This window comes from Xiphophorus couchianus, chromosome 2 (genome assembly GCF_001444195.1).
Source record: "Xiphophorus couchianus chromosome 2, X_couchianus-1.0, whole genome shotgun sequence".
Lineage (NCBI taxonomy): Eukaryota > Metazoa > Chordata > Actinopteri > Cyprinodontiformes > Poeciliidae > Xiphophorus > Xiphophorus couchianus.
Window position 1 is genome coordinate 8,053,915 of NC_040229.1, and position 141,091 is coordinate 8,195,005.

The 141,091-nt window shown below is 37.2% G+C and overlaps 2 protein-coding genes across 7 annotated transcripts; one reads left to right on the plus strand and one right to left on the minus strand.

The window, feature by feature from the left end:
- Positions 1-12,717: 12,717 nt before the first annotated feature.
- zc3h18 (zinc finger CCCH-type containing 18) lies at positions 12,718-62,922 on the minus strand. 6 transcript variants are annotated; one of them, XM_028003776.1, is made up of 20 exons: positions 62,722-62,922; positions 59,813-60,723; positions 57,514-57,598; positions 55,358-55,506; positions 54,322-54,417; positions 45,736-45,878; positions 43,813-43,842; positions 42,341-42,455; positions 41,065-41,327; positions 33,642-33,821; positions 29,143-29,262; positions 28,970-29,062; positions 27,220-27,486; positions 22,392-22,502; positions 21,126-21,134; positions 20,836-21,041; positions 19,668-19,882; positions 17,707-17,806; positions 16,065-16,161; positions 12,718-13,425 (listed from the first exon to the last, which is right to left on the minus strand). In XM_028003776.1, exons 2-20 carry the CDS (start codon positions 60,707-60,709, stop codon positions 13,206-13,208), a joined length of 3,396 nt encoding a protein of 1,131 aa, XP_027859577.1. In that variant the 5' UTR covers positions 60,710-60,723; positions 62,722-62,922; the 3' UTR covers positions 12,718-13,205. The 6 variants fall into 6 exon arrangements, with proteins under 6 accessions (XP_027859577.1, XP_027859559.1, XP_027859570.1 ...); XM_028003758.1 differs by having other exon boundaries at positions 33,642-33,824; positions 59,813-60,720; positions 62,722-62,921; XM_028003769.1 differs by having other exon boundaries at positions 17,707-17,803; positions 33,642-33,824; positions 62,722-62,921.
- A 5,716-nt stretch (positions 62,923-68,638) lies between these two features.
- On the plus strand, positions 68,639-108,218 carry trhr2 (thyrotropin releasing hormone receptor 2). Its single transcript, XM_028003867.1, has 6 exons — positions 68,639-68,803; positions 75,438-76,167; positions 82,273-82,405; positions 85,738-85,889; positions 91,653-91,776; positions 102,077-108,218. The coding sequence occupies exons 2-6, from the start codon at positions 75,785-75,787 to the stop codon at positions 102,629-102,631; spliced, it is 1,347 nt and encodes a 448-aa protein (XP_027859668.1). The 5' UTR covers positions 68,639-68,803; positions 75,438-75,784; the 3' UTR covers positions 102,632-108,218.
- Positions 108,219-141,091: the final 32,873 nt, after the last annotated feature.

Below are 141,091 nucleotides of genomic sequence, written 5' to 3' on the forward strand. Positions count from 1 at the left end.
TTTCTCTGTTATTTTATTTCGTCACTGTTTGGCGCGAGCTTGGAGCTGCTGCAGGATTTCCGACCTTTTCATGGCGATGATGATGAAATCCTTAAAACCTGACGTGCAAAAAACGTATGAGATCCAGGTCTCGCTCAACCTGTTTAAGTTTTGTTTTTATTTTTATAGGGCAATAATCAGCAGAGCCGCAAGCGCTGCGTGTGTGGATGAGGAAACGATGCGGGACTGAACGCTGCCAGGACCAAACAATAGAAATCTGGAAAGTTTTATCTGAAGCTGTTGGACACTGAGGATGAGATCATGAAAAAGCTCCTGAAACTTGAATTACAGCTCAGGTTTCCTCAGCTCCGCCTCTGGTGATGCAACGCTGCTCGTCCCAAAATAGCACCATATATAATGTTAGCCTGCAGCAGAAATTCCATCATCCTGCTCAGAGCAGCTGCCAAGTAAGTCATCAGATCAAATACGAAGGTCATCCGATCCCGAAGAGTCTTCACAGTCCCTTTGTTGCGTCTGGAGCTGCAACAACACCCTGACGCACCCAGCGTGACATCATGTGTTTCAACATCAAGGGAGGGACTCTGACCTGAGTCACTACTACCGAAAAGTTTGACAGGACAAAGAAAGAAAGAAAGAAAAACAATAATAAAAAAAAAAAACAGAAACAGACAATTATTGTGGGAATTCTGGAGCTTTTGAAGGGACGGAAGAGGAAAAGTTCACTTTTACCTGTGACAAAAAAAGAAAACAAAGAAAGAGCAAGTATTAAAATGCCAACAATTTACAAACTTTTCCCTGCAAAAACATAAAATCCTGCTACACTTGAATTAAGCCAAAACAATAAACTTTTCAGCAAAGTAGGATCAATAATTCCTTAATGTTTGAGGAAAAGTTCAAGTTCCATCAGCAGATTGTTTCACTCATTTGAAGAAATAATCTGAGCAATCTGTTTTTAACAGAGCAAAAACACAAAATCTAACCAAGAATCGTGCAAATATCTTAGTACACCTGAAATAAGAGAAAATAAGTAACTTAACAGCAAAATATAAGAGCTTATTTTAGGTTTAAAAATTTATATTGATGAAAAAGTTATTTATTTACAATGTGGAAAAAATATTATGCTATAAGTGAAATAATCTGCCAGTAGAACTAATATTTTTTTCTTCAGTGTTCTTAAGTGTTTAACTGAAGAGTGTAAGTGTTATTCTTAAACTCTTTTAATTTATTTTATTATTTCGTAGGTCCATGTTCTTTTGTTGGTAGTTTTTATTTCATGTGAATTTAAGTGAATTTTATGACATTTTAATTGCCTGAGCCTAGACATGACATTCAGCTCAGGAGACAAGCCAAATTTATATAAAAAAACATATTTTCTAAAAATAAAATGACAGTATTTAATTTTGTTTTGGTTTTCATAGTAATTCGAACACATGCTCACTCTTTGCAGCAAGAAAGTTCGGTGGTCGAGTTGGAATGGACCAACTCAAGGAGGAAAGATTTTAACAGTTTTAAATATTCTCTAAAAATTATCAATGTCTTGTGTGTGCAAATTCAGCAATAGTAATAACAAAATGTTTCAATTAAATAAAGGTTACATGGTGGCACAGTTGGTAGCACTGTTTTCCTGTGAGCTTTTCTCCATGAAGTTCTCTCTTGGTACTCTAACTTCCTCCCATGTTCCCAAAGCTGCATAATGTTGTTCATTAAATGTAAATTCAACAATTATATGACCATCCTGTGCAATATTTACAATAATTCTTGTCACACTTTTCACATCTGATCTTGTACAACATGAGAACATGTTCTGTATTTAAAAATCTCCCATTGGTTCAGGTCTCTGTTTAATTTGAATTCTATCTGTACTGTATTATTTTACAGTTGTTAATTTTGTTTTTAGACATTTTTATATTCAATGGCATTTTTTTTTTACTGTAACTGCTGTAACAAGTCAATGTGGGATTAATAAAGAGTTATTCTATTCCATATTTCCTTTTTCTACACATTTATCAGTTTTTTTTCTTTCCCTATTTGACCCGGTGCTACGTGTCAATCATCTGTTTGCTAACGGCAGACAAACGGTCAGGAACTACAGTTGACCTCAGCGTCTTTGTAGTTCCGTGTTCGCAAATTCAGTTATTTATTTAGAACGTGTCTTCAATTTATTTGCGGGAAATTCACAGCTTACTTGTATTTTCGAAATGCAAATCTTATAATATGCGGGGGAAAAAGGCAGCTTTGGAAGCTAATGCAGCTAGGTAAGATGCTGCTCGACACGCTATTGGCTAGGGTTTATTTTTCCTTCGCGCTGATTGGCTGTACGTCCAAAAGCGTAAATTTGGAATGCCGTTGATGTTAGCTTCTGTGCTAGCGTTAAAACGGTCTCCACTGGATATTTCGGCATATTTCGTGTTTAAACTTCGAAAATAGGCAGGTACAAGCGCTTTTTTGAGGAAGTCTAAATGATTCGCGAATTGTAGCCTACAATATTAAATGCGGATCAACCTGATAAATGTTATCATTCATATCTGCTTCGGGAAGCTTCGTCTCTGTCTCTTCTGTTTGGAGCATGACACCAAAAATAAATATCTAGGTGATTTTCATTAAACTAAATTCTTTGACTTGACTTAGGTTGTCATTGCATTGTTTGTCTTGTGATGGATGGCATGGAATGTCCAGGGGTCATGTCCAGGGGTCATGTCCAGGCATGACATCCATTATGCAGGATATGCCTGGACTATGCCTGGACACAGTGGATGTCCAGGCATAGTCCAGGACATGTCCAGTCTCCTCCCCCCCCCAACAACTGCTGGTGAAATAAGCAGAAATTTGATGCCAAAATTAAAATTCAAAGGAAGACGAAACTGAAACTATAGTGTAGAAATAATATTTAAAAAACCTCAAACAGCACGAGACCATCAAGAAGCTTCTGCTTTTCTCCCATCAGGTGATGGCCCAAATTTCTCCCATCAGGTGATGGAGGGAAAAACTGCATCCATCAAACAACAACAACAACAATGTATCAGCAGTTCTGCAGCAGAAACTGGTTATCACTAAGCAACAGTAATTTTTTGATGGCTACTTTTTACTTTTACTTCAGTAAAAATATGTGTAAGTAGCGCTACTCTTACTTGAGTACTATTTAAAAGATAATTGAAGTATTATTATTATTAGTTATGTTTCTTTTTGTAGCACTCTGCAATATCTTTGGACAAATATATTCCAAAAATATCATATTTTTTTCTGTAGAATAAACAAAACTCCATTGTCCCTAAACAAATTGCTGAATCAATAAAACATTTGGTGAGCAGACGTTCTTTCTCCACGGTTTTCTGCATTGTTTCTGAATTAGTTGGATCCTCTTTCAGCACAAAGAGCGTCTTGTGTTCCCACGACTGTAAATCAGAAACAGGGCTAACCTCAGGCTGGCAGAACCTGGTGGATTCCACGGTTCCTCAATCCTTCCTCACTTTCTCACCGTTGCTTTCACTTTTCCAGCACAACGTTCCTTTTCTCCAGCATCAGGCTGTTGGTTAGAAATCAATGCATCCGCCATTGCGTCATTGGTTATCCTTTAACTAGACCAATAAAATGTCAACGCTGACTGAAACGAGGTTTTTTCTCTCCCGTTGAAGCTCTTTTTACAGAACGTTCGGGTTTTTTCTCCTCTGATTTCAGCTCTAAAACCTGGACAGCACTCATCAGTAATATAGTGCCCATAAAAAGTATTCACGTCCTGGGATGTTTTATTGTTTTTGTTGTGTTTTCAAATCAGGCATGATGAACAAAACTTGGCTTCTTTGACAAAAAGAAAACTTAAATGTTTGGTGAGAACTGATTTCTGCCAAAAATAAAGACACTCAAGTAAAAATACGTGACATTTAATAAGACATTGAATTAATATTCACACCGTTCAAGTCAGTATTTAGTAAATGCACCTTTGGTTTTCCAGCCAGGACGCTGCAGTTTCCCTCCATTCTTCCTGCTACACTGTTCCAATTTGATAGGAAACAGTTTCTGGTTTAAATCTTGGTACGCTTAAAATAAGAAAAAAATTAACTTACAAGTAACTTTTCAGCAAGATGTACAAGGTTGGGTTACGTAAATAATTATTGAATATTGATAAAAAATATTAGTTTCACTGGCAGATTGTTTCACTTATTACATGGGAAAAAACAGGAAGAAAACCAGCAGCAGAGCCAGAGCCTGACTGTGTGACAATGATTAGTTTTTGGCAGCTTTACACTATAAAAACGCAAAATGGTGGTTAATACTAACGCTGGTTAGTAAGTATTTTTGTCTAGTTTCTAATCCAAATATTTTAGTACACTTAAAAAACCGACAAAGCTAACTTAAAAGTAACTTTTCCAGCAAGCTACAGGAGCTTTTTAAAACAGAAATTCTTAAATATAGATTTTACTTAAAGTACTAGCTTCACAGGCAGATTTGTTTTATTATAAGTGAAAAGAATCAGCTAGTGGAACTAGTACTTCTTCATCAATATTAAGGAATTATTACCTTAAAACAAGATCCTTATTGAAAAATCACTTAAATTTACACTTACTTTCTAAAGTGTACTAAGACATTTGCACTAGAAACTAGACAAAATACTTGGTAAGATTTTGTGTTTTTGCAGTGTATCCCAAGTGTGTTTCTGCGTAAAATGTTATTCATGCACAACAATGAATTAAACAAGCAATATTTGAACAAAACCAACATTAGCGTAGCATTTGCCTGAATTTTTTACAATTATTTAACTTTTTGTGCCAATTATTTACCAACTTGTTGGTCTATAAAATGTTCTTAGTTGATATCCAGCAACAACAACAAAATAAATTCTTTTAAAGCCTTTGTTGAGTTTAGCCCAAGTTTATGAGTAAAAAGTTGCTGGCATAACTTTGTGGCATAACTTTCTATGAAATAAAAATAAAAGGAAAATATAAAAATAATAATAAAAGAAACTCTTTGTTTTAGTACATTTTCCATTTAAGATATAAAATCTTCTAAAACAGTTACAAAAAGGTGTCTGCATCAACTCCAAATGCCAGAGGGACCAATTTGTACCATCCTTCAACTGCAGTCAGGGCCACACAAACCTATTCCAAGGGCCACTAGTGGCCCCTGAGCCGCACTTTGGACACCACTGTTCTAAATTATGCTATCAGTGAAGCATTCGCGACAGTATGTGGACACATCTGCGGGTGAAAAGGTGTTTGAAGTGCCAAAAGCTGCAGGAAGCACGTCTGCAATCGTAAACGTCGGCCCGGCCCGACCCGACTGCATTCCAGAAAAATATTCGGTGAAAAATATTCCTGCGGAGCTTCGAGCCGCATATCGCAGCTTTGTTTCTAAATTAGAAGCCAAGCTGATTCTGTTTCTGTTTCAGGATCTAAAGGAAAGCCGCGTGAGCCCTGATCCAGTTACGGTGCGTGACAGTCGGGTGGCATTCAGTCAATACGGCGCTTCATCCATCACGTAAGGGGAATATCCTCTTATCAGCAGGAGTGTACAGTGGCACTCAAGTGAGTCCCTGCACAGGTATTCATCTGAAATTTAGAAAAAAGTTTCTGCACACGTTTAGATGTTTATCTTTCGTTTTATGGGAAACTAAATCAGAAACAAAACTTTAAAAAAAAGACTTTGGAACAGGCAACACAAGAGGAAAATACACCTTGTTGCTGCTTGGACCACAGCTTGACTTGTCTAGACTTTGACTAGGACACTCCAAAACTTTATGATTTTATAGAGCCATTCAGAAATCCAACTGATCTTGAGTTTACAACTTGGATGATCCCGATTGAACGCGACTAATTAACTCTAATTAGATTCCTGAACCTGAGTTAAATCCAACATATTATTTTTAGCACCACTATTCCACTCAGTCCCTCCAGACTAGCAGCAGCAGCAGCAGCAGCTACCAAACATCCTGAGCTCCTACACTGCAAAAACACAAAATCTTACCATTTATTTTTGACTCGCTTCTAATGCAAATATCTTAGTAGACTTGAAATGACTAGTAAGAGATTTAAAAACTTGTTGCACTTACTTACTTTCTTTCTTTCCTTTCAATTGATTCAGTCCTTTCTAATTAATTTTTAAGAAAAAAAAGAAAAAAACAAATGGATTAAAATCAGACTTGGCATTAAAAAAAAATATTTTATTTTTATCACATGTTATAAGTAAAACAACCAGCCAATGAAACTAACACTTTCATTTATTATCAATATTAAGGAATTATTGACTTAAAACAAGCTTCTACATCTGGCTGAAAATGTGCTTACAAGTTAATTTGTCTAATTTTTCAAGTGTTCTAAGATTTTTACAGCAGAAGAAACTAGACAAAAATACTTAAGATTAAGCATTTTTATAAAAATGGCATCCTAGAGGAGCAAGCAAATCTTCTGGAAAGTGTAACTGATAGGAGCTTCAATCAACTTTTGCTTCTTTCTTTCTTTCTTTCTTTGTTTCTTTCTTCCTTCTTGTCTTTTCTTCCTTGACAGGAAAAACTTCCTGCTTCTGTTTTTAGACTATAATGAGTAGATCAACACAACTGCTTTCTCTTTTAGCCCGACTTGAATTTCAGCTCAGGGTCAAATTTAACTTTAATCTTGACATCAAAGTGTAGCTAATCCCCCAGTGAAAGCATAGCCCCTCCCCCTGACCAATTGAGAGCGTTTCTCCCGCAGTGGGCGGAGCCAAGAGACGCTTAGGGGCGTGGTCAAATGGTGGGGATGAGGAGGAAGAGAAGCGCTGCTGCTAACTTATCCACTCTGTCGCTGCGTTTAGCGACTTTTCAGAACCCTCTTACGACTATCAAAGCACTAACTAGTGACAAATCTAGAAGCTTTTTTTCTGTGTTTGTGTTTGAAAATAATAGAGTTGAACTGCTTAGGCACCGTTTAACCGTTTAACCCAAAGAGGGCAGCACTGAGCTGTTTTTTTTGGGGGGGGAGGAAATATTACCGGTACTCAAATTTACAGAACGATGTCAAAATTTGCTCAGAAACATAAAAGTAAAACATTAAATAACTTACTTAGACGGTTTATCAGCAAAAAGGTTTCAGTTTTTGTTGTGTTTTTATTTGTTTTTGTTTTTTTTATCCTCTGACCTTTGAACTCTGCCATGGAGGGAGAAGAAGATGGAACTCTTGGAACGGGAAGGAGCTTCTTAAAGTGACAGAGGCCAATTTGAAGGCAGCAAATTATTTTTTAGAGTGAAATATCTAAAATATCTAAAGTGAAATATCTAAATATCTCAAAGTTATTTTTGATGTATAAATGTATCAAAATAACTTCTGCCTTAAGAAGCAGGAGCTTCTTAAAGAGACAAAGGCCCAATTTCAATACGTCAAATTGCAAAGTCAAGTCTCCTTTAAGTTATATTTGATATACATATAGCATTTTTCTAACAGCTGAAGCTAATATAAGTTACTTGATTATTAAACAGCACGATGTGCCTGGAAAATACATAATTGTTAGTTTTTAATTCAAGATTTACTGGCTGTTCTAGCTTAAGACTAGCTAGCGTCGGTTTGGTGACATGTTTGCCATAATTTGGGAGATTTAGCAGAACTATTTGTTTTAGATTTGTTTGTCTTTGCATGGAATCGGCTCTTATTAGCTTACAGAACCTGTAGTTCAGGTTAGCTTGGACTAGCTGTGTGTCAGGTTTGAACTTCTCTTAATACTACAACTCTAACTGTGTGAGATTAGCTCACCGTCTTCAATAACTGAAAAATCAACAGCTATAAATCTAAACGATCTATTTTTTTTTGTTTTGTTTTTGAAAGGAGTCAATGTTGTAAATAAAATATGATTCTTCAGCTAAAGGATGCATGAAAATCCCAGATAAAGATTGTGATGTTTTAGGACCAGGCTTTACTTTCAGTTCTACTCCACATGTTGGAGTGATGCAACAGCAGACTGAACACAGACTTGTTTACTACAGAGTGACTCTGTTCTTCCTCTTTAAGCTCTTTTAAAAAAGCATGACTGAGTATTAGGACCATACCAAGACAAAAAAAAAACTGTAATAAACTTGTATAAAAATAAAGCTAAATAAGAAAATAAAGGCGTAATATTCAAACTTTATCCTTGTCATATTATGACTTTATTCTCATAATTTTGACTTTATTCTTTTAATATTCTGACTTTATTCTTGCCTTTTTATTTATTTTAGTTTTCTTAGCGTAGCCCTAACACTCCATCGTAAAGTAGTATTAGTTTCAGTGGCAGATTATTTAAAAATTTATAACTTGGGAAAAGTGTCTTGTTACAAGTGAAATAATCTAACAGCTGAACTAAAACTTTTTAATCAATATTAAGGGTTTTCTAAAACTCAAAACAAGCTCCCATATCTTGCTGAAAAGTTACATGGAAGTTAAGTGTCTTATTTTAAGTGTACTAAGAAATTAGCACTAAAAAGTAGACTAAAAGTCTTCTTTTTGTCCACTAAAAGAGTTTGTGTTTTTGCAGATAGTAAATGTCTGTTTAGTTTACCTCCATGCCCAAAAATGAACGCCCTTGTTGCTGAAACGTGTTATACTAATAAACTTTTTGTGAACTTCATGTCAGCTCGGTGTTTCTGCTGCAGACTGAAGATGTTCCTCTTCACCGGTGTGTTTGGGGTAAATTTTTTTGTCATGTTCCGTGTTTTTTCTGTGTGTTTATTTTGAGTTTCCTGAGTCTCCGTGTTGTCCCGTCTCCCTTTGATTACTCCCAGGTGTTTCTCGTTCCCTGATTACCTCCTGTGTATTTAGTCTCACCTGTGTCTCTGTGTTTTGTCAGGTCCTCGTCTTTCTGTTTGCCAGTTTATTTGCGACGCGTTTATTCTGTGAGCCCTGGCTTCCGCTCAGCCGCGCCGCCAGAATCTTGTGGACCGTTTGGAACATTATTTATTATTAAAACAACCATCTCTCTTACCTGGGTCTCCTGGCGTTCTACCTCACCACTCGTCCACCACACCTTATGACAATTTTATCAAGAAAATTTCCTCTTCTGCAGGAGTATTTTGATGGACAGTGGTGTGAAAAAATGTTTCCCCTTCTTCCAAATTTCCTATTTCTTTACATGCTTGTGACACTTCAGTGTTTCAGAATGTCACACCAATTTAAAAGCTGAATATTAATTCATATTCATTTATTTATTTTGCCACTGAGGCAGTTTCTTGTCTGGATTGCTATTATTGTAAACAAAAGTATGTTTTTTTTATCTTCAAAATGAGTTTTTATGATGAGAAAATGTTTTTTTTTTTTATTTATGTGTGTTTCATGTCATCCAGCAACAAAAACATTTCTTGGTAAGTTACTGCAGAGCTTTAGTTGGAAAATATGGATAATTTCCTGAACGCAAACACCTGAGAAGCAGAACAGAGAAGTAAATATAATGTGCATGTCCTGCAGAGTTTTGGGTCATGTGACATTACCTCACTGTAAACAATGACATCACTCTGCCGTTGTAGTTCTAGCGTGGAAAAAATAGAGGAAGTGATTTACATCAACCTCATTAATATTTTTCATGAATTACATGAACATTGTGCCCTTCAGTATTACAATAATCTAAAACGAGGCAACAAATTAATTCTTACATCTTTTCAGTCCACATAAAAATCAACAATTTAAACTATTTAAAAGATTATTCTTAACCCATACTGAAAAATATCTTAATGTACTCTACAGTACAAACACAGAAACACTGTGGTCATCTAACCAGATATTGGTACTTTTACTAGGACAAACAGCTGCCAAGTTCTACCAATAAATTAAATCTCACAGCTTTGCTTAATTAACGTTAATTACTGTTGCTTCTCAATCCTCAACATGGCTGCAGTTATACCTGTTGCTTGTGTACTTTCCCCTTCCACTGGATTTTACTTTCCTGTTCTTTGAATCCTATTATTAAACCAATTTTATCTCAAAATCTAATATTTTTTAAAACACTGAATTGTGTTGCTTTTGTTATCTGTAATCATCAAAATGAACAGAAATAATAAAAAAAATAGATTAAAAACTGTTTCACTTTTTTAATTAAATCACTGAAACTTTATATTATATATGTCAACCTTCCTCTTTCAAACCAATTGAGAAAATGTAATTTACTTAAAGATGGTTTGTAATAAGAGAGAAGCTGGTGAGTAAGACGGTCCCTGGTTGTTATGGTAATCGGTTGCTATGGTGATTGCCCTCCTGTTTTGGAAAGCAGAACCGCTCTCTTTATCAAATATTCTGACAGAATTCCATACAACAATTTAAGCCTCAGACAAACAATCACTGTATAAAAACTAAAAGTTGTACTGATGAAGTTTTTGGCATACAGTTTGAGAACACTCTTGTGGTCAAACATGGAAGATTTTATGGATCTGCAGTGTTTAATGTTGGACATATGAAAGGTTAAAGTTAGCCATCAATTCCAGTTGGGAGAAGAATTTAGCCTTGAAATATAATGGGAGTGAATAAGAGCGTGGGTGAGCGCTCTCTGCGCTCTGAGCTGATTTGACAGAAAACTGTAAATCATACAGCAGTGGGAGACACATTGAATAAAAGTAGACAAAAATGCCTATGTTTTGATGTATAAACTGTACATGTGGAGATGAAACTGTGAATGTGACAGCAGCAGCAATCCAAAACGTTTCTGAATATTTCACAGGGTCATAATGTAGCGTGTGTGACATCATCAGTAAGTTGAAGTTTCTGTGGGAAAATAAGAAAAAAATCATCAAATTTAAACTGTGATTCCAGAAAACTGCAAAAATATATTGAAAAGAAAATGTAAACAATCACAGTCCAACTTCCTTTGAACTGTTAAAACTTTGACTGGTGTTTCTGGTGGAAAGTCTGGCTGAAATCTGGTGCTTCAAAATGGGATAAATTCATTTTACTGGTTTGGCCTAAATCATATTATTGTCTACAGAAAAAAACATGGGCTGATTTCTGCAGATTTTATAAACACTATACTTCATATCGCAGCCAAAGGTTACAGAAGACAATAGAGACAAATATTTCGAAATATTTTCATGGTTTGTCCAGCAAAATCGAGATTACAATCAAACAGAAAAATATTCTGAAAAATAATTCATTTTTGCATCAGCGCCTGTATTTAACCTTCAACTTTCCGTCAGCAGATAGTCACCGCAGCACTGAGGCATGTTCTGCATTTAGAGAGCTCTTTTTTCGCACAATAGTTGCCTTTTGTTTAGAGATTAAAAGGAGAATCAGCAGAAACCACAACCTGTTTTACAAAAGTCTTTATATGACAACTTTTTAGACCTCTGGGATGTTCTAATAGTTTATTAAATGTGCCAAGAAAATGCAGGGAATTTTCTTCATACCAAACTCAAAAGGGGAATTTTTCTGAAGACAGGGGAAGCAACTTTAACCTCAGTGAACAGTAACTGTAGCCACTATAAAAGCTGCTTTTTATAAGACTTGAGTTCCTACAAGGTTCAGAGAAGTTTTTTCTATCAAAACGTGCAAATATTCCCCCTGACACTGTGTATCTTTAAGCAACAATACAAAACTGAGATTTGTTTAATAATGTAAACCTGTTTTGATAAAGGTAGAGTTAACAAACTTATCTAAAAAAGTGATTGTTGATAAGTGAGGCGTCAAACGCATCAGATAAGCTTATCTAAATTAGAAAAGACTTTTAAAAGAATCATAAAATGATTAAAAATAAATGTATTTCCATCAGGAATGGGAATTTATCACTGGTTATTTACATGAAAACATTCTTATAAGAATTTTTGATTTATTGTTGCTTTGATAAATTCAAATTAATAGTAATTAACAGTAATGATAAATATATTGCACAATTAAAATACAGATAAAAGATATTAAGAACAAAACAATAACAGACATTCTGCACACAGTCACTTCTACACTTTAATGCACAAAATTTTCCAGATAAATAACATATATAACATGTATATTAATTTTGCAGTAACTGGAATCACAATTATTGAGCTGCTATTGCCCAAAAGAAATTTATTGCAGTCTAAATAGGACATAAAAATCAATCCAAAAAATGTAGAAACTGTGGGTCTGCTATGAATTATGGGTAATGGCGCAAAGTCAGGAATATTATGGCTAGCTTAGCATTAGCAGATTTATTGATCACCATATTTTGAGAGAAGGTTCCTTATGATGGAAAATTATTTTTACTGTTTTGGATTCCCAAGAAAGGATGCTCAATGTTTTAATAGTAAATTTCAAATTCTTTTCACAAATTTTTATAATCAGAAATGTAAATTTGTTAATAAAATACCACATTTTCTTCATTTTGTAAAGGATGTACAACTATATGTTAAATCAATAACAGATTACCAACAAAAAGATTGTTTACATATTTCCATATGTAAATATTTGCATGTATTTGTCTAAGTAACAACCCTGGTTGTATGTTTGTGTAAGTGCTGCATACTTTTGTTTACCTAATTCATTTGTTTGATGCAGAGACACTTTTGCTCTAACTTCTATTTTTGCATTTTATTGTTCGTGTTTAATGTGCTATGAATGTTTAATTCTTATCTGTACACTTTGTTGTAGCTATTGTTTTAAAGTGCTTTGTAAATAAAGTAAGAATAGGAGTTGTATAGCTGCTGCTTGTTTAAATAAAGTGTAAAAAGTTGATTTTTATGCATTTTATAAAAACATTTGTCTGACAAAACGCTGCATGGATGACTGAGCTGAGCAAACACCAGGAAACAGGAATCACCCAGACAGCTTCTGTTTATTAAAATAGTTTATTTAGAAGTCTTTTGTCACAAAAGCGAGACGTTTCGTTTCTAGACGACCTTATCTCACCTGCTGGACTGCAACGAAAAGCGTGACACGAAGAAAATCAAACACTGGTTCGTCACTTAAGAGCCAAGAAGAAGAAAACCAAAAGTAGATTATAAAAAAAAACAATACTTCACATCCTTATGATCTTTATTCATACACAGGGAATTATCTGACAAGCTGCTGCTGCTTCTGTACAACATGTGAAGGTAAAACTGAAGGGAAAAAATGAAGGAACAGGACGATGGTGATGAAGAGGAGAGGAGTCCAGGTGAGGAAGATGCTTCTGATCATCTCCTCCGCTCTCGCAAAGTCGAGTCCACGCGTCGTTCCTAACCTCCGGCCCCGCCCGCGTCCTGCTGGGACCGCCGCGCCGACCGGCGGCGGTCCGGGCGGGGGAAAGGAAAAACTCCACCTGCCTGACCCCGGCGCTCATTTGGTTGGGATCTTCGCTCGTTTCCGGGCGATGGCGTCCTCCACGGCCTTCAGCTGCTTCAGCAGCTCCTCGCGGCGCGACAGCGTGTTGCTGGCTTTGCCGGGACCCGGACCGGACCCGGCGGCGCTGGCGGCGGGGGCCGGGCCGGGCGGCTTGCTCGAAGGCGCAGCTGGGCCTTTCCCAGACGACTTTGGCGGAGGAGACAGAGGGCGTTTTCTAGAAAACAGAGAGAGAGACGGAAAGGGGTCAGAGGGGCAGTTTCACTCAGATGATTGTTGGAGGATATGAGTCAGAAAAAAAGGAGAAACAAAGACAATAAAAAAAGCTGCTGAAGTCAAAAGATGAGTATCGCTGGCCTCACCAGTTTCTACTGTTTACATCAGATCTAACTTTTCTTACATCATTCCTACATTTTTAGGGCAGCAGCCAAAGATTAATCGATTGGCCATCATCATCTACAAAAACTCAACACGAGTCACATTTATTTTCCCTTCAGGATAAAAAACATATTTTTGAATTTGAAAAACATTGGCACATTGCAGAGTTTTCATCCAAAGTGTGGCCCAGGGGCCATTTGCGGCCCTCTCTCTTAGAATTCGGACTTTAATCAAATCCCAACACAATTCTGAGAAGAAAGGTCAGAATTGTGAGATTAAGATGAGAATTGTTATCATAATTTTTGTTTTCTTTAAAATGAACTAAATTTGCAGCCCTCTGAATGATTCCGTTTGGCTCCTCGGTCCACAATTCATGAAGGGAGAGAATTTGCAGTTAAACTGAGATTTTTCTTGCATTTTTTTTTATTTAGATACAAAACTAAGCATTTTTCTTTTAACAATATTTCTGTTTTCCTTGCTAAAAACAGCAAGCACTGCCCAACCATTGTTGCCAAATCAAAAAGAAAAAAAATAGAATTAACCCCCCTCCAATTTTTTGTAAATAAAATGTGTAAATGTATAACTGATTTTATATATTTATTTTATATATTTATATTTTATATATTGAATTCAACAAAGAGTTGCAGATTCCTTTTCTACAATTGGACTACTTTGCTCTAATAATAGATTTATATATAATGCTCTTCATATCTTGAGCTCTCAAAGGACTTTGTTAAAATATTGTCTGTTTAGTATATTATTGAAGAGATAAAAACAAATGTCCTCTTTGAAAAGCATTAGTAGAGCCTCCTGAACAATTAATATGAATGCAGTAAAGTGGTTTGTGGATGGTAAATCAACCACTAAACACATTGTCTTTTCCAGCAGCCATTGTACAGAGCATACAGCGAGAAAACCAGTTGACCAAATGTTCAACTGGGTTGCTAGGTGACAGGCGGAACTCTGCTGGGGTTGCTAGGTGACGGCACAGTGCCCTGTATGACTCAACATTCTGAAGGTTTCTGAAAGTTATCAAAAACACAAACTTATTGATAAAAACCGACTGGATGTTTTTTTTAAAGTGCTTGAGCTGTTTTTAGAGCACTGTGTTTTTTTCTGTACACCTTAAGCTACAATACAAAGTATTTTCTTTTGGTGTAAAAAATAAAATCACGAAAGTTTTCTCCTACACTTTTTAGTGTTTTCAGTATTTGTTTAGTGTCTCATTTTGAAAAGTCTTACATAGTTAAAATATTTGAGAGGATTTTGTCAATATTAGCATTAGCTTGTCCTAGTATTCATCTTTTTGAGTTTATTTTTAGTCACTTAATCCCTGCTGATCAGTCATTGTTCTGATGTCTCATCAGTCACTAAAGATAAACTACGGGCGTATGGAGGTATTTTCCTGCCTTAATCCATGAGAACACATTTCAGTCCGAAAGCAGGATTTTATGTCTTTTATTCTCAAAACTTTTAAAACTTTTGCTTACATTTTCATTTTGAAAGCAGGACTTCATGTTTTTCTTCTTAAAACTTCCAAAACAAACTTAGAAGCTACATAATTTTAGATTAAATCAATGCCACCAGCACATTTCTCAAAAATAGCAAAAACAACTAATAAAAAAAAAAAAATTAAGAATGGCTAAATGTAATTTAAGACCAAGTCTGGAGAAATTTACGACTTTTTAAGACCTAAAATTTATATTTTTTCCAAGTTTGTAGAAAACGTGTCGCAATTATCAAAAAGGTTAATATGGATAAATTTAGAGTATTTACAGAGCTGATGAAGAAAATCAACCCCCATAAAAAGAACAAAGTGTAGAAAAAGAACAAAACAGAGCGACTCTGGCATGCTGCCACCAGCAGCGACGCAGACCCAGAAACTCAAAGGATGACAGAATGTGCATTAATTCAAATTAAAGCACATTTTTAGAGTGTGAGTATTCTGCAGGTAACTCCATGAGATGTTTTTTTTTTATTCCATGCTTGGCGTTCCAGAAATGTGTTGAGAGAATAAAAGACTGCAGAGTTTAATTTAGTATTAAACTGCAGAGATTTAACTGCTTAAGTCTTTAACTTCAGCAGATTCAATGCAAACTGGAGAAATTACGATTCTCAGGACTGAGGATCCTCATTATGCAATCCTTCGCCTAACCTTTAGCAGACAAATGTCAGACTAGATTTTATTTTCCTTTCTCGCTCTGATTATTTCCTGTGTTTATGAAACTGTTTTCCTCTCAGCTCTCCGGCAGTGAAAAGAATCAATTGATAAAAAAAGGATCTTTTTAAAGTTGGGGCATTCTGCTGGTGCGTATTTTTAAGCGATGGTTAGATATCTCTGTGCTTCCACTTTTCACTGCGTGTTCCTCATTTGTGTTAAAGAAACGCTCTTATGTAAATTCCTGCTGCGTTTGGGTTTAGATGGCAGGTCGGATCAGGAAGAGAAGAAATTCCAGCTGACTGAAAAACAGCACCGACCTGTCACCCTGTGGGGGGCCCGGCCGCGGCCCCTGACCTCTGGGTCGCTCCATCTGCGGGGACATCTGAGGTCGACCGAGGTTCCTTTTATCGCGTCCTGAAAGACAAGAATAAAGCTCGATTGAGTCATGCAAACCAAGCAGCTTTGAGTCTCTTTTCAATAAACATTGAATCATTTCTATGACCTTTAGGACCAGAAACAACTAATTCACCAAATGAAGATGGAAATCTGCAGCTAGAATCTGAGTGCAGCGGCGAGTTTCTCTGCATTTTAGAGGCATTTTAAAAATTAAAACAGAAGAAAATCTGCAACCAGTCAAGCAGAGATCAAAGTTGCCTAATTTTCCTTCAATCGTCTCTGAAGACTGAAATTTCAGATTTTGTTTGTATAAGGTAGTTATAAGATAGTTAGTTAGCATGGATAGATTAGCTGCTAGTTAGCGATAGCAACCACCTCAAGTCGGAGAATGTAATGTATCAAACTTTTGACTGACAGAAAAGTCCCACAAGAAACAAATGATAGAATGTGATTAAATAGTCCTGAAACTACAAAATTTAAGACCTTTAACAAATTTAAGGCCATTTTAATCTAAAAAAAATTATTAAGACATTTTAAAGCCTTAATTTTAGATACATGATTTTAACCCTATCCTGCAGGGATCAAAATCTGTTGCTTAAGAGAGATTAAATTAAAAAAAGTAACTGTCGTCCATCTAACAGGCAATACATTTGCACTTACCCATGATAGATGCAAACAAGAGCTAGCTAGTTAGCAAGCAAGGATAAATTAACCTCAATCCTCTGACGTTGCAGATGTGTATAAAATAAAATGTGATAATGTATAAAACCTTTGCCTGACAGAAAAGTCTTACATGAAAAAATTTTTTAATCATAGAATGCAAGATTAAATAGACAAAATTTAAGACCTGTAATTAACATATTTAAGGCCAACTGGATAAAAATACATAAATGTAAGACATTTCAAGACCCTAGTTTTAAATGCATGATTTTTAAAGACTTTTAAAGGATGACCTTGCACAGACCAAAATCTGTTGCACAGAAATTACACTGAAATTTCAGATTTTTTTCCCAATTCAGTAAATACCATTTTCAAAATACAAATATTTCTGGAAGCTTAACAGAGACCAGATGAAGACAAAAGATCCATGTTTTGATTCATTGTTTGGGATAATCATGTTAATTCAACATTTTCTCTTGGATTTAAAACTACTTCCTTTTTCAAACAACCTTCCAATAAAAACATCAGCAGATCGGACCCTGATGGGTTCATCTTCAACCCTCAGTGAATAAAATGTTATTTCTTTAAACATCAGGATAAAATTAAACGTTTCTGGTTCTTGGCAGGTCTTAAATTGAGATCCTAACAAAATTGTTTTAAATAAATGTTTGCGCTGTCATTTCATCTCCTCAGTCACATAATTTAAACAAAATCTCTAAACTATTTGAGTTAAAAAAATATTTCTGAATCAAACCATGACCCGTAAAGCCAAAATCAAATTGCCAGACACTGAAAGATTTGCATTTCTACATTTTCGGTACCCTGACTGCTCTCAGCTCAGAGTTGTGAAAAGGTTTTATTTTTTATCCGATGCAGAAGGAGAATAAACGCCGGATGGCTGACCTCTATCTGGAGACATGGCCATCCTCTTGCTGGCAGGAGAGCCGGGCCGGTCCTTGTCCGAAGGAAGGTAGCGCTTCCTGCCGCCTCGGTCTCCCTGCTGCTGGAAAACAAACAGAAATTAGTCAGACTTATGACTGGAGAGCGGCTGAAACCAAACATGGCCCAAACGTTTTACAGGACAGACAAATAAAACGCTGGAAATCTTTAGGGACCGCTGGGTTTCCAAAAACTTTTCACATCAAATGTTTGTGTTTCAGATATTAAATTTTTCTGGATGATAAATTATAATTTTGTTGTTTTCAGACCATTTTCAAGTGACATAATGAAACATAATGGCAAAAATAACAAGAACACATTCTCAGAGATCAATAATCTACTTTAAATTGTAATAAACATTTAACACTGGAAATGGAAGACAGTTTAAATATCCAAAATAAATAAACAGAAAAAGAAACAACAAATAAAATTAATGATCAAGTCTCTAAACAAAATTGTCCTTCAAAAACAAAAGGAACAGTTGAGACCAAAGCAACAAATTGGAGATTTTCATCATCTAGTTTTTGGTAGAAAAAGAAAAAAACAAATAATCATCCAAATGGAAATTAGTCAGACTTGTGATTAATTGATTTATTGCAATACGGGATGCACATTATCGGCAAAAACAAGAAGAATCAAATTTAAATCGCATTCATCTGCTATCCGAATGTAGCTTAAGGTGTACAGAAAAAAAAACACCACATTGAATTTAATTAAAAAAAAAAAATTTAAAGTTCTAATATAATAAATCCCTAATTAAATACACCATTTAATTAACATCAAGTATCTTTATAATATTTTAGTTTCTACTTCCTCTTTCTTCTGACCTCTAAACTTCAGCACACTGACGCAGAAGCGCATCAGACGTTTATTTAGTTTTCCAGCTTTACTCTCTTGCAGAAATGTCAACAGTTTTTCTTCTTTTGGAGTAAATTCAAAGAAGCTTTAAAGACCCCAAACTTCCTGCAGAGTTTCCAGATATTCAGGTTTTCTTAGGGGAACTTTAAAAAAAAATTATTTACTTTAAGAGTTGTTGTCACTTACTGCATGCATCTCGTTAAAACGACACGACTAGACTGTTTACACGGAGACTTCAACAAACATGTGTCTGCTGAATAACGACCTCGGCTGCAGATGAGCATCACAGAGGCTGCTTTTAAACTGAAAGCTTGATAAAATTTTCCTGGATTAGCAAATCTGCTTCCTCCTAGGAGTCTGCAACCCACTTTAAAAAGTACTTCTTCTAAGTATTGTAACTCACTGAATCATGTGAGATGAAAGTGAGTAAAAAACACAGAGTGTTTCTAAAATTAAAAATGTCTAAAATTAAAGATTTTACAAGGAAAACCTTAAATCAGAAATGTTTTTATGCCATTTTCATAGCTTGAATGTTTACTTTTTTTTACTCTTGTATCAACACTAAATAATAATATTAATAATAATAATAGGTAGAAGTAAATACTACCTACTAAAAAAGTATTTGGTAAAAAGTAGAAAGTCTACTCAAGTACTGAGTAACTGATTAAATCATCAATCAATTAATATTGTAACAAAAAAACAACAAAATCATGCAAAATAAATTCATCTTTCAATAAAAAACTTTAACAAAAACTGCAGGTGTGTGTCTGTCTGGTGAATTTTTGGTTAAAACATGTTTGTTTTTCATTCAGTGGATAGAAAATCCAGAAATGTTACTCCAGTAAGAGTAAAAATACTTCATAATCAAATTACTCAAGTAAAAGTAAAAAGTACAGCACAGTAAAAAATACTCCTAAAAGTAAATTTTTCCCCAAAGGTTACTTAAATAAATGTAATTGAGTAAATGTATAAAGTTACTACCCAACTCTGATAACAGGCCTGGTAAAAACGTCAAATTTTGCAAATTTTTAAGCCCGTTTCTTAGAAGAAAAATAACAGGAAGTCACCTTGTTGAGGAGCGTCAGCTTGATGTCTTTGTGAGAACCCGAACCTCCGTAGTTCCCCGGGGGGCCCATGGCGCCGGGTCGAGGATGAGGAGGGTGGCCGCCCCTGTTGCCAGGTCCAGATCTGGGCATGGCGTTCATCCCTCTGGACGGACCGCCAGACGGGTCGATCTTCCTGCGATCGTCCCGGAAAGGTTCATCTTTCTTTGATGGCCTTTCTGTGACGCAGGAAAATGTTCGGCATAATTAACATATTTCACCAACTTCAGTTTTACTGCTGCTCAGCTGTTGCAGAGAACAAACAAACTGGCATCATTTGTTAAAGTTATGAAATTTGGTGAAAAGCACAGCTAACTAAAAAGGTTAGTTGCACTAATGCTAGTCATAGCTACTCAAAAACATTAGTTATGCTAACGCGCTAGCGCCAATGGGTATTTAAGGAAGCTAATGCTAATGTGCTATACCAACATGGTATTTAGAGGACGCTACTGCTTAGGCATACAGTAAGCTAATGCAAAACCATAAACATTAGTTACACTAACGCCAACACAATATTTAAGAAAGCTAATGCTAAAGCGCTAAACTATCACTGCATTTAGAAGAAGCTAATGCTAAAGCACTACACCAGCATGGTACTTAAGGATGCTAATGCTGAAGCGCTAGACCAATATGGTATGTAGAGGAAGCTACCGCTAAAGCATTAGAGTAAGCTAATGCAAAAGCGCTACACTACCCCAGTATTTAGTGGAAGTTAATACTAAAGCGCTAAACCAAAGGCTTAAATACTCTGCACTAAACCAACAGAGTATTTGAAAAAAGCCAATTATAAAGCTGTACACTTCTATGGTATTTAGATGAAGCTAATGCTAAAGAGCGATTCCAACACAGTGTGCCCATTACTGCTCTTTAATAAATATATGTACAACTAAGATATTAAATACTTTTGATACTTTACAGAAAAAGTACCAAAGTCTAACAGTTTGCCTTTGACACGATAAAGCACAAACTTTTTTTGCCTCAAATTTAACCGAACAGAACTAAATGTGTAAAAAAGATTATTGAGGTTGTTTTAATCCATCATTAACTGATTTATTACGACAGACCTACTTCTGAATAAACAAAGAGATTTCAGTAAGAGTGTAAAGCTGCTGCTGCTGTGCATGACACTAACCCCTGTTCTTGTCCCGGCCCTGGGGGGACCGGTCGCGCGGGGGCCCTCTCTCTCTGCGTGGATGATTTGGCGTGGGCGAGTGAGAACTGGCGGAGGAAACCGGACTCGCCAGGTCGGCGTACATGTCATCCGAGTCTGCGCTGCGCACCGAGCTGCTGCTGGATGACGCCGACGACACTGAGGACACGCTGCTCACGCTCAGCGACCTGAAACGGGAAACAAGCTGTGATGCGCGTCCACGGCGACCACACCTGCCGACACCAAACCTGCTTTCACCCGTTCCAACTCACCTGGATTTCCTGGAGAAATTCCCAACAGAAACGACACATGAAAGAGGAAAAAAACACAAACATGAGGAGAGTGCATAATGATGAACAGATGATTTCACGTGTTTAACTTTCACTATTTAGAAGAAAAACTCCAGAGTTGAGCAGTAACTACTTACATTTACTTGAGTAACTTAAAAAAAACAAAAAACATTTTTACTATGTTGTACTTCTTACTTTTACTTTGGTAATATTGTTATGAGGCATTTCTGCTCATACTTGCGTAAAACCTCTGGATTTTCGACCCACTGAATGAAAAACAAGCATGTTTAAACCACAAATTCACCAGACAAACCTGCAGGTTTTATTAAAGTTTCAAATGTTTTTTATTGAAAGAAACTGATTTGGAAATTTTTTCCTTTGTCCAATTTAGTTATTTTTTATTATGAATTGTTGTTTACATTCTTAAAATACCAAAATTTCCACTTAACTTTATATTTTGTTCAGTCTGATAATGTAATTTTTAAATATTAGTTGATTGATAATTTGATCAGTTACTAAGTACTTGAGTACACTTTTAACCACATACTACTTTAGTAATTTCTTGAATGGATACTTTTTACTTTTACTTGAGTACAAATATGTTGAAGTAGTGCTACACTTACTTTGGTACTCTGCTTTCTCTATCTTATTATTAAAGTAAGTTTTATACCGAAAGAAATTGATTTGGAAAAATATTTCTTTTGCGTTATTTTTTAATTAAGTTGTTTATGTGAATTATTTCCATTTTGTTTGTTTTTTTAAATAAAAAACAACCAAAATTTTCAAAATGTTTTGTATTTTTGTTTGTCTGATGATGCAGTTTTCAAATATTAACTGAATAATGTTTTGATCAAATCCTCACTTTTTTACTCTTACTTGAGTAATTTGTTGGAGGCCTACTTTTTCTAATAGTTGGGTAAAAATATGTTGCAGTAGTGCTACTCTTACTAGAGTATAATTTTTGGGCACAAACAAGATTATTCTACCTTGATAAATATTCAAGTTCAGCCATTAGCAGATAATTTGCACATTATTTTATATTTATAAAGGTAGGTATATATGTAAAGGATTTTGCAGGTCAAACTCCTGATTCCTGCTGGAACACCAAAGATTTAGTAATTTCTGTTTGTTCATTGTGCTTCATTGTGTTCTGGTGAATAAACGAGGTCATCGTGCTGAATGCAGTGCGATGTCATCAAGGTGTCTTTTGATGAACCGTATCAATGATGGGCGGCGTGGGCGGCGTACCTGGACTTCCTGGACCCAGAGCGCGAGGCCGAGCCTGAGACGGAGTTGGACGACGATCTGGAGCTGGTAGCTGTGTAACTGCTGCCGCTGACGCTCCCGCTAACAGTCCTCCTGGAAAAACAACAGATACTGCTACTCAAACGCTGGATGGTTAAAAAAAAAAAATCATCTTGTTATCTTTACACCAACTCAAAGTTGTGCATCATTGTGAATGCAAAGGAAAGATGTCTTAAACTTTTTTTCCACTTACAAATAAAAATCTGAAAGGTGTGGCAGGCAAATGTTTACAGCCCATTGCAGTTTGATACACCTAAAGGAAATCAACTTTCTTCATATGCAACATAATTAGTAATCAAAGTTTACAAAACAACAAAGGGAATTATTGCTTTAAAATTTATCTGAAAAAAATGTACTTAGGAGAAGCTAAGTGTGCTAAAAGTTAGCCAAACCGCCAGTTAGCTTCACTATTAGCACATTAGCAGAAGCACATCAACCATGTCTCTTTATTTTCCAAATATCCAACAACAATATTAAATACTTTGAGAAAATGGCCAAAGTCTAACTGTTTGCTATTATGGTATTTAGAGGAAGCTAATGCTAAAGTGCTATAACTTCACAGTATTTAACAAATGCTAATGCTAACGAACTACACTATCACAGTAATTAGCAGATGCTAATGCTAACTAAGTAGACTATCCCAGTATGCTAAAGAGTGACATTACCGCAGTATTTATTGGAAGTATGCCCATCACTGCTCTTTAATAAATAAATATCAAACTAAAATATTAGATACTTTTGAAGCTTCAGAGAAGAATAACCAGTTTAACTGTTTGCCTATGAAACAATAAAACACAAAACGTTTGGCTTTAAAATTAACTGTCCAAGAAAACTAAGTGTGTAAAGATTTTGGTTGTTTTCTTTTATTTAATTTTTGTTTTAGTAATTGCTCACACCAACACCTTCAATCACATCTTGTGTTGATGATATAATGAAGTACTTTCCTGCTTCTCTTCCTTATAAAAATTCATATTAATTGTAACCACAAATGTACTCATGTCTTGCAGATAATATTCAATAGAAATACTTGATGTTTTAACACATCAGAAACATTATCAGCAGCAGGACTTTGAGAAGTTTGTGGAAACAACCGAGTCTATTTCAGTTCTCGAAATCTAGAAGAAATCTAGAAGAATCTAGATTTCTAGAGAGAAATCTACACAAACTGAACTGGAAGACATTTTAAAAATCCAAAATAAAAAAACAAACATAAACAACAAATAAAATGAATAAAAACGTTTTTGTAAACAAAAATTCCCCTCAAAATTTTGAAATTTTTGGTATAAAGATAGAAAAGAGAAAACCAATAAATCATTGAGCTCGTTTTAATTTATCATGCGATTGATTGATTTATTGCTTGTTTTGACAGGCCTAGTTGTGGCTCTCTAACTGATAGTTTTATGAAGAGGGCAGCTTGTAATTCAGTGGTTCCCTTGTTTTTGGAGAAGCTTCACTGTGATGAAGCAAACCCACTCGCCCCCATACGACCTGATTTTCATCTGTTCTGCTCCCGGTTTTCCCACCGTTCGGCCGGCAGCGCCGATCTGCTGCATCCCAAATAAACCGATTTGAATATTCAAGCTCCTGCTCCCACTTACTCCCACACATGAGGAATCACTTTATCACAGACACAAGCTGTGCTTGACTGCTGCTTGAGTTTTACTGCACCTGTTTAGGTGTGTTTACACCTTTATGACACTAATGCCATTTTGCTCCAGGGATGTTTCCTCTGGAGCGGAGCAGATATCTTTTGTTTTTTAGGATCATTACTGATAAAAAAAGGTTAAAGAAACAGGTGAACAATCTGCTTTTGTCTATTGGAGGGAAGTATTGGAGAGAAATAATGACCAACAGGTGCAGCCACTAGTTTTCCAGGATAGTTTCCACCTGGACCACCTACACACACTCGCCCACAAACAAACAAACATGAAAGCAAACACACACACTATGTCTGTTCCCCTTTCCCCTTTTGCTTCTCTCTTCCGCTCTGCACCATGAAGCTCCAATCACACAATCACTGAAGTTATTGCACCCACACTGTCTCACCCACATGTCCACTCTCAGGTCTTTCCCCAAAATGTACAAACATGCAATGCCACTGTGTGCCGGCGCATTGCTATGCAAACAAGGTAGTGTCAGTTCTGCAGATACTGAGACAGATACTTCTTCTCACACGTGCACGTGAAGCAAAACAAAAACGCAGCACGCACGGCGACCGTGGAAACTGCATTCCTTCCTGTCTTCTCATAATTCGGTCCGTGTCAAAAGACAAAGGTTGAATAAATACTTTCATTGCACTTCCACAAAACAAGAAGGGACTCACCCAACTACCTCACTGCTGTCTCACTGCACATCTTTGGCAGATACACACTGAAATTTTTGTCCCATTCATAACATTTGGAACTTGGTCAAATATGCTCAGTCAGTGCAAGTAGGATTAAAACATGTAACAATGTTAAATAACAAAGAAACTGAAACTGATAAACAATAGGTCACTACCTTGGTCAAGCATGAAAAAGTAAACCACAACAGATGACTCAGAAAGTGCAATTAGGGTTTCAAAATACAACAAAAAACAAATAATAAAGCATGATGTTGCTCAGAGCACAAAGAATAGAGTTTGACTTATGGATGGGGAACATTACAACCAATAACCAATCTACTTTTTTTCCATATCAGAACCACTACAGAACCACTACAGGTTTTGATATGGGTGCTCTGATCCAATATTAAGATTGGATCAGACCTTCTCTACTAGGGGTACACTGATTACAGTTTTATAGCCGATCGCAGATTACCGATCTTTAAAAATGGTTGAAAAATTGACAGATATTTTTGTTTGTCTGAAATGTTGCTAAAAATAGCAAGAAAGTTGCTCAGATGGCAACAGCAAACGTTCAGACATGACCTGATGGGCCGGTCTGTCAGTCAAACCTCTAACAGGAGAGCAGAAGAGGACAGCGGCTGATATTTAGGCATTTACTGAGGTAGATAAGATTAGATCGGCTTCACATGTAAGTATTGTCTGATCAGAAAATCTGCTCCGATAAATCGGTGCACCCCTTGTCTCTACTCAGCAATGAGAACTTTTTCGAGTAGTTGCAATTGAGGAACTAGTAAAGTTGTAATCTGCTGGGTTGAATACATGTAAAAAAAAAATCCTGTTTTTTTCTCCTGGGAATTTTTGGATTGCTACATGTCAGAATAAATGCAGATCTCCATTTTGTTGACATTCCACGTGGGAAAGCTGGAGCCAGTGGAAACCGTGTTGCAGGCCTTTATAAAATGTTTGCACATAAAGGTGGAGTTAATGACTGACTACGCCAACGAAGCGGAGGCATCATGCTAGTCAGCAAAACACAATCTGGTATTCTCTCCTGTGTTTTAGCTGCTTCACACACTTTAAGGGAATGGTGATTTTTGTAAAAGCATCCCAGGTGCACAAAGGAGAGTAATCAAAGGTCCTTCCTACCAGCAGTGGTTAGGACTTTACAACAACTACCAACAAACTCTTACTTATTGACTACTCACTTATTGATCTAAACCTTCAGAACTACATAAAGACAGTTACAAAGTCGGCCTTCTATCACCTGAAAAAATTTCTACGATTAAAGGACTAGAGAAACTCATCCATGTGTTTATCTTTCGTAACAGCGATTACTGCTGTTACTGTTGTGAGGCGGGGCTCCAGCCAATCCTCCAGCTGCAGCTGATCCAGAACTCTGCTGCTGGTGTTCTGACTAAAACTAGGAAGATAGGGCCCATCATGCCGGTTCTAAAGTCCCTACACTGGCTCCCTGTAGCTCAAAGAATAGACTTTAAAATACTGTTGTTAGTTTATAAATCACTGAACAGTTTAGCACCACAATACATTAAAGATCTGCTGCGGTTGTATCAGCCTTCCAGACCTCTCAGGTCTTCTGGTTCTGGTCTGCTCTGCATCCAGAACCAGAAACAAACATGGAGAAGCAGCATTCAGCTTCTATGCACCACAAGTCTCGAACAAACTTCCAGAAAACTGAAAAACAGCTGAAACACTGAGTGCCCTTAAATCTAGACCAAAAACCCACTTGTTTAGAGTTACTTTTGAAGCATTATAAATGAAACATTAAAAAACATTTTGATGTGTTTACTGGTTTTCTCAATTGTTGACTGTGTGTTGTATTTTTATGATGTAAAGCACTTTGAACTGAAATATCCTATACAAATAAACTTGACTGATTGGGATCAGCATTTTTAAAGTAAAGTATTTTTGAGTTTGAAGTTTTTCTGCAACATTCTTGCTGATTTTCATGCCTTTCTTTAAATAAATTCATTGCATATAATCTGCTACTGCTTTTCTGTTTACCTGTAACTTGATGCTGGCACACCTGAATTTCCCCACAGTGGGAAGGAAATTTCTATTATACTCTAAATACAGTCATAAACATTATGTACACCAGGGGTCTCAAACTCCAGGCCTCGAGGGCCGCAGTCCTGCAGTTTTTAGATGTGCCACAGGTACAAAACACTGGAATGAAATGACTTAATGACCTCCTCCTTGTGTAGATCAGTTCTCCAGAGCCTTAATGACCTAATTATTCTGTTCAGGTGTGGTGCAGCAGAGGCACATCTAAAAGTTGCAGGACTGGAGTTTGAGACCCCAGATGTACACAATGAACCATTCATCAAAGTGAGGGTCAACGTTTAACTACCAGTAATCTGGAAAATAATGTTCCATATTTTTTGTTGTACTGTCAGCCATGTAGTCAAAATCAACCAGAAGCCGTACCTGCGGGGAGGATGCTGCTGCCGCTCCCTCTGCCTGCCCTCCCTCGGGTTCAGGGGTCTCCCGGGTTCCCGTGGAGGCGGCGGCCCGTCTCCTGGTCCTTCCGATGCGCCGCTCGCCTCCCTGGGGTTGGTAGGAGGCTTTCCTCCCTCTGTTGGCAGTTTTGAGGGCCTGCTGGGCGGTCCGCCGGGCTGAGGGGGACTCGGAGCTTTCTTCTGGGGGGGCTTTTCTCTCCGGGGAGGCGGGGCTGCACCCGGCTTTGGTGGCATGCTTGGGGAGGGAAAGGGAAACACATCCAAGCATTTATGAAGAGAAAATGTGTAAAAAATATATAAAATTAGTATGAACAGATTTCATAAAAGGCTCCATTTTCTTAACTCAGGTTTCACTAAGACACATTAAAAAAAACTTTTTAAGACCTTTTCAAGACTATGATGAACTGAATTTAAGACCTATACTTCCACAGAAATATAGAGACTTCCTAACAAAAGTAATAAAATTTAAGACCTGTGATTAACATATTTAATACCAACTAACTTGTTAAAAAATGAATTTAAGACATTTCAGATATTTCAAGGCCTCAATTAGACTAAGGATGTGCAGACATCCTGTATCACTAACTTTTAATCTGATTTAAGTGTTTACTTTTCATTTGAGCTTCACCAACTCAAGTTTAAGACTTTTAAAGACCTTTAAAAAACCATTAGTGAAATTTAAGCCCAATGTCTCCACAGAAATATACACTTATTCAAAACAAATATGAAAATTTAAGGCTTGTGATTAACATTTAAAATCACCCTTTTAAAATTGAATTTAAGACATTTTAAAGTTTAAATTTTTTTTTAGATACATTAATTTAAGACTTTTTAAGGATGCTTAGACTCCCTGTACTTACTAACTTTTCATCTGATTTATGAGTTTATATTTCAGGGTTTCTAAGACCTTTTCAAGACCATTACAAATTGAATTTAATCACACCAATGTACAAACGTCCTCTAACAAAAGTAGGAAAATTTAAGACCTGTGATAAATATATTAAAGAATTAAAAAAAAATAATCTTATGATATTTTAAGGCCTTAATTTTAGATACATTTAAGATTTTAAGGATGTGCAGACACCCTGTAATTACCAACTTTTAATCTGAATTAAGAATATACTTTTCAGAGTTTCTGCAAGTATCAGCAACTCAAATTTAAAAACTTCTCAAGACCAATTTAATGGAATTTAAGACATATCTCCATAGAAATGTACAAACTTCAGCTAGCCAACTGGTAATACATTTTCACTTACCTATGAGAGATGCAAAAAAAGCTAGTTAGCTAGAAAGGATATGTTAGCAGTGAATTACATGCAGCCTTAACCATAAATGAAGATGTCTGAGTACAACTCAAATTTTTGTCTGATAGATAAGCCCTGCAAGAAAAAAAAAACATAGAATATAAAAAAGAAAGAGAATTTAAGGCCTGTGATTAAGGTATTTAAGGTGAATTTAAATATTTAAAATGAATTTAAAACATTTTAAGGCCTAAATATGAGATGCACAAAATTAAGACTTTTTAAGGATGCACAGACACCCTGCTTTTAATCTTTTCTCTGCCTATCTGTTTGTGTATCGTAAATCAACAAGCAGTACTGAATTATGGTGTCAGGTTCAATCATTTTGGCTGCAATTTCCACAAATTATTGGGAACCATTTAAGTGAGATCGGATGTTTTAGCTCTGTTAAAGCCATTTCAGGTCCTGAAGCTTTACCTCTTAGCAGCCACAGGTGGAGGCTCCGGTTTGTTCTTGGCCATCCTCGGTGGAGCCGGGCTCGGTGAGGGGGACGAGGAAAATGATCGGGATCTAAAAGGCAGTACAAGAGTCACAACATTTTTCTAAATCCAAAACATCTCTACAGGTTGAACAGGAGTGGGACTGCGTACCTGGAGCGGCTGCCGCTGAAAGAGCTGTGCTGGGAGGAGTGGCTGGAGTAGGAGCTGTACGAAGAGGAACGGCTGCGGGACGAGCCGGAGCCCGTGTAGGACGAAGAGCGAGATGAAGATCTAAGATGAAATAAAATAGAAAACAAAGACTTATGAGCAGTCTGGTCCTTTCTCCAACACATGAACAACAATCTGTATGAAGCAGAAGTAAAAACTCATTCTAATTCTCTCCATAGCTGGAGAGTTCACTTTCACTTTGACAGTTTAACCTCTTACGAACTAGCAAAGCTAATTAGCTTCATACCTCTTTCAGTGAAAGTACAGCACAGAAGGTGAATAAAACCTACACATATGGAAAGTTATGCATGCCTCTCATACTAAGGCTGTTATTAGATACCAGTCTTGTAGTGACAGTGTGAACTACATGTGATTCATTGAAGTGGAAGCGTGCAAAAAGCCACTGAATTAAATTTGGCTGATAAACTCAGTGAATAATCTTAACCCTGAGTTAGTTTGTTTAATAAAAATAGATTTATACTCACTAATGCCTTCTAAATATGATATACTAAATTAAATAAAATGTTAATAAAATTCTGCTTATTATTTATAACTTTAGGTATGAGGTACACTAGTCAACAAAGGAAAGTAAATGAATAATACTAGTATTAAGACACAACATATAAAATGTAGGTTTAATTGTAGAAATAGGAAATTATTTTGATTATGCAACTTTGAATCAAAAGATGATTTTAGCTTGTAAGGAACAATTTACAAATATTGTTCAATAAATAATTGTTTTCATAAGTTCATACCCTCATAATATTTGTTTGTTTCAGTTCAGGGCTGCTGGTAAATGGTGGATGCTTGGTGTGATTTGATCGCCGTCAAACTGTTTCAAGTCAAATTTATAGATTTCTTTTTAAAGCACTTTATAAAACGCTTGTGGTTGATTCCCCAAGACCGGCTTAAGCCAATGAATTTCTGGTCATTGAGTCAAAGTTCTGAAAACTTAGATTTTCCCAAGGTGAGACGCAAAATGACTCTAGTCTCAACAGCAGAACCAATCGAGTTCATCAACATTTATACAGAATTTATAGTTAAATGAAATTAAAACCAAAAGTCATCATCAATAAAAAAGGCAAAATATATTGAAGGGTTGATGAAACACTGACTACCAAGTCAAACTCTGTTTATTACCAACATTAATTGGAGCTCATTTAATTTACTACCTCTTTCCACTACCCTGTGGAAACACTGAATTTCGAATAAGGCTGGAACATAAAATGTGGAAAAATGAAGTCCTGTGAATATTTTCCAAATGCCGTGTATACATATCAGAGGTCGCACTACTTTTCTGTTATCCGTCATTTGACTGACAGCATAAAAAAACAAACAAAAAAAAAACGGTCATGTTCTATTTCTACCCGTCAAATTATAATCATATTAACATTAGGCTACTTAGCCGCATTTTTATACGCTTTGGTTAATATTCACCTAATTGAACCGTGAATCCAGATCCCATCACACATAAAGCAGATGAACGCATCTCATTTTTTCTCCGTAGTGAAAAAAAACACTGACTGTGGCCCCAATAACTTATAATAAATGAAATTAAGCGACTCCACTTAAATTACAAGAAACCTCACCTGCAGGGGTCTGAACGCACAGCCACACAAATTCCTCCTGATCCGCATCTGCAGAGAAATCTGCGCTGGTTCATCGGTCAGTTGGATCTGTCTGATCCAAACCGATCAATTGAACTCTACGAGCTTTTCACCCTTTGCGAGGTCCAGGAGGGGAATGTCTTCAGCTCCATTTGTTAAAACCACAGGGTGAGTTCAGTTTAATTATTTGCAGCGGTGGAGCCCGCATTGGTTGTGTAGCCGCAGCTCCCGGTTAGAAAGACGCATTTAGTTCAGTGTCCATGAGATTAAATTCAGAAAGAAATTTTTATTGATTGATTTTAGTTGCCTTTCCGATTAACTCTTTGCGTAAAGTCTTTAATGTCTGCCCATGTGCACAAGTCAGGGGTTTTAATTATAACCTGTCAAATGACCGACAGCCTTCAAATTTTCCCGTCGTTTAAAACAAACAAACAAACAAACAAAAAAAAAAAACCCAGAAAATATTCTGTTAACGCGACCTCTGATATATATAGAATTTTAATAAAAGAGGAAGACATGGTTGAATTAGTGCAAGTGTGAAATTTATCTGGACCCTGACTGGTGCGTGTTCGTCACAGAGAGAGAACCTGGGGGAACAAACAGTGTCTGTTTTTCAAACATCGCTCTGCAGCACCGACCTGAAGGTAAATGTCTGAGCAGTCTGTGTCCAGGATGTGTGGGGTCTGTGGTAGAAACCCACATGGAAGTACACAACATGCAAAATGTGAAATTTGCATAGTACATCCCCTTAAAATCTAAGTGAGAACTCTGAACTCAGTTATTAATTTTACACTAGTGCTGCAGCTAATGATTAATTTAGTAATTGATTATTCTAGTGAATAATCATAAAACATTCTGAAGATTTTTCTTTTAATCACTTACACCTATTTTGTACAGAATTATTAAATGCAAATAAGCATTCAAATTTATTTTTTAAAACAGAAAATAAAGATTTTATTGCCTAAGATGCATCCTTCAGCGTCTGCTTGGACGTTAGTGGCAAAGGATGCATCTGCAGCTAATAAAAATTATTTTAGCGTGAAATTTGAATAAATGATTAATTACAATTAATCTGTCCAGTTTTGTGCAGCTCGTTTTTAGAGGAATGCGTCCTCTGCATACATTTGAGCTAAATGTAATTGACAACATTCTGGTAAATTCTTACTAAAAACATCACCTCACAAGCTAATAGAGTCAGACTGAAACTAAGACTAAAGATTTCCATGCTTTAAAAATAAATATAAGATTTTATATATTTAATGAGTGTCAGTTTTTCTTTGACATTCAGCCAGTTAATGAACCTCAATCTTCACCAAGTCCAGAGTCTTTTGTTTTCTATTATGTAAATATTATAGACAACAATCCATATTTCTAAGCAAGAACAAAAACCTAAAAGGATTTTTTGACATGCTGCATGTTGAATAAATTCCAAAATAATAGCAAAGTCATATAAGCTGTGCTTACGTGCATTTAAACTAACAAAGTTTAAACATGCTTTCACTTTCTGGTAAAATAACAACTGATATTGGAAGTTTCCATACAGCTTTAAATCAATAAACTGTTGCTATCAACAAAAAACTAGAACCTTTCCACTACTTTAAAGAGTTCCCAGGGAACATTTAATATATCTTAATTGCTAGGTGCTGAATGAATTTCTCCTCATCTGCTTCCTCATTAGCTTCAAGCTACCACATAATTATATTAGAATGAAGCAATGTACCGTTTGTGGGATTCACGCTCAGTGAGGCGTACGGCTTTTATTGTTTTATGGCTGACGTTCAGTTTTTTTTTGTTTTTCTTCCAAAGAACAAGAGCAGATTAACAGTAAATTTCAGTAAGCGGAAACCAGGAGCAGAAACATTGCTTTCATGTTTATTTTGTTGGAATGTCGTTTTCTCTACAGGTGCAGCTTTCTTCTGGAGGAAAACGTGTTCTACGAGAACGCCACACAGCGCCTATTGTTTCAATAAAAAAACCTTCAATTTTAGTGACCTAAAAATGCAGCTTTCAAATTTAGCGGGGGAAAAAAATCATTAGTTCTTCAGAAGCCATCTTGAGCAGGTAAATGTCCGTAAATCCTGTTCAACAAGTACGACAGATCCGACTGTTGGGGAGGAAATGACACAATCACAAGTACACAAAAGCATCAGAATAAAATGCTTGATGCTTTTTAAATGCTTGGGCTGTTAGGGAAACTGACATGAAGACATCTTCCTTTAACCTTGCACCAGGGCGCAGCGTGTGTACTTTGGAAGAAGGAAGGGAAAATTGGAAAGACTTCCGATGAATATGGTTGCAAACTGAAATGTTTCAACTTGTCAAGCTGGAATCCCCTCCTAAACGTCTCAGTTTTTAAACACTAAAAATAAAACCATGACAATATTTTCTGATTAGGTCTGAAAAATCTTTTGCTGAATGATGAATTGTTTTGGTGTATCTGATTGTAATTGAGTAAATGTATTTGATTACTACTTTGGGACCAAAGTTGCAACATTTGTTACATTTCCAGCGTCTCTTTCTCAGTGTACTGTGTTAAATGAATCACACCCTTTGAGCATTCTGTACCGCTCCTCACCTGCATCAAGAACCACTGAAGGAAACATGAAAACCTCTAAAGAAGACACTGGGCACAACTTCCTTCTTCACAAAATTTAAATAAAAATGAAGTAGCATCAGATTTCAGCAGTTTTATGATTCTCTTTTCTGATCATGAGTCATTTCTCCTGCTAGCGCCAACTAACCTAGCATGTTTGTCTTGGTTGTTCTTACCCAGAATGTCCTCCTACTGTCTATTTAGATGACACAAACATTAAATCCGACTAGATGAGTTCCTACCTGGATGAGTTGGACAGAGAGACGGAGGAGCCTGAGGGGCGATGGCGGCGGCGGCCTCGGGGCGGGGAACCCATGGCGGCCCGTCTCCTGGGAGATTTGGACCGTCGCCACGGGTCCTTCCACTCGTCTGGTCGCCTCATGAGGGGAAGCATCTCCTTCTTGGAGGAAAGCTCCATCAGCCTGCTGAGAAAAATGGATCATCTGTTGGTTTTTGCAGAAGAGCCAGTAAGGTCTGTAATGTGAAAGAAACGTTGACCAACATATTTGGCGTGTATCAATGATGTCACTCATCAAAACGGTTGTTTCTGGTTTTCTCAATTGTTGACTGTGTGCCGTCTTTTATGACTTTATGTTTTTGGCAGTTAATCTCAAAGTGTAATTTGAAAAATAATTGTTTTTAGATCATTTTTTAAATCCTGAATGTCAAATAACCAACTTTCAACATTTTACTTTTAATTTATTCAAATTTTGAACAATGTTGGACAGAATTTATAATTTTCTGATATTTTGTGATATTGTTGGGAGAGATTATGTAATTTCTGCAAAGGTTGGGCCATTAATCGAATCAAAGATTTAATTTTTAGAAATCTGGATCTTTTTTCACAATGCATTCCTTGGGTTTCCGTAGTTCAGAGTGATATCAGCCATCTTGTTTTACAGCTTCTTTTTATCTGGATTTTGAATTCAGTTCAACTCCAAAACCAAATATAAAAGATGAAGCTAGTATTTTTTTAAAATTTAATTACAAGTATAAAGTCATAACACCATAATGAAGTCACAATATTAGGAGAATAAAGTAGTAATTTTATGAAAACTCCTACACGAGATATAAAACATTAGAATGAGAAATATTTAGCACCTTGTGAAGTTATACTTTGGTGTCAGTTTTACAGAGAAAGTAATAATTCACCTTTTAATATACAAGCATCAAAATTGTTAGCAGCAACTCTATGAAATGATCGCGCAAACTTCTGTATTTTGAAGAAAATCCTTCGAACTGAACTAAATAAGTCTAACCAAGTTGTTTTTTCATTAAGAATTTTTTGCTCATAATTTTAATACATTATGAAAATTATGAGCAAAAACTTATTCATTTTATAAGTTTTATGATAGAGTACTATTGCCAAGCTACAATTGTTTTGTTTAATTGTGAGAATACAGTCATATTAGCAGAATAAATATGCAGGTCTACTAGAAATATGCAGTTCTAGTAGACCTGCATATTTATTCTGCTAATATGACTGTATTCTCACAATTAAACAAAACAATTGTTGCTTGGCATTAATACTCTATCATAAAACTTATAAAATGAATAATTTAAATAAAATTTTTTAGGTAGCTTCTGTTATTTTTAGGAAAGAAAGAGAAAACAGATTAAGATCAAAAATTGGATTTGCTATGAAAAAACAGAGAATTTATATCTGAGTCCGATCGCACAGCCCCCGTTTCTGCACAGATAAAAGCTTTATACATTCTAGATTAATAGCTAGTTTTAAAATTTTTTTTTTAAATTTAGATCCTACTAATTAGTAGCTTGAGGACTTTATAAAGACAAAAGAAATGCTCATTAAAAAGCTAAAATCTGGTCCAAAAACATAAAAAGTAGGAGGCTTGAAGCCTCAGCGGAGTTTCCATCATTTCCCATTTTTCACCTTTAATGAAAGCAGACACAAAAGTTTTTTTTGTTTCTGTTTAGTCATATCAAACAGCAGATCAACAACATTAGTTAAATCGCTGATTACAAAAGAGTATTTCAGAGATTAAAGGATTTGTGTGAATAATAACATGCAGGCTACAGTGAAACTATCTCTTGATGATTATCTATGCAGGCTCACATAAATGACCTGATTAAGCAAAGTTGAGCCGGACGGGGAAAATCAGAGCCACTTGTTGTAAAAGGTCAGATGTGTCCAAATAGTGAGGGAATTTTACACCCCATTGTTGTTTGTAATTAAATTCAAACATCAACAGAAAGAAAAAGTAAAACATGCAACTTATTTCTTTGCATATTTACAGGTTTCACAGAAACAATTTATATATTCAAACTCAAAAAGTTTTTTTTTTTTTGAAGATGATCACAGAGTGTTGTAAATAAAAGGCGCTTCCTGCTAAAAGCACAAATTGTCTGAGCTGAAACCTGTGAAACGGTTGGAAAGCGAAGGGCACAAAGGCCAACACACCTTTCTTTGTGTTTGCACGTGCTTCGTAAAAGCGGCCGCTTTATTCCTGTTTCTTTTTCTTTTTTCTCTTTACACACACCTCCAGGTTTGTTCTCTGCAAACTGATTCACACTCTTGGGTTACTCAATGCAGAACATTTTGCAATAATGGAATAACAATCGTGCCATAGAAAGTGAGCAGGCGGTTCAGTTTGTACTCAGATGATTTTGTTGCATCATAGCAGATGCAGAAACGCCGAAGCAAGAGATTTAGATAAAGAAAATAAAGAGTGAAGGCAAAAATTTATTAATTTGTGCTAAAATATTAGTCGTACAGAACTGTACAGAGTGCAGGACTAGTAGGAAAAATTAAAGTCACCTGGGAAATGATCAAGATCATAACTAGAATTAATTGGAATGCTGGTGCAATTAAATTTAAATTACTTTAGATTTTGTGGAAAATGCCTTGAGACAATGTTTGCTGTGAATTTCCAATATATAAATAGACTGAATAAAAAGACTATAAACCCCTTGCATGTAATTGTTTACGTCTGAAATATATATATATATATATATATATATATATATATATATATATAAAACATTTCAAATATCCAAAATAAATTAACAAAAACAATAGAAGCAACAAATAAAATTTAATAAACTAAATTGTCCTTTAGGACTGGTTGAGACCAAAGCACCGACTGAAGACTTTAGTCGTCAGGTTTTTGGTAGAAACAGAGAATAGAAAAAAATCATAAGTCATGGAAATGATTGAGCTAAAATTTATCATGCAGTTAATTGATGCGTTGCTTATTGCAACCAGAGTTGGACAGTAACTACTTACATTTACCTGAGTAACGTTTTGAAAAAATTTACTTTTAGGAGTGTCTTTACTACGCTGTACTTTTTACTTTTACTTGAGTAATTTTATTATGAAGTATTTCTTCTCTTATTTGACTAAAATGTCTGGATTTTCTGCCCATTGAATGAAAAACAAATATGTTTTAACTAAATATTCACCAGACACAGACACACACCTGCAGCTTTTGTTAAAAGTTTTTTATTGAAAGAAACTGATTTGGAAAATTTTTCTTTTGCCTGGTTTTGTTATTTTTTGTTACTTATGTGAGTTATTGTGAGTTTTGTCCTTAAAATACCTAAATTTACACTTATCTTTATATTTTGGTTCGTCTGATGATGTGATTTTTAAATATTAAATGATTGATAATTTGATCAGTTACTCAGTACTTGAGTAGACGTTTTACTCTTACTTGAGTAATTTCTTGGATGGCAACTTTTTACTTTTACTTGAATAAAAATGTTGAATGCTACTCTTACTTGAGTACAGTTTCTGGATACTCTGCCCACCTCTGATTGCGACAGACCAACATTTGACTTGACGATTCTGGCCCACATGACTAACAGTTTGGACGCCACTAATCTTGTCCCTCAAACAACAAACAACAGAGACAGATGGCGCGGGGGTTTGAACCAGCAACCCACCAGTTACGAGACAAAAAGAAAGCAGTGACCGGAATTTTCCTGCTTGCGCTATCGGCATTTAATTTTCCAAATATAGCATCAAGAGCCAGGAACTATTCTTGAGTGTCTAAAATAAATATTTGCAGGAGGAAATGAACCATAAATGAACCGAGGGGATATTCCTACTAAATAACACTGTCTAGTGCTAAAGAAGCTCAGAAAAATTTCGTTTACGTTACGATTGCTGAATAAATCAACTATGTAAACTCTACAACCAGAACACACCTTAAGTTACATCACCATAATGAGTAACTGGTCACTTTGCATGCAATTGTGTACGTTCGTAGCCTGGAGTGCCTGAGTTCACAGACGTGATGCAAGAGCAAACAAGTCGGCTAAAAATAGAACCACAACACTGGAGATATTTTTAGATCCTTATCTACTCCCGTTTCCTGTTCAAGAAGGACTGAAGAAAGGAAGGAAGCAGGATGTATAAAACCACACAGTGTAATGTAACTTAATGTTTGAAGACTTTATTAAAAAATCCTGACGGGAGTCGTAGAAAAATGTGTGAAAGAAAGCGGGGTTATACTACAGTTTAGTTTTATTTCGATTTGACTTTTTGACTGATTTGATTAGTTTTTAGATTATTTACTAGATTTTGTTTATTAGTTATTAAATAGTTTTTGTTTAGTTTTTATCAGTGATCACTGCAAAAATAATAAATCTTACCAGTATTAAGTATTTTTGGTCCAGTTTCTAGTGTAAATATCTTAATACACTTAAATTAGGATAAAACAAACTTAGAAGTAACTTTTGATATGAGCTTGTTTTAAGTCAATAATTCCTTAATATTGATGAAAAAGTGCTAGTTCTATTGATTTTTTTTATTATTTTTTTTTAACTTTGGTTAATTTTTAGGTGCAGAATTAAAAAAAGTGAAAGTATTGAATTTGTAATTATGCATGAGTCAATTGGGTAATCAATAAAAAAACCAGAAGATACAATTTTCATAAACTGTATTCAGTTAATGTTGAAGAACCAACTGACTGGAGTTTTCTCCCAACTTGTGCTGCTGTCATTTTTCTGGACTTTCGTAATTTGCCGACATCTGACATAAATTGTTTGTGTTTAAAAAGATCTATTTCACGTCAGTTTGAAAAGCCGATAAACGGATTCATAAACGTGAAAACAAAAGATTATGTCTGTGATTTCAGTATGTTTTAGTTAGCTTTGTAAAAGTATGATGTGTCATACTTTTACAAGCATTATGTAAAACATAATAGGTTTGTACTTTGAGTGAAAAGCCGCCACTGAGGGAAACGCTACATGATGTTATTCCATTTATGTGTTCAGTTATCATCAAATTAATGAGAATTTCTCCAGGCCTGTCTGGATGATTAAAGCTTCACTCTTTCATGTGTGGATTAGATATGATGATAGATGATGATTCATTTCCCTTCCTGTGTTTATTTTCACAGCAGATCACTGACGTTTCACTGCAGGTTGTTGTTTTGTACTATTGTTAGCATTTTTTTATGTGCAATCAGCATGACTAACAAGTCGTTACTCCCAAGTGTGTGAAATAACTGAGGATGACACTAACTGGAGGTGTAACCCATAGTTTAGACCAGGCGTGTCAAAAGTGTGGCACATGGGCCACTTATTGGTCTCTGAATGATTTTGTGCGGCCCTGACTAACTTAAATATTGTGCCACAACAGGCAGCTCATAAGGATTTTTGAAAGGTGACGCACAGCAAAAATGTGAGATCCTTTTTCAATAAGATGTGTATATATATTTTTTTCTTTTAATTTTAGCAGGTATTTTTTATTAGCATTTTTGTTTTCCTATTCTCTAATATTCCTGGATAAACCTATCATCACAAATGTTTTGGCTAAATGGCTTTTAAAGATAAATCCGTTATTTGTACAGATTATGGTGATGTTTTTTCTACAAGGAATAAAAACATGACATTTAAAATTGGAATATTACCTCAGACCATTAAGAAAAAACATATTTAATGCAAAATGTGGGCTTAATAAGTATATTTAATACTTATACAAAGGTTATTTTCAAACTTTTACTTTTAGCCTAATAAACAGGCCTCAGGTGAACTCTCATTCTAATTTATTAAATTTGACTATTTGACTCTAACATGAATAACACATCAAATAAAAAAAAATCTGACTACTTTATTTCTTGCATTAAATTATTAAATGTTTGCTTTGAAAAAATATATTTGAGGCCCATTGAAAACGTCTAACTTAACAATTTCAACCTACAGGTTGTTAAAAAGTCTTACATTTATTAAATTTTAAGTCTTATTTCTCCAAACGTGGCCCAATCACCAACCCTCTACCGTGTTTGTGCTAATATGCTGTGTGGGTTCAGTTAAAGGCTTTAAAAAAAAAAAAAAGTGACTCTCATTCAACCATTGCCAGTAGCTGTTTACTTTTCTGACGATAGAATCGCTCTGCTGACTTACAGTCAGAGGATTAAAGACTAGAGTCAAAACAGTGTCTCATTGTTTTTGCATGTGTAGATTTGTTTTTGATATTGTGCAATGTTCCCAAGTTTCCCCGTCAGTCTAAAGAAGCCCAAAAACAATGATGACGATCCTTCAACAGCTGTAAACACACATGAGCCGACGTCAGTGTTTTGACGTATAAACTGGTTTTTGAAATCACTGCAATTGTTCTCTCTCTTAGTCGCATACAGAGAAATGTGACTTAGAGAGTCTAAGACAGAGTCCCCATTAGATTGTATTCAGTTATTGTTGAAGACAGAGATAAATAAATAAATTTTAAAAAGCGATTGTTTTCATGTATTTGCATGTGGATCAGGTCAATGCTTGTGCAAAGTTCAGCTAATAAACGCGACATCTTCTTGTTTCCAAGCTTATTATTACCTAAAACCAACAAAATAAAAACTGAAATTGAGAAAATATTTTTAACTGAAATGAATAAAAGCAGTAATTAATGGGGGAAAATCATACTTTTAGCTTTGTAAAAGTATGATACATCATACTTAGATGTACAAGTACAAATCATAGATTACAAACCAGCGTTCTGAAAACTCTGTTCATTCCCAAAATGAACAGCTGTTGCTTCCTCCATTGATTCGTTCATGTTAAATTCTCTCGCTGCTGCTCTATTCCCATGTTCTACTGTGTGACTGATCGCCTTGAGCTTAAACTCTGCGTCGTAAGCGTGTCTCTTAATAGGAGCCATTTTGGGGTCTTTACACAAAACCCAGCGTGCACCGCGCGCTTCTTCTTCTACGGGGGAAAATGAAGTCGGCGGCTGCTTACCGTAGTTGCGAGACCTGTTGTGGCTCAATATTGGTCCATATATAAGGCGCACCGGATTATAAGGCGCACTGTCGGCTTTTGAGAAAATTGAAAGTTTTTAGGTGCGCCTTATAGTGCGGAAAATACGGTACCTCCTGTGCTGTTGGTGAATTAAAGCACTTTTTAACGAACCTCGTTTATTTATTCCTATCCATTATAATTGCAAATAAAATGTGATATTATTATTACTTGGCTATAAAACTATGGAACTGAAAATCAGATTTAATCTGTGCTTCTCATTTTAGGAAACATCAAATTAAAGGAAGATGACTAAGATGACATAAGCAACAGTCACAAGGCAGGAATATTTTTATACTGATGTCAATGATTTAACAGCTGGTAATAATAAATCTGGCTGTGTAACAGATTGCTACATTGTATCATTTTTTGATTTTTTATCTAATGTCATACGAAGGGAAAAGTCCTTACTTTGGCGGCGGGCCGAGCGGGGAGCGCGGCTTCAGTTTGTCCTCCTCTTTCTTCTCCCGGGCGTCGCGAGGAGGACGCATCCTCGGCTTCTCCTTCTCGTTGCGTTTCAACCGGTCTTTCTCCCACTCCTCTTTCCGTCGAATCCTCTCCTTCTCGCGTTCCCGCTCTCTTTCTCTCTCCCGCTGCTGCCGCCGCTCCCTCTCGCGGTGATCTCTCTCCCGCTCCCGGTGGCGCTCCCGGAGGTCACGCTCACGGTCACGCTCCTGCAGAAATGGTAGTAACAGACAAATACATTCCAACTTGTGGTGATTTACATCATCGTGCGGAGTAGCATTAGCATTCTGGAAAGATTAAGTTACTGCTGGCATTTTAATCTTAATAAGCTAAAAAGCTAATGTTAGCTTAAAGTCTACCATTATATTTACTTACACTAGTCAAGTTCATTTGCATGGAACATCAATGTTAGGTAACATTAACTTAATCTATTCAGTAACTTTACCTTTTGAGTCAAAATTAGCTAAAAAGTTAATATTAGCTTAAATGTTACCATTATTTTGCCTTACACAAGCATGATGGCTAAGATTAACTCAGTTAATTTAATGTTGTGTTTGTTTTTACGTTAAACAGTAAGTTCACTTTAGCTTTTGAGTCAAAATGATCTGAAAAGCTAATTTTAGATTAAAAGCTATCATTATTAAGTTGCTGTATACCAGCATGTTGAGTAATATTAACTTAATTCAGTAAGGTGACCTTAGTTTTGAGTTAAAATCAGTTAAAAACTAATGTTAGCTTGAATGCTATCTTTCTCACTCCTTGTCTTTTTGTGTTTTTAGCTGGATCAAGTCAGGGATATAACGCTCCATTTACTGATCTTTTTTCCTTTAGCAGAGCAACTGTAAGAAGATGAAAACAAACATGAAGAAGAAGCAGGTGACTATATACTAAAACCACCCTGTAATGCCAGATGATGAACTGTAAAAATACACTTTGTGGCAACTAAATGTTCATCTGTGAATCAGGGCTTCAGCTGGAAGGTTTGCATCCTGCTGAATAGGAAGAGGATCTAAACCCTGCCTGTAATGAAATCTGGAAGTGGTGTCGGATAACAATGAAAGACTTCCTTGTACATTTTCCGCATTTGTCAACCATGTATTCATTTATGTAATTAAATAAACTGGACACGCATGTTTTGTCATCGATAGAATAAACAAACAACAGATACCGTGGCTGGATAAGCCTTGATTTATGCAGAGAAACGTTGAGTGGCGATACTCACAGCAAAGTGGTAAGGAAGAGGTGCTTCTGTGTACTGAACCCTGAAGTTCTCATACTGACCCCCCCTCCATAAGGCCTCCATTTCGTAGTCGTAGTACGGGTCAACATATGGCTCACTGTGGACAGAAGCAATATTCAGAAACTGGGTGATACTTTCAAAATGTCTCTATAAAAAATACATAATTCCTCCTTTAATATCTCAAATTATCATGAAAGAATTTCTACTAAGAAAAAAGAAATCAACAGAATTGTGATAAAAAAGTTTCTGTTGATCACAGTCAGTTTGACTTCTGTAAAGGCAGCCATTTTGAACGTTTGCTGCTCTGGAGAATGTAGTTGCTTGCAAACACTGCAAAGACGCACGACATATCTACGGCTGCAACTTTTTGCAATCAATTATCCAGACGATTAATTGTATATAAAAAACATTAGCTACAGATTCTACAGATTTTAATTTTAAGGAGACGGGATTAGAAAAATTGTGTCTTCAGTCAGAGGCTTCTTCAAACAAAATCTTTCCTGCGAACATCACCATCTACAATAACTGTTTAAAGAATTTGAATTAATAAGTTACAACATTTAAACTTCCTATGGGATCAATAAAGTATTTTTAAGCTTAAATTATTAATCAATTATTTAAATAATTGTCAACTAATTTAGGAATAGATTAATCATTAACTGGAGTATACAGACTCTAAAAAAGGCTATTTTCCAAAAGAACATAGTCAGGGCAAGTGACATTTTTAGATTAATCTGGTTCAAATTCTGTAAAAATAAAATCAGGTGTTGACATTAAAAGCATTTTTAAGCTGTAGATGCATCCTTTCCTACAAATGATTAAACAAACACTAAAGAAAAGCTGTGTTGTTGCACTTTTTCTTATAAAAAAAAATTTACCTCTGTTTTTATTGCATTTCTAATGTTGTACAAAACGAGTTTAAGTGGTTAATATACCGATGTATATTAATATACAAATACATGCGATATATTGGTATCACCGTTGGTACCGTCTGATGTTAGTAATTTTGTCACATATCAGCGTCGGTCCAATAAGTAAACCTGAGTCAATATTAAAAAAGAAAGAATTATTTCATGTTGCGTGTTTATTAACTGAAGCAGTAAAACATGTGGTTGTAGAAATGTAGGAAAATGCATAAAATATTGGTAAATATCGATTATTGCAAACCTGCAATATTAATATCGGATGTCAGTATTGGCCAAAATGTTCACATCGGTGCATTCCCGTCAGTAATGACCTCAGAGAAGCAAATGTCGCTGCCTATCGATCCATGAAGGGTTGAAACGTCATTTTCTAATATGTACAGTAGATGTCATCCATCCTAAATCCTAATCGTTGCTTACTGAGGACTTTTGGGTAAAAACTTTTGAAAATGTCTGACTTACTGAAAGTTACTGAGGGTTTTAACGATGTAAAGTAACAGATTAATATTTCTGAGGATGATTTAAACTTACCCGTATACCGGTTCTCTGAAGTCCATTTCCCTGAAAGAAGTAAAAGAGTCATGTGAGTACATTTAATTTAAGTATTTCTGCATTAAAGGGAACACTGTGTTTTACTTTCTATTTTTGTTTTGGGATATTTTTGGATTGGAAATATGAGAAAAGATGAAGAAGTAAAGGTTAAACTCAAGACACTCCAGTCAAAATGAGCTGATTAAAAACTCCATTATCTGTAGCAGTCATTGGAAAAAGAAAGTACACCCTCTTTCATTTCTGCAGGGTTTTCTGTATCAGAACATAATTATCTAGCCTGATTAAAATTTAACATCAAGTAAACAAAAACACCCAACAGAAGCCAGACTGTTGTTCATTAGGCAAATGAAGAAGAAAGCAGTGAATAAAAAACAAAGTTACTAAGTTGTTGTGAACTTTTTCATTTTAATACCTCACAGTTTTGTTTTTTGTTTATTTTTGTTGCTGTTATTTGATCTCTTATCCACTTATTTTGTACATCAATGCTTCTTTTTGTTAGTCTGTAATGTTTGTTCTATATACATTAATTAGTGAAATTCTTTTTTTAAATCATAGAATATTATTGAATCTTCACAACAAATACTCATTAAAAGTACCAGAAATATTTTTATTGTCTTATCTTCTTTTTTAACATAATTTTCCATTATATCTTAGGAGAAAATACATCTACTCTTTCCATAAAAACTTTTCATATTTTTTTTATTTAAAATCCTAAAAATAAAAATAAAATTTGCTCTTGTAGCCATTTATTAAAAACACTAAATAGTTGTATTTTTGCAGAAGGTCATTTAACGTTTCTGCCTCTAAATGAGTTTTATTTAGATGGACAGAGCAAATATGGCTCCAATCTTGGATTGGAAAGATTGCAAACCCTTGGACTAGGCCACTGTGACACATTTGTGTTTGGGATCATTGATCCGCCGGTGATCCTGTTTGGACTGATATATTGTTTTTGGACCCTTTAGGTTAGATTTAAATCACAACAGATATCAATGGAATAACAATTAGTAACAGATAAAAAATAGTTTATCCTTTATTTATTTAGTTATTTATTATTTGGTATGGTATGTACTTTTTATTTACTTTCTTTCTCTCTCTCTCTTTTCCACTTCTATCCCCAAAATATCTAATGCTAGGTTAATCAAGCAATATTAGAGAAAAGGAAAATATTAATGCAAATCAGAAAATAACTGCCCAGATTTAAAGAAATTATATTCTAACCCACATATGTTAAACAACTTGATTGTTTTGACACCAGTTGATAATGTTCTGTGTTTTGAATGTGTCCATTTTAATGTATGCCTACTTATTTATTATTATAATTTTTGGTTGGTTGGTCATTTTATTTTTGTTGCTGTTATTTATTCTCTTATAATTATTACTACTGTATATACAATAATTGATGAATAAAAAAATAATAAGTTTAATCACTTTAGAACTTTATACTCAATATTTATTAAGACCTGTGTTTTGTTTTGTCTGCTTGATTAATTTATTTTTCTTGCCGTTATTCGTTTGTATTTGTTTATTTTGTAGATTAATACGCCCTGTTTCTGCTTTTTGTCAGTCCGTAATGTTTGTTGTATATACAATAAGTGGTGAATAACAAAACATATAAAACATTAGAATTTAATAAATACAGAATATTTTGTATTTATGACCTGACTCATAAAACTTATGTTTGGATTAGACACTGGACGTTCCTTTTTAAAATTAGAACTGTTCTTATCTTTTGTTCCTCTCTCAATAAACTGTTGCAGTCGGTTTTTTAAAAAAAAGTTTTAAAACTTTTTAAAGTTGCTGACGTCTGCACTGATCAACAGAACATGCATCGAGACGTTTGTGTTTTGTGCTGCTGGGGGCTGAAACGAGCGTGAAGCGCCGAGCGTGAGCAGGCCGTACTCTCGGATAATCCTGTAGCTCCGTTCTCTGAAGAACTCGTTCTCTTTGTCAAACTCTCTCTCGTCCTCGCCGATCGTCACGTTGAAGCGTTTCTCCTCAAAGTCGGGCTCCTGCTCCTTCCGGATGGTGGCCTTCTTCAGCACCTGCCAAAAATGCAAACACAGACACCTATGTGAGATACGGCGATACCTGTTCGTCCAGGTATGGCGATAATATGGGTGTGAAAACTCTCAGGTCATGCAGACAGAACTGATTCATTAGTTTCAGTCCAACAAGTCTTTGCTGCTTAACAGAAAAAGATTATTTGTGTTTTTATCTGTGTAGCAGGGAATCTAAGGGTTTCAGTAAGTCTAAGATTTTTAATGCCTTCCTAGTGTCATCTTGAATTAAATTTAAGACCAAACTATAAAGTAGTACTGCAACTAACAATTACTTTGGTTAGTGATTATTCTGATGATTAATCGGATAAAAAAACCCTAAAACAAAAAAAACGCGGCACATTGAGCAGAGTTTTTAGTTAAGCCTTTTTATGCAGTATTAGAAATACATTAAAAGATGGAAATAAACAACTATATCTTTTTTAAAGTAAGAAAATAAATATTGTGACGCCCCTGCGGTGCTGTCCTATGTGTATAGTGCAGGCTGCTTTTCCATTAGGTCCTTGATTGTGGGAGGTGCCTCCCAGACCTGGATGGTATATAAGGAGCGCCGTTCCATCAATCGGTGTGTGTGGCTGGCTGACAACAGAAGCAGACGATCCGGACTCAGAGGCGGCGCTGACACCTTGTGTTTTTTAATAAATGCCTCGCAAGGGGTTAAAAACCGTTGGGTTTGCCGTGTCCTCCCTACTTTTTGTTGCGGCCATCTGAGCCGGGTCGTAACAAATGGGGGCTCGTCAAAAACAAACTTTCTACAGTTTGGAAATTTGTTGGTTTGAGTGCATGGCGTGTTTCATTCATCTTTTTCCTATTTGTAGGAGTACGCAGTGACATCATCGTTGTAGGTGGGACGCGGCTTTCTTAACCGGTTTGTTTGTTGTGGGCAGCTGTGGGCTGTTGGTAGATTGGTCCGGTATACAGGTGAGTGAAATGTTTTGGGGCTTGTGCATCAATGTTGGTTCTGTTCTAGTGGTTGTGTCTCCTGCTAGGCTAAGAGGTGCTGTCGCTTTAGACTTCACCTGTTTGTTTTTTTTTGGTAGTGTCGTGGGGGTTTGCGGTTAGCGTTCACTGTGCAAGCAGGGATCTCGGGGGCAATCCGTAAGATTAATTTCTTACTGGGTTAGTGCTTAATAAACCCGCCGCCGATCCACGTGAAGTGCCAGGAATTAGTTAGGCAGGTGAGTCGTGGCAGGCAGGTTAAGTATAGTGGGGGCATAATTACTTTGGGCCCGTTGTGCACTGGTTTCAATTTACTTTCGCTTTTCACTGTATTTGCAGTTTCGCTTGTTTTTTTCTCTTCCTGTGGTGTGCGATTACCGTTTTGCTTAACAATGGAGTTTGATCTGGACGATTTTGTAGCTGAGCCTTCTTTGGAGAAGTTTAGTGTTGCTACTAAAAACGATCTCATAGCTATTGCTGCTCAGTTTGAAGTGCCTGTGGTTAAACAGGAGAAAAAGGAGGTTATTAAAAGGCGACTGTATGCCGCGTTGGTTGAGCAACACATTTTGCCACCTCCCGAACCAACTACCTTGGGTGAAGTTGGGGCGTCTAACGCTGAGGTACGTAAAATGGAGTTGGAGTTGGAAATGCGTCGTTTGGAGCTCCGTGAGAGAGAGCTGCACCATCAAGTGGAGATGCGCAGATTGGAATTGGAGACAGCTGCGAAACGCGAGTCTGCGCGCGTTTCTGTTGATCAGGCCAGTAGTTCTGCGCGGGCAGAGTTTGACGTAACTAAATGCATTCGCTTGATTCCACCGTTTACAGAGTTGGATGTGGATAAATATTTCGTCTTGTTTGAACATGTGGCAAAGACACTGAGGTGGCATCAGGAGGTTTGGCCGCTGCTTTTGCAGTGCGTTTTTACCGGTAAAGCACAGGAAGCCTATGCCTCGCTGTCAGCTGGTGACAGTTTAAATTATAATAAAGTGAAGAGTGCAGTGGAAAAAGCCTATGAACTCGTGTCTGAGGCATATAGACAAAAATTTCGCCACTATAAAAAAGCCGACGTTCAAAACTACACTGAATTTGGGCGTGTTAAAACAGCCTTATTTGATCGGTGGTGTGCTGCACAAGACGTTAGGAACTTTGATCAGCTCCGCGACCTGATTTTGTTGGAGGAATTTAAAAATGGCTTACCGGAAAACATCGCCACTTACGTAAATGAGCAGAAAGTTAAGAATGTGTCAGAGGCTGCAGTGTTGGCAGACGACTCGTATCTGCCTTTCATTCATGAGGGGTTTGTGTTACTGCCAAACGGCGGGGAAAGGGTCCAAGTTAAGATTCTGAGAGACACTGGGGCGTTTGACTCTTTCATTAGAGCTGACATGTTGCCGTTCTTGGCAGAGTCTGAGACAGGTGCCTGTGTTCCGATTCGGGGAAAGGGATTAAACGTAATGTTTGTTCCATTACATGAAGTGTCTCTCGAGTGCGAACTATTTACTGGTGTCGCACAATTAGCTGTGCGCCCTGCTTTGCCAATTGACGGAGTCTCTGTGATTTTGGGTAACGGTTTAGCTGGAACGCGTTTGTGGGCGGACACTGTGCCATGGGATGGACTGGTTACGTCGGAGCCAGTTGAGCGAGTCATTTCTCAGATTGATGAGACTCACAGGGAATTCTCAGATGCATTTACCGCATGTGCAGTTACTCGGGCCATGGCGCGCGTGCAGAGCGGGAAAGAGGAGAAATGTACGATTAAAATTAATTTGCTTTTGTCCAGTTTTCCTATGTCTCCGTCTTGCAGTGAGTTCACGGCGGAGCAGCAAGCCGATGTTTCTTTGAAGACTCTTTTCGATGAGGTGCCCCCGCTGAGTGAAATAACGGACTGTGCATGTGGATACTTCCTGCAGGACGCGTTGTTGGTGAGGAAATGGTCACTACATGCTGACATTGTGGGTGAGCCGGTGTTTCAGGTAGTGGTTCCCAGTAAACTCCGCTCAGCAGTGTTAAAAGTTGCTCATGACGAGTCTGGCCATTCTGGTGTACGCAAGACGTATGACCGGGTTCTGAGACATTTTTTCTGGCCGCGTTTTAAAAAGGACGTTTCGTCTTATGTTAAAATGTGTCATGTTTGTCAGCTCATTGCCAAGCCTAATCAGGTTTTGAAACCGTTTCCTTTAAGCCCAATTGTTGCCTCATCTGAGCCATTTGAGCATTTGATAATTGACTGCGTGGGCCCGTTACCCCGCTCAAAGGCTGGGTCATCATATCTGCCCACTGTGATGTGTCAAACTACACGTTATCCAGTAGCTTATCCGTTGCGTACAATTACTGCTAGGTCAGTTGTACGTGCACTCACTTAGTTCTTTTCGGTGTTTGGCACCCCTAAAGTAATACAGTCTGACCAAGGAACTAATTTTTCATCTCATTTGTTCAGTCAGGTTCTGAAACAGCTACGGGTGCGACATAGTAAAGCGACAGCATATCATCCAGAAAGTCAGGGGGCCTTGGAGCGCTTCCACCAGTCTCTGAAGTCTCTCCTGCGCGCTTACTGTACAGAACTGGCGGGTGACTGGGAGGAAGGATTGCCTTGGCTAATGCTGGCCGCCAGGGAGGTAACCCAGGAAAGCACCGGGTTTAGCCCAAATGAACTGGTTTTTGCGCACACCGTTGGCTGTGGTGGCGGACGGGTTGAAAGAGCCTGCTCCACCGAAAAACCTGGTGGATTATGTTAATGGTTTCAGAAGACGCTTGTATTTGGCACGGGAACTCGTTAAGGAGAAATTGACTGTGGCGCAGAAAAAAATGAAAAGCTTGTTTGATCGGCGTGCTGAGGCGCGCACATTTCTGCCGGGTGATCAAGTGTTGGCTTTGTGTCCAGTTGTGACTTCTCTGTTTCAGGCGAAATTCACTGGTCCGTATACAGTTCTGGAGCGGGTTTCCGATCAGAATTATCTAATATCTATGCCAGAGCGGAGAAAGAAATCCCAGTTGTGTCATGTCAACATATTAAAACCATATTATGCTCGTGATGTTGATTTATTTCAGCCACAGTGTAATGTTGCCACGCCTGCCGTAGACAACCTTGCTGGGAGGAGCGAGACTTTCAGCACCACGGACAGCGCACTGTCACCTGTGGGGGATGACGGTGACACGGATGGGTTGGACAGCTCCCTGATTCATGGGCGTCTTGAAAACTCCGAAACTTTGAGTAAGTTGGACACGTTGTTGGCTCACTTACCTGCAGGTCGTGCTATACAGTTAGCAGAGCTGATAAGAGAATTTCCATGCCTATTTTCGGACACGCCAGGTCGTACACATTTGATTGAACACGATGTGGATGTGGGAGACTCTACACCAATAAAGCAACGATTTTACAGGGTGAATCTGGAGAAGCGCGAACGCTTGGCTGCTGAAGTGGATTACATGCTTCGTAATGGGATTGCAGAACCCAGTATGTCCAGTTGGGCATCACCTTGTATTCTGGTCCCCAAGTCTGATAACACTCCGCGTTTCTGCTCGGATTTTCGCAAGCTTAACGCTGTTACAAAACCAGATTGTTTCCCATTACCGAGAATGGATGATTGTGTTGACCAGGTGGGTTCTGCTAACTTTGTCAGTAAATTTGATCTCTTAAAAGGTTACTGGCAGGTGCCGTTGACAAAGCACGCACGTGAAGTGTCGGCGTTTGTTACACCTACAGGCTTGTATTCTTATACTGTAATGCCGTTTGGTCTGAGAAATGCGCCGGCGACGTTTCAAAGACTAATGAACAGAGTGGTTGGTGACATGACTGGTTGTGCGGTTTACTTGGATGACGTGGTGGTGTACTCCAACACGTGGGAAGAGCACGTGGAGCGCATCCGGGAGCTTTTCACTCGTTTGGCGGGGGCGAGGTTAACGGTCAACCTGGCCAAATGCGAGTTTGGAAGGGCGACTGTTACCTATTTAGGTCGTGTGGTTGGCCAAGGTGAGGTCCGCCCTGTTGCAGCAAAGGTTCAGGCGGTAGAGCAGTTTCCTGTTCCTGCTACAAAGAAGAAGCTAATGCGTTTTCTTGGGCTGGTGGGATATTACAGATGTTTTTGTCGAAACTTCTCATCTGTGGTGGTGCCGCTGACAAATTTGCTGCGCAAAGACGTAAAGTTTGAGTGGTCTACCCTTTGTCAACAGGCTTTTGAGCAGGTGAAAAGGCTCCTCTGTGCTGCTCCTGTATTGGCTGCACCACGTCTTAACTAGAATGGCTGGGTTTTTGATTTCTCCCTAGAATGGCTGAACAGGGCCAAAAGGCCCTGAGTCCACCCTGACGACTCTGATGGCTCAAATTAGCATTCTTCTTCAATTGTAAATGTGGCCGTTGACCGTCAGGCCAGAATGTAGGAATGTGAATAGTCCATGTTGGGGGTGGGTATCTATGATACCTACAGGAGATCAGATCTCCTGTAGGTAGTGCTCTTCAGTTTAGTTTTGAAGCATACATGAAGTGTTTTTGGAGAGATGTGACCTTTTGCAGCTGATCCATGATGTTGTGCTGCATTATCCAGGTCATTTTGCCGAATGTACATAGAGTTTGCAAAACATACAATCTGTTTCAAAAAATATGCAAAGGTTTTTCTAAAAGAAATTAGTAATGTTTCTCTTTGAAATAAAGCTAAGAGGGTATAACATGACAGTTTAGAAATAAACTAACCAAATTAATTGTGTTGATCCACCTCAAAAAAAATCATGCAAAAAGTGTAAGCAAAAGAAATCTGTGAGACTTAGCACATGCAAATTTGCATGCAGCCTTTTGTGCTGTGGAGGATAAATAGGTGACTGCTTCACCTATTTAGTTCACAAGAACTAATGGCATTTATTTCAGTCATAATCTTGCGGGGGGTGACCAAGGTTCCATCACTATGTGACAGCTGGTCAGCAAACCTGGCAAACATGATTGACATGGCAGCACTGAATGCACATGTGCTTTATCAGGCATGCATTGGGGTGCAGGAGAGACGGGTGGACTTCCTGGTTGAGCTTGCAAAAGAGTTCGGTAACTCTCATGTGAGTGAGAAGAAGGCACACAAGGAGAAACTGCTTCGGCAACAACCTTCCACACCCAGATCAGGCAAAAGGGCGAAGTGTCAGGTCAACCATCGATGCAGGATGCGTGTCCTGAGGCCGAAACATCATCAGTGACCCCTCACACCCCCACCATGGACTGTTCTCCCTGCTGCCCTCTGGAAAGAGGTTCTGCAGCATCCGGTGCAGGTCCACCTGGTTCCGAAACAGCTTTTTCCCACTTGCCATCAGACTGCTGAGCTCTTAACTGGACTGCACTCAAAAACTGGTCTCCACTTTATACCTTGCACATGTACAGAGCTAAATAACTTCTATTTTACTGTCAGTCCTGCACTTTATATTTTATATTTAGATTTATATTCATATTTTATACTGTATTTTATTTTACTCACAACATTGGAACCTCAAACATTATCCTGAGCCGTATGCAACGAAATTTCGTTCTGTATACACCCTGTGCATTGAAAATGACAACAAAGTCAGTCTAAGTCGAAGTCGAAGTCTAAGGAACAATTGTGCAACTGTGAGATGCGTTGAGGCCATTACCAGGGTACTTGGCCTAGGTAATGGCCCTATTTACTGAACAAAAGCACCTGCTAGATAAAATCCTCAGGCCAGTTGGACTATCTCTAGCCTGAATAGGTATATGTCCAAATGGCCCAACTCCAGCCATTCTAGTGTTAAACATCCTTTCCAGCTCTACGTGGACGTCAGTCACGTGGGTGCTGGAGCTGTCCTTACACAGACTGATGACCTGGGTATTGGCAGGCCGGTGAGTTATTTTTCAAAAAAGTTCAATAAGCATCAGTTGAACTACTCTGTGATTGAGAAGGAGACGTTTGCTTTGATCTTAGCCCTGAAACATTTTGATGTTTATTTAAGTGGTGGCGCTAACATCGTGGTGTTTAAAGATCATAATCCGCTGACGTTCCTGTCATCACTGAAATGTCCAAATCAGCGTTTGATTCGCTGGTCATTGTTCCTGCAGTCCTACAACCTGGATATTCATTACATTAAAGGAAAAGACAATGTCATGGCCGATGCGTTATCCCGCGCTCCACTTTTGTAGCATGTTTGCTTTTTGTGCCTGTTTTTCTTCCTGTTCCCTTTCTCTTTTCCTTAAAAGAGCTTCTGAGTGCACCAGTTGCTGGTCTGGAGAGTGAACTGAGGAAAGAACCTGTACATTAAACATCAACTTGGCTAAGTATAATATGTGGGAAAGAGCAACATGTTAATGGTGGCTGGGTTTGCTTTACACTTGTGGTGAATTTAGGTTGGCGCAGGGTTCTATATAGGAACCTGCTTCTTTATGGACGGGGGTGTGACGCCCCTGCGGTGCTGTCCTATGTGTGTGCTGTATAGTGCAGGCTGCTTTTCCATTAGGTCCTTGATTGTGGGAGGTGCCTCCCAGACCTGGATGGTATATAAGGAGCGCCGTTCCATCAATCGGTGTGTGTGGCTGGCTGACAACAGAAGCAGATGAGATCCGGACTCAGAGGCGGCGCTGACACCTTGTGTTTTTTAATAAATGCCTCGCAAGGGGTTAAAAACCGTTGGGTTTGCCGTGTCCTCCCTACTTTTTGTTGCGGCCATCCGAGCCGGGTCGTAACAAATATATATTCCCTAAAATGCAATAACATAACTTTTGCGTATTCTTATTTATTTGTGAATGCAAAAAATACTTCTAACATCTGCATGTGAAAATTTTCTGTTCACAGCACTTCACAACAATAAAAAGTAGGGTTAATGTGTATTATTTTTTGGATTCATCGATTAGCAATTGCACATAAATTTTTTTACACAATTTGAACCAGGTGAAGTTAAACCTGGCACTTGAGTAGATTTTGTTTTCGCCATCTTAACTGAAAAAAGTATGTATTTTGGTGCAGTGTTACATGGTACATGTTGTTTTTGAACAAAATTGCCTTTTTAAAAAAAGTCTTAATCCATTAATAAATTGGTTGACTATAATTTTAATAATTAAATCATCATAATTAATCATTTCAGCCCTAACATATACAAGAATATATGTTAGAGACGACTTCATTTAAGACCTATGATTAACACATTTCAGGCCAAGTTGAATTTATTTAAATAAATGTAATGTTTTTAAGGATGCCTGGACGATGCTAAGCAAGATAGTAAACAATTACTACAGCCAGATTTCAACATTTTTCCACTTGCTATAAGAAACGTTTACAAAACAAAGTTAGAGTACAAAATATTTGTTTTTATACTTAGGAGATTCATGTAAAAGAGAAACACATTCAAAACTGAAAAATGGAAAAGATGAGAGCACAGCTAAGAATTTGCACATCCTTCCATTTGGTGTTGCATAATCTATTGAGCAAACAACCCATTGATTCAAGTTTACATAAACTTGTGGCACAAACTGGGGCTGATTTGCATGAAACACAGTGGCGGCGTTTACCTCTTTGGCGTGCCTGAGACCTCTCTCCCAGGCGCTCTCCACGGGAGGCTCCTCCGGGGGCGGCGGAGGAGGGAGTTCCTCCACCACAGGAGCGGCCTGCAACACGGAAAACTACCGTCAACTTTTCCGGATAGGGAATCCCAGAAATCAGTCCCTTAATTGACAAGCAACCACAACCTTCCTGCTCATATTCATGTAGACCAGTGGTGTCCAAACTGGATAATTTTATATACTGCTGCTATCTAAAACTAACAGCATTATTTTAGTTATTAAACTAAAACATAGATCTCAACAAAGATCTAAACTTTTATAAAATTTGTATAGATACATTGCAGCGTGACGTCACACATGCAACAAACTGCTCCTGACAGTGACTAGCATTGGTGTTAGCTGTAAAGATGTCAACATAATGCGCTAAATCTTAAATGTATGTCTGATACATAAAAGAAAAAGTGTTCTGCTAGTAATTATCAAGACTGCAACAACTACAGAAAAAGGCTGGAAAAAAAATTCAAATAAAACAAAAGAGCGAGAGAGAGCGAAGTGGGTTGGTTACGCTAGCTTGACTTTGACAATCGGAGCATGTAGTTGTGTTGCAGAATTTGGTGCGTTTCAGTTCAATTTTAAAAAAACGGGGGGGAAAAGGCGACCCACACCCACATGAACTCTGCCAGTCGGTCAATAATTAATAATCGCAAAATAAACACCAAACCTAAAAACATAAAACTGTAACTGAATGTTCTGGTCTTAATGTGGGAAATGTTTAAGCGTTTTTCTGTGTTCAATCCTGATAGATTGATGCCGGTTGCTATGGCAACAACCCTGTGTGTAGGACAGTCAAAACAGAGAGCGAGAAAAAGAACGATCTTTGTTTTTCTGCGTTATTTTTTCCTTTTCTGTGGTGGAGTACACTAAAAAAGGACTACCTTCATCTACAGATTTCAGGTTGTTAACCGAGTTGTGCTTTTTTTTTTTGATCATCTGTCGTTTTCTAATTTGTTGGCACTATGGACAGCCCTGATGTCGAGTTTCTCACCCAGGGGTTGTTGGGCAGAAGAGGCAGCGGTGCACCAGGGGGCGCACCGTTCGGAGAGAAAGGGTCTGGCTTGGTGATGAGAGAGTAGTTGCCCTTGTCGTTGACTCCTGGGTGGATGAACCTGCAGTTCATTCCCCATGTACAGTTTCCTGAAGAAAACATGACGGAATTTCTGGTTAATCAGAATTCATATAAAAATACAGCTAAATTAAATTAAAAAATCCTTTTAATCTTGATGATTATGAATTACAGATAAACAGCCGAAACACTGAGTCCTTTTAAATCAGAAGCCCACCTGTTCGGGGTTGCTTTTGAACCATAATAAATGGAAAATTGATCACCATATGTGATGTAAATTGATAATTGTAGCAATGTGTTTGATATTTTTATGTCTTCACGATTTAAAGCACTTTGAACTGCTTCATTGCTGAAATGTGTTTTACAAATAAGCTGAAAACCCAGTTGAGTGCTTGAGAAAATTACATTTAAAAAAAGTCAGTGGATATTCATAGAAGGTTGAGTGAAAGGAAAAACTGTGGGATCAAGTCAAATCCATCCAAGAATCTGAGGGAGTTTCATGAAGAGAGGAGTCAGAATATGAAGATTTGCTACACACACCTCCTATACATGGATCTATGTAATTTAGAAGTTTCACTTTTGGAAATGAGCAAAAGTTTTAAATATTTTCATTACCTTTAATATTTTTGAGATATACTTGTAGATTTTTTTCATTTTTCTTAAACTGCAACAGTAGTGCTTTACAGCCAGTTTACTCTTTACACAAAAGTACAAAAAACAGCAGTTACTGTAGAAAAAAAAGTTTTGTACCCTTTTCCAGAAGTATGTCTGGTTATATTAACAATACAAATTCTTCAGAGGATTATCAAGCTTACTGAAAATATTAACATCGGCTCTAAATGTTCGCATCAGTGTCTCCAGATTTTACCCAAACTAGTGTTGAGAATCCTTAAATTGCAAAGCTCTGCAATAAATTTATGTTTGAAATATTTGAATTAAGAAAATCTGCAACATGGAAAAAAATTGTACAAAACTAGCATTTTAGGTTTAACTTTTACCTTTTTGGTCTTCAAACTTGTTGTTAATGTAAAAGCCACAATCCATGTCTTTTGTTCAGCCGTTTTCTAATATAAAGTTAAATTTTCCTGCCACATATTAACAACTTTATGGTTTATGTGTCAATCTTAATCTGTAAGATGAATCATCACTGAAAAGAAAAGCATCTATGTTAGTGTTATGGCACTCATACAGGTCAGTAAGTGAATTATTTCTACATTTATGTAGACTGAAGTGTGACTATCAGTTTCCAGCATTTTATTAGTTTCAGTAAATTTGAGTTTTAACCCTGGATGGAATTTTTGCCGAACATTTGTCAAAGTTTTACATTTACATTTATTGAGTAGATCAGATTAAAATGCAGCTCAGATATCACCGAGTTACAGATTTAAATATGTGAAGTTCTGCGGCTCAACGGCTCCCTCTGCTGGACAACAACTCAAACATCCACCACAACCTGAGTTTAAGCAGCTCTGGAAAAATTAAGAGTCCACTGCACTGAACCCCATTGAAAACCTCTTGGTTATTCCACCAAAGATTGATTTCCAAACTCTTCCTGAGTTAAAACATTAGTATTGTTGTTTCTAAATGAATATGAACTTGTTTTCTTTGCATTATTTGAGGTCTGAAAGCGCTGCATCTTTTTCGTTATTTTACAATTTCTCATTTTCTGCAAATACTAAATTTTCGCTTGGAATTTCGGAGACATGTTGTCAGTAGTTCATAGAATAAAAGAACAATGTTCATTTTACTAAAATATGCATCTATAAAAAGTAAAATCAGAGAAACTGATCTTCATTTTTTCCAGATCAATATTTGGCAAACTTCATATTCACAAATGTAAATTTTCATCATCTTCATCCTTTTTTTTTACAGATTTGGTTAAGGAAATTGAACTATATTTATCAGCTATTCCCAAGAGTACAAACAGAAAAGCTGTAATAACATAACAATGTTGTAGGTTATTGAATATTATGTATTTACTATAGAAGCCTACACTCTTGGCATACTTTTTCATATTCCATCTACTTTGTAAACAAAGATGTTTTCTAAATAAAGAAATAAAATATGCTTTACAGTACCTTTAATAAAGAACCTGCAGATGGGGCGTGGCCTGATCTTCCTGTCAGATGGATCCTTGACCTCTCCTTCTTCCAGGTCATCATCCTGCAACCAGAACAAGAGAATCAATTCTGATCTCACATAAATTACTTTAATCAGAGCTTCAAACCATCATCCCATATATCAGATCAAGCCACAAAGGCAAGACGACACTTCGGGTTCAGAGACGGGTGAAATGTTGATGTAGCTTCTCCTTTCAGTAAAATTTCCTCACCGCAATGATTATATTGTTATTTTGAAACCAATTTCAAGTATAATATGATCAATAAATTCATCCTATCGGCCAACTTTATTATGTGTTACAACATGGTGACAGTTTCAAGAAATATGTAAAAAAACATTTTTTTAATATAAGTTACACACATCAGTTTTAAATTTAACCGAGAAATAAACTGTAAGACCCATTTACATAACAGAAAAAATGCAGCCTTCATCTGCTACGTACCTGTGATTGTGATGCTACTGCATCATTATGGCCGTTAAGTCACAAACAATAGTAACATAATAGTAGCATCTCTAATCAGAGCATTAAAAGACTTTAAAATACTGTTCGTTTATAAATCGTAGTACCACAATACATTAAAGATGTGCTTTTGTTGTATCAATCAAACTTGGGGAAACAGCATTCAGCTTCTATGTATCACAAATCTGGAACAAACTTCCATAAAACTCCAAAACAGCCAAAACACTGAGTTCCTTTAAAACTATTCTAAACACCAAGCTGTTTGGAGTTGCTTTGAAACATAATAAATGAAACATTAAAATTATTTTTTTTTTAATTTAATATTCACTGGTTTCATGACTTTGTATTTTGGTGCGTTTATGGTGTAAAGCACTTTGAACTGCCTTGTTGCTGAAATGTGCAACACAAATAAACTTGATTGATTGTTTCTCATGCTAGAAAAATTTGCTGCGATTTCATTAGTGCATCTCTGGGAAGAACTTGGACTGAATATGTTTTTCGCTTACAAACAGCTGTCTTCTATCTGTAATCTACAGAGAACCCAAACATTTTACTCATGTATCTGTATTCTGTGTAAAAATATTAACATTTAAGGGGCACCTGAAGCCCTGATGGAGCCTCTGACTTAACTTGGATTAAACAGAAGTGCAAATAATTGATTTTCAATTTAATTGTATTTTTTGATTTGTTGATTTTAAGACTAGTTGTGGGTTTAAATAGCGTTTCACCGGCGATGTCTTCCCATAAATTATAATTATCCAGTAATATTTTTACTTTTCCTGTCAACTTAAGATCTTTGAATACAAAAACACGGTGGATGGCTGGTGGGCCGTCTCGGTTCCCCGACCTCCGGGCTTTGCAAGATTTCTGGGGGAAACCCTGAAGAGGTAATCAGGGAACACGAGACACAGCTGGGAGCAATCAGAAACTAAATTAACACACAGAAAAAACAAATTCTTACACCGATAAATAAATCTGGGCCAAAACAAACAACTGACATTTATTTGTAATCTGTTTCTGGTTGTTATTTTTCCCCCAAACATTTTGAAATGGCAGTAAGATATATTACTGATAAATATTGGTTATTGACCATAGCAGAAATATTAATATTAATATCAGCCCAAATTTTCTTATTGTTCCATCCATAAATAAAATATAAAACTATGTGGAAATTTAGACATTTTTAAAGAACATAAATTTAAAGAATGAATATAAATAACTTAATTACAAAATCAGGGAAAAAAACCAAAACCCTCAACATGTTTCTAAATCAATTTCTGTCGATATAAAACTTATTTAAGGAACTGCAGGCGTTTAGTGAATTTTTGGTTAAAACATGTTTGTTTTTCAGTCAGTGGGTAGAGAATCCAGAAACTTTACTCAAGAGTAGAGATACTTCATATTAAAATTACTCAAATAAAAGTAAAATGTGAGGTAGTAATATTATTATTATTTTTTTATACCCCGCCAGGGGGCCTTTTTGTGGGCTCTAGTGTCCCTTCTTTTTTCAAAGTAGGCTGACAGGAAAGGGGGAAGGAAAGGTGGGAAGACATGCGGCAAATGTCGCCGGGTCCGGGAGTCGAACTCGCGTCGAGGACTCAAGGCCTCCAAACTTGGGTCGCGCTAACCCCTACGCCACCACGGGACGCCCGTGTAGTAATATTATTAATAAAAGTAATTTTTTCCCCAAAGAGTTACTCACGTTTATGTAACAAGTTACTATCCTTGCCTATTCATCTGTAATCCAAAGCTCTAGCCCTTCAGCAGACATAAGCAATCGAACTACGATCACTTACATCAATCTCTCCTTCGTCGATCTCTCCATCGTCTTCGTCTTTCTTCCGGTCTCTGAACGAATCTCTCCGGAGTCTCTCTGTCCCTTTGGAGCTTTCCGGCCTCTTGGACTCGTTGTCCGCTGGAGAAGGAGGAAGAATCGGCTTCTTCTCCCTTTTCTTATTGTTCTTCTCTTCGCTCGCCTCCTCATCCTCCTCTCCTCCCTCCGCCTTCGCATCCTCCTCATCCTCCTCCTCATCCTGAGCAGGAAGCTGTTCTTCCGGGACTTCCTCGTCGTAGTCCAGTTCGTGTTCGTCCAGCTCCCGGGATACAGAGGCTGAATCCTCCTTCATCTCCCTCACCAGAACCGCTCTCCTCTCTTCGGCTCTTTGCAGTACCTCCTCTTCAGCCCTGGTTTTATCTTCATCACGCTCTGCTGAGGCGTCCTCCCTGTAGTCGCCGTACCCTTCGTCACCGCCGTCCTCCTCAGACTCGGCACGCTCCTTGCTCTGGTCTGGCTCCAGGTCCGGAGACTGCGGCGTGTCCAGAACTCCGTCCTCTTCCTCACCCAACCTTCGCCCTTTTGGATCATCTTCATCACCATCCATAAACACAATGGTTTCATCCTCCAACCCCATCCTCGACCCCTCAACAGGCTCCTCGTCCTCCGGATCAGAGACGAAGTCAGGGACAACCTCGTCCTCCAGGTCCAATCTTCCTCCTCGATCTTCATACTCTTCTTCCTCATCATCTTCCTCCTCAATCAGGCCTCCATTGTCCTCGTCCTGGAGCAACTCGCTGTCTGAGAGGACGCCGCAAGCCTCGTCATCGTCGGGAGAGCGCAGCAGCTCACTGTCGGAAAGGCCCTTCTCCTCCTCTGGAGACTGAGGGGACTGCGTGGGGCTTTCAGGCGTATCCATGGTGGATGTTTCTGCCGGAGGAGGAAAGCGTGAATCAATGAGTCATACATTCACAGACTCCACGCAACAAAAGGAAAAACAGCGATCAGCCAGAACATCACATCTAGTGACGCACTGATACACTTTTTTCATTTCCAATACGGATATCTGAGGTATAGTACAGAAAAACAAACCGTAATTTGACTTAAGACTAGAGGTGGACCAATCAGATATTAATATCTGTATCAATCTCAATACTGAAGATAAAGATTGTGTATCGGTGAGAATGTGCCCGATATATGCAACAATCCGATATTGACCTGTATTTTTTCTGAATTTTGAAAAATGTCCTAGATTGGATATCTGTGACAATGTGATCTATAATGGCAGATCTATTCAGTCTAATTCTATTATCTTTGCTCTGAGCAACATCATGCTTTATTTATTTTACATTTTATTTAAAAAGAAGCTCTTGTTTGATTTCCCCAGTCTGCAGGCAGTTTGTATCTACCAAAAATATATTTTGATAGTATTGATATTCTATGGCAATGTACACTAAAATGTGGCAACATTTTACATTTTGTAGTGTCTCTCTTACACCTGACACCTTTTTTGTGCATTTAGCAAATAGAAATAATTGTGGTCATTCTAACTAAACTGAAACAAGATACATTTTTGTCTGATTTAACTCCAGACAGTGAGGAAATTTTTTTTCATCATCTTTATCTGATTCCAACTGTAAACAATGTTTTTCAAATTTATGCTTTTAATCAAACATTAGATTGCACTTTATTACAAAACTCTGCAGCTTTTATGTAGAAATCAAGCACTTTCTAAACCTTGAAAACACCCACTTGAAATTCAAGAAATTTCAAGCACCCATATTGTATGTTGTGCTGAACATACAACTTTCAGGATTTAAAATATCTGCTGCTAACTGCACCACACCTGCAGGGTTCTGGTTATAGCCACGCCTGTTTTGGCCACAAAAGTCGTAAATCAGAAATTCAGTGATCATTCTGTCCTGATTAATGATCTTGAAATAATGGAAAAAGTAGATCTGAGATACTAGAATAACTTGGTCAGATTATCTCTGGGAAGTTTCCATCTTCCACCAGTCAGGACCTGAAAAGCATACAGAAAAGACATGAAATGCCCTGCTGGTTCTGATAAAACAAAATGGTGTCAATAGTTTGTTTCATACCATTTAAGGTTTCAAAAGGTTATGAAAAACCTTGAATGTTTTAAATGTTCAACCCAAAGCAAGAGCATGATAACTCTTGAGTCCTGCATGTGCATCTTCTGCTCATTAGAGATAAAACAATACAATATGGACCACAACATTTCTGTGGAAGATACATAGAACCTTGAAACCAAATTTCATTGATAATATTAAAAATTCGTGGCACATTCTGTATAATAAACATCAGATAGCAATGATGTTATGGCTGATCAGTGTTTCATAAGTTGCTCTAATTTAACATTTTTATATAACAAGCTATGGCTAAGCTAAAAAAAAAACCAAATTGGAGCTTTATAAATATCAATCTGATTACATCATACATGACGAAAAAACGTCTTTTTTGGAAAATTACAGCAAATAGAAAGATGAGCTTCATGAAGGACCGCTCCCGGCTTACCAGCTCAGATTTACAGAATCTGGTTTACCACCTCGACCCTCACATGGACCTCCTACTTTACCGAATCAAACATTTTTATTGCTGTGAATGCTACACATTATCTCCTGCAGCGAAAACAAGCGGTAACACTTACAATAGCTGCTGGTCAAGCTATCTTAGGCCCAGAACCTGGCGACGAACAGAGAGAAGACTAACCGAACCCGAACTGCCCGGGTCGAACCGCGAACTTCTTCCACGGCTAGAAACATGAAACCGGTCGAGCTTAAAGACTTAGTTACGAACTTTGTCTCGGTTTAGCCGCGCAACGCTCGCCATCTTTGCGTTGACAATGTAGCATAACTGAAGCTAAGCTAAAGGCTAACGGCTAACTAACAGCATTTTTTTTTCATTCACCTTGCCGACCCGGAGCTCTTTACTGACAGCACTGCAGCGATACCGACAGCCCCCTCCCACTGATACCGAAGTAACGGCCTACGGTCAGTTTGTTCACGGTTTAACTTCAGCCGCTGCGGCGGAGAAAATAAATGAGCCCGCACCGTGCAGCACCAGCGGCCATTAGCTTAGCGTCATCCACAGACGACAGAGCGGAGCGGGAGAAGGGGAGGAGTCAGACTTAGCTGGATGACAGGAAGGGCTGATCTGAGATCAGTTCATTCAACACGACAGCAGCCAAAGGTCAGCGGACAAAATCTGATCAACGATCAGTTATTATATTATATTATATTATATTATATTATATTATATTATATTTAGACTTTGGTAATAAGTGCCAAAAGGTTACTGGAGTAACCTTTTGGAAAAATGTTTACTTTTATATTTACTACACTGTATCTATTACTTTTACTTGAGTAATTTTATTATGAACCTAGATGAGCAGAGTACTCAAAAATTGTACTCAAGTAAGAGTAGCACTACTTCAACATATTTGTACTCAAGTAAACGCAAAAAGTAGCCGTCCAAAAAATTACTCTAGAGTCACAAAGTATTTTGCATTTTTAAATAATTTAATATTTAAAAATTACATAATGAGGCTGACCAAAATATAAAATTAAATGGCAATTTTGTTATTTTAAGGATAACGTTACTGTAGGTAATAAATGGTAACAAAATATGGCAAAAGAAAATTTTCCAGATCAGTTTCTTTCAATAAAAGAATAAAAGAAATTGGAATTTGGAATTTTTTTTCTTTTGGCATATTTTGTAATGAAGTTATTCATATAAATTATTTTCATTTTGGTTTTTAAAAAGTATCAAAATTTCCACATAATTTCATATTTTGGTCAAATATTGATTGATTAATGTTTTGATCAGTTACTAAGTACCTAAGTAGCCTTTTTACCAATTCCTTTTTTTTACTCTTGAAGTAATTCTACCCAACCCACCTCTGATTATATTTAAGCTATAATTATGCTATGTACTTTTAAGAGTAGATGTATATGCTATTTTTTTACCTTCTTTTTACTTGTACTTGCTTAATGAAGTTCCCACAATGAACAGAATTGAACTGTAACTAAGTTGTTATAAATATGAACTGTAGATCAAATATTCAATATCCACCATTCAATCTGGACAGAAGAGATTTGTTTAAAGTAACTGTAAAAACTAAACAGTACTTTAAACTGTTTAGTTTAAAATAACTAAACAGTATAATAGTGGTAACTGTTTTGCAATAATTTTTTTTTCTGAATTCACATTTAAGGAATCTTTAGAATAGTTGCTTCTTTTGTTTTCTGCCACTAGGTGGCAGTAACGACTTTAAACCAAAGTAAACGTTTTAAATTGCACTCGGAGATTAAATTTGTCTATGATTTCGAAATATTTCAAACCTTTGAGACAAACTGGGGTAATGATGAATTATAGTACAATCAATATATGAAGTAAGGGATGAAATAAAACATTTTTGCCTAAGTATTCTCGAGAATAGATCAATTAAAACCTCATGAGATTAGCTCCACATGAAAGGGAAAACATAAGTTGCTTAAGGTTATAATTTATTTTCTGTTTTAATTAATCAATTAATCTTTTCCTTATTGACACATATAATGTGTCAAATTCATCTAAGGAGACTGTTTTAGATTTTAAGGCTAAACTTTTTTCACAGAACCTTATCTAAAGAGTTTATGAAGAGTAATTTACAAGGCAAACCACACAAATTTAAGCCTAAATAATTTAATCCTGTTAGTGCTGAAATGGTTAATTGTGATTATTGAAATAATTGCCAACCAAGTTAGTGATTGATTAATCACTAAATTAATCAATCACTCCAGACTCCAGAAGACGATTTGCTGAGAAAACAACAAACTCAAGGCAGAAAGTAATCCGAAATTGTACAAGAAATAAATACATTTTGGATTTAAGATGAAAAACTTTCTTTGTTTGTGATTATGTAATGTTTTAGTTCACCCGGTTCAAGTTATGTAAATAAAATAAAGTATTAAGCAACTTTTACTATCCAGTTCTTAATTAAAACAAAAAAATGTAAACAGATTCATCCTAAATTGTATTGATGTTAAGAAAAGACTGAACTTTCCACATTAGAAGCATTTTTTGATACAAATGGTCATCTGCACACCAAGGGAATGCTATATTATTGATTTTAGGCAACCAAATGTTTTTCTTTTTTAAATTGTTTATTTGTATTTCTTAAAGCAAATAAGAGATGCAAATATTTTTTGCACATTCAGCTGATTTTTAAATGAAAAATCTGCAGAATGTGCAGATAAACAGCGAATTTCTTCAGAAATACATCTCTTCAGTTTTAATAAAAATAAAAAAGTCATCCTCGTGTTCTCTCAACATGTCCTTAATGACAACCACTGCTTTACATATTAATAGCATTTTCTGTACATTTGCAATAATTTGTCATAATAACAATAACTTCTACACCTTGACAGAAGTACAGCAAATGAAATGTGTCCTACATTCAGAACAGACTCATATCTATGCCGCCGCCCGCTTTTGGAGCTAAAAGTTCCCGCTTGGCATATGTGGAATATCTGCAGCCTGGGCTAATGCATCTCTGTTTACGTCTGAATGGCAGGCGACCTGCGGTGATGCATTTCAGGAGAAACGGACACTGGATGGCTTCTCACATTTCTGACTTTTGGGATTGCAGCCACACTCATTATTCTTCCCTCCCCTGCAGGGCCCTGTCAACTGTTTAACACATCAGTCATTAATAATGGAGGCCACTGGGGGGAAAGTTAAAGGCCCAAATCATTTCTTCCTACTGTACATTTGCGTGCCTGCTCTGCTCGGTCATCGGTCATTCCTCAGTTTCCATCGCTTGCCTCAGGGCACCTGCTGGGTAACCGTAAAGAAAAGCCAAACTATCAGCTGAAAACATCAAAAGTAAACACAGGAAAGTTCTGAGTAATAGATTTTCCTCTTTGTGTGGTGTCCATTTTGTCCTAAAATGGATGTTTTGACAGCAGTTCAGGAGCTCAGTGGAAACATACTGGAGAAGATTAATGCGGGAAATCAACTTAACTTTACTCTGATGTATATTTGATACTCAGACACTGTGTGTGAACCGGAGAAAGCAGCTCTTCAAGCAGATTGTTGAGATAATTCCTGCTCCAAGGTGACCTATTATCCTTCCTTTTCCTTTAGCGTAGGATAGGTCTACAGTCTATACAAAACATATTCATTACATTTTTGCACAAATTTATTTTTAGATAATATTTTAGTCTGCTCAGTTTTGCCTATTTAACATCAAAATCAATGTTTACACTTGCACGTTAGAAAGGCTACACAAAGATGTGCAATTATGCAACTGTACATCTTTGAAAAATAGAAGTAGAGCCTCCTGCACAACCAACAAGAATGCAGAGAGTGGTTTCTGGATGGTAAGTTAAGAACAAAACACTTGTCTTTTCCAGCAGCCATTGTGCAGCAAATACAGCGGTAAAACCAGCTGATTAAATGTGCTGGAGCTCCACTTTGGTTGCTAGGTATTGAGGCTGGGTTTGGCTTGGGCAACGGTGCAGCATCCTCTGTTACTTAACAATCATGAAATTTCTCATTTTCCAGAGACCAAAAAGCCTTAAAAAAACATTAGTGCCAAAAAATGTCTGGGTGTTTGTACTGTTAGGTGATGCAAACAGTTGATCAATCGTACAACCGTACATCTTTGAAAAGCAGAAGTAGGGCCTCCTGCACAACCAACAAGAATGCAGCGACTGGTTTCTGGATGATAAATGAACACCAAAACAACTGTTGCCATTGTACAGTGCATACTGTGGTAAAACCAGGTGGCCAAACATCCTGGAGCCGGGCTTGAGTTGCTAGGTAACGACGCAGTGCCAGTTCATTGTGACTTAACGATCAGGTGGGTTTTGAAACACTTCATTTTCCAGACACCAAGAAAACATTAACATATTGTCAAAAAACAGCTTGGTTTTTTTTGTGGTTGTTTTTAGAAATCATAGAGATCCAAATGGACATACAAAAACCTGCAAAAAGGGAATTTTACGTAATAGGTCCACTTTAATTATCTCATGTCTGATGTTGTGTTTGACAGATGGAACACCATGGGCAGTGTCTGGCAGCAGCTGGTACCACATAATTTAGACATAACAACCCTCTTTTGGCTGAATCCTGAGGCTGGATGTTGTTCCAAACTTTCTGAATGGATGATAAAAGTGATGGTGTTCAACTTGGACCATATGTCGGGATTTAACGGAAGAAATACGTAGTACCGGGTTCAACACTAGAACAAGTCAGCTCCTGATCTCACTCTCATTTCTGTATTCCTTCTCAGTTTTTTTTCTAAAATCTTTCAAATTTGTGTTGATCAATAATTCTATGCCAAACAGAGATTTAAAGAAAAGTAGCAACAGCAAAGAAACTGGATCAGGAGAGCTAGCTAACAACTGAGGGCTAAGTCACACATAGCTGCATATTTGGGAAAACAAATACATTTTTATGCATTTTGGCCTTCCATACACACATTTATTGTGACAAATTGTGAAAATATTTTTCAAGAGTAGTCATGCATTCACAGACATAAAGTTGCCCACAAAAAAAGTAATAAATAGTTTTTATCGTCACTTTTGTCATTATCACAATAGTATCAGGAAATATCGTGATAAAACTTTAAATCCATGTTGTCCAACTCTTGTAAAAAAACAAAAAAAGACCAAGTGGAAATTAAAACAACCTCCCCACCCCTCCTTATTTGTGTTTGTACGTGTACATGGAATATCGGAGATTCTGCGACAAACAATGCGCCAATATATTCACATACTTGCCTTGACACGATTCTCAATCGATATAGTTTTGCGTTATAAACTTTATATTCTAATACAATATTTAAAAGTAGTTCTGTCCACACAAACGAATCTCCTGGCGCCATGTTTCACTCCTAACAGGAAGTCGTGGTTGTTTTGAAGCAATCTGATTGGCTGAAATAGTTTTTTGCTTTGCGCTACACTGCCCCCTATGGGTTTGGCATGGTTAAACAACGCTCAGGTGCTGATTTGAAAACTTTTCTGAAGCCAATACAAGTACAATAATATTTTTTTTAACATGTAGTGGGGATTATTTTATAAGACCTGTTCAAACTTATTTTAATTCATCTAAGCTTAATTTATTGTAGTTGAACTTAATGTATTTTGTTTTACTTTATCTCATGTTAGCTTAGCATATTCTTTTAGCCCAATTTAGGTTGTTTAAGGTTTTGTAGTTTACCGTAACTTATTTTTCTGGATTTAGTTTAAGTTATCGCAGCAAACAGAGAAAAATGGCTCTTTTTTAAAATGTCAAATCAAATTTTTGTAAAAGACATAAATTTATAACACCATTCATCTGCTGGAGAGAGTTTTTCAATTTTGACACTTGTGTTTGCGAAGTGTCTAATCCCTGATTTTAAATGTCACTGGTAATTGTTCCAACCGTGCAAAAGCAGATAACAAATTGCAAGATTGATTTTAAAAGGTCAGTGTATTTTATTTAAATTGTTTTTATAGTGGGTGGTAGAGTTGTACAGTTGGTAGCACTTGAAGTGAGAAGATTCTGGGTTTAGATATTATTTGTTTTACTGTTAAACAATTGAATATTTCCATGTCTTTCAAATTTTTAACAGTGTTTTGTTCTTATGTTATTATTCTATTTGTTATTATTCTTATTGTTATTATTAGTCATTACTGTTTTGATAAATGCAACAAAAAACGTATGCTTTTATTTTGAAGGCACCAGCTCTGTCTCCTGTGTGTGTGTGTGTGTGAGGAGGCGAGTGAGAGAGAGAGAGAGAGAGAGAGAGAGAGAGAGTGTGTGTGTCAGCCCCACAGCCAGTAGTAGCGCCACTCTGTGTGTTCACATCATGTAGACAACAGTTGAAGCATGGCTTTGCCGCGGAGCGCGCCGTAAACAGCGGCTGACGCACTCCAACAGTCCGGACAAATTAATCTGGAGGGTAAAAACGGGATTAAAAGAGAATTATGGACGAATCACAGAGGATGGGAACACTGATCAGGTGAGTTTACTCTAATCTCCTGGCAGAATAATTAAAAGTTTGTACTGTCAGGTACATTTGGAGAAAGAAAAACTTTTATTTTCTTCTGATTTTCTAAAATGAGGAACGTTTTCATATTTCTGTGTTGTAATTTCAGATAATTTAATCACTTTAAATTCCACAATGAATCAGTTGTATTTCAACTGTTGCTCTGTTGCCCCATTTATTATTATTATTATTATTCCATTAATGCTTATTGAGCCAAATGGACCAAACAGCGAGCCTGCAGCTGCTTGACTGTCACTCACTGATCAATGCAGCAGCTGCAGGTTCAGAAATCTTTCGTCTTTTACTTTGTTCCTCCTCCTTCTGGTTGCTGTATTAAAACACGGTAGGCATGGACACAACCTGAAACCAGATTCTGTTGGAAAAAGTAGTTCTGTCCAGTATTTTGTACGATGGAAAAAATTCGTGTTTTTTTTTTCTGCATCGTTTTAGCAAATAAAACTGAGAAGTGGAAAAGAAAATAGGATGCTAAAATTTATCAAATTTACCTTAGTCGGACATTAGCAAAATAAATAAATTTTTAAAAATCCGCTTTAAGCACCGGACCTGTATTTTAGAAATATTTCTAAAATTTTCTAAAATACATGATGTATTTTAATGTTTGCAGTAAACATTATTTAAATGTTTTCTGCAAAAATTATACTTTTATTGTTGGTTAAACTGAGCGATTTCCACCTGAATTCAATACAAACACGATTTGTTCTGGATAAATGTCCTGGCATATCAGTATTTCCCGATGTGAACAGACTAGTTTTATTGCGTTTATTTTATATTTTTTGGATTATTTTAAAGCATTTATTTGAAGCCAACTCGGCATTTTGTCTGAGTAAATATGATTCCAGCTTTCAGCTTCAAATAGAAGCTGAATTTATTGTTTGTTGTGATGTAAAATAACTGTTTCAATAAATGTAACTGGGATATCACCAGCAGAACAACAAATGTAACAAACACACACTGTACTCAGTTGATTACATATTCAGTATCTGTTTCTTAAAATCTATTACTGAGAATGAAAAAGTTAGATTAAAACGAGGAGCAACTTCCTCTATAATTGGTAAAATCAGTCAAGCAGGTAACTGTTTCCACTGGCTGTACAATTGCGCAAATTGGAATTATGAAAATAAATGTGCATAATGGAAATAGCCAACTTTAAAAAAGCCTTCTAGCTTTTTGATGGGATGAGGTGTTTTTTTTGGCTGTATCAAAAAGTGATCAATAACCGGATGTTACTGCTGGCGGAAAAGACGAAGACGACAACAGGAAGTGGTTGGAGTATGATGGCGCCGCATGTTTTTTAATGCCTTGTCCCCTGAACAAACATATTCATTTGTGATTTTAACTGTGTTTCTTATTTATTTTTGAAACACCGCAATTGAAAAATTTTGTTTTTTCAACATTAGTGGAATATCGACAAAGTTTTGCGCACATTTGTTATGGAATAGTGTTTGTTTATTTCAAAATAAATAAAGAAATAAAATTCCAGTTTGAAAGAAGAACAACAAAATGTGTTGCTTGCTGTTTGGATAAATATATAGAGGAATTAGCACTCAGGTGGCGCTGATGGAATGTGTGTCAACACATTGCCAAAGTTTAAAGACATCAGAATGACATCACTGTTGGTGCCAGTAGACAAGAAAAAGCTGTAAGCGCAACTATCTGTCCCAGAAAAAAAAAATTTAACAAGTGGAAAATATTTAGGCCAGCAGCCAATCCTCCTGGAAGTGGACGACTCAGCAGATTCACAACAAGGTCAGAGCATGAAATGCACAAACCGTCTCAGACTCTGCAGGTCGAATGTAACATTTATTACAGCATAATTAGAAAATATCTGAATAAGTTATTTGAAGAAGAAGATGAATAGTTTAGGTGCATCTTAATGAAAGTAAAGATGTTTGATCATAATTCTCAGCGCCATGTTGGAGAAAACCAAACATATCAGCAAGAACTTCCTCCTGCGAGGCCAAATGTGAGGCAATTTGTACGATAGATGACCTGTGGTCCAAACTAGGCCAACAACAGGACAGTGATCAAAAACACAGCAGGATAAGGAATGAAAAAGAAGAGAACCAATTCAATTCAGTTTATTCATATTAGCTCTAATTCAAAACTTATCATCGCAAAACACTTTTCAAAAAGTCATCCTCGGTCTAACCCCAGCATATTTATCCACTCTCCTACAAAGAACTGTCAGTTTTCGTTCTCTTCGCTCCAATAACATTATTCTTCTGCATGTCCCACGCTTTCGAACTGAAAAAGGGAAGCAGGCATTCAGTGTTTGGCCCCCACAGTGTGGAATCAGTTGCAGTCTGAACTTAAGATGTCGGAAATGATTTCACTGGACTTATTTCGAGCAGTTCTTAAAGATAGGCAACAAGATTCTATGAAACAGTGTCATTGTTTTTAAATTGTTTTTATTGTTTTATACTTGTGCATATGTATTAATTGTTTTTATCTTGTAACCAGGTTGCTATGTATTGCAAATTTTTTGCTCAGGTCCCTCTTGAAAATGAGATCTAGATCTCAACGGGGTTTACCTGATTAAATAAAAAATAAAGGAAAATCCTGGATATCAATCGGAGCAGTAAGCTCAATTTAGTCACATTCATTATTATTATTGACAAAATTTACATTTTGAACGTGTTTGTACTTCTATTTGGGTTTCAATTGCTTCTAAAAACAACACAAGAACAAAAATATATATATTTTTTTGGCAATAAGTTAATGATTTTTGGTGTCTGAAAAAAGGAGACATTTCAAAAAACTTAGATAGTTTAAGTCTGGCAACCTCAGCTGAGCCCAGCTTCGTTACCTGGCAACCCAAGCAGAATTCCAGCACATGTGGTCAGCTAGCTTTACCTCTGTACAATGACTGCTGGAAAAGACAGGTGTTTTGTTTTCAACTAACTATCCAGAAACCAGTCTCTGCATTCTTGTTGGTTGTGGAGGAGGCTCCACTTCTGCTTTTCAAAGATGTACGGTTGTATAATTGTGCATTTGTTTGTAGCCACTGTTGCTTGTAAGCTTGAGTAGGGGCGGTTGTGCCAAGCAGCAGATTATTAAGATTTAAAGTGACAGGATGCCCCAAAGCATCTCACTCCAAAAGGAGCTGAAAATAGGCAGAACCGATCAGACTAAAATCTCACTATCTAGTGTGGATGCGAGGAGTGGCCATATTGAAACACGAAGTCCGCCTTACAAGTTGTAACTTAGGGTAGTCTCAGTTTCTCAGTGGGAAATTTACGACGCCATATTAGAGTCAATTTGGACTGAATAAGAAAGGAGAAGTAGATTTCCGCCAAAAATCTCAGGGATTTTGAGATTAATCTCAGAAATTTTTGAGAAAAAACGTGGACATTTCTGAATTTCTTTTGCAACTCAAACATTTCCAAGTTTTTCTAGAAAATTTCTGAGATTTATCAGAAAATTTCTGAGGTTTTTCTAGCAAATTTCTACATTTTTTGGTGAAAATTGACTGTACACCATCATAGAAATGCAATTTCGGAGGGCATTCCAGTTAATTTTTCCCACTTTGACATCTGAATTTCCCACTTTGACGTCAGAATAGAACTGGAATGTAGTTTTGTTAAAACAGCAGAACGTCTCATAAAGGTTTGTCTCCATTTTCCTCCTGAGAAATGACCTACAAATGCTTTCCGTCCCCTGAGACACAAACAGGCAGATTTCTGCTAGCAGGACATTTGTTGCCTTTGTTTAACAGGCTGTAACTGTGATGCTGCTGCTTTTTAAAATCTGATACTTAAAAAAAAGCACAAATGAACCATGCAGATGAAAATCCCTCTCATCACTGAATCCCAAAATCCTTCGAGCGTCATAAAAATGTTAATTTCAGGTCTGTTATTTTCTCACTTTGAATAGTCATCAGTGCTAGTGAAGCATGCAGCAACGGGAGCCAATCAGAGTTCCTGACGCCTCGCCGTTTGCCAAATGTGCCTGTTGACCAGAAACTCTGAGGAAATCACTTCTTGTGCATGTGTAATGGAACAGAGAGTGGCTGCAGTCTGATTGACGGCACAATAGTGGAACTAGATTACTTTTCATTTTGAATCCACCTCAATTTATTAGAGGCAGCCATCGGGAAGCTGCCGTTCGCTGTGTGTGTGTGTGTGTGTGTGTGTGTGCGCTCCCATTCTGAGAGATAAGTAAAACGAGCAATCGGGAACGTCGCAGAGTTTCAAAGTGTTGCATGCTGTGTTAATCAGCTTTCAGCAGAATAAAACCCCTAAAAAAACCGCTACGCTTCTTTAAAATGTAAAAACACTTTGTCCTCCAGGAACACGAAAGCCTTTTCAAGCTCTTAAAAGTGTGAAAAGTGTCTTTAATCAGATTCCTCTCCTGCTATGCAGGATTTATTTTGAGATGTGGCTGTAACATTATCAGAAATGCACTAGGAGGCATCAGAAGTGCATTAGGGAAAATAATTTGCTTTTCTTTGTTTCATCAGGTTGTCATGTCGAAAGGGTCTTAATGCACTCGTGAAGTGTTTTAATGCTTTGAGTGCAGTATTTTAGGAGCCTGAAAGGTAGATTTGAATATTGCTTTTAATAAGGATCCATTGTGGATCTCATTAGAGCTGGCTGCAGCTCTGACTTTTATGGGACTCTGGTTAGCTTTCTTTAAGTAACACTATCAGGCACTTTAACGACACATTTATCCATAATAAGATATGAAAAGAGTCATGCATGTTGCAGTCTTTCATACATTGTGACACCTTCCTATTAGCTGCAGTTTTTGCTCTGAAAGCTGTTGCCTCTGGAAGCATTGAGCGTGCTCAAATAGCTGCACTTAACCTCATGCATCAGACATTTCCGCTGTAATTAAGTAAAATTCTTCCTTTCTGCTGAGAGTTTTTCCTTTGTTAAGACCACACAGCTGACCTCCACACAGCCAGCGGTTGTAAATATTAATAAGCCTTCTTTTTTTTAAAAGGACTTCCCTCCGATTGTGCTGCAGCAATTTTCCACAAAGCTGGCCTTCCGTGAGTCCATTAGAGGACTTCCCTGAAGAGATAAACAGACTCAGACCATTGGAAGGTTTTCCAGCACTTAGGGATAAATCATATCAGCAACTGTATCAGTAAAATGTTGCAGAAGAATGAACGCATGAATAATCCATGCCAAGAAGATGGCCTGAAATGTCTTTTTTTGATGAAGGCTGGTTGGTGTTTTCATGGATTCTGGACCTAAGATTTGAGGCTTCGTAACTTGGTGACGTTACCTGACAATGCTTTGAAATAAAAACCCAACCAAGCACCCAACCTTTATGAGTTTTATTTTGGGTTGTTACTGGATGCTGCACAAGTGGGTGAATGAACAGGTAGGAACCAACTGTAAAAACAAGGAAGTTCAGATACTGGATAAGACAAAAGAGTAACATTAGAAACCAACAATGATGAGCTAACACGCTAATAGCAGAATTATTAGTGAATTAGCTAATAATATTAACAGTTGAATAAAGTTTGATATCTGTGTTGAAGTTTTGGTTATCGATGGTAAAGAATTTGTCAAATAGCTAGACGTTTATAATCATGCTTTTATTTTGAAGAATGCTGATTTATTTATGTTTTGTATATAATTTATATTTTGTGTATATAAATAAATGTGGTTCGTAATGATAGACCATCACGAACTCCATACTAGTAAGTGGCGGTAATGTTACTAAAAGTTTGTTGCCAACTGCCAGTAAATTCAAGAAGAAGAAGAAGAAGAAGAAGACCTCTTATGAAGCATTTCGATTTCCTTTCTTTGCGTTCTCCACCCACGATGCGTTGCAGCAAATTATGTTTATTATTTAGGATGTTTTCTGAAGAGCTGTCAGGTCAGGAGTTTCACATGTGGACAGTGTAAACATTGAAATAAAAACCTTTTCTCTATGAATATGAGCTTGGTCCAGTTGTTGCTGGTAGAAAACTGGAGGGAAGATGACAAAAAATATTACAAAGTTAGTCTAATTCATTTTTAGTCAAATTTTTAAAAATCATATTTATTAGAATCATACAATCTAATCTGTGTTTCAGTTATAAAATATTGGGTAAAATAATTTATCAATAATTGGCTGCCAGTTGAATTCATCAAGCTGCTTAGCTCTTTAAGCAAGCATAGCGTAGCCAACTAACACCAAAAGATATGAGGCAGCATTTATGATGAGAAGATAATAAAAGTTGACGCATTTTCCTGAAAATTATGATTTGTGTGTTTTGGTTGTGGATGCAGAAGATGATCCTGAGTTTCAGCTTCTCCTAAAACAGAAGTTTTAAAACCCTGGACATCTAGTTAGATAAATGGAGAACCAAGGATCAGATATTTAGAAAATTTCTTCCAAAGTCTAATTAGTTATTTGGTTTTCTGTTTATGTGTTTACTTAAACTTAGTGTTATACCGTACAAAGCTTTGACTTGAAGTTTTTGTATTAGGAACCCAAGAAAATTAAAGATTTTTGAGAGAAAGTTGACGTTTTTACTGTCTATATCCAAAGGTGTGATAAAGGTGGTTTGAATTTCACGTTGAAGGAAGTGAAACCTTTGGACTGCTTTGGTAATAATAAGGTATGTTTCCCTTTTTCACTTTTTCAGCCTGCAAAAAGTCTCTGGTATGGAGAAGATGCTAACTGGGAGTAAAGGGAATCGGTATTCATGCAGCCTGGTGGCTGTTTTCAGGTAACTGAGGTGTGTTTGGAAGTGTTGGGATAAATCCAGCTTTCTTACTAAATCATATAGAAAACCAGAGGAATCCTAGAAAACAAGGACTGATCTGGACTCAGGATAAACCAGTCGCTAGTTAAACCTTTCTAAAACCTGCTACATGAGAAGAAGTTATCCAAATGAAGAAGAAGAAAACATGGCAGCAGGTTGGGGGTCACAACTTTTACTACCCGATTCAGATTAAATGAGCATCGCCGTCAGTTACCAAACACGCAGACATGACCCACAACCTCAGCTCCAGAATTGACACGCCGACCAACATCTCCCTGAGCGCCGCCGTCGCCGTCTCCGACTCGCTGGAGTACAAGACGATCTCGGTGTTCCTGGTGCTGCTGGTGTGCTGCGTTGGCATCGTGGGGAACATCATGGTGGTCCTCGTGGTCGTCACCACGCGCCACATGAGGACGCCCACCAACTGCTACCTGGTGAGCCTGGCCATAGCCGACCTGACGGTGCTGGTGGCGGCAGGGCTGCCCAACGTATCCGACAGCCTGACGGGCACCTGGATCTACGGGAATGTCGGGTGTCTGGGCATCACCTACCTGCAGTACCTGGGGATCAATGTGTCCTCGTGCTCCATCACTGCTTTCACCGTGGAGAGGTGAGAGAGATGCTTATTTTTTTAATGTAGAACAAGTGGTTGGTTTGTGTACTTTACATTGTGGATAGAAACAATCAGAGTTGGGTAGTAACTAGTAACATTTACTCAGTTACATTTACTTGCCTAATTTTATTTTTTAAAATGTACTTTTAAAAGTATTTTTACTGCACTGTACTTTTTACTTTTACTTGAGTAATTTTATTATGAAGTATTTCTACTCTTAGTTGTGTAAAATGTCCAGATTCTCTTCCCACTGAATGAAAAACAAACATGATTTAACCCAAAATTCATCAGACACAGACACACACCTGCAGTTTTGTTAAAGTTTCAGTTCTCTTGCCTCATGGCAGGGGGCGCTCATGATCCCAGACATTGTGACTCCACAACTGCAGAGTAAGAGACAGTAGCCATGGAGCTAGCCATGGAGCAGCTGCGCTGATACAGAGCGTGAGAAAGAAGTGGTTTTGAGTTGTATTTTAACGGTTTCTCCCTTTGCTGTGAAGCACGAAATTAATAACATCTTGTTGTTGCGCAACACCCCCCCCCTCCTTTCTGTCTCTACTCTCTCACTCTCGTACTTCCTCTTCTGAGAGGGGAGATGTGCTACCAGCTCTCCGTCTAACGGGTACGTTGAGTTTCCTAAATCTGCTGGGATTTACCCTGTCCAGAACTGAAGTAAACTCTGTTTAAGCTGGTTTCGAGAAACGATTCGCCTGGTTATCTGACGGCCTACATCCAGGTGTCCCACCCTTCTTCCCCCTGTGAATTAGCCAGACTGAGCAGCCTACAGCCAACTAGTTTCACAGAGCACACCTGTTAACGGTCGCTCGTTCTCTATTTTACAACTTGCATTTGTTATTGAACCAGGTAGGTTTTAGTAACTCGGGCGAGTCCCAAGGATGATGTTTTAAATATGGGCTACCAGCAACCTAAAAACATTTTCCACCTCTTCCTCTCCAGAATCAAACATCATAGCTATTTTACAACCATCAAAGAACTTTAAGGTGGCTCATTAACTGAATGTCCACAGCATCTTTTAGATTTTCTTTATGCTAAATATTTTATTAGTAAGGCATTTTTGCAAGGGTCAGTACAGCTTAATTCAGTAGCAGAAATAATCAAATAAGTAAAATCAATCATCTAGTCTATCTTTCCCTACTGCTGATACTGAGTACTAAAAAAGGGAACCTTTGAGAGAGACGGACGGAGCCTGGCGCCTCGAACCCCAGACCTGGCACGACGACGAAGAAGGTGCTGCAGCAGGAGGAAGACGCCGATCGATGAAGGCCAGGATCTCCGCAGGTCTGATGAGCCTCCTCTCCGCATGGATGCTGAGGTCACACAGGACTTGGTGCTGGCAGGAAAAAAGGCACCAGTTCTTCTTCTTTGTCTTTGCCTTTGTCTTCATCTTTGTCTTTGGGGTCAGAACCCAGCCGATGAGAGAAGTGCGATTCGAAGCCACAGGTTGCAGGGCTGACGGGTTGGTCTCCATGAGCAGGACAGTCTTCGTCTCTGTGGCCCCGGCTCTTCTTCAGCTGCAGAGTTCTTTGTCCATCTCTTGGCTCGAAGCTGCCCGGAGGATCCAACGAACGGTTCCTCTTTTGCACCCACCTTATATAGGGTTTATCCACCCTTTTGGTGCGTTTGCATTGGCTGTCTGCTTAGACAGATGATCTCATATCCATCACTGTCTTAAGAGACATCATGTCATGATGTCTGTGCTAATGTCTCAGGGTTGCTCAACCTCCTGTGTCTGTTGCCTGCACGACATTTTCTAAATAAAGCATTGATCATCTCTGCTCCCCTGTTAGTTCCCCTTTTTCCCTTCCTTTCACCTTTCACCTACCATCTACCTCCAACATATCAGTGATGTTTAATTGCAGTTACACCTTTTTACACCATTTCAAGTTTAATGTCAAAATCACATTTATATCACATTTATTTTCTTTAGCTTCTCTGATTTAGCATTCATTTATAATTTTATAACCATAATTTATATCACATTTATTTTCTTCAGCTTCTCTGATTTAGCATTCATTTATGATTTTATAACCATAACTTATTAATTATACTTATTATGATCTTAATGTGAGTTATTACAGATGTTTTCTGAAAAGAAACCAAGAATAATACATGATTCTAATTATTTACTACTAAAGTTACAGTTACTTGTTTTTCTTGTAAGTGTTCCCACAAATATAAGTGTAAGTATTATTACAAGTAAACCAATATTCATATAAGTATTTTACTTTGAATCTTATCCAATTACTAATAATGTTTAGATTTCATTCTTTAAAACTTTACCTTTAAACTAAGGAATAGTCTCAGCTATTTTTATAAATCTGCAGGCTGGAAACTTCCTCTTTTTCCAGGAAACCTGCTTTTCTTGTTTCATGAATCTCTCTGACTGACTATGATTTCTTATGATTAGATGGAAAAAAGTAGAATTAAAGCAAAGTTTGCATGAGACAAAAACAACACACACAACCAGATTTATTTTATTGACACTTAAGTCTACTGTTGGGCCCTGATGTCACTTGAGTGATTCATTTTAAAGATAACTTTATTTATTATTACTGTTAAACTAAAATCTCCAGCATGGGGAAGTGGGATGAGCTCGGATTTTCTTGACACCCCCTCCACGAGGTCAGACCTTTCACATGCTGGGAGTCCATCACCCTCCTGCAGTTCGCCGTCCTCATCCCCTGGAAAGAGAAGAGGTTCGTCTGGGATGTGAAGATGCAGATTCTTCATCCTCAGTTGTCACAGAGGGCTCAGTGTAGTCATCAAAACTCCACTTCTCTTGACAATCTACATGTCCAAGTTTGATTGAGTTAACGGAGTTATTCTGCGGCAGCAGCGCGGCTCTTTTTGCCCTCCTGCGTTGTCCGCATGCGCGAAATTTCCTTACGTAAACAATAACATGCAGGGGGTCTATATTTGTAAAACTGATTATGATTAAGTTAGTGCCTCACCAGCTATGAACCTCGCCACACGTCACTGGTTATTATGTAATTAATCTATTTGTATGAATAATTTACGTTCGTAAAATACCAAAGATTTCCACCTAAATGATTGATCATTTTATCAGTCAGTACTTGAGTAGATTTTTTTATACCAAATGCTTCTTTACTTTTACTTGAATAATTTTATTATGAAGTATCGCTAGCAGGAGAAGTGGCAAAAGACAAAAGAGAAATCTTACAACTGCTAAAATCTGACACCACTCCGTTTTGTTTGCATTTTGTGAAGAAGCTCAGTGTCTTTTTCTGAGGTCTTTGAGTCATTTCCTTCAGTGGTCCTTTGTGCAGCGCCCCCACAGGAGAGGAGGGGAACAGCTGTTTCAAAGGGTTTGGTTGGTTTGACACCAGACTTCGGTAGCAATTAGTTACATTTACTTGAGTAACCTATTTGAAAGAAATTTACTTTTAGGAGTGATTTTACTACGCTGTACTTTTTACTTTTACTTGAGTAATTTTATTATGAAGTATTTCTTCTCTTACTTCAGTAAAATTTCTGGATTTTCTATCCACTGAATGAGAAACAAACATGATTTAACCCAAAATTCATCAGACACAGACACAAACCTGCTGTTTTTGTTAAAGTTTCATAAGTTTTTTTATTTAAATAAACTGATTTTTTTAAACTTGATTTTGTTATTTTTTGTTACTTATGTGAATTATTGTCATTTTAGTCCTTAAAATACCAGAATTTCCACTTAACTTTAAAATTTAGTTCGCCAGATGATGTAATTGTTAAATATTAATTGATTAATAATTTGATCACTTCAGTAAAAATATGATGAAGTAGTGGTACTCTTACTGGAATATAATTTTTGGGCATTATGCAATGCAACAATGCGATCGCCCGCAGATGAGACAAATGAAGTGGATACTCTGCACGGCGTGATAAATGTCAGGTTCTGAGTTATGGAAGATAAAAACAGGAGGTGTTCAGGTCGATGGCACTCAGCAGACCAGTGGCACTTTAATCATGAGAACTCAAACTGAGCGAGAGTTCAAAGGGACACGCAGTGAAATTATCTCTTCTGATCCATTTAGCTGCAGTAACTTTTCTACATTGTAGTGAGTTAATATTGAAATGAGGCTTTTTTAAATGTGTATTTATGACTTGATGGTTTTTAGGAAAATTGATTTTGGATAATAATTACGGTCACACTGTTATTGTTGTAGTCTAATAATAATAAAAGTTATTTATATGATGAAGGTTTGGACTCAAAAAGACATCAAATGGCAGGCTGGTATTATTTTCTGCTTTTTGAAGCAAGGAGGTTATGTAGAGTATTTCTGAGCAGTCAGTGTCTTCCCTCTAATGTAAAGACGTTGACGTTGACTTTCTCTCTAAAGACTTGACTTTTGGTTGAACAATATGAAAACTCATTATGGTTGTTTGCCTTATAATTACAAAATAACACTTTCAGATCTTCTTAAAAATCATTTCCTGTTTGTCTGATTTAAATATTTGACATTTATGGGTTTTGCTATTTTTCTTTGAGCTACAGATGTGGACTTGTGTTATATACTGTAATTTTTTCCAAAATAATTCACCTCATCTGAGCCATAATATTTGGTTGAAATGTCCTGAGGAAGATATTTAATAAACATTCATGTGATTATGTTGCAGCTCACTATCCTTCACTTTAACGTAGTGATGGATTTGATTTCGTAACGTTCTGCGACGCGGCGTTTCAGGGATGCCAGATGGCGTGCATCCGATGAGAAAATGTTTGTTTTATTTCATCAGAGACCCGACATCTAACTTCACAGAGCTGAGTGTTGACTTTTATTATTAATTAATTTATTTTAATGTTAATATAAGAACAACAACAATGATAAATAGCAGCAAAATGTTTATTTTTATTATTATCATGATTAATTTTCTTTAGGACATGAATTGCTTACATAAAATAAATACAGTAAAAACTATTATGATTGGTAGTGACAGTTGTATCAGTTTTATTTATTTATGTCTTAAAAATAAAGAAATAAAAATACATAAATAAGAAATAAATCAAACTAAAATAAATAATAAATAAATAAATGACAAATAAACATGTATATAATATTTAGGTAATTATTTTTATCATCATTACTTTACTATTGCGGCATAAATAGTAAAGTTATTTACTTATTAATAATAATATATTATTATTTCATGATATATTATATAATACATAATATGTATATATATTTTCACCTATACTGTATGTACGATTATTTTGTTAATAATAATAATAATAATAATAATAATAATATCTATAATTGCTTCATTATTATGACAAAAAGAGCAAAGTTTTGTACTTGTTAATAATCATAATGCAATACTATATACAGTATATATACAGTATACAGTATACATATATTTATATATATATATATATATATATATATATATATATATATATATATATATATATATATATATACATACTTAGTCATCTTCTGTAAAAAAAAAATTAAACAATATTATTATTATTATTATTATAGCTTTTATCTTTTGTTTTCTGGTTTGTTGTTTTATTTTGTTGCCTAACTTTTTCTCATTAAACTTTTAAAGCTGTATAATTCAGTCTTTGTGTTTTTGCGTACTTTCTCCCACATCCTGTTAAATAAGACACTTATGATCCTGTTTCGACTCAAAATCTTTTTTTTTTCTCTCATCCTATATCAGTGTAAGCTCTCAACCTCAGCGCTTTTATTTTTAGACACCCAGTCCAGACACTCCCATCAGGTTGTGTTTTTAATAACAGAGTGTGGATCTGCTGAGGGGGCTTCCATGGAGAACCTGAGAAATGATTAAACCATGAATCCCCTCACATACATCCAATCCCAATCCGTATTCCCGCCTCTCTGTGCTGCCGGGGCTCAAGGGATTAAAGAGAAGCACCTCGTAATGATGTGACCTCTGTGCGCAGTTTCAGTTTTAACGCCACCTGTGTGTTCGAACAATGAAAGAAAAGGCTTCCGAACAGCACTCTGACTCTGCTGCATTAATGGCTGAGTGGCGTCTACTTTACTGGAATAAAATGAGTAAAAAACCTGAACCTGCACATGTTTTGACCTTGTATTTACTCCTCACCTGCAGGTACATTGCTATCTGCCATCCCATCAAGGCTCAGACGGTGTGCACGGTGTCGCGTGCCAAACGGATCATAACGGGCGTCTGGATCTTCACCTGCGTCTACTGCATGCTGTGGTTCTTCTTGGTGGACATTCAGGTTAGCAAATACTAGAAAATATTTGATTTTCTAACAATTTTTGCAGCTCTGATTGGTAGGGATGAGCAAATTTAATTTGTGGTACTACTGTGACAACAATAAAAGTGATTATAGCTATTTATTACAGATTTTTTAGGTAATTTTATAATCGTGTTTGCATGGCAAACATGGCATAGACCCTCAAACGGAAAATTTTCTCTTTAAAACCATTCCCATGTGTCGTTTTGCATTTTCAAGTTTGAATTAGATTACTAAAATGGCACTTCTAAGCATGCCAAAACAGAAAAACAATATATATATATATATATATATATATTGAACTCTTAACTGGACTGCACTTAAAATCTGGTCTCCACTTTATACCTTGCACATGTACAGAGCTAAATAACTTATATTTTACTGTCATTACTGCACTTTATATTCTATATTTATATTTATATCCATATTTTATACTGTATTTTATTTTATTCTGGAGTAACCTCACAACATTGAAAGCTCAAAAACACTGTCCTGAGCCATATGCAACGAAATTTCGTTCTGTATTCACCCTGTGCATGCAAAATGACAATAAAGTCAGTCTAAGTCTAAGTCATATATATATATATATATATATATATTTTTTTTTTTACATTTTCAAAGGTTTTCTTTTTTTCTTTTTCAGCAGTTCAATAATTTTATTGAACTGCTGGATCAGAACTACCCAGCGGTTCAGATCCAGAACTGCTGGGTAGTTCTGGATCTGATCCGTGGATCCACTGGGCGTCCCGTCAGGCCCGTCAGGACAACAGAGCTGTTTTGATCCGATTGGTGCAGGTGCAGTGGCGACTTTCCAACCCATTTCTGTGAAGAGGTTGGGACTCAGGTGTCTGGCATTGAGTCAATCATCAGCAGAGCGACAGACGATGAGCCACTTTAGTGGAAACTGTTATTTATGAGATCAGTCAGGATGATTGTTTTTATTAACTAAATCCATATTTACCACTGAAACCAGACATTTACTGTATAAAAAGAGACAGATGCATTTTTTCCAGAGGTGGGTAGTAACTAGTTACATTTAATTGAGTAACTTTTTTTTTATTTTTTTAAGTAGAATAGAATAGAATTACTTTATTCATCCCAGCAGGGAAATTATTTCGCAGTTACAGCAGCATAGAAACAAGACACACAACAACCACCATTGAGTATCAATTGTAGACAAAATAAAATAAGAATAAAATATGACATGCTGTCAATATAAAAAGCAGCTTAGAGCAGTCCTTGCAAGGATTCAAAATGCAGAACAGAATGTATATGTAAATGTACTTTTAGGAGTATTTTTACTACGCTGGGCTTTTTACTTTTACTTGATTACTTTATTATAAAGTATCTCTACTCTTACTTGAGTAAAATTTCATTCAGTGGATTTTCTAAACATGGAAACAGACATGTTTTAACCAAAAATGCACCGGACAAAGACACACACCTGCAGTTTTATAAGATTTATATGGAAAAAACCGATTTGGATTATCTTTTGTTGACTTTGTTACTTACATGAATTATTGTCATTTTTGTCCTTAAAATACCAAAATTTTCACTTAACTTTATATTTTGGTCCGTCTGATTAAGTAATTTTTAAATATTAAATGATTGATAATTAATTTGTTACTCAATACTTGAGTAATTGATCAATTTTTCCAGATTCTTTTTTTACTCTTACTAGAGTAATTTCTTGGACTATTACTTTTTACTCTTGAGTAAAATGTTTGGGTACTCTGCCCACCTCTGATTTTTTCATATTGACGTAAAATCCATGAGAAAAAATAATACTTTCCCATTTTAGGTCAGTTAGGATTACCAAAATTTATTTCTGTTTGCTAAATGCCAGAATAAATTTCATATATACAGTATATTTTCATTTTCCATTTCATTTCATTTATTTATTTATTTCAAGCAGGTTTTTAACAACAAAAAAACAATCAGTTGGAGAAAAAACGTGCAGATATACAGTTTCTGGCTGCTACATTAGCTATTGAAACATTAAGTTTTGAATTCTTAATCTAGAATCAGGGAGGGTGGAGCTAGTTTTTAAGAAAATACCTTCTGTTTAGTTTTCATCTACAACACAGGTCTGCAACCTTAACAATAGAAAGATTCATTTTACCCTCAGTCCAGCTAAATAAAACTTGTTTAGGGCTGCAAATGTTATGATCTTTTGAAACAAAGACTGCTTATAATTTCTGATTGGTATCTACTATATAAAATGTGTTCTTGTGTTTCAAGAATGATTGTTTTATTCCTATTTTTGTATTTGGCTTTTAACGCAAAGAAGGATGAAATACATTTTTTTCTATGGGATGTTGATGTTGGCCGAAAACCCCTTAAAGTTTATATGTTTAAACCTGTTGTCTGTACAATTTGAGCGCTTGAAATTGAAGTCAAAGTTCTTGTCTGGGGGGCTGTGGTGGCGCAGCCACATAAGGAGGCTTTAGTCCTCGACACGGCCGTTGCAGGTTCGAATCTCGGCCTGGTGACCTTTGCCCCATGTCTTCCCTCACTCTCATTACTCTACTTTTCTGTCCTGGCACTTTCAAATAAAGGCCACTAGAGCCAAAAAACCCTTAGAAAAAAATTATTCTTGTCTTGGAACACAATCTTGGTCTGTATAGGATTCTGCAAAAGCACATAGTTTCCAACCTAATGATAAAAAAAGACCTTAAATTTTTACTAGCTGTGCTGGACAGATTCTTTTGTGGCTATTTAGTGCAAGTATTTTATAAAAACTAAAAACCTGCATTTGTTTGTACATCTTTATTACTAGTTGTTTTTAATGCTTTTTGCCAAAGTTATTAAAAGCCACATTAGCTTTCACTTTGTTTATCTTGACCCATTTTTTGTGAAGCATTTTGCATGAATTGGTTTTTGTTTTGCAACAAAAATGACATTTATCATCAACCCTTGTGGTAACGTAGTGTTTTATAGTAATGAATGAGTGGAAGGCTGAGACGAGCCTCAGGCCTTTGTTTACTCTGGCCATCATGAGGTTGAACTAATAATACACAGAATGAGATTGTGGGGCATAAACTTATTTATACACCGCTGAATCACAGGCTTATTTACTCAGCTATTACAGGAAGATGCTGTATTTTAGCACAGACAGGAGTCCGCAGCAGGCGGGTGAAACATTTACGACCTGTTTTGTTCAAATGCTGCTTAAATTGCGGGCCGCTCAAGAGCCCTGAGCCTCGTCTGAGAGCAGTATTATTATGTTGAGATGTGAACCATTATTACATGCAGCTCCGAGCGCTGGAGCCGGTTTTGATTTTATCTCCGTCATGTCTGTGTTTGATGTGCAGGTCGGCCAGGACGGACATGTGCAGTGTGGCTACCGAGTGAAACGGGAGCTCTACCTCCCCATCTACCTCATCGACTTCACCATTTTCTACGTCATCCCGCTGCTCCTCGCCATCGTGCTGTACGGCCTGATAGCGCGGGTGCTCTACCTCAGGTAGGCGTAGAGCATGTAAAAACAGACAGAGTTGACAGAAATGCTGTTAAAAATGACAGTTTATTCAATTTATTCACAGTAAAACCTGAAATTACACCAGAGTTTTAGGGTCATACTAATAAAACATAAAATAAAATGATGATAATGAAGTCGTAAAATTTTGAAAATAAACTTGCACAAGAATAAAAGAAATAATAGAAGAATAAAATTGTTGTATTATGGGATTAAAGTCAAAATAATACAAGCTTAAAGTCATAATAATATGAGAATAAAGTCATAATAAACTGTAATAAACTCTTACAAGAAAAGAGCAGAAATAATATGAGAGTAAAGTCATAGAGTTGAGAATAAAGTTGAAATATTTCAAGATTAAAGTCATAATAATACAAAAATAAAGTTGTGATATTATAACTTTAGTCTCAAAATACCCATTATGCAGAAAAAACAAAAACCCTCTGGAATGTTAAGTCAGAGAGGGCACTCTGGGGTTGCTCGGCTGGTACCTAGCAACCCCAGCCGAGCCTATCCCCGTTACCTAGCAACCCCAGCCCTGTTACTTAGCAACCCCAGCGGAATTCCAGCAGGTTTGGTCAGATGGCGTTACCTCTGTATGCGTTTTATAATGGCTGATGGAAATGATACATGTTTTGTTGCCAGCCTACCATCCAGAAGTCAAAGATGTACGGTTGTATAATTGCACATCTGTTTGCAGCTGTTTTCAAGTGTGAGTGAAAACATTGATCTGGTCGTGGGAGGGCGTCACCAGCAGCAGCTTATTTGGATTTAAAGTGACAAGACGCCCTAAAACAACTCATTCTGAAAGTAGAACTAATTGGACTAAAATCACATTATATAAGGATGATTTTGTGCAAAAAGAAATATGATGAACATGTTTTGTATAGCCCATAAATCGATCCTATTATGTTCAAAGAAGCATAATATACCATGTTGTTGCGCAACACCCCCCCCCTTCCTTTCTCTACTCTCACTCTCGTACTTCCTCTTCTGAGAGGGGAGATGTGCTACCAGCTCTCCGTCTAACGGGTCCGTTGAGTTTCCTAAATCTGCTGGGATTTACCCTGTCCAGAACTGAAGTAAACTCTGTTTAAGCTGGTTTCGAGAAACGATTCGCCTGGTTATCTGACGGCCTACATCCAGGTGTCCCACCCTTCTTCCCCCTGTGAATTAGCCAGACTGAGCAGCCTACAGCCAACTAGTTTCACAGAGCACACCTGTTAACGGTCGCTCGTTCTCTATTTTACAACTTGCATTTGTTATTGAACCAGGTAGGTTTTAGTAACTCGGGCGAGTCCCAAGGATGATGTTTTACATATGGGCTACCAGCAACCTAAAAACATTTTCCACTTTTTCCTCTCCAGAATCAAACATCATAGCTATTTTACAACCATCAAAGAACTTTAAGGTGACTCATTAACTGAATGTCCACAACATCTTTTAGATTTTCTTTATGCTAAATATTTTATTAGTAAGGCATTTTTGCAAGGGTCAGTACAGCTTAATTCAGTAGCAGAAATAATCAAATAAGTAAAATCAGTCATCTAGTCTATCTTTCCCTACTGCTGATACTGAGAACTAAAAAAGGGAACCTTAGAGAGAGACGGACGGAGTTTGGCGTTTCGAACCCCAGACCTGGCTTGATGATGAAGAAGGTGTTGCAGCAGGAGGAGGAAGTTGATTGGTGAAGGCAGGGATCTCTGTAGGTCCGATGAGCTTCTTCTCCGCATGGATGGTGAGGTCACACAGGACTTGGTGCTGGCAGGAAAAAAGGCACCAGTTCTTCTTCTTTGCCTTTGTCTTCATCTTTGTCTTTGGGGTCTGAACCCAGCTGATGAGAGAAGTGCGATTTGAAGCCACAGGTTGTGGGGCTGACAGGTTGGTCCCCATGTGCAGGACAGTCTTCGGCTCTGTGGCCCCGGCTCTTCTTCAGCTGCAGAGTTCTTTGTCCATCTCGATCTTGACTCGAAGCTGCCCGGAGGATCCAACGTGCGGTCCTCTGCTGTTCCTCAATCTGCTTCTCCGTGTTGACTCGTCTCCAGCGCCGCGGACTAAGAACAGTTGCTTCCTCCTTTCAGCCCTCTTTTATACATTTCTCTACCATATGTGTGTATGGAGAGCTTGGTCTACATGACTTTCTGAACATCTGCTGATGCTTGTGGAACGCCCCGACGGTCCTCACCCTGTTTGCTGGGTCTTGTGTAAAGTCCCATCCTTCCTCAGCTTGCGACATATCCTATCAGCAGGACCTCACTCATCATGCTGACTCCAACGTCATAACCTCCTCTCTTTTCTATAACTCACTATATTTTTTGTTACAAATCATCAGCCACTGTATTAAAATCATTTTGAATCAATTTTAAATCTCAGCTTTGATATTCATTAAAATTAATCACATCTTTTACTTATTATAAATCATCAACCATTATCATTACCTTGACTATAAAATTATCAACCATACTCATTACAATGTTGTTACTATTACAGATCATTATTCAGAAATACATTTCAGAAAGTTATTTAGTGATTACTTATACACATATTACCAATCATATTCATACATATTCAACTTAATTATTATTTTAATCAAACCACAAGATTGCTTTATTTCTCTCAGGCCTTCATGCACCTTTTCTCTGAAAAGTTTACGTTGTTCAATCTGTTTCTAAATAAAGCATTGATCATCTCTGCTCCCCTGTTAGTTCCCCTTTTTCCCTTCCTGTCACCTTTCACCTACCATCTACCTCCAACATATCAGTGATGTTTAATTGCAGTTTTACACCTTTTACACCATTTCAAGTTCAATGTCAAAATCACATTTATATCACATTTATTTTCTTTAGCTTCTCTGATTTAGCATTCATTTATAATTTTATAACCATAACTTATTAATTATTCTTATTATAATCTTAATGTGAGTTATTACAGATGTTTTCTGAAAAGAAACCAAGAATAATCCATGATTCTAATTATTTGATACCAAAGTTACAGTTACTTGTTTTTCTTGTAGTTCCCACAAATATAAGTGTAAGTATTATTACAAGTAAATCAATATTAATATAAGTATTTTACTTTGAATCTTATCAAATTACTCAAAATGTTTAGATTTCATGCTTTAAACTTTCATACTTTAAACTAAGGAAAAGTCTCAGCTATTTTTATAAATCTGCAGGCTGGAAACTTACTTCCTCTTTTTCCAGGAAACCTGCTTTTCTTGTTTCATGAATCTCTCTGACTGACTATGATTTCTTATGATTAGATAGAAAAAAGTAGAATTAAAGCAAAGTTTGCATGAGACAAAAACAACACACACAACTAGATTTATTTTATTGACACTTAAGTCTACTGTTGGGCCTTGATGTCACTTGAGTGATTCATTTTAAAGATAACTTTATTTATTATTACTGTTAAACTAAAATCTCCAGCATGGGGAAGTGGGATGAGCTCGGATTTTCTTGACAACCACCTTTAAAATATTATAGCCTCCCAAATATTGCATTCAAGAAGTCAACTGCATATACAGTTATTCATGTACTGATATTGTGATGATCTTTGATCAATTTGATATGCTGTGGAGCTAATTTGAGGTAAAATGGTAGAATATGGGAACTTTCTGGAAAACAATGCTACCACTGGGATTAACAAAGCCATTATGGTGGCATCACCATGCTGAACTGGTCAAAAGCACCTTGACTTCTCCAAACGTCTTGTCAGAGGGGCCAAACGATTTGATCTTTCTCATCAGACCATGAGAAAGTTCAATTGATGCTCAAGTGAATACCAAATGGTTTGTTTTAGATTGGGACCTTCTCTGTCCATAGTGATGTGACACTTCCTTCCCTGTGTATGCTCACACTGCTGCTCTTGAGGGTTTTTAGTGACCAACAAAGTCTCTCAAGAAGGTTGTACCTCTGATAAAACAATAACACCTTTTAGAGACACATCTGGCCAGTTGTTTCCTGCTACGCTACAGAACCGCTTGGAACCAGACACTGCTAATTCACAAAGCCTTTACGAAGAGTAATGAGCTCATCAAATAGCTCTGCAGACCAATCACAGTGGCTTTGTCCCTTTTTCAATTAGCCCAAATTGAATGCAAATAATTAGAGAAACACCAGCCAATGTTTCAAAGTTACTGCCGTTGGGATTAGCGTCCCAGAACCAGGACCTGATGCTGTTTGCCATTTGCAGTTAGAGGGAAACACGGGGCTATGGAAGAGCATTTTCCCTTTACAAATTTCTTCTGTTTTTGCTTGTTTTAAACTTCAAAGATGTGGTAACATTAGTCACAAATAACCTGAATAAAAGCACAGTTATGGTAAACCAGCTGGCCTTTGTAAACAAGTAATTTCCCCTTAAATTACTGGTGTGTTTTGGATTATTGTCTTGTCCAGTTGCTTAACCCAAGTATTTTTGAGCTAAAGGTCAAAAAAACCAATTACAAGATCTTCTCCATCAGGGTTTTCTACTAGAGAGAAGAATTTATATTTCCATCATGAACAGCAAGTCGTCCAGGAACGATGGTTGCATTCACGCCAGCCTTGTTTAGTCTGGTCTGGCCGCTGATGTGGCCCAAAAAAACTAACCTCTGGGCTGCTTACAAACCTTAGTCTTGGTTCATTTGACGTGAACTCTGGTACGGTATGAGGACATGGCTACAAAAGTAGGAAGTGGACTACTACTCTGGGTAAATACGATCAATGCAGACACGAGAGTCTAGCGCTAGCAGGAGAAATTACTAAAGATCTTTTACCAGAGACAAAAGAGAAATCCTACAATCGCTAAAATCTGACGGCACTTCATTTTTGTTCACATTTTGCGAAGAAGAAAGTTGCACTCAATGTCTTCTTCAGAGGTTTTTGTGTCGTTTTCTTCAGTGGTTCTTGGTGCAGTGTCACCACAGGCGAGGAGGGGAACAGTTTCCTCAAAAGGTTTTGTTTGTTTGAGACAGTGCAGCGAGGAAGCGAACAGCAGCAGCTGAAAATGTAATAAATGCTGCAATTGTGTCTCCAATTGAACCGAATCTAGTGAACTGTCAGCTGTGAAAAAACCCTAAATGAAGCAGGTTTATCTGGTAGCATGACAAGTTTTCTGGAATGTTTTTTTTATCTAAAAAGTTAAAGTTTTCAACTTTAAGTTGAAAAAGTTAAAGTTTTTCAACTTAAAGTTGTGCCCTGTGGCCACATGAAACAAGCATTTTAAGAAACCCCAAACTTAAAAAAAAAAAAAAATTAACACGCCCTCGTGTTATATCAAGTATTCATGTCAATTTCAAGAATGCATGATATAACCCTAAATACAAGTTTATTTATGTGGTGCTCAGCCTGGGTTGCTAGGCAACGGGCTGGACTTTACTGGGGTTGCTAGGTAACGGGGCAGTACCTGCTGATTTGTTACGTTACATTCTGAAAGTTTTTGAAACTGCCCAATTCCAGACACCAAAAAACATGAACTTGTTGCCAAGTCAATGTTTTTTTAAGAGCTTGGGTTGTTTTTAGAAACAGTTGAAACACAAATTGAAGTACAAAAATGTACAAAATGTGAGTTTTGTTTAAAATGTGTTTCTATGTTTATTCAGGAACAGCAGCTCAGGTTGTAAAGACGCAGTAAGGTGTAAATAAAGTTGTGGAGTTACTTCCGGTGCTGTTTGCTGTTGGTGTCCCACGTGTTTGTGTTTAGTTTAGGGTCGTCATTGTTTTGCTCCCACGCCAGTAAAGCTCCTGTATTTGGCTGTTTGTGCCTCTCCAGCCCTCTGCCGAGCCACACCGAAACCAGCGCCACCACGCTGCGAAGGAGCTGTTGCGAGACATCGGAGGCTGCGAGGATGGGCCGACAGGGCCGGCCGAAGACGGCGGTCTCCTCCAGGAAACAGGTCTGAGCCTCATTAACTCTCTGCTGCGTTTGATCCCTCTGGTAATTGCTGTTTTAGTTAAACGCGACCCGGCCCAGGGGTTCTGTTTGACAGCCTGATGATGATGATGATGTCAAAGCCCTTCGCTCTCTGAGAGGAAAGTCGTCTCATCAGCTCTCGGTCCTCTACCCTGGAGACAGTCGTAATGGCTTCTTTTCTTGATGCTGAAGCTTTTCATGGAAGAGACGCTCTCTCTCCCAGAATGAATTGTTTTTCTGGACAGCTCAGTTTTCTCTCCGGCTTTTCCGCCTTAAAAACTTCATCTTTCACTGATCCACACAAGAGGAGGAGTTTTTTTTTTTTTTTACTTCAAATCAAATCAAATTTTATTTGTAGAGCACGTTTCAGCAGCAAGGCATTTCAAAAGTGCTTTACATCATATCTCACATTTATGAAATCAAGTGAAAAATTGTGTCAATCAACTGTTACATTTGTGCAGAAAATGTTTTGTTTGTGCTGTTATAGTTTTTGAGATTTTTTTCAATAGTCGATATAAATTTATTTTACTATGTTTGTGCAGCTGAAATATTTGTAGCACAGTAGATAGACACCAAATTAGTTTGATTTTGTAAATTTTGGGGGAGCAAAATTGAGAGCAGTACGGAGAAAATGTTTGCTGCTCAAAATAGCACGCACATTTGAAACCAATTTTGTTTAATTTGTAGGGGGAGCAGTCAACTTCACTCAGGTAGAAGTCAAAAATGTTCTACTTTTCAAACTCAGACATGTCTCAGTTTTTTCTAGAAATTTCTGAGATTAATATCAAAATTTGTTTATAATAGTAAATTTTGTACTTTTCAAGTTCAGAAATTTCTAGCTTTTGCTGTAGAAAATTTCTGAGATTTTCTAGAAAAAAATCTCAGAAAATCTCAGTTTTTTCTAGCTAATTTTTTACTTTTTGAGCTCATAAATTTCAATGATTTTACAGGCTTAATCTCAGAATTGGCAGTTTTTACTGGACATCTAAAAACTCCTTTTTTGCTCCTTTTTCCCCAATCTACCATGGAGCTAATACACTGTCGTGATCAAGTCAGATCAGATTTTACTTTAGTTAAAAATGTGTATTAGCGACTGTCAAACAAAGTCGCCGAGCAGCTGAATAGGGGAATCCTTGTTGACGCGCCAGCTGATCAAAAACGCCATTCCAGGATGCAGTTAAGATGGCTTTATTTTGTCATATTATCAATATCCAAGAACAGTGTCCAAAAAAGCATTAAAACCGGATCTGCAGGTTTAGACAGTGATCAAGGACAAAAAACTATATTAGCATAAAGCGGTCAGCAAAAAGTAAAACCTCCCCCATCACCCACTCACTGAAGTCACTAGGTTCCGCCACAGGTGATCTACAATCACTAATAACACCACGTGATCCCGCCCCTCACCTATCCACAACAATGTGCTTCTGTGTGGTTTTGTTAAACAGGTTTCAGACCACTGCTATGAATCTGTGAACCCAAGGTTTTGCAGTAAATCTGAAGTAACTTTAGTTTTGTGAATGTGTGAGAGGCTTTCAGCTCGTTTGTAACCAGAGCTGCTTCCTCTGCGAGGCGAAGACGTCTTGACCCCACTCCTGATATCAAACTGTGCTTTGAAGCAGGCAGCAACATGTTTTTATCAGCACTTTGATAGCCAGCCTCCTCCTAACAATCTGCACTGGGAAGCAGAAAAAAAGGGCTGAAAGATGAGCAGCGGAGAGCACGGACTGTAATTTTCTGTCAATCTGGGCTCCCACAGCTTGATCCCTGGTTTCATAACACATCCGAGTCAAAACGACTTTGTCATCTTGTGTTTGCAGAGTGGTATAATTTCCTATATGTCTCCGTTTTGGGGTCAGTCTGATTTTCCGTGTGGACACATGAAGAGATAAAGGCACCTTCATACCTCTTGACACAAGATTTCCTCAAACAAACCTTTTTCTAAAAATACACAACTATCAAATACCACCGTTTGGACTAAGAATGAAATGATTAATCAGATTACACATGATTAATTGATTGTTGAAATAATTGTCAACTAATTTAGTTATCGATTAATTGTTAACTGGAGTATAAAGACTCAAAAAAGAATTAAACACTCAGAGTAGTAGCTAAGCCAAAGCTGTACAAAAATATAAACATTTTGCAATTAAGATGGAAAAAAAACTTTGTCTGTAAATATGCTCTACCCAAAACTCCTGAAGTAACATAGTTTTAGCTTCACCTGGTTCAAATTCCTTTAAAAAACTCATTAAACACCTTTTGCATCCATTTATTAACTGGTTAATTTCAAAAATAATCAACAGTCCGAAACACGTGACTTTGGTTAATTGGTTTCTTTAATTGCCCTCAGGCTGCTGCTAGCGATCATTTTAACGGTTATAGGATTAATTGCACAAAGAAATTTTCATTTAAGCCTTATATTAGAAATTCATTAAAAGATACAAATAAACAATCAAATGTCTTTTTTAAATAAGAAAATAAACATTTTACTGTATAAAATGCAAAAACAGCATTCTTTTAGTCAATGCTTGATCATTTGTAGCAAAAAAATAAATACTTCTGACATCAACATGTGAAAAACTCAACCTTTTCTGCTTGACTTGACATCAATACAGTGTAGGGCTAATTGGTTGATTTTCTTTTATCAATCAAAAGGTGATTAAAAGGAGATTTTTTACAGAATTTGAACCAAGTAAAGGTAAAATTGCCACTTGAATATTTATAATATTTGTGCATTTTTGGCTTAATTACTCTTCTGACTGTGCTGTTCTTTTAACAAAATTACCTTTTTTGGAGTTTATATACTCCAGTTAATGATTAATCAATTACTGAAATAGTTGACGATTATTTGAATATTTGATTCATAGTGATTAATCGTTTCAGGTTGTGCGTTTTTGTGCTGATCCCGGCGACCTGGTAAGCAGGTAAAGGTGTTGGATGTTTAGCGTCGGCCTCTGCTGCTAAAACACTGCCTTGATCCAGGACATTCACATACAAACTACAATGAGAGACACATTCAAATCCACCAAACCAGCGGGTGTTTGTTGGCAACATGGAGAACGAAGAAACTCTGTGAAAACACTCAGACACTGCAGGGTTCCTGCTAGTGGTTTATTTACAGTGAGATATTTATTCACAGTGTCAGCTCTGACATTAAAGAATCAGAGACTCACATGGCTTTGACACAGCAGCCCTGCAGCTGCCGCTTCAAGCCAGAGAGGGGGTTAGCCGTTTGTTAGCAAAGTTATATTTACCTCTGAACCAGAGGAAACCTCCAGCGGATCCCTCATGCTCTGCCAAAGCGCTCTCAGTCCGCTCTGAACCACAGATGGTGCTCAGGGGCACGTTTTAAAACCATCAACCCAGGATTTTAATGGCTGCTGAGTGCGTTGCCTGCAGACTTTCTGTGTGTATCGGCATGAAAACAGGCTGAACCTGACGGCAGAGGAGATCCTAATCTTGTGTGTTTAAGGAGCTCCATGTGAGAGCAGAAGATTTATATAATGAGAGGAAAAGAGATCTTAATAAAGCCGATGAGTTCAGTCCTTTCAAAAAGGCACTTCATGCTTTTTCATTCTGTTTGATAGATCAGCTCAATCTGATGGGGGTTTGATAAACTACACTGAAAAATAATGGCCCCCTGCATGATTGGAGATTAATGCAGAGTTTTGATCTCTGAGGGAGTTTTCCGTGTCGATCTCTTCAATGTGTGTCGAGGAGAGGAGAGGAAATGTTGAGGGTTGGTCGCTGCTGATAGCATCCGATGCTACACGCTAATTTCACTCAGATGCTTAAAAACAATATTTAAAAAAATCTGTTTTTAATTTGTTTCTGAAAAAGTAGTGAAAGTTCACAAACAAATGGTAGACAGACAAAGCATGATTTTAGGGAGATGTGTCAACCAGTGTTACCTTGAAAAAGACTTAGATAAATTTAAATTGATGCAGAATAAAGCTGCATGTTAAATACCATACAGTCAAATATTGACTAGCTAAAAGTTCATGATAGGAAATTAGCTTCACTACTATTTTCAACGTGGAAAATTTTAAAACTCTAAAGCCCATTGGTTTTGTTTGTTCAGTTAAATTCACATGGATATGTCTCCAGACGTGCAGTTAATGGAAATGTTCAAATTCCTAATTACAAAGTAATGAAATACTGGAATTGTCTGCCATTTACTCTGATAAAAACTGAACAGAAGTTAGCCTTTAGGAGTAATGAAACGACTAATTATTGGACATTGGATACATTTATCAACATTTTGTATGAACTGTGATTTATTTTTATTGATATATCATATATTTGAATGACTTATTGTATGATGTGTGCTTTTTAATGATACAATCTAGCTTAATGGGGATAATAAACAATAAGCAATATCTAATTACACCTTGAAAAAGTAACTTAGTCACTTTCTGATTACTTGATTTTAAGAGTAACTGTGTTCAAAGTTTTTCTACTTGATGGTCCGGTGGACTTGGTTTGACTGGTACAACAGCATATTAGGACCTTGTAGATAAAAACCCCCCAAAAAACAACAAAGACTAAATTTCTTCCAACAAAAACTCAGAAATTTGGAGTTTAATCTGAGAAATTTTCTAAAAAAAACACGGAAATTTCTGAGTTTCAAAAGTTGCAAGATTTGGATTTTTTAAATTTCTGAGATTAATCAAACATACTTTTCCGTTTTTTCTAGTAAGTTGTGAACTTTTCAAACTCAAAACTTTCCTTTTTGATTTTTTTTGGCAGATGTTTACTTGACCGTCGTAGTTTGGGGACCAAAATTTCAACATTTGTTACATTTGTAACTGCTGCGGCTTTCTTTCCCACTGCACCATCCAAACCCATTGAGAAACCTTTTCCCCTCCTAACCTATGGGGGCGCTGCACCAAGAATTGATGAAGGAAACGACATGAAAACATCTGAAGAAGACTGAGCATGAAACGTAAACAAAAATGAAGTAGTGTCGGATTTCAGCGGTTATTTGTTGCTGGCAAAAACTCATGAGTCATTTCACCTGCTAGCAAAAAACTAGTGTGTTTGTTTTGGTTGTATTTACCCAGAATACCCTGCGCTGTAGTCCACTTACTGCTTTTGAAACGCACCAGAGTTCAGTTCAACCGAAGAGAGAATGAGGTTTGTAGCAGACCAGATCGCTTTTTGGCCTGATTGCGCAGCTACATCTCCACAAAGGAACCGGACTTTCTAGACAAGCTGACGGGATTTGGATTAAAGCGGATCAAACATGGCTGGTGTGTAGAAAGCCTTGCGTTTCATCACTGCAGGTATAATTAAGAGGCTACCCTCTCCCTCTCCTCGGCAGTAATTAAACAGTTAATTGTTTTCTGTTATCTACCTGCTGAAATGGCCTCGTTTGGCTCTCAGCTTTCCACCTGGACCTGGACGCTTATCTCGAATAGCATTTTGCTGAGAGAGGGCGTTCACGTGATGCTGCTTTCCAGGCTTTTCTTTCCGATGAGGTGTATGAAACACGGACTGACACGCTCCAGCAGAACCGGAGAAATGTGCACCGATGGGACGGAGGAAGGCTGAGGGTGTGCGGCTTTATTTCTGACTGATAAGACTAATCACCTGAGCCGTACAGGCTGACTGACTCCATCCCCTCCCCGTTGACCCGCGGTCTTGCAGCGGCTCGGAAAACGTCTGAGCCGTTGCCATGGTCACCAGACAGCGGTGATGTTAAGGAGGGTCACGGCGTGCCAAGGGATGCCGCTCACTTGCAAAATGCTGAGGCTTTGCAACATTTTTCCATGAGGGGAGGAATGTCTAATGTGCTTCTGTCTGAGTGCTGTGGCTCGTTTGCCATAAAAATGTCAACAAAAAAAGGTTATTTTTGTGGCATTTTCACAGGAAAAATTGACACAAGTTAAATATTTAGTTTGCTTTCTCTTGGCTAATTTACTAAACAAGAATCTTAGCTACTCTAACAATAAACCGCCAAATACATAAAAATATCAGATGTTAACACTAAACTGCTAAACAAGTAAAAAAGATCAGAAGCAATACCAGACCACCAAACAGATTAAAATATTTCCGGAAGCTATTGCTAAAGATATAAAATCTCTATTGTCACATCACTAGGACACAGCGGCCTGCTCAGCTATAAAGCCATCTGTCCCGCCCACCAATCAACGCACGCTTCTTGCTACACCTGGTGCACATAGGTGGGAGGGTGGAACACCATCCCACCACACTAAGTTATGAAAATGAATAACAATTTATAGCAATAATTAGTTTAAAAGGCTCAAAAACGTCAGCCACCTCAAAAAAATGGCTGTCACGCTGAAATTCAAATATCTAACGGAAAACATGAAAAACATAAGACCTGAAAGGACACAAATTTTTAAACTTGCATCTACATTTGAAATATTTCTTACAAGACTGATGAGATGTACAACACTTGTGTTGTTTAAACTTTGAATGGAGTTTCTGCAATAAAGTGTGACTGAGCTATGGAGCTCCATATTCATTACTTGATTTGAGAATTTTGATGTATTTATTTAATATGGGTGTAGGCGGAGCAGCAAACCAAAAATTGTGATGCAAATGCACCAGAAACTGTAGTGATTTGGGTTTTTTGTGTGTTTATTTAGGTTTCTATGTTCTGTTGAGTCTCTGTGTTGTCCCGGCTACCCCTTGATTGTCCCCAGCTGTCCCTTGTTTCTCCTGATTGTCTCCCTGTGTATTTAAACCCACCTGTGTTTCTTGTTGGGTCCTGGTCCAGTCACGTCCTTTCTACCGTGAAGTCAGTCATCTGTGTTGTTTTTGAGGGTCACCAGTTGCTACCAGTTTTTGCGCCTTAGCCTTCTGCTCCAGCTGTGCTGCCTGGACTTTTGGAATTATTTGTGTGCTATTCATCATTAAAACCATCATTTACATCATTTCAACCTGGTTCCGCTGCCTCACCACCTTCACCGCACCTCATGACAGAAACGTTGAGAAAAGTTGCTTTTTGTTTGGTGCAGAAACTAAACAAACGTTTTCTTAGCAACTTCCAAACAATATTTGTGGCCTGCTGTAAAAAAAGTGAGAATTTTAATTGAAAACTTTCTACTTCAGGAAACAGAGGACCATCCATTTTCCCTGATCGTTCTGGATAGGACTCAGCAGAGTTGTGTGCGAGTGTTTTAACGAGCTGCCCGTTAATTGGACTTCCAGATGCGTGTTTAGTGTCTGTGTGACATGAGTCCTGCCTCCCAGAGCTGCTGTAACCACAGTCAGGATGTTCCACAGGATGTGAGAACAGCTCTAAGGTCAGGGGTGGGCTTCACTTTGATTTTAATCCCTGCATATCTCCATAGCAACCAGGGAGCAACTAATGTTCTGCACAGCATGGAAAAAAAGGTGTTGAACAGGAATCTCTCTCCCATTCCTGGGTTTTATACAATGTTGGGTAGTTAGACTTTAGAGTTTATGATGCTCCTTCATGATGGATTTGTTTCTAGACTTCAGTCTAGATTTTTCAGTAATTAAAAAGAATTCACCATGTGTGCCGCCAACAAGTTTTGGCTTGGAAGCGTATCATGTAAGCTCATGCATACCTGGACTGGACAAATTAGAATGAATTTCATTAATAAGACATTTTTCCCATGTCATAAATGAAATAATCTTCCACTGGAACTAGTATTTCTTAATGAATATTCAAAAATTACTGACATAAAACAAACTTCTATATCTTACTGAAAAGTTACTGGTGAGTTACTTTTGTCTTATTTTGAAGGTGATCTACTATGCTTTATTGGACAGGTTAGGTTTACAGGTAATACAAAACATGTTTATTGCATTTTTTTGTACAAAATCATTCTTAGATAATGAGATTTTAGTCCTCTCAGCTCAGATTTGTTCAGAATGAGCTGTTTTAGGGCGTCTTGTCACTTTAAATCTAAATAAGGTGCTGCTAGCCTCACTCGTGAAAATGGCTGCCATGAAATGATTCCAGAAAAGCAGAAGTAGAACACAGCCAACAAAAATGCAGCGATTGTTTTCTGGATGGTAAGTCAACAATGAAACACTTGTCTTTTCCAGCAGCCATTGTACAGCACATACAGTGGCAAAACAAGCTTACCTAAATGTGTACAATCCTAAACAGGTGGGTTTTTAGTGGAGTTTCATCCATAAAGGTTTACCTGTTACACTCCTACTGTGTTATATGGAACAAAAGGTAGGTAGTCAGCTAAGTAATGGGGTTGCTAGGTAATGGGTGGAACTCTGCTGTGGTTGCTAAGTAACTGGCGGAACTTTTCTGGGGTTGCTAGGTAACTGTGCAGTTCCTGCTAATTTGTGGCGTTACATTCCCCAGGTCTTTGAAACTGGTCATTTTCCAGAAACCAAAGAATATTAACCTATAGCCCAAAACCAGCTACGTGTTTTGTCTTTTTTAAGTGCTCCGGTTCTTTCCAGAAGCTGTAGATACCCAAATAAAAGTACATAAACAAAATGTGAATTTGCCACAATACAAAGTTTTTGCACTTGAAACTAGACAGAAAATCATTGGTATGATTTTGTGTTCTTGCAGTAAAGTTGTTTTCCTGATGTTCCTCTCTGTTTAAAGACCACTGAGGTAAAGCTCTCTAGGTTCTTTCTGGTAATAAATCCATCATCTCCTGGGATATTTTGCACCTGTTGGGTAACTTACAGACTCTGTAATTTACTTTTCAAATGATTTAATTCTCCCTTTTTCTTTCACACACATCCCACTCCATGTCGCCTGTCTTTGTCTTTATTTTTCCAATGACTCAATTACCCAATGAGCCTTCATTAACCCCCTCAGAGCGCGCACTCAGAGACACACAAAGCATTTGAAAAATTGGTGTCAAAATGCTCCACGCAGGCGAAAACTCTGTCTGCTCGTGCTTCCTCTGACATGCTGATGATTCCAGTTATCATGAAGCAATCACAGCTAATCACAGAAATTAGAAAGACACCATCAGCTCATATTGGACCGGATCTTTGAGGTTTAGCATCACTGCATAGTTGTACATTCTTTGTGCATTTCTAATGGCTGTGGTTGAATAATTCAATGATTTTTTGGGGGGGGGGGATTAGTTACAATTTGTGTCCTCTGAGCTTGTTTTCACCAATTTTAGAAAGTAAATCTGTCTACACAGCTAGCTGCCATCTTAAATGTTTTCCTCTTGTGAATAATCTTTCTTACTGGAGAAGTAGTTTGCAAATGACCCTGTAACCGCTCCCAGATTGATGGGTAGCAACAGTTACTTCTCTGAGATCATTGATGTCTGTCCTTCTTGGTTTTGTGATAGCATGCAACAAACTGACAAAGATGCAGAAAAACACATTGCTATTGTCTTGAGTTGGCAGGTCAAAAAGCAGCAGTTTCTAAGACCGTTGTTGATTTCTTGCCATCTTGGCATTGTCCCAACACACATTTGATTCTTCAGAGAAGCAAGTTGAAAAAAAAAGCATGATAATTAATTATCATTGTCTACTAATTATTGTTATTATTTATTTCTATCATGTTTTACGTTTTAAAAGAGGGGCTGCCTGGTGGTACAGTTGGTTGTTTCTGGTTGTATCTCAGGTTTGTTAATATTATTAGTTCTTTATGCTTTCTTTTAGTTTGTCTCTTCAGACTTCACACCTGTTCATAATGTGTTTATCATCACACCTGCTTTGTATCCAGTTATTTTTTCCTTCTGTAGATATTCTCTCCCTTTCTCTCCATTTTTTCTTCACTTTTTGACGTTAGCCTTCATTCGGATGCTCATTCGAAAGTGTCTGTTTTGGTTTCATGTCAACAATTTTCTGATAATTAGCAGAACATGCTCAATTGAAACTGGGAAATTATAAAAATTTTAAGAAGTTCCTAAAATATTCCAGTAATTCTAGCTTTCAAATGTAAGATGACAGAGTCTGATGGACACATTTGTAGTTTTATTATAAAATAGAAATTCAAAGGCAGGTGTTAAAACTATTTCTGCATGGCATTGTGGCTGCAGTGTGTCACAATAACAACGGGAAACTTATCCATGTGATAATATTTTAATCTAATTTATCAGAAACTAACCAGCTGACATTATTTTTACTGTAGTTTTTACATCTGAAGTAAACATATTATTATAACTTATTGTAGATCCCTTTCAGATTTTTATTTACTAGCTTTCAAAATAGTTTTGCCAGCTTTCCTGCTATATGTCTGATTCTTCTGACAGCGTATCAGGGCCGTTGGGTAGAAAAAAAAGGAGAGTAAATTTCTGTCAAAAAACTCAAAAATTTTTAGACTTAAAATTTTATTTACCCTGCAGGTGACGAAGATGCTCGCCGTGGTGGTGATCCTTTTCGCCCTGCTGTGGATGCCCTACCGGACCTTGGTTCTGATCAACTCCTTCGTGTCCACGCCCTACCTGGACTCCTGGTTCCTGCTGTTCTGTCGGACCTGCATCTACGCCAACAGCGCCATAAACCCCGTGATTTACAACGCCATGTCTCAGAAGTTTCGCTCCGCGTTTCGGGGGCTGTACAGCTGCCAGCGAGTGGACGGTAATCAGCGGACGCTGTCCACCGCCCAGACCTGCTTTGGTACCGTTCGAGACCCGCGGCCTGCCCTGCAGAACAGCAACCAAGGCAATGAAAAGGAGACGCGGGCCGTCCTGGAGCCTTCCTCGGATTCGACGTCGACGCTCCACAGGAGCGAACATCAGGAGATGGCGGCGGTGAACGGGATGACGGCCGATCATCGGCCCGACGGCGGCCATCAGGACTTCAGAAGAGAACCAGGAGAAACGCTGCAGGGAGGCGGTCAGGAATTAGATCAGTCAGTTAACAAAACACTTGGTTCTGCAGACAGAACCAGTAAATAATGTGAATAATGTAGATACCTCCACATTATCATGCTGTACCATATGGATATACTCATCTTATACTATATATATATATATACTCATACCCACCGTATATAGCCTATATATAGATGTACAATTTTAAGAGGGTGCAGATTGTTTTTATTTAACTGTATTTAATAACACACACAAAAAAATATATATGTTACAATAGTACGGAAGACAATTATGGCCGCTGGGAGATAAAACAACAACTTTTTTATCAGTATTCTGACTTTAATCTGATCAAAAGTCAAAGTTCTGAGATTAAATTCAGTATTGTGAGAAAGAAAAGCAAAATTCTGAGAAAGAATTTAAAAAATTTGAGATAAAAATGTTTAATTCTCAGATTTCAGTCAGGATTCTGAGAGAAAATTCAAAATTCTGAGAAAAAAAATTCTAAATTTTGATATAAAAGTCAGAATTCTGACCAAAAAAGTAAGAATTCTGGGTTTAGAAACAGAATAAGGGGATTAAAATCAGAATTCTGAGGAGAAAATTCTGAATTCTGAGATTCAAGTCAGAATTTTCTTTTTCATTGGCCCTAATCTTCTTCCGCACAATAGGCTAGTAAAAGCCAAACTTAGATTTCTGTATTTAAGCTTTATTTTTAAAAGAAACAATATCTGCAGGAAAATGCGTTTCATGACTCCGGACAAGTTGCCTACGAAGCTTTCATTGAGCAATTATTGGGTGATTATTAAGGTCATTCTGAGACCCATTAACAGTTTAGATGAGTAAATAACGTCTGAAGGACTAGAAGTTGTTCAACACAGCAGCAGGATGATGATTTTTCCTTCACTTCCTTAAGTGGAGCAAGATATTTATCTGGAATGTGAGGAGAAGAATTACCAGAAATCTTTATGTCAGAGTCACGTTGCATTGATTTTATTTATTTATCTTTTGCTACATCTTTATCCCTAAAAAGATGTAATATAATGTATTTATGCAGAGCTATTTTCTCCTAGAGTGCAGAGAAAAATAAACACTATAAAAAAGACTCCAATAGCTGATTTAAACCTCCACATCTTGTGAAAAAGCATCTTCTGAAAGGTTGGAGTTTAAATGTTCTGTGTTGTAAAAACAAGCTGTGTCTGTGTTGGTGGTAAATTACAACCTTCTGAATTTTATTGGTTTAATTTGTGCAGCTCTTGAAAGCTTCCGTCTTCAGACTGCAAAAAGGCTTTATGGAGCTAAACTGGTACCATAAAGTTCAAAATAATAACAAAAACATTTAAACAAGAAAAAATTTGATTTTAAATTGAAAAAAAAAAATCTATGAAATGACAAACATTGGTTCCATTAATTTCTTGAGGCGGACTTGTCGCTTCCAAAATGGTGGAATTGCAAACGTGTCAGTCCGTTTCTCTAAGGCAGGATCGTTTTCCAGTATAAAAGCACCTCTTAAATGATTGATTTGGTCATTTTTTTCAGTGGTGAGCTACGCTAATTAAGAAGTTAGTAGCGCTAACCCTAAAGCAGTAATCATGAACATTAGCTATGCTAGCGCTAAAGTACTGACTTCAAATCAAGTTATATCTGCCCTTTAATATGATTTTGACATTATAATTTAGTATAATGTCCTTAAGTATTGTATTTATGTTTAGATCTTGTTCTCTACTGTCCGTTTTTATTTTGTTCCCTATATATTTGTTGTGTAAAATGAAGTTATTAGGGAAGAAAAGATAGAGAACTTGAAAAGAGGAAATGGAACTTCATCCCCTTCAAAATAAGAGCAGGAGTATAAACAACTTTATTTAACTGGAAGTTTACAAAACAGCCAAGTAAATTAGTGCTTTAGAATTAAAGTTAGGGGAGTTATGTGCCCTAAACATTTTCGAAGTTAGCAAAAACACTAAAGTGCTAAATGAATGTGCTGTTAGCACACTGGAGGAAGTGTGTCCACCTCTGTAATTTTTATTATATATTTGTCTTTTACTTTACGTTATTCACCTCCTAGTGAAAGTTTAAAATAGAACAACTTAACTTAATCAACTTTGTACAGAAAAAAAATACATATAAATGTTTACTGACCTTAAACAGATTAAATACAGCCTAATGTTTTTCAGTGTTTTCACCATCTTTTTGAGTGGAAAGAAAAAAAAAATTTTTTTTCTGCAAATGGTTGAAAATACAGTTTCTAAGGACTTGCGTGGAAGCAAATAATGTAAATAAATATTAAAATTTTAAATATTTAAAGTGCAAAGACAATTTTATGTGTTGCAGTGAAGAATGCCAAAGCAAAAGCACTAAAACACACTTTGCTATTCTGTTTTATTAATATTTCTCTGTTTGCATCAGGATTTTTTGCTGCATATTCCAAAAACTACACTATGAAATCTGCAAAAAACAAACCCTGATAACCTAAATTTAGTAACTTTCTCAGATTATATTACGATATCTTCATCATTTTGTTATAAAACGTCTTAAACATTCTTAAAGTTTATTTCTTATATTAAGTATTATGTTGCAGTGAAACAGTTTTTGATTGGATAAATATTTAAGAGTATTATTTGCTTCCATAGTCGTGTCCCATCAGTCAGCGTTCCCTTTAATAGTCGATGTCCATCACCTCGTCTCCCAGCAGACTTATACTTTTTTTAATGTGCATATTTTAACGTGTGCAGAGATATTTCCTTTCTGCCGTCATATTTGGTGTCTCTGACTTTTTTCCTCCTAATATTCAGTCACTTTAAAAACCTTGTTACCTTTTTTGAAGGTAAAAATGCTGTAAATATGGACGTGTACATAGATTCGAAGCTGGAAATTAGAGACTTTCTTTAGCAACTTACATTTATTAGTGTAAATAATATACAGTGATGTTTGTATTTAATTATCTGAATGACTGCATGTCCACTGACCCTACTGGTGAGGTTTACAGATTAGTAATAGTCTGTGTGTGTTTGTATATGTTCATCCTCCCAAATATTTGCCTTACTACAGCTAAAAAATAATAATAATACAGATTTATATATTTAGTTGCATGATAGAGTGTATAAAATCAACTTTCCATCAACAGTAATGATTTTTAAATATCTCAAACATTCTCAATTAATGTCGATAAAGCTGCATAAATTATCTCAAATGTTTACAATTGGAATTTTAGCCTGAAAAATGTGCATGAAAACTATTAGCTAAACTAACTTGAATATAAAGGTGCATTCAGAAAACAATAAAACAGAAAGTAAAAGAATAATAGTAGAGTAATATTGAATTTGAAACAAAAATACCTGATTACTTTCAATTTATGATTAAAAATCCGGGTAGTTATATAGGTTGGTTTGGATATTTTTTCTTTTTACCTTAATAAATAAAATAAGCTTTCTGGGTTTCCTCAGGTTATCTTTGTGTGATATTAACATTATAATTAATCATTTTAAACATTTAGGTGTGAAAGAAACTCAAAAAGTTCACAGATTTGTACATTTCCTTGGTATTTTATCACATTCCCATTATATCCAATTCTTATCATGGAGATGTTCCTGTTTATTGAATTGACAAGAAGTAGTACAATTAAAAATAGCGGAAATGAACTCAAGATGTAATTACTGATCATATAATTTAGTGAAGTGTGGTGGTCTAACAGATGAACTACTTTATCTTTCAGTTTTTCAGGTACACAAATCGTTCCTTTGGGGCTTTTACGCACAACCAGAGAACATGTAAGGGAAAATGACAGTTCCAAAATAAAAGTGTAAAAATGCTTCCAATAACGTTATTGTTATTAGTTGGGGTATTGAATTGTTTTTGAGGATTAAAAAAATAAAACGATTCAATAAAAATACTATTTTTGGATATGTAGCATGTAATATTTCAAATAAGTTATCATTGTACTTGTGTAAATTAAGAAGTATACTGTTTCAATTTTTTCCAATTTATTTCCCAAATCGTGTTTGTGTTTTGTTTAACTATTTAGGTTCTGATTATTTTTATGTTTTTGCTTCATTTTGAAATCATAAAAATTATTTTCCAAAACATCCCTCAAATCTACAAGCAGCACTTTGACTGTTTTAAATGAGCTGCTAATGCTTGATTTTTTTTATTCATTTGTATGAAAACTGATTTTATTATTTTCACTAAATGATTTCCTTAAAATACTTGCTCATGTTTATGTCTTTAAAATGAAAAAGCTCTGTTACATGGCCAACATATTTACAAAAACTGAGCTCACTGTAAGTTAAGCTGCTCATGCATTAAACCTTAGCATTGTTAGCTTCGGCTTACAGATAGTTTGGCGTAGTTTGTAATAGCACTGTTAGGACTAGCCGTTAGCTTGATTTGTTTTATTGGCACAGTTTGGCCCAATAAAGCAGCATCTTTGTTGTCATGACAACCATTAGCATTATCTACTACATGTCATACTGTCACTGTTGGTACAGTTTTTGTTAGCACTTTTAGCTTTAGTGGTTAGCTTGCTTTTTGTATTGGCACAGTTTGTGTTAGCATTGTTAGCATTGGCGGATAGCTTCATTTGTTTAATTTTTTTTCTTTAAGCTTTGTTTCTTGCCTGACTGATATTTTGATTTCTAAATGAAGCAGAAATATTTTTTAAAAATTGCCAAATGCAGCTGATCTAAAGGGATGAATATGTTTGGGGAAATTTAAAAAAAAATAGAATAATGGGAGTACCTTCAGAAATATAGCAAAATATTGAATGGTACAGTAAATTACCTCAAGAAAAAAGTATTGTTAATTAGAGCTACCAACATTAATTTGTTAATTAGTGAATACATGGACTTATGCAGACATATTTTTAGTATATTTTTATGTTCGTACAGTTTCAGTCTTTCATAAATTGCCTCAGCCTGAAAAATAAAGCATTTGCTTCTCTTTGGGACCATTCCTCCACCTTCATTTCTTCCTGTGTTTTTAACTTGTAATGTGTTCTCTGATACTTTACTTGATGTAAATTTAAAAGGATTATTTGGTGTAATGTGTGTGAACTTGTGTTGATGTGTGCGGACTGTTTACAGGGGGATTTTTATAAATAAGCTGAGACATAAAAAAGAAATAACATAAGCCTGATGTTTGCATGAAACAGCCACAGAACGAGCAGGAAAATGAGAAGATTTAATGATATATAAAGTGTTAAATCAGCCAAGTGATTCAGTGCTGGAAATCCACGCTGTATTGGATATTATATGTTCTGTTTCTCTATAATTAGAGTGTGGATTGGCCGGTGGCAGCAGTGTAAAACTCCACTTGATGTGGCTGCATTTGTGTGGATGTTTGAATGTAATTCTGTAATTATTTGGCCCTGGAGAGCTGCTGGTTTGTTGTGCTCTTGAATGTGCTGTAATCACAGATTCCTTTGAAGTGCTTTTGGTTTTTAAAAGTGTTGTCTTCATTGTTGATGTAAGAAAATGTTTGATTGTGTGAAGAAAATTGCAGCGTGCTCTGCTCTGTGGTGCAGTACGGTGGCTTTCGTTCGGCATCTTTACAAAAGGTATTTAATTTCTTTTTTAATGTTTCTTAGTGTTTGTGGTGCAGCATTATTTTTAGCCATGTAAAAATGAGACAAAATCCATGAAAGATTGAGTTCTTTATAAATAAATGTTTGCATACTGCATCAGGGCTCATTTCATATTTTATAAAAGAAAGCGATATTTCTTGCTTATTAAACAAAAATAACCTATTTAAACATGTTTTTGAGCTGGGAAACCATTCTTGGACCATTTGTTCATGCTCAGTTTTGGGTCAGTTTCATGTTGCAGGGTCCAAATAAGGTGAATAACTTTATTTAATTTACATGAATATTTCCCCTGGCTTCGGTTCATTTGTCTAAATGTATATTAATAACTTACGTTCATTGTATTTCTTTCAATAAAGTACAGAAAACGGGGAACGTGAAGACAGGAAACGGAACTACAGCGTAAACAGTATCCGTTGACTTCAAAATAAAAGCATACAAACATTTAGCTACTTGAAGCTAACCAAAAGGTTAAGTCTGATTTCAAACTTTATTCAATTGGAAGTTTACAAAACAGGCAAGTAAATTATTACTTTGTAATTTATCTCCAAAGGTTAATTTAGGGGAATTTAAGTGTGCTGAGCGTTTTCAAAGTTAGCAAAAATGCTAAATAAAAAATGTGTTCTGTTATTAGCACATTAGCGGAAGCGTCCACCATTGATTTTTGGAGACTTCTTAGCATCTCGTCGTCAGAGATGCTAAGAAATTTTACTTTCAGAGTAAAGTTGCTTTGAAAGAGACACCTGATCAGGTAAGAAGTTGTTTCGAATCTCTACCACTTCTACATTATTACATTATTTTCTGTTTCAATGTCTTTTGAGACCTCAAAGTCACCCTTACTGTATTTATGCTTGAAATAAATTAGAATATCTCAATATTATTTCAATATTTAGATTCAGAGTGAAACTTGAACATAGAGTCACAACAATAAGCGAAATATTTAGGTATTTGTTTTGCTACTAACATTGATGTTTACGTCATCCTCTAATGAAAACACAATATTCAGTGATCATGGGGACTTGACATTAACCGTTGATTTGATTCTTGTTAGTTTTTATTTCCTTTAGTTAAAATACCTGGAAGGCCATCCTGTGTCCTTCAACAGATTCAACTAAATCGTCTTAATCATTTTATGCACTCAGAAGAAACCTATGCACTACAGTTCCCTCTGGTTAGAAATACAACGGATGTAGCCCTTCTCTACCTCATTAACCTCACACTCTCCTGGGAAACTCAACTGAACACATTAAACCTCATCTTCATCCGGGTAACATTTATTTGGCTCATTCCCTTACTTAAAAGCTGATAACTATGTGACTCCTTATTAACTACAGTTAATGTCTCAGCCTTTTTCCTTAGCACATATTTAATTCACCAATGTATTTAAATGAGGTAGAAAGCACCAAAAACATGCAGGATTGTGGTTCCAAAGACATAGGCATATCTGTGGGATGAGCTGCATTGCTTCTTCTTCCTATTATGCTTCATTGAACAGTTTAGGGCAGGTCTATGAACAAAATATGCTCATATAATTTTTTTCTTCTTATTATTCTCAGATGATGTCTATTTTGCTTTTTTAGGCCGTCTTGTCACTTTAAATTCAAATAATCTGCTGCTGGCCACGCCCCTCCAACTCAACGTTTACACTTGCATGTGAAAATGGCTGCAGACAGATGCGCAATTAAGCAGCAGTACATCTTTGAAAAGCAGAAATGGAGCCTCCTGCATAACCAACAAGAATTCAGCAAGTGGTTTCTGGATGGTAAGTCAACAACAAAACATTTGTCTGTTCCAGCAGTCATTGTACTGAGCATACAGTGGTAAAACCAGCTGGCCAAATGGGCGGGAGATCAGCTTGGGTTACTGGGTAACGGGTGGAATTCTGCTGGGGTTGCTAGGTAACGGGTGCAATTCTGCTGGGGTTACTAGGTATCCATGTAGCACCTGCAGATTTGTGATGTCGCATTCTAGAGGTTTTTGAAACGGCTCATTTTCCAGACAAAAAAATATGAACTTATTGCCAAAACCAGTTGGGTGTTTTTTATTTTTTAAGCGCTTGGGTTTGGGATGTTCCATCTATAGATGATCTGTGTAGCACAAGTGCTAACTCCTTGCTATAAAGGTCCATATATGGTCATGCCTTTCTGTTTTAGCGTTTTTTTGTTTCTATATAATGCAGTGTAGTAAGTTTTAAGCTTACTTATCTACCTTAAAAAGAATGAAAAGCTTAATTTTTACTTATTTGTTTAATACTGTCAAAGATCTTTTGATTTTCTAGTTTTAAAGGTAATTAATAATCAATGAAATTTTGTTGATTTTTCTTCTTACAGAATTTTTTCTCATGGCATTATAATATTGCTCACCAGGTCTGCTGCTTTGCTTTGCTTGTCTGAATCCATGAGAGCTGCCTGACTTCATTGTGTTTTTCTTAATTTTGCTCTTTCTTCTCTGCCTGTTGCCTGGGAACACAGCGGAGTCGTTACTTTCAGCCAATAAATCTGACGGTAACTGATTTCCTTCTGCTCCAGAGGCCAACAGAAGTCAAAATGAACTTTCATTCATGATTCATTTTGTTTCATTACTTCAGATTTGGCTTAATGCATTTAATAGTTTGTTTAAACTGATCAACAGGAAGGCCACAGCTCCATATTAAAGCGGCAATATTTATTTCTTCTCTTCTGGGCTTTTTTCTCCCCGAGTTCTGCCTGCAGGCGGGTGACAGCAACCTACAAAGGCTATTAGGGCCATTAAAAAAGGAAAAGCAAATTTCCACTAAAAAACTTGAGGTTAATTTCAGAAATTTTTTAGAAAAAATCTTGGAAATTTCTGAGTTTGAAAAGTTTAATATTTGATAGAAAAAACTGACAATTTGAAATAAATCTCTGAAATTTTTTTTTTTTTAAAAGAGGAAATTTCTGAGTTTTCAAAAGTGAAAAGGTTTTTGACTTTTGGAACTCTGAAATTTCAACGTATTTTTCTAGAAAATTTCTATTAGTTAAATTTTTTAAAAAATTTTTCTTAAAATTTGTATACTTTAGGAATTCAGGTTTTTTTTTGTGAAAATTTTTGATATTAATCTCAAAATTTTGGCGTTGTTTCTCACAAACTGTTGACTTTTCAAACTAACACATTTTCAATTAATTGAAGATTAATTAAAATTATTATTTTTAACTTTTTCCTTTCAAATTTTAGACTTCTGGAGCTCAGAAATGTCCTTATGTTTTCCGGAACATTTCTGATATTTATCTTAGAATTTTGGAAAAATCTTTGACTTTTCAAACTCACAAATTTCCTAGTTTTTTATAGAAATTTTCTGAGATTAATCTCAAAATTTGTGAGATTTTTGGCAGAAAATGAATACGTTTTTTCTAACTAATGGCCCTAATACGCCGTCATAGCAAGCAGCAACACCTCCACCCTCATTTCTTTTCTGATGTTGAGATTGCTGCTCTCATAAAGTGCAGATTGCGACATAGCTGTGTGTCTGTCTTCTTGGAAATCAGCAGGAGGGAATCGAAAGATGTCTGTAAGCTCTGAGACCTCCGACTATCACCATGGTGTTTTTGATGGCAGCAGAGAACACCGGATGAAAGAGGCGGGAATTTTTCCTGTTTGGGTTTTGATGGCGGTAAGTAAGAAATCAAAAAAAGTGTTTTGTGGACGTGTGAAAAACACCCCCGCTGAGTTGGGGTGCCACAGTTTGATGGCGGCCAGAGGAGCTCCTGCTGAGCGGCGCCGGCGGCGCCGGCGTGTTTGAGCTCAACTCTGCGTGCAGACAGGGAAGGTTAGCCGCTGTGACAAAACGCTTTGTGACTTTTAAGGAAACACTGAGCACCAGTCTGAACCAAAATAGAAACACATTTGCATGAATGGGGCTGCATGCAGGAGGCAGCAGAAGTCGTTTTTACTCTTACTGAAGTACACTTTTTGAGTATTTTACCCACCTCTGCAATTGTAAAACCAGTTTTTCACAGACAGAACCATTTTTGATTCCAGATTCACTAAAGAACAATTTCTACTAATGCAAATTACGGTAATTTCTCTGGAAAATGAGCTGTTTCAAAAACCTCCTGTTTGTTCCAGATTATTGAAAGGACGAAAATGAAAATATTTCACATAACAAAAAAGAACAAAATCAGGAAAAAGAAAATTTTTCCAAAACAGTTTCTTTTAGTAAAAAACGTATGAAACTTTAACAAAAACGGCAGGTGTGTGTCTGTGTCCGGTGAATTTTTGGTTAAAACATGTTTGTTTTTCATTCAGTGGATAGAGAATCAAGAAATTAGTTTAGTAAGAGTAGAAATACTTCATAATAAAATTACTCAAGTAAAAGCAAAAAGTACAGCGTACTGAAAATACTGCTAAAAGTAATTTTTTCCCCCAGAAATGTTGCTCAAGTAAATGTAACTAGTTACTGCCCGACTCTGGTAACTTGTGATTTTGTTGAGTAGGAGGACATTTCTGCTAAATAAATAACAACATCTAAGGTTGTTTTGTTTCTGCAGCGTCGCAGTCGGATTTCCCTCCAGGATCAGCAAGTTCCACCTAATCTCATCAAAGCAGCGAACAAGCTCATCGCTGTCACACAGCGTCACAAACAATGCAGGAAAACGACAGGTCGGGCTTTTCTCCTGTCTGTTTGTTCAGTACGCAGAGTTCTGCAGGAACCCGGTAAACCCTCGTGGGTTTCTGGCAGCTTTTATTTACCGTCCGTCCAGCAGATGTTCCGTCACTGACAGATGCAAAAACAGCTCATTAGCATCACGGCGGGGATGTTGCTGATTTATCTGCTTCAAGAAGCAAACAGCCAACAGAACCTGCTACACGTGTCAATACAACGGCGTGTTAGGGCCACTGTAGATGGAAAAAAAAAGGAGCAAATCTCACTGCAAAAAGAAAAATATTTTTGGTTTAGTTTCTAGTACAAATTTTAAATATGATAAAACTAACTTAACTTAAAAGTAACTTTTCAGCACAATATGGCAGCTTGTTTTAAATCAATAATTCCTTAGAATTGCAGAAAAAGCTTTTTTTTTCCACAAGACATTTTCCCCATGTTGTACATGAAATAATCTTTCAGTGGTACTAGTATTTTTCATCAATATTAAGGAATACCATACAACTATATTGTGCTGAGAAATTGGTTTTGTCTTATTTGAAGTGTAGTAAGATATTTGCACTAGAAGCTACAACAAAAATACTGGTGTTAGTGTTTGGCTATAAAATGCAAACATTTTGAGATTAATCTAAAAAAAGTTTCTCAAAAAAACTAGGAAATTTCTGAGTCTTTGGCAAAAGACTACAACTCATTTCTCCTTGCACTAGACAAAAGTTTGCTCTGGTTGCATTTACCCAGAATGCCCTGCGCTGTAGTCCACTTCCTGCTTTGGTAGCAGTCTGCAGTCAACCGTCGAAAGTGGACCAGAGTTTGGTTTTTTGGCCCAAATTTGATTGCGTATTGACTCTTCCCCTGACGAACCAGAATTTCTGGGTAAACAAACTGGAAATTGATTAAAATGAATTTTTAGAAAAACAGGTGGCATTTTATTTGAAATCTCTTAAAATGTACCTTTGCTACCTCCTCTCCTCAGCGACTCCATGCCTCTTTCAGGCTGAAACGTTTTGGTTCTTAAAAACCTGCTTAGAAAGCTACTTCTGCAAAATTTCACAAAATGAAGTACTATTGGAAAGAAAAGCGAGTCAAGATTTCTCAGAAACCTCTTGAGAAACGCTCAAAGTCAGAAAGTAAATATTTGACTAAAGCCAGAGCTGGATATCTCCTCCCTCTTGTTCAGAGTTAATCATCTTTGGTGTATTTATTCTGCATGAACGCAGCAAGAAGCGGATCTTTTCTAGGAAAGCAGATGCTCTCAGCATCCTGTGCAACATTAAGCAACCAACTGTATTCATCATCATGATCTAAACATAACAGAGATAAATTATTCAGGAGCAACGTTGCTCACTGCTCTTCACACCCCAGTCACAAACTTCCACGTTTAAAATCATCTGCATTATGATGGAGTTTTGATCTGGGTTTTAATATTTATTACATGCAATTTTATTCTGATATCAATCAATCAATCAATCAAATTTTATTTGTATAGCACATTTCAGCAGCAAGGCATTTCAAAGAGCTTTACATCATATCAAACACAGAAACACAATGCAACGTAAAATCAACAATCAAAACACGACATTAAGTCCAGTTCCATCAATAAATTTGTAATTGATTACGTTTCAAATACAATCCTAAACAGGTGGGTTTTTAGTCAAGTTGCATCCATAGAAGGTTTACCTGTTACACTCCTACTGTGTTATATGGAACAAAATACCTGTTGCTATTATTATTCCCACTCACAATCACACAGTTTAAAACGATGTAAACAGCATTTTAATGGGCTTCCTGCACCAGGCTCCGTTCACCTCTTTCACAGAATTTCGCTCTGGGACTCCGTCGTCCCTCACAGATTTTTGTGCAATTTCAACATAGAATCAACAATCAAAACACGACATTAAGTCAAGTTCCCTCATTAAATGTGTAACTGATTATGTTTCAAATACAATCCTAAACAGGTGGGTGATATGTAATCTATTATTATTTTAACATGTATTTGTATTTTGTTTCGAAGGTAATAGCAGTAAAAATAACAGACATAAACAAGGAATGGAAAATACACGTATTTTTGTACCACAGGACTCGTAACATTGCTCGATATTTTCTAATTTCAGTTTTATTTTATTTATTTATCTTTTTTTTGTTTTGTTGTACACAATTGATTTTTTCCCCCATAATTGTTGATGTAAAAGAATACATTTTGTTATAATGTTGTAATATTACTTTTGTAATTAACAGTTTTTATTGTTTTGTAACATTTTTAATGCTTATTTAAATGTATTTTATTTTGTCCTCCTGCATTCATTTATTATTTAAATCTAATTATTATTTATCATATCTATTTATTTAAAATGTTTATTTTTTTAATGCCAATTATGTTTTATATGCTTTATTTTTATTCCGTTTTTAAGAATTAGAATTTTTATCAATAATTTATTTTTCTGTAAAATAATTTTTCTGTTGAATTAATGTTTTGCATTTTATGATTTTTTTTATTATTGCTATGTAGTTTATTATTTCATTAATTTTATTTTTATTTGTATTACTTTTATTTTGGTTGTTTTATTTCTTTCTTTATTTTTAGTTAATTTTTAATAATCAGAATTTTTAAGTTATTTATTTATTTTTAAAGCTTTTAATTTTTATTTAGTTTAGCTCATTTGTACTTTTAATTGTTAGTTTTCTTTTTCTTTATTTTATAATTCATTGCTCTCATTGTTTATTAAATCCCAACCTTTATTTTCATGTTGCGTAAATCAGCTGTGAGGCGTTTAATGCAACATATTGGCAACAAAACGCCCAAATTTCACTTCACAACCAACTTTATTATAAACTAATCTTCCTTCACAGAAGAGACCTCATAGAAGCTCATGTTAGAAAATATTCTTGTTGTTTTTGTTTATTATTGCGCTTCAACAGACACATAAAGACAAACATGGAGCTGAATGTGCACAATGTGGTTCAAGCGATTTCATTTTCCCTGGAATGACGCCGTGAATACCAATCTGCAGCAGCCCCTTCCCCTCCACCTCCCGCCTTCAGTCATGCTGCTGATTGGAGTCTGGAGGGACGTGAGTTTTGGCCGTGACAAGAGAATGCGCAGATAGTGACAGATGAGTTCCTCAGAGCGGGGCCAACCACCACAAACTCGGTTTAAACAGAGAATTCCTGTATTTCTTATCGCGCGTCTCTTTTATATCTCTGTCCCTCTTTCTCTGCTTTCCCACCGCGATGAAACGCTGCTTTCTGAGGACTATCTGTCTGATAGCAGCAACCAAACAGGCCAAGGTCACAAAAAAAGAGAGGAAAGATGTTTGTCGCAGGAAATGAAAGCAAGAAAGTCATAAACACTGAATCCTTTGTGATATTTTCAGCGTTTTATGTGTGGAGGCCAACAACTGACACAATAAAGAGTCCACACTTTCAGAATATGTAAATGACTCAAAATGCTTGGAATATTAGTGTCTATGACAAAAAGTGTGTAAAGAGGCTAATATTTTCATTTCAGGTTGAACATATGTTGTGTTATTGCGGGGCGATTTAAGGTTAGATGGTTTGTGAAATAGGCTAAGTGGTCCTCAGCCTGAACAAGTTTGAGAAACAATGTTTTAGATGAACAATGAAATCATCTCCTGCTCCTCCAGTTTGCATGTTTTTAGCAGCAGCTCATCGTCGGCGTCCGTCATTTTAAAGGCCCTGAGTTGAACAGAAGCCGCTGCGTTCGAGGGCCCTCCTCACCTGGACACATTTTCTTATGCTAATGTGCCCTCATTGGTGATTCAAATGAATACATTTAAATTTTAAATCCCAGCTCTTAACAAACAAAACAACAGAAAACAAAAAGTTTGCTAAACCTTTACATACACGAATAAATCAGAAAACCCTCAGTGGTGAGGCTGTGTGGATTTAATAAGTGACAAAGAATAACGATTTTATGGTTACGGCTCTCTGTAGGACAAATGAGCCATTATTATTCTGTCCATGGAGAAAACCCAGAGTTCTGCTGAAGAAGAAGAAGAAAAGGAGTCAAAAACTGCTTCTTAATTTCAGACATAAAATCAATACTGTGGTCTTTAGAGATGTGTCTTCATTCCAGCTGAAAAACAGAAATGAACCAGAGAGATGCCAACAAGACGCAATCATCCATCCATCTATTATGTTTCAGGACTCAGTATTGAGTGTGTGGTAATCATGTCCTTGTTGTTCATTAATGCTCTATATGTATTGCCAAATTCTGTTCTCATTATTGGCATTAGTGTTTTGCCATACCAGTTCATCCCTTTGTGTTTAGTTTCTTCGGTTGTAGTCCAGTAGATTCAGTTCGATTTGTGACCAAAATTGCACCATTTGCTACATTTTCAGCTGCTTTCTCACTGCACTGTCCAAAAATCCAAAATATTTCAGAAACCTTTTCACCTCCTCACCTGTGGGGGCGCTGCACCGAGAGTCACTGAAGAAAACAACATGAAAACATCCGGAGAAGTGGTTCTTGGTGCTGCGCCCCCACAGGCGAGGAGGGGAACAGTTTTTTAAAAGGGTTTCGTTTGTTTGAGAGTGCAATGAGAAAACGGTCTCCATTTGAACCGAGTCTACCGGACTATTAGGTGTGAAAACACCTTAAAGTCTCTCATAGCTTTTTGGTGTTGACTTATCTTGTGATTCTTGCTTTTAGTCATTGTAAGCATAAAATTAGACTTTTTGTTTGATGTTTGAAGTAGAAGTTCTATTTTCTCTTTGGACCACAGTTTTAGTCTCTGATTTTAGTTTTTGGACTTTACTGGACAGTAGATATTTTTTTTCCTGTTTCATCATATTCCAGTTTACATCTGGTGCAATGTTGCTTCTCTCTTTCCCTGGATGAACTGGGTCGAAACACTGCTTTCAGCTTTCAGCACGTAGAGGAGGTCCGCTCTGCTCCAAGCTTCCCCGAGGGATTCTCACCTTATCTAGGGCAGAGTCTAGACACCCAACAGGAGAGGCTCACATCGGCCTTTTGTAGCAAACATCTACTTTTGTCATTCAAACCCATCTCTCATGACCAGAGATGAACGTTCATTTAGTCAGAACAAGAAAATTAACTAAAATCTGGACCAAATCTAAGCAGCAATAAGGCCCATGGAGACGAGCACGGTTTATTTTTGTAAACAATTAAGAAAAAATGTGCGTCCCCCGACAGAACGTGGCGCCACAGAAAATTGTGTAATAGATATGCCGAGCCAATCGGTGGCGTTGATCTAGAAAAACTGTTTTCAGCATGTTTTTCTTAAAATTTAGGCTTTTTTTCCCACAACATTTGATTTGTTTTTAGAAAGTTTTCAGAATTTTTCTTTTTTTCAAAAATACTTGTAATTGTGCAACAGAAAAGCACAAAAATAAAATGCTACGTTCTTGCTCTCATTTTATTAATCTATTTGGAGTGTCTGGAATCTGTTGAACATCATCAGTGATTATTGGCTATCAAGCGTCATTCTGTTGGGGTAAAACAAAACAGAAATCCCAGTTCAACTTCAGGACTTAAAATGACGTAGCGCCAAAAAAAAACAAATAAAAAATCAAGTTGATTCCAGTATTCAGATTATAAATATGGATATAAACAGAACATGTCACATCTCAGTTTTTTAAATCTCTAATTATTTCTTCAATAAACATTTTTGCTTTTATGTAGGGCTGAAACAATAAATTGGGATTGATCGATTATTGAAATAATTTATTTCAATAAAATGAAAAACATAAATGTAATTTAAAAATGTATTTTATGTCAAATAAATACAAATTCAAATAAATTACTTTTCATTTTAATTAAATTGATTATTTTTATAATTGATTAATCACAACTTGCATGAAATTAAAAAGTTTATTGAACACATCATTATTGGTTTAAAAAACTGAGATGTGACATTTTATGTGTAGAAAAGTGAACAGTTCAGTAATAAATGTCTTGCCTGGTATGAAGAGGGAGAAACTTCATTCAGCTGGAGGCAGGACAGGATTCCTCAGGAGGAACTTTGAGTCCAGATGGACGAACAACTCCTGAGGTCTGCTGCCATGACAGCTGCTGCATGATAATTAAAAATATAGTTTTAAATGTGAGCATCACAACAACACCATCCTCAACATTTCGTTTACAGCAGCCTGCTATCATAATACACATGTGATATACTTGCACCCGATTGGTTGCGTTTGCAATTATTTTCAGAGCAGCAGAATTCAAGCACAGGGTTCAAGTTTCACATGGAGAGGTTAGAAAATCAAAAGCAAACTTTAATAACGCTCTCAGGGTAAGCAGCGAGACAAACCAAACACTGCAGACTGAGCAGTACCAGAACTTAATCAACACACAGAAACATACGAATGGGGAAAAACAAAGCAACACAATGAAGCAACTCAGGAGGGCAACCCTGAATAAACATGCAGCATAATGAAACGCCCTGACAAAATGCAACAATAGTTCAAAATACTGTATGCAGAGGGGCGGAAATTAATGCTGGTGAGGAAAGAAACCCAGCAGGAGGTAAAATTAAACCTAAACAGCTTTAAGGAAATAAGATGGAGAAGAAAAACAAGAAGAGGAAGATTATGCACAATAGCTACACTGCAAAAACATGAAATTATACCAAGTAATTTTGGTCTAGTTTCTAGAACACTTGAAATAAGAGAAAACAAACTTACAAGTAACTTTACAGCAAAATATAGGAGATTATTTTAAGTCAATAATTCCTTATTATCCATGAAAATGTACCAGTTATAAATGAAATAATCTTCTAGTAGAACAAGACATTTCAACTAATAATATCAGGAAAATGCATTGTTGCACTGACAGATTATTTCACTCATATCTAGTACACTCTCATCAATATCGTGTATTTGTTGGCTTAAAACAAGCTCTAATAATGTGCTGAAAAGTGACGTGTAAGCCAGATTTATCTTATTTCAAGTGTACTAGACTAAAAGTACTTGGTAAGATTTAGTGTTTTTGCAGTGTAAATGAGAATCCCTCTAAAGGAAGAAGAGATAATTCATCACCGTATAAATATCTCCTTCCATGCAGTTAACATGCAAGAAATGCATCTCAGATAGGAGAGGAAATGATAAAAGTTTAGGGGAAATATCTGAAAGTGCTGCCAGAAACTACATGTTTCAATTTCCTTCTGGTTTCCATGGTGATTCCCTGGTTTCCGGGTGCAGCAGCAGAAAAACAGTCAAGAAACAAAAACAGTCACTGACAGAAAACTATAAGTCTGAAAGAAACCATTCTTGAACTCTGAGTGTCAGAACCTTCTGGTGTCACACATGTAAAGTTTTATGGATTTATGTTGTTTTATGGAGGAGATATGACAGGTTAAAGAGACGCTTCAGGTCCAGTTTGGCTAGAAAAGTTCTGAGCTGAAAAACAGTGAGTGAATGAGCGTTTGAGTGTGCGCTCAGCGCTCTGGGCTGATATGACAAAAAACTGTAAGTCCTACATCAGTGAGAGACACACTGGGTGAAAGCAGATCAAAATCCCTACTTTTTGATGTTTAAACTATTAATGTGGAGATGAAACTGTGGATATAGAAGTAGTTTGAATAAGAAAAACTTTTGAATATTTCACTCAGTCAGACTATAGAGTGAGTGACATCATCACTGAACAATGTGTGAAAACAGTAGAAAAAAATTATGAAACTTAAAAGGTGATTGTGTAAAAACTACAAAAAGTATCAAAATGATATTTAAGTCAGTAAAAGATTAACAGTTTGAGAACCATTTAAACTTTGAATAATGTTTTTGTTAGAAAGTATGACTGAGATATGGATTTTCAAAGAGAAGGGCGTTTTCTTGTTTGTTTATCCAAAATGCTGTTATGATCTACAGGGACTTTCTTTTCTTTTGCAAACACCTGTTGCAACAACAAGTACTAGAATTTTGATCCTGATTGTAAATGAATTTTTATGCTTTAAATTTGTGGTAGAAATCACAGATCACTCAGGTTTGAGATATGTTCGTTTTTCCAGAGGTGTGTTTTTGATGCAGATGGAATCCTGCAGATGTGTTTTGCTGTGCAGAACAAGAAATGTGCCGAATTATAAACACTGACACCTTCCTGCATTAGATAACAGAGCGGCTGTGATGCATCTGCTCAGGTTGTGTCTAATTAAAGTAAGTGTTCTGTTTGTTCATTGAAGGCAGGAATCTGTGACAGTTTCAGGAACCATCTGTGTCTTTTCAGATGATTTATCCCCACAGGTCACTGAGCTTAGAGCTCTACTTAATGAAACATGTGACTAATGCTGAGATCGATAAATCAACAGTTTAAATAAAGTTATTTTTGTAGGTAGAGTGCAGTGGCAATTATTTACAAATGAAGCAAAATGACGGCGATCAAAACACCCACACAGAGTCGCATCGCTTAACACGCTGTGTTGCATTGGAGTTAATAAACCTGCATGAATGTTGACATTTTTCCATGTTAGAACTGAAATAATCTGCCAGTTTAACTAGACCTTTTTCATCAATAGTAAGGAATTATTCATCTAAAATAAGCTCTTATATCTTGCCAAAAAAGTTACTTCTAACTTAGTTTTGTCTTGATTTAAGCGTACGAAGATATTTGCATTATGAACTAAACCAAAGATACTTGGTAAGATTTTATGTTTTTTGCAGTGTTGACTCATTCAGGAGATATTGTGTCTATTTTTCCAGCTTTACGTCATGTTATAATGTTATTCCCTCATCAAAGACAAACCTGGAGTGTTGCCTTGATTCTGTCATGCTTGTTTGAGAAATCCTTTAATCTCCATGGTAACCATTCAGTTGTGCTAAACGCCTGGGTGGACCTAGCCCCGCCTCTTCAGAGGTCCAGCTTCCAACTCAGCTCCTTCAGACTAGCCATCAGCTATTCGCAAACACCTGGTGGAGCTGCGCATGTGCTGAGTTCATTAAAGGAGCTACTTCTCAGTGAAACGCTGCTAGAAACGTTGCTAAATTGTTAATAGAGGAGCCATGTTGAAAGGACTTCCTGAAGGTGGAGTTTCGGAAAAAGTATGAATTTTTAAAGAGACAGGCCCTATTTCAAGGTGTTAAATCAGGAAGTAAAATTTCTTTTAAGTCATATTTGATATATAGAGTTCTTCAAACCAGTTGTAAAGTCCTTCCATTGGCTCCCTGCAGCTCAGAGAATAGACTTTAAGATACTGTTGCTAGTTTATAAGTCACTGAACACCTTTGCAGTAAAACCCACTGAAGATCTGTTGTCATAGCAACCTTCCAGACCTCTCAAGTCTTCTGGTTCTGCTCTGCATCCCCAGAACCAGAACCAAACACTGAGTTCCTTTAAATCTAGACTAAAAACCCACCTACAGTTGCTTCAGAAACATAATCACTGAAACTTTAATCAACATTTTTGATGTGTAATAATGGGACATGACAATTGTTGAAAACTTTCTATGTTTTTGTGTGTTTTTATGATGTAAAGCTCTTTGAACGGCCTCGTTCCTGAAATGGGCTACACAAATAAACCTGATTGATTGATTGATTGATTGATTGAGCATTTTGATGGCTGACGTTAACAGTTACTTGATTGTGCTATAAAATGTCAATATGTGCCTGGAAAACACTAATCTTTCCCCTTTAAAGTTTTGAATTTTCCCACAGAAAGCTACAGAATATGAAGCGAAGCCAGTAAATGTCCCTGCATCACGCCTGATCACGTCCTCCAGCCGCAGGTCTGATCACGGGCCACGGAGCAGAGACAGACTAATTAATTACTTCGTTAGCTCTGTAATCGTCAGATAGTCAGATAGCTGATTGGTTCCTGTGTCTCCTTCCTGAACTCATTGTGCGTGAAACCGGCTCAGTTTTGAATCATTCAGTGATTTCACGTATGACAGCGACTCTCCAGGCAGGGAAAGTGTTGGAGGTAGAGCAAAAGACTGACAGAGATTCAAATGCCATGCTTAGTTTGGCATTTCCAGCCTCCGCAGGGTTTAGGTGACACAGCTACTTAATCTGTCCTGACTCCAGTCTGATCGCAGCTGCAGGCGGTGGGAGCTCGTCTGCGTTTAACTGGGCCGTGTTTGATATTATTTCACTTCCTCACACCTCTCTCCTCCTGACACTGATATACAGCTTGTAAATTCAATTGTGTCTCCATCTGATTAAACTGGATCACATTTACATCTGACATTTAAGCGCGTCTGATGCTACCTGCTGGAAGTAAGAGTACAGTCTGAGTGGTGGCTCCTGTCTTCCAGGCAGCCTGCGGGATAATAATAACTCAGGTTTCAGCATGAAAACGTCTCCATTATGCAGGAAAACATCAACAGCTCTGCCGTTAATGGGGCCTGTTCTGGCATTCGGTGATGCAGCCGCTCTGGGTCTGTTATAATGGTGGAGGAACGCGTCAGTCAGTGTTTATATCATTAAAAGGGGTTATATTTATTTCCTATTTTTGCATCTGTCATTGCTGAGGCACAAACCTGTCAGGCAAACCACTAATGAATGGAAAACATTTATTTTTTCATATTAAAAAAACCAAAAACTTTTTGGTTGACCAATAATTTCATAACTTTTGCCACTTAACCTGCTGCACAATTCAACTAAAACACAAATCTGACCAGGTCTCTCTTAAAAATGAAAATTAATAAATGTGTCAAGAAGTGGTGCGGTGAGGGGTGGTGAGGCAGACGCAGCGGACCCAGGTAAGATGAATAAATGTTTTAATGAAGGAAAGCACAGTCCAAACAACTGGCAGCACGCACATGGACGAATTGACAAAACATTGACAAGGACCCGACGAGGAACAAGGAACACAGGTGGATTTAAATACACAGCGGGTAATCACAGAACGAGACACACCTGGGAACAATCAAGGGGAGGACAGGACAACGAAGAGACTCAAGGACACAGAAAACTCAAAATTAACACACAGAAAACACAGAATACGACAAAATGAGATTTATGATGTATAAATAAAGGTGAAATAAAAAACTAAGGGTGCGTTCACATTCATTTATCGTGAGTATCTTTTTCTATATGAATTTTGACTAATTGTTGTCACAATAAATTCCAATTAATTGTTGCGATAAAAATATCTTGTATTATGGGAATTGTTATTTCTGTTTTCCACCACTGTTAGCTCAATTTGCATCAACAAATTAAAAAATATGACTAAATGCAGTTACGATGTGCAGTTTAGTGATACATATCACACTTGGTTTCATAAAGAAGCACATTAAAAATGTAAATGTTTTTCAAGAGCAGTTGTGATTTGTAGAAAAACACAGTTTCAAAAGTCAAACATTTTCTAGAAAAATCTCAGAAAGTTTGAGATTAATCTCAAAATTTTTTGAAAAAAAAAAGAAATTTGTACATTTCTGAGCTTGAAAAGTTGAAAAAATCTGGAATTTTGATATTAATCTCACAAAATTTCCAGAAAGGAACATGGAAAATTTTAAACTGTTCAAACTCATTTATTACCAAAAGTCAAACATTTTTATGTGTTTTTCTTTTTCTCAAAACATTTTGAGATTAATCTCAAAATTTCTGATTGTTTTCTACCAAATATTTGACTTTCCAAACTCAGAAATTTTACAAATTCCTAGAACATTTTGGAGATTAGCTTAAAAATGTCAGTGTTTTGGCAGAAATGTACTCTCTCTCTCTCTCTCTCTCTCTCTCTCTCTCTCTTGTTTTTTTATAGCAAAGAGTGTAAAAGCATCTTTTTTTATTTTCCAAAGTTTTTTTCCAGACATCTTCAAATCTTGGAAGTGGGCATTACAGCATCACTTTGGCATTTTATGATTTTGTGGGATTGAGAAACTCAGGTGACGACCTTAGCAAACATCTCCAACTGTTTTAGTAAAATCAACATTCTACTGTTGGAATTGAAGACGACACACCACCATCGAACTCATTCACATTATGCAAACATCACTGATCCTTTGGCTCTAAATATCGACTATTTCTGCTGTTTGGACGTGTTTGCTTTCATGATCCCACCGCTTTGTGTCTCCTTCTGCATTTTATTAATTTCAAGTCAAAAAAACAAACAGCCAAACTCTGTTACTGGATCAAAACTTGTCCTGCTTGTTGATCGGCCTGCATGCTGTCTGGAAAAATGTCAGTCGATGTGGACAATCAATCGGCCTCCTATCTCCTACTATGACATAGTTCACTACTTGGTGAACATGAAAAGTGCGTACACCATGCAACTCCATAGCAACTGCCATGACAGTTAGTTACAGATACCTATCAAGATGGCTGTCAGCTACAAAGCTCCCAGAAGTGTGTGGCCACTTGAGAACTGTGTGTGTGTGTATATATATATGTACATATGTCAGGTTTCTGTGGTAACAATATAAAAGCATTACAGTTTATACTTCTCTTCTGAGATCTATGTTGAGAACCTTCTAGATTCCTTGCTATGTGACAAAGGGACCAACAGCTCTGTAAAAATAAGGTCACTGAATCTCACCAACGTATTTTGCTCTGTTGTATTTAGATGTTTGCTTTAACCCAAAGGAAAAACACATTAGTAGATTAATATTTGCTTATGGTGTTATTGTTTTATCCATCCGTTTTCTACCGATTATCCAAGCTGAGATCATTTGACCTTTCTTGTCCCTGTGGCGGGATTACAAAGATTCATTTTTAAGCCAGTCATAAGGGATTTCTTCCTGGAGCTTTGCTTACCAGATGCCCAAATCCCGTGAGCTGGTCACCTCTGAAGCTGGAGAAGCAGCAACTTTTCACTGAGATTTAACCTGCTCCTCATTTTATCCCCAGAGTAAGTCAACAGAAAGCTCATTTCAGCTGATTGTCCACACAAGCTCACTCTTTGGTTTGGAAAATTGATCATTTCGACAACCAGAGATGGCATTTTTACCTTAGAGGCTACCTGACTGCAGATTATTCCAGATTTAGAGGTTTCTGTTGAGCCTTTTTGTTGGTCGGTGATGATTGCCTTGAATTTGGAAGAGCTAACCCTCAAACTGCTTTGGTCTGTTGGAGGTCTCCACTCAAAGAACTCAGAAGAAACGTAAAAACCAAAGAATCTGGGTCTATTTGCTCTTTAACAATTGTATTCCTCAGTTTTTCATCCTTTTCTTCTTCCATATCGGTAAACACGTTAATATTAATAAACTTGATCACGTGCGCAAGATCCCACATGCAAACAAATGCTCATAGACAATAACTACCATTGGTTTTAGCTGTCAAGTTGTCAACATAATGCGCTAAATCTTAAATGCATGCATTATATGGAAGAAAAAAAGAGACAAAATGCTTTGCTACTAATTGTCTACAGAAATGTGAGTAAAAAGTTAAAAAATTAAAAAATAGCGAGAGAAAGAAGTAGGTCAGTTATGCTAGCTTGACTTTGACAAACTTAAGATGTAGATATGCTGTGGAATTTGATGTTTGATGTACATTGCCTTACTTTTCTACTTAAAAAATGAGGCGATGTAATGCCATGTAACTCTCTGACTGATCATCAGTAGAGCAGGAGTTTAAATGAGCTAATCCACCATCGCTACGTTAGTTTAGCTAATTGCAGCGGTATTAATCTACCACTGCTGTGTTAAGGCGATCACTTATTAATAATGGTAAAATAACATCAAGCTTGAAAAGATAATTCTGTAATAAACTGTAACAAACATGTTCTGTTCTTTGTGTGGGAAATGTTTGCCTGTTTTTCTATGTTGGATACTGAAACGCCAGTGGAGCTGTTGTCAGTCAAGACAGGTCTAAGTGTTTCAAAATTAGAATTAAAAAAATTAAATGGTTTTATCAAAATAGATGCTTTAAATATTAAAAAAATATTGACTTCTTTGTAACAGATCATTGAACTTTTCTGTAAAACGCTGGTTGATTAAATGAAACATCCCACAGATGATTGGAAATGACTCATGGTTCGAAACTGTTAGTGTTTTTTTACCTGATCGCCTCCTTTGGGTCAGTGTTTTGCTTTTAAACGTCTCCTGCTGGTTGCAGATTACAACAGCTTATTTTGTTTTTGAGCTCTTTTGCTCGTCGGCTCTGTGAAGTCAAAACCGAATCACTAAACGAACCATCTGGCTGCTGGAAATGTCTGAATGTTAATGGCCTCCAGGCAGCAGCAGGTAAATATGTTCATCCCTGAGTCATGAATCAGTGATTAGATACAAGTAAATATGTTTACACAAAACCAGGAAGGATCAGAAATTCACTCTGATTCAACATGCAGCAGCAGCAGCAGTAGCAGCATTGTGTTACACTCCTTATTAATAACCACAAACTCTTCAGCTTCTCATACACTACCTACTAAAGATGTATCTGATCATTAAAATAGAAGTTCATTCTCTTACTGACCTATTTTCAAAAAGAAAAACAATCTTGTGTTACAGAGAACCCTGCATAGAAAAACTATGCTGATGAATTCGATTGTTTAGATTGTTTCTTCTTTGCCAGCTCTGTTAGATTGAATCACCTCTTGAGCCAAATTCAATCTCTGAGAGTGTGCGACCACCTGTCAGCAGCCTTTCATCTACTGTTCTCCTGCAGATCTCATGTGTGGGCGATTGCATTCAGCGTCTATTTAAATAATCTGCCCTGTCGGCCTGCTGAGGATAACCGCTGAATGTATGCCGAGGTGAGAAAAGTGGCAAAATCAAACGTGTGTACATTCTAACTGTTTAGTTCTGCAAATATTTAATAAGTAACAAGGAAACCTTTAAGGATGATGTAAACCCTGCTGTTTGGCTCTTCATATCCCTGAAGGATGTTAAGATACTGAAAATGATGATAAATATTTCATTTTGCTGCATAGTGTCACATGTTTTACATCTTTCATAACAGTGATAGAAACATTCAGGGTTCCTTTACCTTTCATAAATTCAAGAAATATTTGAACAGTATGATCTTACTGCCATGGTGGATTCATGACAAACAAAAGATAAATTGAATCAGTACTAAATTGAAAATGTGATATTTAGGCTTCTTTTTGTGCACAATTAAATGTTTCATAGCTTCAGTTTTCATGAAACTGAGTGTGGAAAATATACTTCCTCCATTTAAAAACTATGACTTAAATTGAATTACCCAGATTTTATGGTTAAAATGTACTAACTTCACCCAGTCCTGATTACTGCCAGATCTGAATCAAAATATTTATACCGAACCTACCTGTCAACATGAAGTAGGCAAAAAAAAAAAAAAAAATCTAAGGGTATTTTCACACCTGATAGTGCGGTAGACTTGGTTCAAATTCTGACTAAAACTGCAACATTTGTTACATTTTCAGCTGCTGATGTTCTCTTCCTCATTGCACTGTGAACCAAGCTAAATGAAAAACCAGTTCACTTCCTCGCCTTTGGAGGCGCTGCACCAAGAACCACTGAGGGAAATGACATGAAGACCTCTGAAGAAGACACTGAACACACAAAAAGTTCACAAAAAAGGAGTAGCATCAGATTTAAGAGGATGTAGGATTTCTCTTGTCGCCATTTCTCCATTTAGTGTGTTTGTATTGGTTGTGTTTTCCCAGAATACCCTGCGTGTCGTCCACTTTCTGCTTCTGGAGCGGCATACGGTCCGCTTCCTGTTCACATATGCATTCAAACCGCACCAGAGTTCACTTCAACCAAACCGAGACCACGATTTGTAGGCGAACCAGAGTTCACTTTTTTGGTGCACATCAGAGTTCAATTAAACATTCATACTTTCCCAAACAAACCAAACTTTATAAACAAAAACAGTAGAATTTAATTAAAGCGGAATAAACATGGCTGCTGTGAATGAACTCTCAATGACATCTATCATACAGAACCATTTGTATTCCAGCAAATGTAAGCAGAACCGTCTTCCACGAATGTCGAAAAAGCCTAAAAATGAGAAGGAGAAAGGTTTCTCAGTGTGTCTGAATATAAACAAGTAGGTGTAGCAGATTTTCAGCGTATAAATATAACAGATAGTATAATAATTAATGCCCACATCCAGCCACCTAAATAGGAAGAAGCATCTTCAGGAAATTATCCTGGATGGTGTGACACGCGCACACAACCCCAGATGGTCTACCTTCTCTCAATTTAATTTCTGACACCACAAATAATAATTGAAAGAAGACACATAAGGCGCAGCTTCCCATTCATTTCAACATAACTGGTCACATTTCTGCAGTAATTAGTTTAGTGTTGCTATTCATTTACTTTACTTTTCTTTAGCCGAGTCTCTCACTCTTTTCTGGTGAGACTTGGACTCAAAGTTACTCGACCCAGACAAGCATAAAACAATAGATGTATGTTCAGGACGTGAAAATGCGGGGGTTATTTTTCTAACCCTAAAATGAAAATAAACGATGACAAAACCTGTGAAGAAGACACGGAGCACACAAAATGTTAACAAAAATGTTAACTAAAGATTTTAGTGGTTGTAAAATGTCTCTCTTGGTTTTGGTAAACGACCCCAAGCCATTTCTCCCACTAATGCTGGACTCTAGCCATTGTTTTGGTTTTATTTACCCAGAATGCACTGCGCCATAGACACTCAGTATGATCTTACTGCCATTGTAGATTCATGACCAACAAAAGATAGTTTGTCAGGAAATTATATACCCGTAGTTTAATAAGGAAAGTAGAGTGACACTTTTTTTACACTGAAAGACACAAACTATTACCGAGTACTATTGTCTACTTTTTAGTGTAAATATCTTTGTAGAATTTAAATGAAACAAAATGAACTTAAAAGTAAGTTTTCAGCTAAATATAAAAGTTTCTTTTAGGTCATATTAATTACTTAATATTGAAGAAAAAGTACAATGTTTACTGGCAGATTATTTAACTTATAACAAGACATTTTTTTTTCCATTTTAAACAAAAACATTTAACAGTAAAACTAGTACTTTTTTTAAAAAATGAGAAAAAAAAATCCATAATAAGGAATATTGACCTAAAGGAATCTTCTATATCTTGCTGAAAAGTTACTTTTAATTTAAGTTTGTCCTATTTAAAGTCTACTAAAATATTGTAAAAAATATTGACTTTATTCTCATATTATTTCGACTTTGTTCTCATAATATTATGACTTGTAATTTTATTTGATTTTTTCTTAATCTAGCTTGGGAACATAATGTACATTACTGTTCCTATTTATTTCTTGATTTTTTTTTTTTGTTATTTTTTGTTAAGTGTTTCGGAACTTAAATGGTTTTAAATATTAGTCAGAGACAACACAAGTATTTTTTAACATTTGTTTAAAATATGTAAATATAGAAAATAAAATTAATTTAAAAAGAGGAATAATTTTGCCATTGTTAAGCTAAAAGCGTATTTATTTTTTCCTCCTTTATTCTGACCCGAAAGGCTGAGTCTCCCCCTGGCTCTGTCGGTCTGACTGACATGTTCACTCTGAAGTTCATAAAACCCAAATGTCAGTGAACGCACCGCATTGTCACGCTGAGTGGATCGGTCGGCACCAGCAGCAGCTGCAGGGTTTCTGGGCTTTTCATTGAAATAAAAACACTAAAGCAGCGAAACAGCAGAACCGATCCAGATTTAGAAACAACAGACCGTGACTCAGCACCTCGCTGCATTCTGGGAGTTTTTCCTTCACACACCAGAGTTTCTGATCAATTCTGGGGTTTCAGCGAACCTGAGAGAGAAAAGACACGAAGAAGAAATCACTACGTGAGAAGGGGTCACCCGTCTCTAAATGTAATTATGAAGCATAATTTTATGCATATGTGAAAAGTAAACATTATATTATATAGGTAATAAATGATTTATTGTATATAATTAAATGTTGACATGATGATGACGTAATGAGTGATCAGAAAATGTAAAAAAAAAAAAGTACTTGTATGCACATTGTATATGTGGCGATATCAATATATATATAAATATATAATATTTAATTTTTATTATAATACTTACTACACTATTTTTACTTTCGTTCCATCGACCTGCTGAGGGACTGTTGATGTAAATAAGCCTCTTTGGCTAAATCTGGAATATTTGTGTTATGCATTCATGTTAAAACTCGAAAAGTCAAAAATATTTGACTTTTGAAAACTTAGAAATGTAAAAATATTTTTTAGAATATTTCTGAGATTAACATCAAGATTTCTAAGTTTTTGACGGAAACAGAGTCTACTGATATTGACACTGGCCCTACTCCATTTTTGTTTTCATTTTTGTGACAAAAGAAGCTGCGCTCATTGTCTTTTTATGAGGTTTTTGCGTCAGTCCCAATAGTTGTTCTCTGTGCAGCGCCCCCACAGGCGAGGAGGGGAAAAGGTTTTTCCATTATTTTGTATTTTTTGATACAATGTGAAAGAGAACCACAGCAGCTGAAAATGTCACAAATGTTGTAGCTTTACTCCCAAATGTAACCAAATCTTCCGGCCTGTCAGATATGAAAACAGCCTTATATCCCGGAAAATGTTCAAATCTATCCCAACTCTGTAGAAGCCAATAATGTCCAGATTGTGTCGCCGTTCTTGGTTCTCTCTCCTTCCTGTCAGCAGCATTGGCCTTCAGGCGAACGTAGGTGCTGAGGACGTTAAACATCCTTCATCCTGCTCCGCCGCCATTAATAATTTACACTAACTAAATCCTGTTGACTGCGTACGTCTTCCTCCACCAAGCGACGGCGGTTGGAAACAATTCATCAAGTGGAGCAGGAAGCAGAGAGAGAGAGAGGTAATAAAGAAGAAATGGAGCAGGAGGAGAGTAAATTAGGAAACCAAGGACTTTTACCAACAGCGCTGACCTGAATTATTGACCAACAGGCTGAATTAAGATAAGATAAGATAAGATAAGATAAGATAAGATAAATCTTTATTGTCATTGTCACAAGGACAACGAAATTCAAAGGGTGCCGTATTAGAATCAAATGAAACGTAACCGAACTCAGCAGTTTGAGAAAAAGGCTGAATGCGAAAATGTTTAAGTTAATAATGAGAGTTAATATAGATCCGTTCGTCCATCTTGATTTTTCTGTAAACCCAAAAAGGTTAAATTAATTATTTACTTAGAGAAAAGTCATGAACATCTGATGGTTTTTCAGGTTTAATTTAATATTAAAGCATATTACAGAAAGTCTTTTGATGATCATATATGACAATAAAACTCATTATTATCATAAAGTTAGGAATCCTTATTGATTTTTGTCCCATTTCTGCTGCCATAGAGCGTTTAGTTTACCGTGGCTGTTTAAATCCCCCATGCTGTGCAGAGTCACGTCTCTCCTGTGGATCAGGAAACATTTGGATGCTTTCAGCTGCTTTCTGCACTTCGTTGGACTATTTTCTGTTAGCAGCTCTTCCTGCTGCCTGAGAACGGAACGGGTCGGCTGCTTCATCGTGGCTTCATGTTGAAGGTTGGATTTCTCACTGCAATAAGAAATGTTTGTTCACATGAAGATTTGTTTTTCCTTATTTTCTCTTCTAATATTTTCTGTTAAGTTAACTTCTTTAATCCGCCTATTATTTCTCAGCCTGTCTGTTTGCAGCTTATGTTTTCAGACACCCTGCCTTGCAGCAGCTTTGCTTTTGTTTTGCATATATTTTCCTCACTTCCTGCCTCTGGAGCCTTTTCTGCATTTAGGTCCTCCCACACGCAACTTCCCACCAGCTAATAAAGGCATCTAAACTTTTTCCATTGTTGACTTTACTGAAAAACTTTTGTGAACTGAACTTCTTGGGTTATAGATCATTTAACAGGTTAGCATACAGAAGAGGGTGAAGGCCACCAGAAAAAATAAAATGATGACTTTTGATCACAGAAGATTCATGTCAGAATCGCTAGATAAAAATGTAAATTTTGAGAAAAATTCAGAATTATTATTCTTCTTTTCAGTGGGACTAATCCTCTTCCTTAATAATTGAATGTAGTTTTTGTTTTGGTTAGCTTTTTTCCTCAGTTGGAAACATCTGCTGAGGATTAAGCGACTCAGTTCATTTTAAAAAATAAACCAATCTTTTTTCCCTCAGCCTCTGCTGGTCTTCATGCAGATTGTTCTGTAACAAAACCTAATTAACTCAGCGTCGTTCTGCTGTCACTGTCCAGCGTGAACCGTCTTCAGAGACTGCTGGCTCCTTTAATCAGCACTGAAAACATGTTTGGTTCGAGCAGCTTTACCAAAAAATATGACTAATAAACTCAGACATTTGGTTTTTTTAATATCTGGATTTTTTTCTCTTTCATGTTTTGTTATTTTCTTTTTTCTCTTTCCATTTATGTTCTGTTAAGCTAGTGGTGTCCAAACGTTTTGCACTGTGGAAACAAAATCATCAAGTTAAAAACACCAGAGTTTTTTTTATCTCAGTAAAAAATGTTAAATAACTTTATTGATATTCTTTCTTTTTGTTTAGGTGTGATATATCATCAAACTTATGACCTTTATGGTGTTTTTGTGGTTTTTCTTTTGAATAATTTTTGTTAAAATCTAGGGGAGAATTTGGATGAAGCTTACAAAATACTTTAATAATGTACTTAGATGATAAACGATAAATGATTTCTAAATAAGCTGTGAATTTTTATTATTTTAGAGCATCCATCCATCCATCCATCCATCTTCCTCCGCTTATCCGAGGTCGGGTCGCGGGGGTAGCAGCTTCAGAAGGGAGGCCCAGACTTCCCTCTCCCCGGCCACTTCTTCCAGCTCTTCCGGGGGAATCCCGAGGAGTTCCCAGGCCAGCCGAGAGACATAGTCTCTCCAGCGTGTCCTGGGTCTTCCCCGGGGCCTCCTCCCGGTGGGACGTGCCCGGAACACCTCACCAGGGAGGCGTCCAGGAGGCATCCTGACCAGATGCCCAAGCCACCTCAACTGGCTCCTCTCGATGTGAAGGAGCAGCGGCTCTACTCTGAGTCCCTCCCGGATGACTGAGCTTCTCACCCTATCTCTAAGGGAGAGCCCAGCCACCCTACGGAGAAAACCCATTTCGGCCGCTTGTATCCGCGATCTCGTTCTTTCGGTCATGACCCAAAGCTCATGACCATAGATGAGGGTGGGAACGTAGATCGACCGGTAAATCGAGAGCTTCGCTTTTTGGCTCAGCTCTCTCTTCACCACGACGGACCGGTACAGCGCCCACTTGACAGCAGACGCTGCGCCAATCCGCCTGTCGATCTCCCGCTCCCTTCTTCCCCCATTCGTGAACAAGATCCCGAGATACTTAAACTCCTCCACTTGGGGCAGGACACCCCCCCTGACCCGGAGAAGGCACTCTACCCTTTTCCGGCTCAAGACCATGGCCTCGGATTTGGAGGCACTGATCCCCATCCCAGCCGCTTCACACTCGGCTGCGAACCGCTCCAGCGAGAGCTGCAGATCACGATCTGATGAAGCCAAAAGGACCACATCGTCTGCGAAAAGCAGAGATGAGATCCTAAGGCCACCAAATCGGATCCCCTCAACACCTTGGCTGCGCCTAGAAATTCTGTCCATGAAAGTGATGAACAGAATCGGTGACAAAGGGCAGCCCTGGCGGAGTCCAACTCTCACCGGAAACGAGCCCGACTTACTGCCGGCAATGCGGACCAGACTCTGACACCGGTCATACAGGGACCTGACAGCCCGTATCAAAGGGCCCGGTACCCCATACTCCCGGAGAACCCCCCACAGGGCTCCCCGAGGGACACGGTCGAACGCCTTCTCCAAGTCCACAAAACACATGTAGACTGGTTGGGCGAACTCCCATGCACCCTCCAGGACCCTGCCGAGGGTGTAGAGCTGGTCCAGTGTTCCACGACCAGGACGAAAACCACACTGCTCTTCCTGAATCCGAGGTTCGACTATCTGACGGACCCTCCTCTCCAGGACCCCTGAATAGACCTTGCCAGGGAGGCTTAAGAGTGCGACCCCTCTATAATTGGAGCACACCCTCCGGTCCCCCTTTTTGAACAGGGGGACCACCACCCCAGTCTGCCAATCCAGGGGAACTGCCCCCGATGTCCATGCGATATTGCAGAGTCGCGTCAACCAACACAACCCTACAACATCCAGAGCCTTAAGGAACTCCGGGCGGATCTCATCCACCCCCGGGGCCTTGCCACCGAGGAGCTTTTTAACCACCTCGGCGACCTCGCCCCCAGAGATTGGAGAGCCCAACCCAGAGTCCCCAGGCTCCGCTTCCTCAGTGGAAGGCATGTTGGTGGGATTGAGGAGGTCTTCGAAGTACTCTGCCCACCGACCCACAACGTCCCGAGTAGAGGTCAGCAGCACACCATCCCCACTATAAACAGTGTTGGTGCTGCACTGCTTCCCCCCCCTGAGACGCCGGATGGTGGACCAGAATCGCCTCGAAGCCGTGCGGAAGTCTTTCTCCATGGCCTCTCCAAACTCCTCCCACGCCCGAGTTTTTGCCTCAGCAACCGCCCGAGCCGCATGCCGCTTCGCCCGCCGGTACCCATCAGCTGCTTCCGGAGTCCCACAGGCCAAAAAGGCCCGATAGGACTCCTTCTTCAGCCTGACGGCATCCCTCACCGAAGGTGTCCACCAACGGGTTCGAGGGTTGCCGCCGCGACAGGCACCGACAACCTTGCGGCCACAGCTCCGTTCGGCCGCCTCGACAATGGAGGCACGGAACACGGTCCACTCAGACTCCATGTCCCCCACCTCCCCCGGGACGTGTTCGAAGTTTTGCCGGAGATGGGAGTTAAAGCTCCGTCTCACAGGGGATTCCGCCAGACGTTCCCAGCAGACCCTCACAACACGTTTGGGCCTGCCAGGTCTGACCGGCTTTCGCCCCCACCACCGGAGCCAACTCACCACCAGGTAGTGGTCAGTGGACAGCTCCGCACCTCTCTTCACCCGAGTGTCCAAGACATACGGCCGCAGATCCGATGAAACGATGACAAAGTCGATCATCGAACTGCGGCCTAGGGTGTCCTGGTGCCAAGTGCACATATGGACACCCTTATGCTTGAACATGGTGTTCGTTATGGACAATCCATGGCGAGCACAGAAGTCCAGCAACAGAACACCGCTCGAGTTCAGGTCGGGCGGGCCGTTCCTCCCAACCACGCCCCTCCAGGTCTCACTGTCGTTGCCCACGTGAGCGTTGAAGTCCCCCAGCAGAACAAGGGAGTCCCCAGGAGGAGCACTCTCCAGTACCCCCTCTAAGGACTCCAAAAAGGGTGGGTAATCTGAACTGTCGTTCGGCCCGTAAGCACAAACGACAGTCAGAACCCGTCCCCCCACCCGTAGGCGGAGGGATGCTACCCTCTCGTTCACCGGGGTGAACCCCAACGTACAGGCGCCGAGATGGGGAGCAACAAGTATGCCCACTCCTGCAATTTTAGAGCAAATCAAAGCAAAATCGTATTAATTTGAGAGACTCCAATACAAAGAGAGAATCTGAAGCTAAAGTATCAATTGCTAGTAATCTGATGCAGACAGAAAGAGTTAACTCTATTCTGCCTACACACATTGATCTCTGTTCGGTTGAAGTGAACTCTGGTGTGGTTTGAATCCATATGTGAACACCAAGCAGGCTGAAGCAGGAAGTGGGCTCCAGCACAAGGCATTCTGGGTAAATAGATCTAAAACAAACTTAGCGCTGGCAGGAGACTCGTGGTTTTTTGTCAAAGATAAAAGAGAAATCTTACAGCCTCTAAAGTCTGACTCCACTTAATTTTTGTTAAAATTTTGTGAAAAAGGAAGTTCTGCTCAGTTTCTTCTTCAGAGGATTTTGTGATTCTTTCCTTCAGTTGTCCTTGACGCAGCGCCCCCAGAGGCGAGGAGGGGAACAGGTTTTTCTTAGGCTTTGGTTTGTTTGACTCAGTGCAGCGTTAAAGAGAACCGCAGCAGATGAAAATGTAACAAATGTTTCAGTTTTGTTCCCCAATCAAACCGTAAAATGCAGCCCAACCTGACAGGAATCTGGATGATGCACAACTTGGTGATCAGGTGTCAGCATGAAAGAACAGCAGGAAGCCACCTCTACCTTGTGAGAGGTAGAGGTGCAGAAATAAATTGAACTGCAAACAAACAACTCGCCTCCACAATGAAGAGTACAGAGCAGCGAGTGCATGGAGCGCCACATTATGACATTCCAAGGACAAGAACATGAGGACACTTCACAGAAATATGTTTACAGCACAGCCTGCTTTGTGTTTTCGCTCCGTCTTAATGTCACAGAAACACGGCAGCTCACGCGTCAGGGTTGTTCATTAATTATGTCATTTCACTCTGACCCTGATCTTAAAGAAGAAAACCTGTTTTCCGTGGCTTCATCGCTTCGCCTGCGTCACACCGAAAGAAGAAAGATAATGAGATTTTTTCAGAGCTTTTACGTCTGTTTGCATACCGTATTTATAGGTTCTTCACTAAGAGGAACAGAGGGATGCAAACTCACTTTCTGCAGAATATCCATGGTAACATCAAAAAGTCACAGAAGGAAGTGCAAAGAAAACATCAGACAGGAGAGATAAATGCAACACCTTTAATGAGCAAAACATGAAAGAATTAGTTTTCTGCTTTGGTGTAATTAGTCTTTCCCTCACAGCAACACAAATTCTTCCTCTAAGAAAATAAGATTAAGACACTATCTTAACATGTTATTTCTGAGGATAAATAATGATTAAAGTTTCTGAAAGAGAAATGTATGTGTGAATATACATGTGAAATCTGTGTGATTCAATAGATCTGAGTTGATAATGTGGACCTGTAGCTGTGTTTCCATTAAAAATGTAGGAAAAACTTTGTCAATTTTCTGCTAATGGCAAAAAGGCACAATTTTGAAATTGCTGTGTTTCAATTAAATAAGAAATGCAATTAAAATCACACATGCATAAGTCATTAAAAGACATCATACTTTAACCACTTCCTGTCGTCTTCTTTGTCGTTTCCAACAGTAGAAACATCCTGATCACATGACTTTTGATGGAAAAAAGTTTCCATTGCAGTTTTGTGAATATTTTGACAAAGCTGAAAAACTATCTAATTGTAGCTCAAACTCACTTTATTGAAAACATGTTTGTTTGTTTTTTTCAAAATTGCTGTATTTCCATTGCTTCCAATTTTAAGGTAAATGGAAATGCAGCTACTGTCATTCACTGCAAAAACACAAAGTATCACCAATTATTTTGTTCTAGTTTCTGGTGCAAATATCTTAGTAAACTTGAAATAAGAACAACGAACCTGTAAGTAACTTTTCAGGAAGATATGAATGTGTTTTATGTAAACAATTCCTTAATATTAATGAAAATGTTCCATTGGCAGATTATTTTATTTCATGGGAAAATGTTAAATAATCCACCAGTGGAACTAGAACTTTTTCACCAACATTAAATGATTATTGACTTAATAAGACAAGCTCCTATATCTGGCTGAAAAGTTACTTTTACTTATTTCAAGAATACTAAGATTTTTACACTAAAAACTAGAACACAAATCCTCGGTAATGTCTCGTGTTTTTTGCAGTTTTCTTTGCCCAGAACTGAAATATTGTAATCATAGTGGAACTTTGACATCCCCTCTTACATTATTTGTGGGTTTTTGAACCCTTTTGCTTGTGTCTTACAGTTTTATTAATATTTATTAATAAACGTAGATCTGATCTCTGCTGATATGGACTTCACCAGGAGTCAAAATGTTTCCAGATCTTTTCAGAAGACAAACCTCCAGCAACGGGTTGAAATAAATCGAGCAGAAATCTCCTGTCTGCCCAAAGCCAATGGTGAAAAAGTCTCTGAGATGAGGGCAACAATCTCCTTAAATCCTCAGTTTCGCTGCAGCTGTTTTCTGAACATTGGAGAAGATTGTTTATTTCTTGAACTAATAATAAAACTGGATAATTTGGAACCACTAACTGCCTCTCGGGCTGTTAATATATTGACGCAGACAGTGGATAATGAAGCTCCGTAAACTGCACTTATATTTGTAATCTCTGGTTGTAATCTTGTGATTTTATCACTTCAGCCTTTTCTTCCTCTCCTTCAACAGTTTCTTGTTACTCTGCTTTTCGTCGTGTCTCTTAATTTATTGGTGGATCTGAACTTAAAAGCCCGTCTTCTGCTCTCTGCTTCTCTTAAAATCTCTTGGCACAGCCAGTTTCTTTTTAGCAGAAAATGAAAACAGGAGGAAGATGAATCCACAGCACATGTGCTTTTTATTAAGGATGTGAGTATCAAGGACTAATTACTAATACATCTAAAAGAAAATGTACTTGGAAATTTATTATGCAATATATTTTACAAAACATATGTTGTGCAAAAGTGTAATATATTTTGTCTGTCATCTCAGAAAGTGAAGCTCAAATATTATAAAGAATCAGCACAAATAGAATGATATATTCCAAACCTTTGTTTCTTGTAATTTTGACAATTTAGGCAACAGTATGTACGGAAAGCCAAACATGCCACAATTCAACAAATCAAAATGTCTCAAAATGTGAAAATGAAATGGATGGCTTGGCAATTGTACTATAAAACATCATGTCAGATTCTACTGTTTTAATATGTGGAGTGCACCAAGACTGTATTTTAGGCCCACTTCTTTTTTTGTGCTACAGATCATTAATAAATGGCCAATTATTTTAAATTAAAAAACAAATGAATAAATGTTTTTCCCAATAGCAATATTCTCCTGAGTTCAGGAAATAAAAGCAAGGCATTCTCTTGGTTTTATTCAGAAAAGAAAACAAAAGTCAAGAGGCTCCTCGTGAAAAACGCGTCCAACATTTGAAATTAAACGCAGAATTACATTTTCTGTCTAAGAATAAAACTCGTCTCAAATCAATTACAAAATGTGTCCAATTTAGGACGTTTCTTGAGCTCCTGTCAGGGGCCACACAAAATTATTCCAAGTGCCACAAATGGCCCCTGAGCCACATTTTGGACACCCCTGGATTAACTGTTAGTTGCAGCTTCAGAGAACTAAATCATGCTTTTGTTTCCTGCTAATTAAATAAAATCAAACTGCACATTTCTGTCGTCGTTAGCGAATTAATTGCTACTCTGAGGGGGTCTTTAGTTACATTTATTCAATTACATTTACTTGAGTAACTTTTTTTTTAAAAATGTACTTTTAGGAGTATTTTTACTGCATGGTACTTTTTACTTGTACTTCAGTAATTTTATTATGAAGTATTTCTACTTTTATAACCGACACAACATGTCTGTCAACCCTCAGAGCAGAGAGTGACACATCGACCAGAATGTCGTTAACTTCCTGCGTTTGGAGCGGCTTCTGATCCGGTTGCATTCACACTACCTCCCAACACTTCAGCCGCACCGAGACCGACGTTCATAGACGGATCAGAGTTCGCTTTTGGAATTCAAATTTGCAATCACACTTCCCAAACGAATCGGACTTTCTAGACAAACGAATCCGATTCTGACTGTAATTCTGTGCTGGTGTGAATAAAAGTTTCCTTCTGCTTCTACGGGCCAAATTTGTATCATTTTTTTAAAAATGGCACAAATGGCCCCCGGGCCACACTTTGGACACCCCTGCTTTAGATAGAAAACTTTTTAAAAAATGTAAGTATTGATCTGAATATTAATATTAATCTGAACAGCTATTTTTTTGGTGAACTCATTTGGTGGATACTGCAGGCCGAGCTGATTGGGACGGTTCGGTTTTGTTCAGATAAAACGCTGCAGCAGTGACTCAATAATCAAAACACTTCAGACGTTTTATAAACACTTCAGCTCACAATGTCAGAATAGGAAAAAAGAAAACATACTTCTTCAGGTTTTCTGTCTTTTATTGAGAATTAAAAGCATCTCCGGTCAAGGTCTTTCGGTTTATGGGAATTTGTGAGCTTGTGTTGCTGCCGGCTGAATGCTTGCTGAACAGTTCCAGGAATCTTGATTAATGCGGCCGTGAGCGGCGAGGGACAAACATTTCAGAAAGAAAAAGTTCTGCTGAGAAAATGACGCAGGAATAAAGCGAGAGCTGAGCTGGCAGTGAAAGATATTTAATGATGTTTTATGATTATATGAACACTTTTCCACTCAGGTTTTCCTCCAGAATCAAACCAGCAACTCCAACATTGAGACTTTTTGTTGCTTTTAGCTTTTTTGTTATTGATTAAAAACATATTTGGTGTAAAGCTATTAGCAAGAACTGTCTTTGAAAACCCTTCACTGTATTCAGCCTCATTTAGGACATGATTAAGTCTGTTTTTGAGATAAAAGTGGAGATTTTTACAATGTTTCTCCAGTAACAATAAGCCAATAATTCCTTAATATTGATTGAAAAGTTCAAGTTAGACTGGCAGATTATTTCACTTAAAGGTTTTCTGAAATAATCTGCCAGGAACTATTACGTTTTAATCAATTTTACGGAATTGTTTACTTAAATTAAACTCCTACATCTTGCTGAAAAGTTACTTGTAAGTTTTGTCTTATTTTAAGTGTACTAAGATATTTGCACTAGAAACTAAACCAAAAATACT

Excerpts from the sequence above, each read along its gene's own strand:
- zc3h18 (XM_028003758.1), bottom strand. The coding sequence starts at position 60,709 with ATGGATACGCCTGAAAGCCCCACGCAGTCCCCTCAGTCTCCAGAGGAG. Across the intron at positions 27,487-28,969 it reads CCACCTGTGGCTGCTAAGAG|CATGCCACCAAAGCCGGGTG; the intron begins GTAAAGCTTCAG and ends TCCCTCCCCAAG. Across the intron at positions 17,807-19,667 it reads AGCTGACGCTCCTCAACAAG|CAGCAGGGAGACCGAGGCGG; the intron begins GTGACTTCCTGT and ends TTTGTTTTCCAG.
- trhr2 (XM_028003867.1), top strand. The coding sequence starts at position 75,785 with ATGACCCACAACCTCAGCTCCAGAATTGACACGCCGACCAACATCTCC. Across the intron at positions 82,406-85,737 it reads TCTTCTTGGTGGACATTCAG|GTCGGCCAGGACGGACATGT; the intron begins GTTAGCAAATAC and ends TTTGATGTGCAG. Across the intron at positions 91,777-102,076 it reads CGGTCTCCTCCAGGAAACAG|GTGACGAAGATGCTCGCCGT; the intron begins GTCTGAGCCTCA and ends TTTACCCTGCAG.